Here is a 144,179-nt window from a genome sequence, read left to right on the forward strand (position 1 = left end):
CACCCTGTCAACACTGTTGACGAGTTCCATGTAACTCACCCTGTTAGCACTGCTAACGAGCTCACTGTAGCTCACCCTGTCAGCACTGCTGACGAGCTCACTGCAGCTCACCCTGTCAACACTGTTGACGAGTTCCCTGTAACTCACCCTGTCAGCACTGCTGACGAGCTCAATGTAGCTCACCCTGTCAACACTGTTGACGAGTTCACTGTAACTCACCTTGTTAGCACTAGCTAACGAGCTCACTGTAGCTCACCCTGTCAACACTGTTGACGAGTTCACTGTAACTCACCCTGTCAGCACTGCTGACGAGCTCAATACAGCTCACCATGTTCACGAGTTCAATATGACTCGACCTGTTAATGAGCTTAATACTGCTCACAATGTTAATTCGAGTACATTTTGCTCACAATTAGCTTAGTCCCTTACTTAGGTAGGTTAGAAATTCAAACCATTTATTTAGGTAGGCTTAGGGACTTTAGTTAGTGTCAACTGAGTACTAGCCTAATCTGTACTCACCATTAATTACAGTTGACTATACTTATAGAGACTGATTTAATAAACTCAAATTCATGTAAAGGTGATTTCGTACTAACCAGTTTACAGTGTCAAGCCTATGAGCTACCATTTAATTAGCTCATAAGTCAGAATGACTAGGCTACTAATCTCACTGTCGACTCAGAATTTTCCTTGATTTTAATGAATAAACTTTTCAGTTCTCTACTTTCTATTATTTAGCTAGTTAGCAAATTATTTGTACCATCAGTCAGCATGACTACTGCACGGCAGTGCACATTAAATTCAACTTCCTCATTTGAATTTGAGGTGATCGTGATGCTGCGTGATGTTATCGTCTAGTAACTCAATAGTTACAAGTCACAGCGACCCTGGACAGTGACCTCATTGTAGTGTCATAGTCTCCTTGATCTTAAATGACTAATAACACTTTACTGTATAATCATACAATAGTGTTATCAGTTCTTAGGAACTTATTCTGAGTTTACCTACGATTCAGCAGCTACGTAATACACCATTACATGTCACTGCGACCCTAGTTGTTGAGTTTATTGTGAGCTTTAGAGCGTTCCTGATTACCGATAACTTAATCATTTAATGTTTCAATATTTCATGCATGTTTCCACTAAGGGAAACTGCAAGCCTATTACAACTCTGAACAAGAGTAATTTCCTTCACTTCCCACTGAGACAACCGTGATGAAACTACGATGTGATATCACGTAACGAAACATTACACGTCACTATGACCCAAGATATCGCATCACCGTAGATTCTGTTAGTTTAAATTGTGAGAGTTGAATTCTATAAATATTGTGTAGGCTACAAACAACATGTTTCAGTTGACATGTAAATAGCAAGACTCAAATTCTTGTAAGTCCTTGATAAATCCGGGACGTTCGTTATGTGTGTACTAACATACTAACCTACTAACATACTAATGTGTTAATCTTAATTTTACTTCGGGATAGGTCAGTACAACACAGTACACTGCGACCCTGGGAATCCCCCCCCGGAGTTATGTTGGATATTTCCAACATCGAATACAGCATTGTTGTATTCTCATTACTTATTACTAATCATATTAATATTGTAGTAAGTAAAATTAACAACTCGTAGAATTCTCCTGTACTAATAATTCATCTGTGCATTAGGCTAGAATTCTCACGTCATCTGACGCCAGTATTGCGTCAGATTTCTTTACAGTAAAACACATTATATACAATTTGTGTGAGAATTAAATACGATTCTCCATAATTAAAGCATTCTGTATGACAACTGATTGCAGACGAATTGTTTTCTAATTAAAAGCCGAATAGAGCGTTAGAATTATACCGTCTACCTCGCAGTAGTGTTAACGTCATCAATGAATGCTATGGGGAGACATTAATTCCTCTCCCTTGTATCTTTACTATTCTTAAATAGTTAAATAATAATATTTCGTTCCTCTAAATAATAAACCCGTCCAGTCTTTAGAGTTTCAAGCGCGAATGCGAGAAATATTAATGTTCATGCCAATAATTTGTGTAATGAACGTCGACTCGGCGTGGGGGGAGGGACGCGACGCCATGCTCACTCGGTGAGGGAGTCGGGACGCGTACACGTGGGGAACCGAAGAGAGGCAGACCTGCGCTTAACGTACGCACAAAAGACGCCATTGTCCAGTAAATAGGACACGTGTGTCTATCTACAGATGAAAGCCGCCACTGTGAGGCGTGAACGACCTTGCAGATAATATCTTCAACTAGTGCTGGTGTTAAATAAGGGACCCCTAGACTTGGTTCCTGACGACACGTGATCAGCCAACTTGAAACGCATCAATCCAGGATAGGTTCACCGGAGCCTGGGATGCGAAATTACGGCAATCTTAATACTTACACAGTGCCCACAGCTAAGTACCTTTTATTTGATGCATCATTTACAGGTTTAATAATAGCGGGGTGATTGCGCGTCACGCGGCACGACAACACCTAATAACAGGTGATTAGAAATTTCTCTGTAGATATCAATAATCTTGAATATGTATTGAGTAGTTAAATCAATTGCTACTGGTAGTTATTTATTTTGCAGCTCGAGAGACGAATTCCTCATGCTGTCTTCTCCATGTTAACCGTGTCAGACGTCGGTGTACCAGACTTGGAGATTAAGAGGACTGCCAGGGTTATCTAAAGGAATCTATTACCAGCTAAGGCTTATTTCTTTTACTCATAACATTGCAATTTGATACATTCAGAATGTTTTCAACATAATGTGTGATTTACTGTAATTCATTATTATGCTCATATTCATGTTCTTCTTTGTATGAATAATATTATATTCTACATTAATTATAGGATTAGATTATTATTAATAGAATTAGTGAACGAACCACACTGATTCCTGGACGTACTGACCTCCAGTAATAACCCCCCAATGTAGGTGTTTGAGGTTTGGTTTTAATAATACAGCCCATTAATTATTCTTATGATCATACTTTCTAGTCATATCCATAGTCACTGGTTTTCTCTAGAATTTTATCTAATGATCTGAAATTCTCAGTTTCCCTCTTTACTTAAAAAGCGGGTGGTCCTTCGTAATTTAATTTACTACTTTAATTATTAATTAATCAGAATCAAACCCAAATATCCCACAGCATATGTTGGGTAAAAAAAGTCGTAATATCAAACGGCGAATGCATGCAGAGAGCCAGAATTTGGCTCAAAAATATGGCTCAGGCCTCGAAATTGGAATATTTGGGATATTTTGAAAACTGCAGGGAGGTTTGGGACAAATGTGACCAAACGCCGCTTTCAGTACTTTGAATATGTTGGGTATAAAAAAGTCGTAATTTCAAACTGCGAATACGTGCAGAGAGCCAGAATTTGGCTAAAAAATATGGCTCAGGCCTCGAAATTGGGATGTTTGGGATATTTTGAAAACTGCTGGGGAGTTTGTGCAAAATGTGACTCACTGCCGCTTTCAGTACTTGGCATATGTTGGGTAAAAAAAGTCGTAATATCTAACTGCGAATGCGTGCAGAGAGCCAGAATTTGGCTCAAAAATATGGCTCAGGCCTCGAAATTGGGATGTTTGGGATATTTTGAGAACTGCAGGGAGGTTTGGGACAAATTTGAGCAAACGCCGCTTTCAGTACTTGGCATATGTTGGGTATAAAAAGTCGTAATTTCAAACTGCGAATACGTGCAGAGAGGCAGAATTTGGCTCCAAAATATGGCTCAAGCCTCGAAATTGGGATATTTTGGATATTTCGAAAACTGCAGGGGAGTTTGTGCAAAATGTGACTCTCTGCCGCTTTCAGTACTTGGCATATGTTGGGTAAAAAAAGTTGTAATATCAAACTGCGAATACGTGCAGAGAGCCAGAATTTGCCTCCAAATTATGGCTCAGGCCTCGAAATTGGGATGTTTGGGATATTTTGAAAACTGTAGGGAGGTTTGCGACATATATGACCAAACGCTGCTTTCAGTACTTCGAATATGTTGGGTATAAAAAAGTCGTAATTTTAAACTGCGAATACGTGCAGAGAACCAGAATTTGGCTCCAAAATATGGCTCAGGCCTCGAAATTGGGATGTTTGGGATATTTTGAAAACTGCAGGGGAGTTTGTGCAAAATGTGACTCTCTGCCGCTTTCAGTACTTGGCATATGTTGGGTATAAAACGTTGTAATATCAAACTGCGAATACGTGCAGAGAGCTAGAATTTAGCTCCAAAATATGGCTCTTGCCTCGAAATTGGGATATTTGGGATATTTTGAAAACTGCAGGGAGGTTTGGGACAAATGTGACCAAACGCCGCTTTCAGTACTTGGCATATGTTGGGTATAAAAAGTCTTAATTTTAACTGTGAATACGTGCAGAGAGCCAGAATTTGGCTCCAAAATATGGCTCAGGCCTCGAAATCGGGTTATTTGGGATATTTCGAAAACTGCATGGGAGGTTGTGCAAAATGTGACTCGCTGCCGCTTTCAGTACTTGGCATATATTGGGTAAAAAAATTCGTAAAATCAAACTGCGAATACGTGCAGAGAGCCAGGATATGGCTCCAAAATATGGATCAGGCCTCAAAATTGGGATATTTGGGATATTTTGAAAACTGCAGGGAGGTTTGGGACAAATGTGACCAAACGCTGCTTTCAGTACTTGGCATATGTTGGGCATAAAAAGTCGTAATTTCAAACTGCGAATACGTGCAGAGAGCCAGAATTTGGCTCCAAAATATGGCTCATGCCTCAAAATGGGGATATGTGGGATATTTTGAAAACTGCAGGGGGGTTTGTGCAAAATGTGACTCACTGCCGCTTTCAGTACTTGGCATATGTTGGGTATAAAAAAGTTGTAATTTTAAACTGCGAATACGTACAGAGAACCAGAATTTGGCTCAAAAATATGGCTCAGGCCTCGAAATTGGGATATTTGGGATATTTCGAAAACTGCATGGGAGTTTGTGCAAAATGTGATTCACTGCCGCTTTCAGTACTTGGCATATATAGGGTAAAAAAAATCGTAATATCAAACAGCGAATACGTGCAGAGAGTAAGGATTTGGCTCCAAAATATGGATCAGGCCTCAAAATTGGGATATTTGGGATATTTTGAAAACTGCAGGGAGGTTTGGGACAAATGTGACCAAACGCCGCTTTCAGTACTTGGCATATGTTGGGCATAAAAAGTCGTAATTTCAAAATGCGAATTCGTGCAGAGAGCCAGAATTTGGCTCCAAAATATGGCTCTTGCCTCAAAATGGGGATATGTGGGATATTTTGAAAACTGCAGGGGGTTTGTGCAAAATGTGACTCACTGCCGCTTTCAGTACTTGGCATATGTTGGGTTAAAAAATTCGTAATATCAAACTGCAAATACGTGCAGAGAGTCAGAATTTGGCTCCAAAATATGGATCAGGCCTCGAAATTGGGATATTTGGGATATTTTGAAAACTGCAGGGGAGTTTGTGCAAAATGTGACTCTCTGCCGCTTTCAGTACTTGGCATATGTTGGGTATAAAACGTTGTAATATCAAACTGCGAATACGTGCAGAGAGCTAGAATTTAGCTCCAAAATATGGCTCTTGCCTCGAAATTGGGATATTTGGGATATTTTGAAAACTGCAGGGAGGTTTGGGACAAATGTGACCAAACGCCGCTTTCAGTACTTGGCATATGTTGGGTATAAAAAGTCTTAATTTTAACTGTGAATACGTGCAGAGAGCCAGAATTTGGCTCCAAAATATGGCTCAGGCCTCGAAATCGGGTTATTTGGGATATTTCGAAAACTGCATGGGAGGTTGTGCAAAATGTGACTCGCTGCCGCTTTCAGTACTTGGCATATATTGGGTAAAAAAATTCGTAAAATCAAACTGCGAATACGTGCAGAGAGCCAGGATATGGCTCCAAAATATGGATCAGGCCTCAAAATTGGGATATTTGGGATATTTTGAAAACTGCAGGGAGGTTTGGGACAAATGTGACCAAACGCTGCTTTCAGTACTTGGCATATGTTGGGCATAAAAAGTCGTAATTTCAAACTGCGAATACGTGCAGAGAGCCAGAATTTGGCTCCAAAATATGGCTCATGCCTCAAAATGGGGATATGTGGGATATTTTGAAAACTGCAGGGGGGTTTGTGCAAAATGTGACTCACTGCCGCTTTCAGTACTTGGCATACGTTGGGTATAAAAAAGTTGTAATTTTAAACTGCGAATACGTGCAGAGAACCAGAATTTGGCTCAAAAATATGGCTCAGGCCTCGAAAATGGGATATTTGGGATATTTCGAAAACTGCATGGGAGTTTGTGCAAAATGTGACTCACTGCCGCTTTCAGTACTTGGCATATATTGGGTAAAAAAAATCGTAATATCAAACAGCGAATACGTGCAGAGAGTAAGGATTTGGCTCCAAAATATGGATCAGGCCTCAAAATTGGGATATTTGGGATATTTTGAAAACTGCAGGGAGGTTTGGGACAAATGTGACCAAACGCCGCTTTCAGTACTTGGCATATGTTGGGCATAAAAAGTCGTAATTTCAAAATGCGAATTCGTGCAGAGAGCCAGAATTTGGCTCCAAAATATGGCTCATGCCTCAAAATGGGGATATGTGGGATATTTTGAAAACTGCAGGGGGTTTGTGCAAAATGTGACTCACTGCCGCTTTCAGTACTTGGCATATGTTGGGTTAAAAAATTCGTAATATCAAACTGCAAATACGTGCAGAGAGTCAGAATTTGGCTCCAAAATATGGATCAGGCCTCGAAATTGGGATATTTGGGATATTTTGAAAACTGCAGGGAGGTTTGGGACAAATGTGACCAAACGCCGCTTTCAGTACTTGGCATATGTGTGGTATAAAAAAGTCGTAATTTCAAACTGCGAATACGTGCAAAGAGCAAGAATTTGGCTCTAAAATATGGCTCAGGCCTCGAAATTGTGATATTTGGGATATTTTGAAAACTGCAGGGGAGTTTGTGCAAAATGTGACTCACTGCCGCTTTTAGTACTTGGCATATGTTGGGTATAAAAAATCGTAATATCAAACTGCGAATACGTGCAGAGAGCCAGACTTTGGCTCAAAAATATGGCTCAGGCCTCGAAATTGGGATATTTGGGATATTTTGAAAACTGCAGGGAGCTTTGGGACAAACGTGACCAAACACCGCTTTCAGTACTTGGCATATGTTGGGTATAAAAATTCGTAATTTCATACTGCGAATATGTGCAGAGAGGCAGAATTTGGCTCAAAAATATGGCTCAGGCCTCGAAATTGGGATGTTTGGGATATTTTGAAAACTGCAGGGAGGTTTGCGACATATGTGACCAAACGCTGCTTTCAGTACTTCGAATATGTTGGGTATAAAAAAGTCGTAATTTTAAACTGCGAATACGTGCAGAAAACTAGAATTTGGCTCAAAAATATGGCTCAGGCCTCGAAATTGGGATGTTTGGGATATTTTGAAAACTGCAGGGGAGTTTGTGCAAAATGTGACTCACTGCCGCTTTCAGTACTTGGCATATGCTGGGTATAAAAACATGTAATATCAAACTGCGAATACGTGGAGAGAGCAAGATTTTGGCTCAAAAATATGGCTCAGGCCTCGAAATTGGGATATTTTGGATATTTTGAAAACTGCAGGGAGGTTTGGGACAAATTTGAGCAAACGCTGCTTTCAGTACTTGGCATATGTTGGGTATAAAAAGTCGTAATATCAAACTGCGAATACGTGCAGAGTGGCAGAATTTGGCTCTAAAATATGGCTCAGGCCTCGAAATTGGGATACTTTGGATATTTCGAAAACTGCAGGGGAGTTTGTGCAAAATGTGACTCTGCCGCTTTCAGTACTTGGCATATGTTGGGTAAAAAAAGTCGTAATATCAAACTGCGAATATGTGCAGAGAGCCAGAATTTGCCTCAAAAATATGGCTCAAGCCTCGAAATTGGTATGTTTGGGATATTTTGAAAACTGCAGGGAGGTTTGCGACATATGTGACCAAACGCTGCTTTCAGTACTTGGCATATGTTGGGTATAAAACGTCGTAATATCAAACTGCGAATACGTGCAGAGAGCTAGAATTTGGCTCCAAAATATGGCTCCGGCCTCGAAATTGGGATATTTGGGATATTTTGAAAACTGCAGGGAGGTTTGGGACAAATGTGACCAAACGCCGCTTTCAGTACTTGGCATATGTTGGGTATAAAAAGTCGTAATTTTAAACTGTGAATACGTGCAGAGAGCCAGAATTTGGCTCCAAAATATGGCTCATGCCTCAAAATGGGGATATGTGGGATATTTTGAAAATTGCAGGGGGGTTTGTGCAAAATGTGACTCACTGCCGCTTTCAGTACTTGGCATATGTTGGGTATAAAACGTCGTAATATCAAACTGCGAATACGTGCAGAGAGCTAGAATTTAGCTCCAAAATATGGCTCCGGCCTCGAAATTGGGATATTTGGGATATTTTGAAAACTGCAGGGAGGTTTGGGACAAATGTGACCAAACGCCGCTTTCAGTACTTGGTATATGTTGGGTATAAAAATTCGTAATTTCAAACTGCGAATACGTGCAGAGAGGCAGAATTTGGCTCCAAAATATGGCTCACGCCTCGAAATTGGGATATTTGGGATATTTCGAAAACTGCAGGGGAGTTTGTTTCAAAATGTGACTCACTGCCGCTTTCAGTACTTGGCATATGTTGGGTAAAAAAAGTCGTAATATCAAACTGCGATTGCATGCAGAGAGCCAGAATTTGGCTCAAAAATATGGCTCAGGCCTCGAAATTGGGATATTTGGGATATTTTGAAAACTGCAGGGAGGTTTGGGACAAACGTGACCAAACGACGCTTTCAGTACTTGGCATATGTTGGGTATAAAAATTCGTAATTTCAAACTGCGAATACGTGCAGAGAGGCAGAATTTGGCTCCAAAATATGGCTCATGCCTCGAAATTGGGATATTTGGGCTATTTCGAAAACTGCAGGGGAGTTTGTGCAAAATGTGACTCACTGCCGCTTTCAGTACTTGGCATATGTTGGGTAAAAAAAGTCGTAATATCTAACTGCGAATGCGTGCACAGAGCCAGAATTTGGCTCAAAAATATGGCTCAGGCCTCGAAATTGGGATGTTTGGGGTATTTTGAGAATTGCAGGAAGGTTTGGGACAAATTTGACCAAACGCCACTTTCAGTACTTCGAATATGTTGGGTATAAAAAAGTCGTAATTTCAAACTGCGAATACGTGCAGAGAGCCAGAATTTGGCTCAAAAATATGGCTCAGGCCTCGAAATTGGGATGTTTGGGATATTTTGAAAACTGCAGGGAGGTTTGCGACATATGTGACCAAACGCTGCTTTCAGTACTTCGAATATGTTGGGTATAAAAAAGTCGTAATTTTAAACTGCGAATACGTGCAGAGAACTAGAATTTGGCTCAAAAATATGGCTCAGGCCTCGAAATTGGGATGTTTGGGATATTTTGAAAACTGCAGGGGAGTTTGTGCAAAATGTGACTCACTGCAGCTTTCAGTACTTGGCATATGCTGGGTATAAAAACATGTAATATCAAACTGCGAATACGTGGAGAGAGCCAGATTTTGGCTCAAAAATATGGCTCAGGCCTCGAAATTGGGATATTTTGGATATTTTGAAAACTGCAGGGAGGTTTGGGACAAATTTGAGCAAACGCTGCTTTCAGTACTTGGCATATGTTGGGTATAAAAAGTCGTAATATCAAACTGCGAATACGTGCAGAGTGGCAGAATTTGGCTCTAAAATATGGCTCAGTCCTCGAAATTGGGATACTTTGGATATTTCGAAAACTGCAGGGGAGTTTGTGCAAAATGTGACTCTGCCGCTTTCAGTACTTGGCATATGTTGGGTAAAAAAAGTCGTAATATCAAACTGCGAATATGTGCAGAGAGCCAGAATTTGCCTCAAAAATATGGCTCAAGCCTCGAAATTGGTATGTTTGGGATATTTTGAAAACTGCAGGGAGGTTTGCGACATATGTGACCAAACGCTGCTTTCAGTACTTGGCATATGTTGGGTATAAAACGTTGTAATATCAAACTGCGAATACGTGCAGAGAGCTAGAATTTGGCTCCAAAATATGGCTCCGGCCTCGAAATTGGGATTTTTGGGATATTTTGAAAACTGCAGGGAGGTTTGGGACAAATGTGACCAAACGCCGCTTTCAGTACTTGGCATATGTTGGGTATAAAAAGTCGTAATTTTAAACTGTGAATACGTGCAGAGAGCCAGAATTTGGCTCCAAAATATGGCTCATGCCTCAAAATGGGGATATGTGGGATATTTTGAAAATTGCAGGGGGGTTTGTGCAAAATGTGACTCACTGCCGCTTTCAGTACTTGGCATATGTTGGGTATAAAACGTCGTAATATCAAACTGCGAATACGTGCAGAGAGCTAGAATTTAGCTCCAAAATATGGCTCCGGCCTCGAAATTGGGATATTTGGGATATTTTGAAAACTGCAGGGAGGTTTGGGACAAATGTGACCAAACGCCGCTTTCAGTACTTGGCATATGTTGGGTATAAAAAGTCGTAATTTTAAATGTGAATACGTGCAGAGAGCCAGAATTTGGCTCCAAAATATGGCTCAGGCCTCGAAATCGGGTTATTTGGGATATTTCGAAAACTGCATGGGAGGTTGTGCAAAATGTGACTCGCTGCCGCTTTCAGTACTTGGCATATATTGGGTAAAAAAATTCGTAAAATCAAACTGCGAATACGTGCAGAGAGCCAGGATATGGCTCCAAAATATGGATCAGGCCTCAAAATTGGGATATTTTGAAAACTGCAGGGAGGTTTGGGACAAATGTGACCAAACGCTGCTTTCAGTACTTGGCATATGTTGGGCATAAAAAGTCGTAATTTCAAACTGCGAATACGTGCAGAGAGCCAGAATTTGGCTCCAAAATATGGCTCATGCCTCAAAATGGGGATATGTGGGATATTTTGAAAACTGCAGGGGGGTTTGTGCAAAATGTGACTCACTGCCGCTTTCAGTACTTGGCATATGTTGCGTATAAAAAAGTTGTAATTTTAAACTGCGAATACGTGCAGAGAACCTGAATTTGGCTCAAAAATATGGCTCAGGCCTCGAAATTGGGATATTTGGGATATTTCGAAAACTGCATGGGAGTTTGTGCAAAATGTGACTCACTGCCGCTTTCAGTACTTGGCATATATTGGGTAAAAAAAATCGTAATATCAAACAGCGAATACGTGCAGAGAGTAAGGATTTGGCTCCAAAATATGGATCAGGCCTCAAAATTGGGATATTTGGGATATTTTGAAAACTGCAGGGAGGTTTGGGACAAATTTGAGCAAACGCTGCTTTCAGTACTTGGCATATGTTGGGTATAAAAAGTCGTAATATCAAACTGCGAATACGTGCAGAACGGCAGAATTTGGCTCTAAAATATGGCTCAGGCCTCGAAATTGGGATACTTTGGATATTTCGAAAACTGCAGGGGAGTTTGTGCAAAATGTGACTCTGCCGCTTTCAGTACTTGGCATATGTTGGGTAAAAAAAGTCGTAATATCAAACTGCGAATATGTGCAGAGAGCCAGAATTTGCCTCAAAAATATGGCTCAGGCCTCGAAATTGGTATGTTTGGGATATTTTGAAAACTGCAGGGAGGTTTGCGACATATGTGACCAAACGCTGCTTTCAGTACTTGGCATATGTTGGGTATAAAACGTCGTAATATCAAACTGCGAATTCGTGCAGAGAGCTAGAATTTGGCTCCAAAATATGGCTCCGGCCTCGAAATTGGGATATTTTGGATATTTTGAAAACTGCAGGGAGGTTTGGGACAAATGTGACCAAACGCCGCTTTCAGTACTTGGCATATGTTGGGTATAAAAAGTCGCAATTTTAAACTGTGAATACGTGCAGAGAGCCAGAATTTGGCTCCAAAATATGGCTCATGCCTCAAAATGGGGATATGTGGGATATTTTGAAAATTGCAGGGGGGTTTGTGCAAAATGTGACTCACTGCCGCTTTCAGTACTTGGCATATGTTGGGTATAAAAAATCGTAATATCAAACTGCGAATACGTGCAGAGAGCCAGATTTTGGCTCCAAAATATGGCTCAGGCCTCGAAATTAGGATATTTGGGATATTTTGAAAACTGCAGGGAGGTTTGGGGCAAATGTGACCAAACGCCGCTTTCAGTACTTGGTATATGTTGGGTATAAAAATTCGTAATTTCAAACTGCGAATACGTGCAGAGAGGCAGAATTTGGCTCCAAAATATGGCTCACGCCTCGAAATTGGGATATTTGGGATATTTCGAAAACTGCAGGGGAGTTTGTTTCAAAATGTGACTCACTGCCGCTTTCAGTATTTGGCATATGTTGGGTAAAAAAAGTCGTAATATCAAACTGCGATTGCATGCAGAGAGCCAGAATTTGGCTCAAAAATATGGCTCAGGCCTCGAAATTGGGATATTTGGGATATTTTGAAAACTGCAGGGAGGTTTGGGACAAATGTGACCAAACGACGCTTTCAGTACTTGGCATATGTTGGGTATAAAAATTCGTAATTTCAAACTGCGAATACGTGCAGAGAGGCAGAATTTGGCTCCAAAATATGGCTCATGCCTCGAAATTGGGATTTTTGGGCTATTTCGAAAACTGCAGGGGAGTTTGTGCAAAATGTGACTCACTGCCGCTTTCAGTACTTGGCATATGTTGGGTAAAAAAAGTCGTAATATCTAACTGCGAATGCGTGCAGAGAGCCAGAATTTGGCTCAAAAATATGGCTCAGGCCTCGAAATTGGGATGTTTGGGATATTTTGAGAACTGCAGGGAGGTTTGGGACAAATTTGACCAAACGCCGCTTTCAGTACTTCGAATATGTTGGGTATAAAAAAGTCGTAATTTCAAACTGTGAATACGTGCAGAGAGCCAGAATTTGGCTAAAAAATATGGCTCAGGCCTCGAAATTGGGATGTTTGGGATATTTTGAAAACTGCAGGGGAGTTTGTGCAAAATGTGACTCACTGCCGCTTTCAGTACTTGGCATATGTTGGGTAAAAAAAGTCGTAATATCTAACTGCGAATGCGTGCAGAGAGCCAGAATTTGGCTCAAAAATATGGCTCAGGCCTCGAAATTGGGATGTTTGGGATATTTTGAAAACTGCAGGGAGGTTTGGGACAAATTTGAGCAAACGCTGCTTTCAGTACTTGGCATATGTTGGGTATAAAAAGTCGTAATATCAAACTGCGAATACGTGCAGAGTGGCAGAATTTGGCTCTAAAATATGGCTCAGGCCTCGAAATTGGGATATTTTGGGTATTTCGAAAACTGCAGGGGAGTTTGTGCAAAATGTGACTCTCTGCCGCTTTCAGTACTTGGCATATGTTGGGTAAAAAAAGTCGTAATATCTAACTGCGAATGCGTGCAGAGAGCCAGAATTTGCCTCCAAAATATGGCTCAGGCCTCGAAATTGGGATGTTTGGGATATTTTGAAAACTGCAGGGAGGTTTGCGACATATGTGACCAAACTCTGCTTTCAGTACTTCGAATATGTTGGGTATAAAAAAGTCGTAATTTTAAACTGTGAATACGTGCAGAGAACCAGAATTTGGCTCAAAAATATGGCTCAGGCCTCGAAATTGGGATGTTTAGGATATTTTGAAAACTGCAGGGGAGTTTGTGCAAAATGTGACTCACTGCCGCTTTCAGTACTTGGCATATGTTGGGTATAAAACGTCGTAATATCAAACTGCGAATACGTGCAGAGAGCTAGAATTTAGCTCCAAAATATGGCTCCGGCCTCGAAATTGGGATATTTGGGATATTTTGAAAACTGCAGGGAGGTTTGGGACAAATGTGACCAAACGCCGCTTTCAGTACTTGGCATATGTTGGGTATAAAAAGTCGTAATTTTAACTGCAAATACGTGCAGAGAGCCAGAATTTGGCTCCAAAATATGGCTCAGGCCTCAAAATTGGGATATTTGGGATATTTCGAAAACTGCATGGGAGTTTGTGCAAAATGTGACTCACTGCCGCTTTCAGTACTTAGCATATGTTGGGTATAAAACGTCGCAATATCAAACTGCGAATACGTGCAGAGAGCTAGAATTTGGCTCCAAAATATGGCTCCGGCCTCGAAATCGGGATATTTGGGATATTTTGAAAACTGCAGGGAGGTTTGGGACAAATTTGAGCAAACGCCGCTTTCAGTACTTGGCATATGTTGGGTATAAAAAGTCGTAATTTCAAACTGCGAATACGTGCAGAGAGGCAGAATTTGGCTCCAAAATATGGCTCAAGCCTCGAAATTGGGATATTTTGGGTATTTCGAAAACTGCAGGGGAGTTTGTGCAAAATGTGACTCTCTGCCGCTTTCAGTACTTGGCATATGTTGGGTAAAAAAAGTCGTAATATCAAACTGCGAATACGTGCAGAGAGCCAGAATTTGCCTCCAAAATATGGCTCAGGCCTCGAAATTGGGATGTTTGGGATATTTTGAGAACTGCAGGGAGGTTTGCGACATATGTGACCAAACTCTGCTTTCAGTACTTCGAATATGTTGGGTATAAAAAAGTCGTAATTTTAAACTGCGAATACGTGCAGAGAACCAGAATTTGGCTCAAAAATATGGCTCAGGCCTCGAAATTGGGATGTTTAGGATATTTTGAAAACTGCAGGGGAGGTTGTGCAAAATGGGACTCACTGCCGCTTTCAGTACTTGGCATATGTTGGGTATAAAACGTCGTAATATCAAACTGCGAATACGTGCAGAGAGCTAGAATTTAGCTCCAAAATATGGCTCCGGCCTCGAAATTGGGATATTTGGGATATTTTGAAAACTGCAGGGAGGTTTGGGACATATGTGACCAAACGCAGCTTTCAGTACTTGGCATATGTTGGGTATAAAAAGTCGTAATTTTTACTGCGAATACGTGCAGAGAGCCAGAATTTGGCTCCAAAATATGGCTCAGGCCTCGAAATTGGGATGTTTGGGATATTAAAAGTCGTAATTAAATTGTTTGGGTATAAAAAGTCGTAATATCAAACTGCGAATACGTGCAGAGTGGCAGAATTTGGCTCTAAAATATGGCTCAGGCCTCGAAATTGGGATACTTTGGATATTTCGAAAACTGCAGGGGAGTTTGTGCAAAATGTGACTCTGCCGCTTTCAGTACTTGGCATATGTTGAGTAAAAAAAGTCGTAATATCAAACTGCGAATATGTGCAGAGAGCCAGAATTTGCCTCAAAAATATGGCTCAGGCCTCGAAATTGGTATGTTTGGGATATTTTGAAAACTGCAGGGAGGTTTGCGACATATGTGACCAAACGCTGCTTTCAGTACTTGGCATATGTTGGGTATAAAACGTCGTAATATCAAACTGCGAATACGTGCAGAGAGCTAGAATTTGGCTCCAAAATATGGCTCCGGCCTCGAAATTGGGATATTTGGGATATTTTGAAAATTGCAGGGGGGTTTGTGCAAAATGTGACTCACTGCCGCTTTCAGTACTTGGCATATGTTGGGTATAAAAAATCGTAATATCAAACTGCGAATACGTGCAGAGAGCCAGATTTTGGCTCCATAATATGGCTCAGGCCTCGAAATTAGGATATTTGGGATATTTTGAAAACTGCAGGGAGGTTTGGGACAAATGTGACCAAACGCCGCTTTCAGTACTTGGTATATGTTGGGTATAAAAATTCGTAATTTCAAACTGCGAATACGTGCAGAGAGGCAGAATTTGGCTCCAAAATATGGCTCACGCCTCGAAATTGGGATATTTGGGATATTTCGAAAACTGCAGGGGAGTTTGTTTCAAAATGTGACTCACTGCCGCTTTCAGTACTTGGCATATGTTGGGTAAAAAAAGTCGTAATATCAAACTGCGATTGCATGCAGAGAGCCAGAATTTGGCTCAAAAATATGGCTCAGGCCTCGAAATTGGGATGTTTGGGATATATTGAAAACTGCAGGGGAGTTTGTGCAAAATGTGACTCACTGCCGCTTTCAGTACTTGGCATATGTTGGGTAAAAAAAGTCGTAATATCTAACTGCGAATGCGTGCAGAGAGCCAGAATTTGTCTCAAAAATATGGCTCAGGCCTCGAAATTGGGATATTTGGGATATTTTGAAAACTGCAGGGAGGTTTGGGACAAATTTGACCAAACGCCGCTTTCAGTACTTCGAATATGTTGGGTATAAAAAAGTCCTAATTTCAAACTGCGAATACGTGCAGAGAGCCAGAATTTGGCTAAAAAATATGGCTCAGGCCTCGAAATTGGGATGTTTGGGATATATTGAAAACTGCAGGGGAGTTTGTGCAAAATGTGACTCACTGCCGCTTTCAGTACTTGGCATATGTTGGGTAAAAAAAGTCGTAATATCTAACTGCGAATGCGTGCAGAGAGCCAGAATTTGTCTCAAAAATATGGCTCAGGCCTCGAAATTGGGATGTTTGGGATATTTTGAAAACTGCAGGGAGGTTTGGGACAAATTTGAGCAAACGCCGCTTTCAGTACTTGGCATATGTTGGGTATAAAAAGTCGTAATTTCAAACTGCGAATACGTGCAGAGAGGCAGAATTTGGCTCCAAAATATGGCTCAAGCCTCGAAATTGGGATATTTTGGATATTTCGAAAACTGCAGGGGAGTTTGTGCAAAATGTGACTCACTGCCGCTTTCAGTACTTGGCATATGTTGGGTATAAAACGTCGTAATATCAAACTGCGAATACGTGCAGAGAGCTAGAATTTAGCTCCAAAATATGGCTCCGGCCTAGAAATTGGGATATTTGGGATATTTTGAAAACTGCAGGGAGGTTTGGGACAAATGTGACCAAACGCCGCTTTCAGTACTTGGCATATGTTGGGTATAAAAAGTCGTAATTTTAACTGCGAATACGTGCAGAGAGCCAGAATTTGGCTCCAAAATATGGCTCAGGCCTCGAAATTTGGATATTTGGGATATTTCGAAAACTGCTTGGGAGTTTGTGCAAAATGTGACTCACTGCCGCTTTCAGTACTTAGCATATGTTGGGTATAAAACGTCGCAATATCAAACTGCAAATACGTGCAGAGAGCTAGAATTTGGCTCCAAAATATGGTTCCGGCCTCGAAATTGGGATATTTGGGATATTTTGAAAACTGCAGGGAGGTTTGGAACATATGTGACCAAACGCCGCTTTCAGTACTTGGCATATGTTGGGTATAAAAAGTCGTAATTTTAACTGCGAATACGTGCAAAGAGACAGAATTTGGCTCCAAAATATGGCTCAGGCCTCGAAATTGGGATGTTTGGGATATTTCGAAAACTGCAGGGGAGTTTGTGCAAAATGTGACTCTCTGCCGCTTTCAGTACTTGGCATATGTTGGGTAAAAAAAGTCGTAATATCAAACTGCGAATACGTGCAGAGAGCCAGAATTTGCCCCAAAATATGGTTCAGGCCTTGAAATTGGGATGTTTGGGATATTTTGAAAACTGCAGGGAGGTTTGCGACATATGCCCGAAACGCTTTGCGTAATAGTGGCTTTAGGCATTGTATGTACTAGCTATACCTATAAGTTAAACAATCCTTGAAAAATATTTATTGTATGTATGTACCTTACCTAAATAAAATAGTATTGTTGTATTGTATTGTATATGTGACCAAACGCTGCTTTCAGTACTTCGAATATGTTGGGTATAAAAAAGTTGTAATTTTAAACTGCGAATACGTACAGAGAACCAGAATTTGGCTCCAAAATATGGCTCAGGCCTGGAAATTGGGATGTTTGGGATATTTTGAAAACTGCAGGGGAGTTTGTGCAAAATGTGACTCACTGCCGCTTTCAGTACTTGGCATATGTTGGGTATAAAACGTCGTAATATCAAGCTGCGAATACGTGCAGAGAGCTAGAATTTGGCTCCAAAATATGGCTCCGGCCTCGAAATTGGGATATTTGGGATATTTTGAAAACTGCAGGGAGGTTTGCGACAAATGTGACCAAACGCCGCTTTCAGGACTTGGCATATGTTGGGTATAAAAAGTCGTAATTTTAACTGCGAATACGTGCAGAGAGCCAGAATTTGGCTCCAAAATATGGCTCAGGCCTCGAAATTGGGATATTTGGGATATTTCGAAAACTGCATGGGAGTTTGTGCAAAATGTGACTCACTGCCGCTTTCAGTACTTGGCATATATTGGGTAAAAAAAATCGTAATATCAAACAGCGAATACGTGCAGAGAGTCAGGATTTGGCTCCAAAATATGGATCAGGCCTCAAAATTGGGATATTTGGGATATTTTGAAAACTGCAGGGAGGTTTGGGACAAATGTGACCAAACGCCGCTTTCAGTACTTAGCATATGTTGGGCATAAAAAGTCGTAATTTCAAAATGCGAATTCGTGCAGAGAGCCAGAATTTGGCTCCAAAATATGGCTCATGCCTCAAAATGGAGATATGTGGGATATTTTGAAAACTGCAGGGGGTTTGTGCAAAATGTGACTCACTACCGCTTTCAGAACTTGGCATATGTTGGGTTAAAAAATTCGTAATATCAAACTGCAAATACGTGCAGAGAGTCAGAATTTGGCTCCAAAATATGGATCGCGCCTCGAAATTGGGATATTTGGGATATTTTGAAAACTGCAGGGAGGTTTGGGACAAATGTGACCAAACGCCGCTTTCAGTACTTGGCATATGTGTGGTATAAAAAAGTCGTAATTTCAAACTGCGAATACGTGCAGAGAGCCAGAATTTGGCTCAAAAATATGGCTCAGGCCTCGAAATTGGGATGTTTGGGATATTTTGAAAACTGCAGGGAGGTTTGCGACATATGTGACCAAACGCTGCTTTCAGTACTTCGAATATGTTGGGTATAAGAAAGTCGTAATTTTAAACTGCGAATACGTGCAGAGAACTAGAATTTGGCTCAAAAATATGGCTCAGGCCTCGAAATTGGGATGTTTGGGATATTTTGAAAACTGCAGGGGAGTTTGTACAAAATGTGACTCACTGCCTCTTTTAGTACTTGGCATATGTTGGGTATAAAAAATCGTAATATCAAACTGCGAATACGTGCAGAGAGCCAGATTTTGGCTCCAAAATATGGATCAGGCCTCGAAATTGGGATATTTAGGATATTTTGAAAACTGCAGGGAGGTTTGGGACAAATGTGACTAAACGCCGCTTTCAGTACTTGGCATATGTTGGGTATAAAAATTCGTAATTTCATACTGCGAATACGTGCAGAGAGGCAGAATTTGGCTCCAAAATATGGCTCACGCCTCGAAATTGGGATATTTGGGATATTTCGAAAACTGCAGGGGAGTTTGTGCAAAATGTGACTCACTGCAACTTTCAGTACTTGGCATATGTTGGGTAAAAAAAGTCGTAATATCAAACTGCGAATGCGTGCAGAGAGCCAGAATTTGGCTCAAAAATATGGCTCAGGCCTCGAAATTGGGATGTTTGGGGTATTTTGAGAATTGCAGGAAGGTTTGGGACAAATTTGACCAAACGCCACTTTCAGTACTTCGAATATGTTGGGTATAAAAAAGTCGTAATTTCAAACTGCGAATACGTGCAGAGAGCCAGAATTTGGCTCAAAAATATGGCTCAGGCCTCGAAATTGGGATGTTTGGGATATTTTGAAAACTGCAGGGAGGTTTGCGACATATGTGACCAAACGCTGCTTTCAGTACTTCGAATATGTTGGGTATAAAAAAGTCGCAATTTTAAACTGCGAATACGTGCAGAGAACTAGAATTTGGCTAAAAAATATGGCTCAGACCTCGAAATTGGGATGTTTGGGATATTTTGAAAACTGCAGGGGAGTTTGTGCAAAATGTGACTCACTGCCGCTTTCAGTACTTGGCATATGCTGGGGTATAAAAACATGTAATATCAAACTGCGAATACGTGGAGAGAGCCAGATTTTGGCTCAAAAATATGGCTCAGGCCTCGAAATTGGGATATTTTGGATATTTTGAAAACTGCAGGGAGGTTTGGGATAAATTTGAGCAAACGCCGCTTTCAGTACTTGGCATATGTTGGGTATAAAAAGTCGTAATATCAAACTGCGAATACGTGCAGAGTGGCAGAATTTGGCTCTAAAATATGGCTCAGGCCTCGAAATTGGTATGTTTGGGATATTTTGAAAACTGCAGGGAGGTTTGGGACAAATGTGACCAAACGCCGCTTTCAGTACTTGGCATATGTTGGGTATAAAAAGTCGTAATTTTAACTGCGAATACGTGCAGAGAGCCAGAATTTGGCTCCAAAATATGGCTCAGGCCTCGAAATTGGGATATTTGGGATATTTCGAAAACTGCATGGGAGTTTGTGCAAAATGTGACTCACTGCCGCTTTCAGCACTTGGCATATATTGGGTAAAAAAATTCGTAATATCAAACTGCGAATACGTGCAGAGAGTCAGGATTTGGCTCCAAAATATGGATCAGGCCTCAAAATTGGGATATTTGGGATATTTTGAAAACTGCAGGGAGGTTTGGGACAAATGTGACCAAACGCTGCTTTCAGTACTTGGCATATGTTGGGCATAAAAAGTCGTAATTTAAAACTGTGAATACGTGCAGAGAGCCAGAATTTGGCTCCAAAATATGGCTCATGCCTCAAAATGGGGATATGTGGGATATTTTGAAAACTGCAGGGGGGTTTGTGCAAAATGTGACTCACTGCCGCTTTCAGTACTTGGCATATGTTGGGTATAAAAAATCGTAATATCAAACTGCGAATACGTGCAGAGAGCCAGATTTTGGCTCCAAAATATGGCTCTGGCCTCGAAATTAGGATATTTGGGATATTTTGAAAACTGCAGGGAGGTTTGGGACAAATGTGACCAAACGCCGCTTTCAGTACTTGGTATATGTTGGGTATAAAAATTCGTAAATTCAAACTGCGAATACGTGCAGAGAGGCAGAATTTGGCTCCAAAATATGGCTCACGCCTCGAAATTGGGATATTTGGGATATTTCGAAAACTGCAGGGTAGTTTGTTTCAAAATGTGACTCACTGCTGCTTTCAGTACTTGGCATATGTTGGGTAAAAAAAGTAGTAAAATCAAACTGCGAATGCGTGCAGAGAGCCAGAATTTGGCTCAAAAATATGGCTCAGGCCTCGAAATTGGGATATTTGGGATATTTTGAAAACTGCAGGGAGGTTTGGGACAAATGTGACTAAATGCCGCTTTCAGTACTTGGCATATGTTGGGTATAAAAATTCGTAATTTCAAACTGCGAATACGTGCAGAGAGGCAGAATTTGGCTCCAAAATATGGCTCACGCCTAGAAATTGGGATGTTTGGGCTATTTCGAAAACTGCAGGGGAGTTTGTGCAAAATGTGACTCACTGCCGCTTTCAGTACTTGGCATATGCTGGTTATGAAAACATGTAATATCAAACTGCGAATACGTGCAGAGAGCCAGATTTTGGCTCCAAAATATGGCTCAGGCCTCGAAATTTGGATATTTTGGATATTTTGAAAACTGCAGGGAGGTTTGGGACAAATGTGACCAAACGCCGCTTTCAGTACTTGGCATATGTTGGGTATAAAAAGTCGTAATTTCAAACTGCGAATACGTGCAGAGAGCCAGAATTTGCCTCCAAAATATGGCTCAGGCCTTGAAATTGGGTTGTTTGGGATATTTTGAAAACTGCAGGGAGGTTTGCGACATATGTGACCAAACGCTGCTTTCAGTACTTCGAATATGTTGGGTATAAAAATCGTAATTTTAAACTGCGAATACGTGCAGAGAACCAGAATTTGGCTCAAAAATATGGCTCAGGCCTCAAAATTGGGATGTTTGGGATATTTTGAAAACTGCAGGGGAGTTTGTGCAAAATGTTACTCTCTGCCGCTTTCAGTACTTGGCATATGTTGGGTATAAAACGTCGTAATATCAAACAGCGAATACGTGCAGAGAGCTAGAATTTAGCTACAAAATATGGCTCCGGCCTCGAAATTGGGATATTTGGGATATTTTGAAAACTGCAGGGAGGTTTGGGACAAATGTGACCAAACGCCGCTTTCAGTACTTGGCATATGTTGGGTATAAAAAGTCGTAATTTTAACTGCGAATACGTGCAGAGAGCCAGAATTTGGCTCCAAAATATGGCTCAGGCCTCGAAATTGGGATATTTGGGATATTTCGAAAACTGCATGGGAGTTTGTGCAAAATGTGACTCACTGCCGCTTTCAGTACTTGGCATATATTGGGTAAAAAAAATCGTAATATCAAACAGCGAATACGTGCAGAGAGTCAGGATTTGGCTCCAAAATATGGATCAGGCCTCAAAATTGGGATATTTGGGATATTTTGAAAACTGCAGGGAGGTTTGGGACAAATGTGACCAAACGCCGCTTTCAGTACTTAGCATATGTTGGGCATAAAAAGTCGTAATTTCAAAATGCGAATTCGTGCAGAGAGCCAGAATTTGGCTCCAAAATATGGCTCATGCCTCAAAATGGAGATATGTGGGATATTTTGAAAACTGCAGGGGGTTTGTGCAAAATGTGACTCACTACCGCTTTCAGAACTTGGCATATGTTGGGTTAAAAAATTCGTAATATCAAACTGCAAATACGTGCAGAGAGTCAGAATTTGGCTCCAAAATATGGATCGCGCCTCGAAATTGGGATATTTGGGATATTTTGAAAACTGCAGGGAGGTTTGGGACAAATGTGACCAAACGCCGCTTTCAGTACTTGGCATATGTGTGGTATAAAAAAGTCGTAATTTCAAACTGCGAATACGTGCAGAGAGCCAGAATTTGGCTCAAAAATATGGCTCAGGCCTCGAAATTGGGATGTTTGGGATATTTTGAAAACTGCAGGGAGGTTTGCGACATATGTGACCAAACGCTGCTTTCAGTACTTCGAATATGTTGGGTATAAGAAAGTCGTAATTTTAAACTGCGAATAATGCAGAGAACTAGAATTTGGCTCAAAAATATGGCTCAGGCCTCGAAATTGGGATGTTTGGGATATTTTGAAAACTGCAGGGGAGTTTGTACAAAATGTGACTCACTGCCTCTTTTAGTACTTGGCATATGTTGGGTATAAAAAATCGTAATATCAAACTGCGAATACGTGCAGAGAGCCAGATTTTGGCTCCAAAATATGGATCAGGCCTCGAAATTGGGATATTTAGGATATTTTGAAAACTGCAGGGAGGTTTGGGACAAATGTGACTAAATGCCGCTTTCAGTACTTGGCATATGTTGGGTATAAAAATTCGTAATTTCATACTGCGAATACGTGCAGAGAGGCAGAATTTGGCTCCAAAATATGGCTCACGCCTCGAAATTGGGATATTTGGGATATTTCGAAAACTGCAGGGGAGTTTGTGCAAAATGTGACTCACTGCAACTTTCAGTACTTGGCATATGTTGGGTAAAAAAAGTCGTAATATCAAACTGCGAATGCGTGCAGAGAGCCAGAATTTGGCTCAAAAATATGGCTCAGGCCTCGAAATTGGGATGTTTGGGGTATTTTGAGAATTGCAGGAAGGTTTGGGACAAATTTGACCAAACGCCACTTTCAGTACTTCGAATATGTTGGGTATAAAAAAGTCGTAATTTCAAACTGCGAATACGTGCAGAGAGCCAGAATTTGGCTCAAAAATATGGCTCAGGCCTCGAAATTGGGATGTTTGGGATATTTTGAAAACTGCAGGGAGGTTTGCGACATATGTGACCAAACGCTGCTTTCAGTACTTCGAATATGTTGGGTATAAAAAAGTCGCAATTTTAAACTGCGAATACGTGCAGAGAACTAGAATTTGGCTAAAAAATATGGCTCAGACCTCGAAATTGGGATGTTTGGGATATTTTGAAAACTGCAGGGGAGTTTGTGCAAAATGTGACTCACTGCCGCTTTCAGTACTTGGCATATGCTGGGGTATAAAAACATGTAATATCAAACTGCGAATACGTGGAGAGAGCCAGATTTTGGCTCAAAAATATGGCTCAGGCCTCGAAATTGGGATATTTTGGATATTTTGAAAACTGCAGGGAGGTTTGGGATAAATTTGAGCAAACGCCGCTTTCAGTACTTGGCATATGTTGGGTATAAAAAGTCGTAATATCAAACTGCGAATACGTGCAGAGTGGCAGAATTTGGCTCTAAAATATGGCTCAGGCCTCGAAATTGGTATGTTTGGGATATTTTGAAAACTGCAGGGAGGTTTGGGACAAATGTGACCAAACGCCGCTTTCAGTACTTGGCATATGTTGGGTATAAAAAGTCGTAATTTTAACTGCGAATACGTGCAGAGAGCCAGAATTTGGCTCCAAAATATGGCTCAGGCCTCGAAATTGGGATATTTGGGATATTTCGAAAACTGCATGGGAGTTTGTGCAAAATGTGACTCACTGCCGCTTTCAGCACTTGGCATATATTGGGTAAAAAAATTCGTAATATCAAACTGCGAATACGTGCAGAGAGTCAGGATTTGGCTCCAAAATATGGATCAGGCCTCAAAATTGGGATATTTGGGATATTTTGAAAACTGCAGGGAGGTTTGGGACAAATGTGACCAAACGCTGCTTTCAGTACTTGGCATATGTTGGGCATAAAAAGTCGTAATTTAAAACTGTGAATACGTGCAGAGAGCCAGAATTTGGCTCCAAAATATGGCTCATGCCTCAAAATGGGGATATGTGGGATATTTTGAAAACTGCAGGGGGGTTTGAGCAAAATGTCACTCACTGCCGCTTTCAGTACTTGGCATATGTTGGGTATAAAAAATCGTAATATCAAACTGCGAATACGTGCAGAGAGCCAGATTTTGGCTCCAAAATATGGCTCTGGCCTCGAAATTAGGATATTTGGGATATTTTGAAAACTGCAGGGAGGTTTGGGACAAATGTGACCAAACGCCGCTTTCAGTACTTGGTATATGTTGGGTATAAAAATTCGTAAATTCAAACTGCGAATACGTGCAGAGAGGCAGAATTTGGCTCCAAAATATGGCTCACGCCTCGAAATTGGGATATTTGGGATATTTCGAAAACTGCAGGGTAGTTTGTTTCAAAATGTGACTCACTGCTGCTTTCAGTACTTGGCATATGTTGGGTAAAAAAAGTAGTAAAATCAAACTGCGAATGCGTGCAGAGAGCCAGAATTTGGCTCAAAAATATGGCTCAGGCCTCGAAATTGGGATATTTGGGATATTTTGAAAACTGCAGGGAGGTTTGGGACAAATGTGACTAAATGCCGCTTTCAGTACTTGGCATATGTTGGGTATAAAAATTCGTAATTTCAAACTGCGAATACGTGCAGAGAGGCAGAATTTGGCTCCAAAATATGGCTCACGCCTAGAAATTGGGATGTTTGGGCTATTTCGAAAACTGCAGGGGAGTTTGTGCAAAATGTGACTCACTGCCGCTTTCAGTACTTGGCATATGCTGGTTATGAAAACATGTAATATCAAACTGCGAATACGTGCAGAGAGCCAGATTTTGGCTCCAAAATATGGCTCAGGCCTCGAAATTTGGATATTTTGGATATTTTGAAAACTGCAGGGAGGTTTGGGACAAATGTGACCAAACGCCGCTTTCAGTACTTGGCATATGTTGGGTATAAAAAGTCGTAATTTCAAACTGCGAATACGTGCAGAGAGCCAGAATTTGCCTCCAAAATATGGCTCAGGCCTTGAAATTGGGTTGTTTGGGATATTTTGAAAACTGCAGGGAGGTTTGCGACATATGTGACCAAACGCTGCTTTCAGTACTTCGAATATGTTGGGTATAAAAATCGTAATTTTAAACTGCGAATACGTGCAGAGAACCAGAATTTGGCTCAAAAATATGGCTCAGGCCTCAAAATTGGGATGTTTGGGATATTTTGAAAACTGCAGGGGAGTTTGTGCAAAATGTTACTCTCTGCCGCTTTCAGTACTTGGCATATGTTGGGTATAAAACGTCGTAATATCAAACAGCGAATACGTGCAGAGAGCTAGAATTTAGCTACAAAATATGGCTCCGGCCTCGAAATTGGGATATTTGGGATATTTTGAAAACTGCAGGGAGGTTTGGGACAAATGTGACCAAACGCCGCTTTCAGTACTTGGCATATGTTGGGTATAAAAAGTCGTAATTTTAACTGCGAATACGTGCAGAGAGCCAGAATTTGGCTCCAAAATATGGCTCAGGCCTCGAAATTGGGATATTTGGGATATTTCGAAAACTGCATGGGAGTTTGTGCAAAATGTGACTCGCTGCCGCTTTCAGTACTTGGCATATATTGGGTAAAAAAATTCGTAATATCAAACTGCGAATACGTGCAGAGAGTCAGGATATGGCTCCAAAATATGGATCAGGCCTCAAAATTGGGATATTTGGGATATTTTGAAAACTGCAGGGAGGTTTGGGACAAATGTGACCAAACGCTGCTTTCAGTACTTGGCATATGTTGGGCATAAAAAGTCGTAATTTAAAACTGTGAATACGTGCAGAGAGCCAGAATTTGGCTCCAAAATATGGCTCATGCCTCAAAATGGGGATATGTGGGATATTTTGAAAACTGCAGGGGGGTTTGTGCAAAATGTGACTCACTGCCGCTTTCAGTACTTGGCATATGTTGGGTATAAAAAATCGTAATATCAAACTGCGAATACGTGCAGAGAGCCAGATTTTGGCTCCAAAATATGGCTCAGGCCTCGAAATTAGGATATTTGGGATATTTTGAAAACTGCAGGGAGGTTTGGGACAAATGTGACCAAACGCCGCTTTCAGTACTTGGTATATGTTGGGTATAAAAATTCGTAAATTCAAACTGCGAATACGTGCAGAGAGGCAGAATTTGGCTCCAAAATATGGCTCACGCCTCGAAATTGGGATATTTGGGATATTTCGAAAACTGCAGGGGAGTTTGTTTCAAAATGTGACTCACTGCCGCTTTCAGTACTTGGCATATGTTGGGTAAAAAAAGTTGTAATATCAAACTGCGAATGCGTGCAGAGAGCCAGAATTTGGCTCAAAAATATGGCTCAGGCCTCGAAATTGGGATATTTGGGATATTTTGAAAACTGCAGGGAGGTTTGTGCAAAATGTGACTCTCTGCCGCTTTCAGTACTTGGCATATGTTGGGTATAAAACGTCGTAATATCGAACTGCGAATACGTGCAGAGAGCTAGAATTTAGCTCCAAAATATGGCTCCGGCCTCAAAATTGGGATATTTGGGATATTTTGAAAACTGCAGGGAGGTTTGGGACAAATGTGACCAAACGCTGCTTTCAGTACTTGGCATATGTTGGGCATAAAAAGTCGTAATTTAAAACTGTGAATACGTGCAGAGAGCCAGAATTTGGCTCCAAAATATAGCTCATGCCTCAAAATGGGGATATGTGGGATATTTTGAAAACTGCAGGGGGGTTTGTGCAAAATGTGACTCACTGCCGCTTTCAGTACTTGGCATATGTTGGGTATAAAAAATCGTAATATCAAACTGCGAATACGTGCAGAGAGCCAGATTTTGGCTCCAAAATATGGCTCAGGCCTCGAAATTGGGATATTTGGGATATTTTGAAAACTGCAGGGAGGTTTGGGACAAATTTGAGAAAACGCCGCTTTCAGTACTTGGCATATGTTGGGTATAAAAAGTCGTAATTTCAAGCTGCGAATACGTGCAGAGAGGCAGAATTTGGCTCTAAAATATGGCTCAGGCCTCGAAATTGGGATATTTTGGATATTTCGAAAACTGCAGGGGAGTTTGTGCAAAATGTGACTCTGCCGCTTTCAGTACTTGGCATATGTTGGGTAAAAAAAGTCGTAATATCAAACTGCGAATACGTGCAGAGAGCCAGAATTTGCCTCCAAAATATGGCTCAGGCCTCGAAATTGGGATATTTGGGATATTTTGAAAACTGCAGGGAGGTTTGGGACAAATGTGACCAAATGCCGCTTTCAGTACTTGGCATATGCTGGGCATAAAAAGTCGTAATTTCAAAATGCAAATTCGTGTAGAGAGCCAGAATTTGGCTCCAAAATATGGCTCATGCCTCAAAATGGGGATATGTGGGATATTTTGAAAACTGCAGGGGGTTTGTGCAAAATGTGACTCACTGCCGCTTTCAGTACTTGGCATATGTTGGGTTAAAAAATTCGTAATATCAAACTCCAAATACGTGCAGAGAGTCAGAATTTGGCTCCAAAATATGGATCAGGCCTCGAAATTGGGATATTTGGGATATTTTGAAAACTGCAGGGAGGTTTGGGACAAATGTGACCAAACGCCGCTTTCAGTACTTGGCATATTTGTGGTATAAAAAAGTCGTAATTTCAAACTGCGAATACGTGCAAAGAGCAAGAATTTGGCTCCAAAATATGGCTCAGGCCTCGAAATTGTGATATTTGGGATATTTTGAAAACTGCAGGGGAGTTTGTGCAAAATGTGACTCACTGCCGCTTTTAGTACTTGGCATATGTTGGGTATAAAAAATCGTAATATCTAACTGCGAATACGTGCAGAGAGCCAGATTTTGGCTCCAAAATATGGCTCAGGCCTCGAAATTGGGATATTTGGGATATTTTGAAAACTGCAGGGAGGTTTGGGACAAATGTGACCAAACGCCGCTTTCAGTACTTGGCATATGTTGGGTATAAAAAAGTCGTAATTTCAAACTGCGAATACGTGCAGAGAGCCAGAATTTGGCTAAAAATATGGCTCAGGCCTCGAAATTGGGATGTTTGGGATATTTTGAAAACTGCAGGGGAGTTTGTGCAAAATGTGACTCACTGCCGCTTTCAGTACTTGGCATATGCTGGTTATGAAAACATGTAATATCAAACTGCGAATACGTGCAGAGAGCCAGATTTTGGCTCCAAAATATGGCTCAGGCCTCGAAATTGGGATATTTTGGATATTTTGAAAACTGCAGGGAGGTTTGGGACAAATGTTACCAAACGCCGCTTTCAGTACTTGGCATATGTTGGGTATAAAAAGTCGTAATTTCAAACTGCGAATACGTGCAGAGAGCCAGAATTTGCCTCCAAAATATGGCTCAGGCCTTGAAATTGGGATGTTTGGGATATTTTGAAAACTGCAGGGAGGTTTGCGACATATGTGACCAAACGCTGCTTTCAGTACTTCGAATATGTTGGGTATAAAAAAGTCGTAATTTTAAACTGCGAATACGTGCAGAGAGCCAGAATTTGGCTCAAAAATATGGCTCAGGCCTCGAAATTGGGATGTTTGGGATATTTTGAAAACTGCAGGGGAGTTTGTGCAAAATGTGACTCTCTGCCGCTTTCAGTACTTGGCATATGTTGGGTATAAAACGTCGTAATATCAAACTGCGAATACGTGCAGAGAGCTAGAATTTAGCTCCAAAATATGGCTCCGGCCTCAAAATTGGGATATTTAGGATATTTTGAAAACTGCAGGGAGGTTTGGGACAAATGTGACCAAACGCCGCTTTCAGTACTTGGCATATGTTGGGTATAAAAAGTCGTAATTTTAACTGCGAATACGTGCAGAGAGCCAGAATTTGGCTCCAAAATATGGCTCAGGCCTCGAAATTGGGATATTTGGGATATTTCGAAAACTGCATGGGAGTTTGTGCAAAATGTGACTCGCTGCCGCTTTCAGTACTTGGCATATATTGGGTAAAAAAATTCGTAATATCAAACTGCGAATACGTGCAGAGAGTCAGGATATGGATCAGGCCTCAAAATTGGGATATTTGGGATATTTTGAAAACTGCAGGGAGGTTTGGGACAAATGTGACCAAACGCTGCTTTCAGTACTTGGCATATGTTGGGCATAAAAAGTCGTAATTTCAAACTGCGAATACGTGCAGAGAGCCAGAATTTGGCTCCAAAATATGGCTCATGCCTCAAAATGGGGATATGTGGGATATTTTGAAAACTGCAGGGGGGTTTGTGCAAAATGTGACTCACTGCCGCTTTCAGTACTTGGCATATGTTGGGTATAAAAAATCGTAATATCAAACTGCGAATACGTGCAGAGAGCCAGATTTTGGCTCCAAAATATGGCTCAGGCCTCGAAATTAAGATATTTGGGATATTTTGAAAACTGCAGGGAGGTTTGGGACAAATTTGAGCAAACGCCGCTTTCAGTACTTGGCATATGTTGGGTATAAAAAGTCGTAATTTCAAGCTGCGAATACGTGCAGAGAGGCAGAATTTGGCTCTAAAATATGGCTCAGGCCTCGAAATTGGGATATTTTGGATATTTCGAAAAGTGCAGGGGAGTTTGTGCAAAATGTGACTCTCTGCCGATTTCAGTACTTGGCATATGTTGGGTAAAAAAAGTCGTAATATCAAACTGCGAATACGTGCAGAGAGCCAGAATTTGCCTCCAAAATATGGCTCAGGCCTCGAAATTGGGATGTTTGGGATATTTTGAAAACTGCAGGGAGGTTTGCGACATATGTGACCAAACGCTGTTTTCAGTACTTCGAATATGTTGGGTATAAAAAAGTCGTAATTTTAAACTGCGAATATGTGCAGAGAACCAGAATTTGGCTCAAAAATATGGCCCAGGCCTCGAAATTGGGATGTTTGGGATATTTTGAAAACTGCAGGGGAGTTTGTGCAAAATGTGACTCACTGCCGCTTTCAGTACTTGGCATATGTTGGGTATAAAAAATCGTAATATCAAACTGCGAATACGTGCAGAGAGCCAGATTTTGGCTCCAAAATATGGCTCAGGCCTCGAAATTGGGATATTTGGGATATTTTGAAAACTGCAGGGAGGTTTGGGACAAATGTGACCAAACGCCGCTTTCAGTACTTGGCATATGTTGGGTATAAAAATTCGTAATTTCATACTGCGAATACGTGCAGAGAGGCAGAATTTGGCTCCAAAATATGGCTCACGCCTCGAAATTGGGATATTTGGGATATTTCGAAAACTGCAGGGGAGTTTGTGCAAAATGTGACTCACTGCAACTTTAAGTTCTTGGCATATGTTGGGTAAAAAAAGTCGTAATATCAAACTGCGAATGCGTGCAGAGAGCCAGAATTTGGCTCAAAAATATGGCTCAGGCCTCGAAATTGAGATGTTTGGGGTATTTTGAGAATTGCAGGAAGGTTTGGGACAAATTTGACCAAACGCCACTTTCAGTACTTCGAATATGTTGGGTATAAAAAAGTCGTAATTTCAAACTGCGAATACGTGCAGAGAGCCAGAATTTGGCTCAAAAATATGGCTCAGGCCTCGAAATTGGGATGTTTGGGATATTTTGAAAACTGCAGGGGAGTTTGTGCAAAATGTGACTCACTGCCGCTTTCAGTACTTGGCATATGCTGGGTATAAAAACATGTAATATCAAACTGCGAATACGTGGAGAGAGCCAGATTTTGGCTCAAAAATATGGCTCAGGCCTCGAAATTGGGATATTTTGGATATTTTGAAAACTGCAGGGAGGTTTGGGACAAATTTGAGCAAACGCTGCTTTCAGTACTTGGCATATGTTGGGTATAAAAAGTCGTAATATCAAACTGCGAATACGTGCAGAGTGGCAGAATTTGGCTCTAAAATATGGCTCAGGCCTCGAAATTGGGATACTTTGGATATTTCGAAAACTGCAGGGGAGTTTGTGCAAAATGTGACTCTGCCGCTTTCAGTACTTGGCATATGTTGGGTAAAAAAAGTCGTAATATCAAACTGCGAATATGTGCAGAGAGCCAGAATTTGCCTCCAAAATATGGCTCAGGCCTCGAAATTGGTATGTTTGGGATATTTTGAAAACTGCAGGGAGGTTTGGGACAAATGTGACCAAATGCCGCTTTCAGTACTTGGTATATGTTGGGTATAAAAATTCGTAATATCAAACTGCGAATACGTGCAGAGAGCTAGAATTTGGCTCCAAAATATGGCTCCGACCTCGAAATTGGGATATTTGGGATATTTTGAAAACTGCAGGGAGGTTTGGGACAAATGTGACCAAACGCCGCTTTCAGTACTTGGCATATGTTGGGAAAAAAAAGTCGTAATATCAAACTGCGAATGCATGCAGAGAGCCAGAATTTGGCTCAAAAATATGGCTCAGGCCTCGAAATTGGGATGTTTGGGATATTTTGAGAACTGCAGGGAGGTTTGGGACAAATTTGACCAAACGCCGCTTTCAGTACTTCGAATATGTTGGGTATAAAAAAGTCGTAATTTCAAACTGCGAATACGTGCAGAGAGCCAGAATTTGGCTAAAAAATATGGCTCAGGCCTCGAAATTGGGATGTTTGGGATATTTTGAAAACTGCAGGGGAGTTTGTGCAAAATGTGACTCACTGCCGCTTTCAGTACTTGGCATATGTTGGGTAAAAAAAGTCGTAATATCTAACTGCGAATGCGTGCAGAGAGCCAGAATTTGGCTCAAAAATATTGCTCAGGCCTAGAAATTGGGATGTTTATGATATTTTGAGAACTGCAGGGAGGTTTGGGACAAATTTGAGCAAACGCCGCTTTCAGTACTTGGCATATGTTGGGTATAAAAAGTCGTAATTTCAAACTGCGAATACGTGCAGAGAGGCAGAATTTGGCTTCAAAATATGGCTCAAGCCTCGAAATTGGGATATTTTGGATATTTCGAAAACTGCAGGGGAGTTTGTGCAAAATGTGACTCTCTGCCGCTTTCAGTACTTGGCATATGTTGGGTAAAAAAAGTCGTAATATCAAACTGCGAATACGTGCAGAGAGCCAGAATTTGCCTCCAAAATATGGCTCAGGCCTCGAAATTGGGATGTTTGGGATATTTTGAAAACTGCAGGGAGGTTTGCGACATATGTGACCAAACGCTGTTTTCAGTACTTCGAATATGTTGGGTATAAAAAAGTCGTAATTTTAAACTGCGAATATGTGCAGAGAACCAGAATTTGGCTCAAAAATATGGCCCAGGCCTCGAAATTGGGATGTTTGGGATATTTTGAAAACTGCAGGGGAGTTTGTGCAAAATGTGACTCACTGCCGCTTTCAGTACTTGGCATATGTTGGGTATAAAACGTCGTAATATCAAACTGCGAATACGTGCAGAGAGCTAGAATTTAGCTCCAAAATATGGCTCCGGCCTCGAAATTGGGATATTTGGGATATTTTGAAAACTGCAGGGAGGTTTGGGACAAATGTGACCAAACGCCGCTTTCAGTACTTGGCATATGTTGGGTATAAAAAGTCGTAATTTTAACTGCGAATACGTGCAGAGAGCCAGAATTTGGCTCAAAAATATGGCTCAGGCCTCGAAATTGGGATGTTTGGGATATTTTGAAAACTGCAGGGGAGTTTGTGCAAAATGTGACTCACTGCCGCTTTCAGTACTTGGCATATGCTGGGTATAAAAACATGTAATATCAAACTGCGAATACGTGGAGAGAGCCAGATTTTGGCTCAAAAATATGGCTCAGGCCTCGAAATTGGGATATTTTGGATATTTTGAAAACTGCAGGGAGGTTTGGGACAAATTTGAGCAAACGCTGCTTTCAGTACTTGGCATATGTTGGGTATAAAAAGTCGTAATATCAAACTGCGTAACGTGCAGAGTGGCAGAATTTGGCTCTAAAATATGGCTCAGGCCTCGAAATTGGGATACTTTGGATATTTCGAAAACTGCAGGTGAGTTTGTGCAAAATGTGACTCTGCCGCTTTCAGTACTTGGCATATGTTGGGTAAAAAAAGTCGTAATATCAAACTGCGAATATGTGCAGAGAGCCAGAATTTGCCTCCAAAATATGGCTCAGGCCTCGAAATTGGTATGTTTGGGATATTTTGAAAACTGCAGGGAGGTTTGCGACATATGTGACCAAACGCTGCTTTCAGTACTTGGCATATGTTGGGTATAAAACGTCGTAATATCAAACTGCGAATACGTGCAGAGAGCTAGAATTTGGCTCCAAAATATGGCTCCGGCCTCGAAATTGGGATATTTGGGATATTTTGAAAACTGCAGGGAGGTTTGGGACAAATGTGACCAAACGCCGCTTTCAGTACTTGGCATATGTTGGGTATAAAAAGTCGTAATTTTAAACTGTGAATACGTGCAGAGAGCCAGAATTTGGCTCCAAAATATGGCTCATGCCTCAAAATGGGAATATGTGGGATATTTTGAAAATTGCAGGGGGGTTTGTGCAAAATGTGACTCACTGCCGCGTTCAGTACTTGGCATATGTTGGGTATAAAAAATAGTAATATCAAACTGCGAATACGTGCAGAGAGCCAGATTTTGGCTCCAAAATATGGCTCAGGCCTCGAAATTGGGATATTTGGGATATTTTGAAAACTGCAGGGAGGTTTGGGACAAATGTGACCAAATGCCGCTTTCAGTACTTGGTATATGTTGGGTATAAAAATTCGTAATTTCAAACTGCGAATACGTGCAATGAGGCAGAATTTGGCTCCAAAATATGGCTCACGCCTCGAAATTGGGATAATTGGGATATTTCGAAAACTGCAGGGGAGTTTGTTTCAAAATGTGACTCACTGCCGCTTTCAGTACTAGGCATATGTTGGGAAAAAAAAGTCGTAATATCAAACTGCGAATGCATGCAGAGAGCCAGAATTTGGCTCAAAAATATGGCTCAGGCCTCGAAATTGGGATGTTTGGGATATTTTGAGAACTGCAGGGAGGTTTGGGACAAATTTGACCAAACGCCGCTTTCAGTACTTCGAATATGTTGGGTATAAAAAAGTCGTAATTTCAAACTGCGAATACGTGCAGAGAGCCAGAATTTGGCTAAAAAATATGGCTCAGGCCTCGAAATTGGGATGTTTGGGATATTTTGAAAACTGCAGGGGAGTTTGTGCAAAATGTGACTCACTGCCGCTTTCAGTACTTGGCATATGTTGGGTAAAAAAAGTCGTAATATCTAACTGCGAATGCGTGCAGAGAGCCAGAATTTGGCTCAAAAATATGGCTCAGGCCTAGAAATTGGGATGTTTATGATATTTTGAGAACTGCAGGGAGGTTTGGGACAAATTTGAGCAAACGCCGCTTTCAGTACTTGGCATATGTTGGGTATAAAAAGTCGTAATTTCAAACTGCGAATACGTGCAGAGAGGCAGAATTTGGCTTCAAAATATGGCTCAAGCCTCGAAATTGGGATATTTTGGATATTTCGAAAACTGCAGGGGAGTTTGTGCAAAATGTGACTCTCTGCCGCTTTCAGTACTTGGCATATGTTGGGTAAAAAAAGTCGTAATATCAAACTGCGAATACGTGCAGAGAGCCAGAATTTGCCTCCAAAATATGGCTCAGGCCTCGAAATTGGGATGTTTGGGATATTTTGAAAACTGCAGGGAGGTTTGCGACATATGTGACCAAACGCTGTTTTCAGTACTTCGAATATGTTGGGTATAAAAAAGTCGTAATTTTAAACTGCGAATATGTGCAGAGAACCAGAATTTGGCTAAAAAATATGGCCCAGGCCTCGAAATTGGGATGTTTGGGATATTTTGAAAACTGCAGGGGAGTTTGTGCAAAATGTGACTCACTGCCGCTTTCAGTACTTGGCATATGTTGGGTATAAAACGTCGTAATATCAAACTGCGAATACGTGCAGAGAGCTAGAATTTAGCTCCAAAATATGGCTCCGGCCTAGAAATTGGGATATTTGGGATATTTTGAAAACTGCAGGGAGGTTTGGGACAAATGTGACCAAACGCCGCTTTCAGTACTTGGCATATGTTGGGTATAAAAAGTCGTAATTTTAACTGCGAATACGTGCAGAGAGCCAGAATTTGGCTCCAAAATATGGCTCAGGCCTCGAAATTGGGATATTTGGGATATTTCGAAAACTGCATGGGAGTTTATGCAAAATGTGACTCACTGCCGCTTTCAGTACTTAGCATATGTTGGGTATAAAACGTCGCAATATCAAACTGCGAATACGTGCAGAGAGCTAGAATTTGGCTCCAAAATATGGCTCTGACCTCGAAATTGGGATATTTGGGATATTTTGAAAACTGCAGGGAGGTTTGGGACATATGCGACCAAACGCCGCTTTCAGTACTTGGCATGTGTTGGGTATAAAAAGTCGTAATTTTAACTGCGAATACGTGCAGAGAGCCAGAATTTGGCTCCAAAATATGGCTCAGGCCTCGAAATTGGGATGTTTGGGATATTTCGAAAACTGCAGGGGAGTTTGTGCAAAATGTGACTCTCTGCTGCTTTCAGTACTTGGCATATGTTGGGTAAAAAAAGTCGTAATATCAAACTGCGAATACGTGCAGAGAGCCAGAATTTGCCTCCAAAATATGGCTCAGGCCTTGAAATTGGGATGTTTGGGATATTTTGAAAACTGCAGGGAGGTTTGGGACAAATGTGACCAAACGCCGCTCTCAGTACTTGGCATATGTTGGGCATAAAAAGTCGTAATTTCAAAATGCGAATTCGTGCAGAGAGCCAGAATTTGGCTCCAAAATATGGCTCATGCCTCAAAATGGGGATATGTGGGATATTTTGAAAACTGCAGGGGGTTTGTGCAAAATGTGACTCACTGCCGCTTTCAGTACTTGGCATATGTTGGGTTAAAAAATTCGTAATATCAAACTGCAAATACGTGCAGAGAGTCAGAATTTGGCTCCAAAATATGGATCACGCCTCGAAATTGGGATATTTGGGATATTTTGAAAAATGCAGGGAGGTTTGGGACAAATGTGACCAAACGCCGCTTTCAGTACTTGGCATATGTGTGGTATAAAAAAGTCGTAATTTCAAACTGCGAATACGTGCAAAGAGCAAGAATTTGGCTCCAAAATATGCCTCAGGCCTCGAAATTGTGATATTTGGGATATTTTGAAAACTGCAGGGGAGTTTGTACAAAATGTGACTCACTGCCGCTTTTAGTACTTGGCATATGTTGGGTATAAAAAATCGTAATATCAAACTGCGAATACGTGCAGAGAGCCAGATTTTGGCTCCAAAATATGGCTCAGGCCTCGAAATTGGGATATTTGGGATATTTTGAAAACTGCAGGGAGGTTTGGGACAAATGTGACCAAACGCCGCTTTCAGTACTTGGCATATGTTGGGTATAAAAATTCGTAATTTCATACTGCGAATACGTGCAGAGAGGCAGAATTTGGCTCCAAAATATGGCTCACGCCTCGAAATTGGGATATTTGGGATATTTCGAAAACTGCAGGGGAGTTTGTGCAAAATGTGACTCACTGCAACTTTCAGTACTTGGCATATGTTGGGTAAAAAAAGTCGTAATATCAAACTGCGAATGCGTGCAGAGAGCCAGAATTTGGCTCAAAAATATGGCTCAGGCCTCGAAATTGGGATGTTTGGGGTATTTTGAGAATTGCAGGAAGGTTTGGGACAAATTTGACCAAACGCCACTTTCAGTACTTCGAATATGTTGGGTATAAAAAAGTCGTAATTTCAAACTGCGAATACGTGCAGAGAGCCAGAATTTGGCTCAAAAATATGGCTCAGGCCTCGAAATTGGGATGTTTGGGATATTTTGAAAACTGCAGGGAGGTTTGCGACATACGTGACCAAACGCTGCTTTCAGTACTTCGAATATGTTGGGTATAAAAAAGTCGTAATTTTAAACTGCGAATACGTGCAGACAACTAGAATTTGGCTCAAAAATATGGCTCAGGCCTCAAAATTGGGATGTTTGGGATATTTTGAAAACTGCAGGGGAGTTTGTGCAAAATGTGACTCACTGCCGCTTTCAGTACTTGGCATATGTTGGGTATAAAACGTCGTAATATCAAACTGCGAATACGTGCAGAGAGCTAGAATTTAGCTCCAAAATATGGCTCCGGCCTCGAAATTGGGATATTTTGGATATTTTGAAAACTGCAGGGAGGTTTGGGACAAATGTGACCAAACGCCGCTTTCAGTACTTGGCATATGTTGGGTATAAAAAGTCGTAATTTTAAACTGTGAATACGTGCAGAGAGCCAGAATTTGGCTCCAAAATATGGCTCATGCCTCAAAATGGGGATATGTGGGATATTTTGAAAATTGCAGGGGGGTTTGTGCCAAATGTGACTCACTGCCGCTTTCAGTACTTGGCATATGTTGGGTATAAAAAATCGTAATATCAAACTGCGAATACGTGCAGAGAGCCAGATTTTGGCTCCAAAATATGGCTCAGGCCTCGAAATTAGGATATTTGGGATATTTTGAAAACTGCAGGGAGGTTTGGGACAAATGTGACCAAACGCCGCTTTCAGTACTTGGTATATGTTGGGTATAAAAATTCGTAATTTCAAACTGCGAATACGTGCAGAGAGGCAGAATTTGGCTCCAAAATATGGCTCACGCCTCGAAATTGGGATATTTGGGATATTTCGAAAACTGCAGGGGAGTTTGTTTCAAAATGTGACTCACTGCCGCTTTCAGTACTTGGCATATGTTGGGTAAAAAAAGTCGTAATATCAAACTGCGATTGCATGCAGAGAGCCAGAATTTGGCTCAAAAATATGGCTCAGGCCTCGAAATTGGGATATTTGGGATATTTTGAAAACTGCAGGGAGGTTTGGGACAAATGTGACCAAACGACGCTTTCAGTACTTGGCATATGTTGGGTATAAAAATTCGTAATTTCAAACTGCGAATACGTGCAGAGAGGCAGAATTTGGCTCCAAAATATGGCTCATGCCTCGAAATTGGGATTTTTGGGCTATTTCGAAAACTGCAGGGGAGTTTGTGCAAAATGTGACTCACTGCCGCTTTCAGTACTTGGCATATGTTGGGTAAAAAAAGTCGTAATATCTAACTGCGAATGCGTGCAGAGAGCCAGAATTTGGCTCAAAAATATGGCTCAGGCCTCGAAATTTGGATGTTTGGGATATTTTGAGAACTGCAGGGAGGTTTGGGACAAATTTGACCAAACGCCGCTTTCAGTACTTCGAATATGTTGGGTATAAAAAAGTCGTAATTTCAAACTGTGAATACGTGCAGAGAGCCAGAATTTGGCTAAAAAATATGGCTCAGGCCTCGAAATTGGGATGTTTGGGATATTTTGAAAACTGCAGGGGAGTTTGTGCAAAATGTGACTCACTGCCGCTTTCAGTACTTGGCATATGTTGGGTAAAAAAAGTCGTAATATCTAACTGCGAATGCGTGCAGAGAGCCAGAATTTGGCTCAAAAATATGGCTCAGGCCTCGAAATTGGGATGTTTGGGATATTTTGAAAACTGCAGGGAGGTTTGCGACATATGTGACCAAACTCTGCTTTCAGTACTTCGAATATGTTGGGTATAAAAAAGTCGTAATTTTAAACTGTGAATACGTGCAGAGAACCAGAATTTGGCTCAAAAATATGGCTCAGGCCTCGAAATTGGGATGTTTAGGATATTTTGAAAACTGCAGGGGAGTTTGTGCAAAATGTGACTCACTGCCGCTTTCAGTACTTGGCATATGTTGGGTATAAAACGTCGTAATATCAAACTGCGAATACGTGCAGAGAGCTAGAATTTAGCTCCAAAATATGGCTCCGGCCTCGAAATTGGGATATTTGGGATATTTTGAAAACTGCAGGGAGGTTTGGGACAAATGTGACCAAACGCCGCTTTCAGTACTTGGCATATGTTGGGTATAAAAAGTCGTAATTTTAACTGCGAATACGTGCAGAGAGCCAGAATTTGGCTCCAAAATATGGCTCAGGCCTCAAAATTGGGATATTTGGGATATTTCGAAAACTGCATGGGAGTTTGTGCAAAATGTGACTCACTGCCGCATTCAGTACTTAGCATATGTTGGGTATAAAACGTCGCAATATCAAACTGCGAATACGTGCAGAGAGCTAGAATTTGGCTCCAAAATATGGCTCCGGCCTCGAAATTGGGATATTTGGGATATTTTGAAAACTGCAGGGAGGTTTGGGACAAATTTGAGCAAACGCCGCTTTCAGTACTTGGCATATGTTGGGTATAAAAAGTCGTAATTTCAAACTGCGAATACGTGCAGAGAGGCAGAATTTGGCTCCAAAATATGGCTCAAGCCTCGAAATTGGGATATTTTGGGTATTTCGAAAACTGCAGGGGAGTTTGTGCAAAATGTGACTCTCTGCCGCTTTCAGTACTTGGCATATGTTGGGTAAAAAAAGTCGTAATATCAAACTGCGAATACGTGCAGAGAGCCAGAATTTGCCTCCAAAATATGGCTCAGGCCTCGAAATTGGGATGTTTGGGATATTTTGAAAACTGCAGGGAGGTTTGCGACATATGTGACCAAACTCTGCTTTCAGTACTTCGAATATGTTGGGTATAAAAAAGTCGTAATTTTAAACTGCGAATACGTGCAGAGAACCAGAATTTGGCTCAAAAATATGGCTCAGGCCTCGAAATTGGGATGTTTAGGATATTTTGAAAACTGCAGGGGAGGTTGTGCAAAATGGGACTCACTGCCGCTTTCAGTACTTGGCATATGTTGGGTATAAAACGTCGTAATATCAAACTGCGAATACGTGCAGAGAGCTAGAATTTAGCTCCAAAATATGGCTCCGGCCTCGAAATTGGGATATTTGGGATATTTTGAAAACTGCAGGGAGGTTTGGGACATATGTGACCAAACGCAGCTTTCAGTACTTGGCATATGTTGGGTATAAAAAGTCGTAATTTTTACTGCGAATACGTGCAGAGAGCCAGAATTTGGCTCCAAAATATGGCTCAGGCCTCGAAATTGGGATGTTTGGGAAATTAAAAGTCGTAATTAAATTGTTTGGGTATAAAAAGTCGTAATATCAAACTGCGAATACGTGCAGAGTGGCAGAATTTGGCTCTAAAATATGGCTCAGGCCTCGAAATTGGGATACTTTGGATATTTCGAAAACTGCAGGGGAGTTTGTGCAAAATGTGACTCTGCCGCTTTCAGTACTTGGCATATGTTGGGTAAAAAAAGTCGTAATATCAAACTGCGAATATGTGCAGAGAGCCAGAATTTGCCTCAAAAATATGGCTCAGGCCTCGAAATTGGTATGTTTGGGATATTTTGAAAACTGCAGGGAGGTTTGCGACATATGTGACCAAACGCTGCTTTCAGTACTTGGCATATGTTGGGTATAAAACGTCGTAATATCAAACTGCGAATACGTGCAGAGAGCTAGAATTTGGCTCCAAAATATGGCTCCGGCCTCGAAATTGGGATATTTGGGATATTTTGAAAACTGCAGGGAGGTTTGGGACAAATGTGACCAAACGCCGCTTTCAGTACTTGGCATATGTTGGGTATAAAAAGTCGTAATTTTAAACTGTAAATACGTGCAGAGAGCCAGAATTTGGCTCCAAAATATGGCTCATGCCTCAAAATGGGGATATGTGGGATATTTTGAAAATTGCAGGGGGGTTTGTGCAAAATGTGACTCACTGCCGCTTTCAGTACTTGGCATATGTTGGGTATAAAAAATCGTAATATCAAACTGCGAATACGTGCAGAGAGCCAGATTTTGGCTCCAAAATATGGCTCAGGCCTCGAAATTAGGATATTTGGGATATTTTGAAAACTGCAGGGAGGTTTGGGACAAATGTGACCAAACGCCGCTTTCAGTACTTGGTATATGTTGGGTATAAAAATTCGTAATTTCAAACTGCGAATACGTGCAGAGAGGCAGAATTTGGCTCCAAAATATGGCTCACGCCTCGAAATTGGGATATTTGGGATATTTCGAAAACTGCAGGGGAGTTTGTTTCAAAATGTGACTCACTGCCGCTTTCAGTACTTGGCATATGTTGGGTAAAAAAAGTCGTAATATCAAACTGCGATTGCATGCAGAGAGCCAGAATTTGGCTCAAAAATATGGCTCAGGCCTCGAAATTGGGATATTTGGGATATTTTGAAAACTGCAGGGAGGTTTGGGACAAATTTGACCAAACGCCGCTTTCAGTACTTCGAATATGTTGGGTATAAAAAAGTCCTAATTTCAAACTGCGAATACGTGCAGAGAGCCAGAATTTGGCTAAAAAATATGGCTCAGGCCTCGAAATTGGGATGTTTGGGATATATTGAAAACTGCAGGGGAGTTTGTGCAAAATGTGACTCACTGCCGCTTTCAGTACTTGGCATATGTTGGGTAAAAAAAGTCGTAATATCTAACTGCGAATGCGTGCAGAGAGCCAGAATTTGTCTCAAAAATATGGCTCAGGCCTCGAAATTGGGATGTTTGGGATATTTTGAAAACTGCAGGGAGGTTTGGGACAAATTTGAGCAAACGCCGCTTTCAGTACTTGGCATATGTTGGGTATAAAAAGTCGTAATTTCAAACTGCGAATACGTGCAGAGAGGCAGAATTTGGCTCCAAAATATGGCTCAAGCCTCGAAATTGGGATATTTTGGATATTTCGAAAACTGCAGGGGAGTTTGTGCAAAATGTGACTCACTGCCGCTTTCAGTACTTGGCATATGTTGGGTATAAAACGTCGTAATATCAAACTGCGAATACGTGCAGAGAGCTAGAATTTAGCTCCAAAATATGGCTCCGGCCTAGAAATTGGGATATTTGGGATATTTTGAAAACTGCAGGGAGGTTTGGGACAAATGTGACCAAACGCCGCTTTCAGTACTTGGCATACGTTGGGTATAAAAAGTCGTAATTTTAACTGCGAATACGTGCAGAGAGCCAGAATTTGGCTCCAAAATATGGCTCAGGCCTCGAAATTGGGATATTTGGGATATTTCGAAAACTGCTTGGGAGTTTGTGCAAAATGTGACTCACTGCCGCTTTCAGTACTTAGCATATGTTGGGTATAAAACGTCGCAATATCAAACTGCAAATACGTGCAGAGAGCTAGAATTTGGCTCCAAAATATGGTTCCGGCCTCGAAATTGGGATATTTGGGATATTTTGAAAACTGCAGGGAGGTTTGGGACATATGTGACCAAACGCCGCTTTCAGTACTTGGCATATGTTGGGTATAAAAAGTCGTAATTTTAACTGCGAATACGTGCAAAGAGACAGAATTTGGCTCCAAAATATGGCTCAGGCCTCGAAATTGGGATGTTTGGGATATTTCGAAAACTGCAGGGGAGTTTGTGCAAAATGTGACTCTCTGCCGCTTTCAGTACTTGGCATATGTTGGGTAAAAAAAGTCGTAATATCAAACTGCGAATACGTGCAGAGAGCCAGAATTTGCCCCAAAATATGGTTCAGGCCTTGAAATTGGGATGTTTGGGATATTTTGAAAACTGCAGGGAGGTTTGCGACATATGCCCGAAACGCTTTGCGTAATAGTGGCTTTAGGCATTGTATGTACTAGCTATACCTATAAGTTAAACAATCCTTGAAAAATATTTATTGTATGTATGTACCTTACCTAAATAAAATAGTATTGTTGTATTGTATTGTATATGTGACCAAACGCTGCTTTCAGTACTTCGAATATGTTGGGTATAAAAAAGTTGTAATTTTAAACTGCGAATACGTGCAGAGAACCAGAATTTGGCTCCAAAATATGGCTCAGGCCTGGAAATTGGGATGTTTGGGATATTCTGAAAACTGCAGGGGAGTTTGTGCAAAATGTGACTCACTGCCGCTTTCAGTACTTGGCATATGTTGGGTATAAAACGTCGTAATATCAAACTGCGAATACGTGCAGAGAGCTAGAATTTGGCTCCAAAATATGGCTCCGGCCTCGAAATTGGGATATTTGGGATATTTTGAAAACTGCAGGGAGGTTTGCGACAAATGTGACCAAACGCCGCTTTCAGGACTTGGCATATGTTGGGTATAAAAAGTCGTAATTTTAACTGCGAATACGTGCAGAGAGCCAGAATTTGGCTCCAAAATATGGCTTAGGCCTCGAAATTGGGATATTTGGGATATTTCGAAAACTGCATGGGAGTTTGTGCAAAATGTGACTCACTGCCGCTTTCAGTACTTGGCATATATTGGGTAAAAAAAATCGTAATATCAAACAGCGAATACGTGCAGAGAGTCAGGATTTGGCTCCAAAATATGGATCAGGCCTCAAAATTGGGATATTTGGGATATTTTGAAAACTGCAGGGAGGTTTGGGACAAATGTGACCAAACGCCGCTTTCAGTACTTAGCATATGTTGGGCATAAAAAGTCGTAATTTCAAAATGCGAATTCGTGCAGAGAGCCAGAATTTGGCTCCAAAATATGGCTCATGCCTCAAAATGGAGATATGTGGGATATTTTGAAAACTGCAGGGGGTTTGTGCAAAATGTGACTCACTACCGCTTTCAGAACTTGGCATATGTTGGGTTAAAAAATTCGTAATATCAAACTGCAAATACGTGCAGAGAGTCAGAATTTGGCTCCAAAATATGGATCACGAATCGAAATTGGGATATTTGGGATATTTTGAAAACTGCAGGGAGGTTTGGGACAAATGTGACCAAACGCCGCTTTCAGTACTTGGCATATGTGTGGTATAAAAAAGTCGTAATTTCAAACTGCGAATACGTGCAGAGAGCCAGAATTTGGCTCAAAAAGATGGCTCAGGCCTCGAAATTGGGATGTTTGGGATATTTTGAAAACTGCAGGGAGGTTTGCGACATATGTGACCAAACGCTGCTTTCAGTACTTCGAATATGTTGGGTATAAGAAAGTCGTAATTTTAAACTGCGAATACGTGCAGAGAACTAGAATTTGGCTCAAAAATATGGCTCAGGCCTCGAAATTGGGATGTTTGGGATATTTTGAAAACTGCAGGGGAGTTTGTACAAAATGTGACTCACTGCCTCTTTTAGTACTTGGCATATGTTGGGTATAAAAAATCGTAATATCAAACTGCGAATACGTGCAGAGAGCCAGATTTTTGCTCCAAAATATGGCTCAGGCCTCGAAATTGGGATATTTAGGATATTTTGAAAACTGCAGGGAGGTTTGGGACAAATGTGACCAAACGCCGCTTTCAGTACTTGGCATATGTTGGGTATAAAAATTCGTAATTTCATACTGCGAATACGTGCAGAGAGGCAGAATTTGGCTCCAAAATATGGCTCACGCCTCGAAATTGGGATATTTGGGATATTTCGAAAACTGCAGGGGAGTTTGTGCAAAATGTGACTCACTGCAACTTTCAGTACTTGGCATATGTTGGGTAAAAAAAGTCGTAATATCAAACTGCGAATGCGTGCAGAGAGCCAGAATTTGGCTCAAAAATATGGCTCAGGCCTCGAAATTTGGATGTTTGGGGTATTTTGAGAATTGCAGGAAGGTTTGGGACAAATTTGACCAAACGCCACTTTCAGTACTTCGAATATGTTGGGTATAAAAAAGTCGTAATTTCAAACTGCGAATACGTGCAGAGAGCCAGAATTTGGCTCAAAAATATGGCTCAGGACTCGAAATTGGGATGTTTGGGATATTTTGAAAACTGCAGGGAGGTTTGCGACATATGTGACCAAACGCTGCTTTCAGTACTTCGAATATGTTGGGTATAAAAAAGTCGCAATTTTAAACTGCGAATACGTGCAGAGAACTAGAATTTGGCTAAAAAATATGGCTCAGACCTCGAAATTGGGATGTTTGGGATATTTTGAAAACTGCAGGGGAGTTTGTGCAAAATGTGACTCACTGCCGCTTTCAGTACTTGGCATATGCTGGGTATAAAAACATGTAATATCAAACTGCGAATACGTGGAGAGAGCCAGATTTTGGCTCAAAAATATGGCTCAGGCCTCGAAATTGGGATATTTTGGATATTTTGAAAACTGCAGGGAGGTTTGGGATAAATTTGAGCAAACGCCGCTTTCAGTACTTGGCATATGTTGGGTATAAAAAGTCGTAATATCAAACTGCGAATACGTGCAGAGTGGCAGAATTTGGCTCTAAAATATGGCTCAGGCCTCGAAATTGGGATATTTAGGATATTTTGAAAACTGCAGGGAGGTTTGGGACAAATGTGACCAAACGCCGCTTTCAGTACTTGGCATATGTTGGGTATAAAAAGTCGTAATTTTAACTGCGAATACGTGCAGAGAGCCAGAATTTGGCTCCAAAATATGGCTCAGGCCTCGAAATTGGGATATTTGGGATATTTCGAAAACTGCATGGGAGTTTGTGCAAAATGTGACTCACTGCCGCTTTCAGCACTTGGCATATATTGGGTAAAAAAATTCGTAATATCAAACTGCGAATACGTGCAGAGAGTCAGGATTTGGCTCCAAAATATGGATCAGGCCTCAAAATTGGGATATTTGGGATATTTTGAAAACTGCAGGGAGGTTTGGGACAAATGTGACCAAACGCTGCTTTCAGTACTTGGCATATGTTGGGCATAAAAAGTCGTAATTTAAAACTGTGAATACGTGCAGAGAGCCAGAATTTGGCTCCAAAATATGGCTCATGCCTCAAAATGGGGATATGTGGGATATTTTGAAAACTGCAGGGGGGTTTGTGCAAAATGTGACTCACTGCCGCTTTCAGTACTTGGCATATGTTGGGTATAAAAAATCGTAATATCAAACTGCGAATACGTGCAGAGAGCCAGATTTTGGCTCCAAAATATGGCTCTGGCCTCGAAATTAGGATATTTGGGATATTTTGAAAACTGCAGGGAGGTTTGGGACAAATGTGACCAAACGCCGCTTTCAGTACTTGGTATATGTTGGGTATAAAAATTCGTAAATTCAAACTGCGAATACGTGCAGAGAGGCAGAATTTGGCTCCAAAATATGGCTCACGCCTCGAAATTGGGATATTTGGGATATTTCGAAAACTGCAGGGGAGTTTGTTTCAAAATGTGACTCACTGCTGCTTTCAGTACTTGGCATATGTTGGGTAAAAAAAGTAGTAAAATCAAACTGCGAATGCGTGCAGAGAGCCAGAATTTGACTCAAAAATATGGCTCAGGCCTCGAAATTGGGATATTTGGGATATTTTGAAAACTGCAGGGAGGTTTGGGACAAATGTGACTAAATGCCGCTTTCAGTACTTGGCATATGTTGGGTATAAAAATTCGTAATTTCAAACTGCGAATACGTGCAGAGAGGCAGAATTTGGCTCCAAAATATGGCTCACGCCTAGAAATTGGGATGTTTGGGCTATTTCGAAAACTGCAGGGGAGTTTGTGCAAAATGTGACTCACTGCCGCTTTCAGTACTTGGCATATGCTGGTTATGAAAACATGTAATATCAAACTGCGAATACGTGCAGAGAGCCAGATTTTGGCTCCAAAATATGGCTCAGGCCTCGAAATTTGGATATTTTGGATATTTTGAAAACTGCAGGGAGGTTTGGGACAAATGTGACCAAACGCCGCTTTCAGTACTTGGCATATGTTGGGTATAAAAAGTCGTAATTTCAAACTGCGAATACGTGCAGAGAGCCAGAATTTGCCTCCAAAATATGGCTCAGGCCTTGAAATTGGGTTGTTTGGGATATTTTGAAAACTGCAGGGAGGTTTGCGACATATGTGACCAAACGCTGCTTTCAGTACTTCGAATATGTTGGGTATAAAATTCGTAATTTTAAACTGCGAATACGTGCAGAGAACCAGAATTTGGCTCAAAAATATGGCTCAGGCCTCAAAATTGGGATGTTTGGGATATTTTGAAAACTGCAGGGGAGTTTGTGCAAAATGTTACTCTCTGCCGCTTTCAGTACTTGGCATATGTTGGGTATAAAACGTCGTAATATCAAACAGCGAATACGTGCAGAGAGCTAGAATTTAGCTACAAAATATGGCTCCGGCCTCGAAATTGGGATATTTGGGATATTTTGAAAACTGCAGGGAGGTTTGGGACAAATGTGACCAAACGCCGCTTTCAGTACTTGGCATATGTTGGGTATAAAAAGTCGTAATTTTAACTGCGAATACGTGCAGAGAGCCAGAATTTGGCTCCAAAATATGGCTCAGGCCTCGAAATTGGGATATTTGGGATATTTCGAAAACTGCATGGGAGTTTGTGCAAAATGTGACTCGCTGCCGCTTTCAGTACTTGGCATATATTGGGTAAAAAAATTCGTAATATCAAACTGCGAATACGGGCAGAGAGTCAGGATATGGCTCCAAAATATGGATCAGGCCTCAAAATTGGGATATTTGGGATATTTTGAAAACTGCAGGGAGGTTTGGGACAAATGTGACCAAACGCTGCTTTCAGTACTTGGCATATGTTGGGCATAAAAAGTCGTAATTTAAAACTGTGAATACGTGCAGAGAGCCAGAATTTGGCTCCAAAATATGGCTCATGCCTCAAAATGGGGATATGTGGGATATTTTGAAAACTGCAGGGGGGTTTGTGCAAAATGTGACTCACTGCCGCTTTCAGTACTTGGCATATGTTGGGTATAAAAAATCGTAATATCAAACTGCGAATACGTGCAGAGAGCCAGATTTTGGCTCCAAAATATGGCTCAGGCCTCGAAATTAGGATATTTGGGATATTTTGAAAACTGCAGGGAGGTTTGGGACAAATGTGACCAAACGCCGCTTTCAGTACTTGGTATATGTTGGGTATAATAATTCGTAAATTCAAACTGCGAATACGTGCAGAGAGGCAGAATTTGGCTCCAAAATATGGCTCACGCCTCGAAATTGGGATATTTGGGATATTTCGAAAACTGCAGGGGAGTTTGTTTCAAAATGTGACTCACTGCCGCTTTCAGTACTTGGCATATGTTGGGTAAAAAAAGTTGTAATATCAAACTGCGAATGCGTGCAGAGAGCCAGAATTTGGCTCAAAAATATGGCTCAGGCCTCGAAATTGGGATATTTGGGATATTTTGAAAACTGCAGGGAGGTTTGGGACAAATGTGACCAAATGCCGCTTTCAGTACTTGGCATATGTTGGGTATAAAAATTCGTAATTTCAAACTGCGAATACGTGCAGAGAACCAGAATTTGGCTCCAAAATATGGCTCAGGCCTCGAAATTGGGATGTTTGGGATATTTTGAAAACTGCAGGGGAGTTTGTGCAAAATGTGACTCTCTGCCGCTTTCAGTACTTGGCATATGTTGGGTATAAAACGTCGTAATATCGAACTGCGAATACGTGCAGAGAGCTAGAATTTAGCTCCAAAATATGGCTCCGGCCTCAAAATTGGGATATTTGGGATATTTTGAAAACTGCAGGGAGGTTTGGGACAAATGTGACCAAACGCTGCTTTCAGTACTTGGCATATGTTGGGCATAAAAAGTCGTAATTTAAAACTGTGAATACGTGCAGAGAGCCAGAATTTGGCTCCAAAATATAGCTCATGCCTCAAAATGGGGATATGTGGGATATTTTGAAAACTGCAGGGGGGTTTGTGCAAAATGTGACTCACTGCCGCTTTCAGTACTTGGCATATGTTGGGTATAAAAAATCGTAATATCAAACTGCGAATACGTGCAGAGAGCCAGATTTTGGCTCCAAAATATGGCTCAGGCCTCGAAATTGGGATATTTGGGATATTTTGAAAACTGCAGGGAGGTTTGGGACAAATTTGAGCAAACGCCGCTTTCAGTACTTGGCATATGTTGGGTATAAAAAGTCGTAATTTCAAGCTGCGAATACGTGCAGAGAGGCAGAATTTGGCTCTAAAATATGGCTCAGGCCTCGAAATTGGGATATTTTGGATATTTCGAAAACTGCAGGGGAGTTTGTGCAAAATGTGACTCTGCCGCTTTCAGTACTTGGCATATGTTGGGTAAAAAAAGTCGTAATATCAAACTGCGAATACGTGCAGAGAGCCAGAATTTGCCTCCAAAATATGGCTCAGGCCTCGAAATTGGGATATTTGGGATATTTTGAAAACTGCAGGGAGGTTTGGGACAAATGTGACCAAATGCCGCTTTCAGTACTTGGCATATGTTGGGCATAAAAAGTCGTAATTTCAAAATGCAAATTCGTGTAGAGAGCCAGAATTTGGCTCCAAAATATGGCTCATGCCTCAAAATGGGGATATGTGGGATATTTTGAAAACTGCAGGGGGTTTGTGCAAAATGTGACTCACTGCCGCTTTCAGTACTTGGCATATGTTGGGTTAAAAAATTCGTAATATCAAACTCCAAATACGTGCAGAGAGTCAGAATTTGGCTCCAAAATATGGATCAGGCCTCGGAATTGGGATATTTGGGATATTTTGAAAACTGCAGGGAGGTTTGGGACAAATGTGACCAAACGCCGCTTTCAGTACTTGGCATATTTGTGGTATAAAAAAGTCGTAATTTCAAACTGCGAATACGTGCAAAGAGCAAGAATTTGGCTCCAAAATATGGCTCAGGCCTCGAAATTGTGATATTTGGGATATTTTGAAAACTGCAGGGGAGTTTGTGCAAAATGTGACTCACTGCCGCTTATAGTACTTGGCATATGTTGGGTATAAAAAATCGTAATATCTAACTGCGAATACGTGCAGAGAGCCAGATTTTGGCTCCAAAATATGGCTCAGGCCTCGAAATTGGGATATTTGGGATATTTTGAAAACTGCAGGGAGGTTTGGGACAAATGTGACCAAACGCCGCTTTCAGTACTTGGCATATGTTGGGTATAAAAAAGTCGTAATTTCAAACTGCGAATACGTGCAGAGAGCCAGAATTTGGCTAAAAATATGGCTCAGGCCTCGAAATTGGGATGTTTGGGATATTTTGAAAACTGCAGGGGAGTTTGTGCAAAATGTGACTCACTGCCGCTTTCAGTACTTGGCATATGCTGGTTATGAAAACATGTAATATCAAACTGCGAATACGTGCAGAGAGCCAGATTTTGGCTCCAAAATATGGCTCAGGCCTCGAAATTGGGATATTTTGGATATTTTGAAAACTGCAGGGAGGTTTGGGACATATGTTACCAAACGCCGCTTTCAGTACTTGGCATATGTTGGGTATAAAAAGTCGTAATTTCAAACTGCGAATACGTGCAGAGAGCCAGAATTTGCCTCCAAAATATGGCTCAGGCCTTGAAATTGGGATGTTTGGGATATTTTGAAAACTGCAGGGAGGTTTGCGACATATGTGACCAAACGCTGCTTTCAGTACTTCGAATATGTTGGGTATAAAAAAGTCGTAATTTTAAACTGCGAATACGTGCAGAGAGCCAGAATTTGGCTCAAAAATATGGCTCAGGCCTCGAAATTGGGATGTTTGGGATATTTTGAAAACTGCAGGGGAGTTTGTGCAAAATGTGACTCTCTGCCGCTTTCAGTACTTGGCATATGTTGGGTATAAAACGTCGTAATATCAAACTGCGAATACGTGCAGAGAGCTAGAATTTAGCTCCAAAATATGGCTCCGGCCTCAAAATTGGGATATTTAGGATATTTTGAAAACTGCAGGGAGGTTTGGGACAAATGTGACCAAACGCCGCTTTCAGTACTTGGCATATGTTGGGTATAAAAAGTCGTAATTTTAACTGCGAATACGTGCAGAGAGCCAGAATTTGGCTCCAAAATATGGCTCAGGCCTCGAAATTGGGATATTTGGGATATTTCGAAAACTGCATGGGAGTTTGTGCAAAATGTGACTCGCTGCCGCTTTCAGTACTTGGCATATATTGGGTAAAAAAATTCGTAATATCAAACTGCGAATACGTGCAGAGAGTCAGGATATGGCTCCAAAATATGGATCAGGCCTCAAAATTGGGATATTTGGGATATTTTAAAAACTGCAGGGAGGTTTGGGACAAATGTGACCAAACGCTGCTTTCAGTACTTGGCATATGTTGGGCATAAAAAGTCGTAATTTCAAACTGCGAATACGTGCAGAGAGCCAGAATTTGGCTCCAAAATATGGCTCATGCCTCAAAATGGGGATATGTGGGATATTTTGAAAACTGCAGGGGGGTTTGTGCAAAATGTGACTCACTGCCGCTTTCAGTACTTGGCATATGTTGGGTATAAAAAATCGTAATATCAAACTGCGAATACGTGCAGAGAGCCAGATTTTGGCTCCAAAATATGGCTCAGGCCTCGAAATTGGGATATTTGGGATATTTTGAAAACTGCAGGGAGGTTTGGGACAAATTTGAGCAAACGCCGCTTTCAGTACTTGGCATATGTTGGGTATAAAAAGTCGTAATTTCAAGCTGCGAATACGTGCAGAGAGGCAGAATTTGGCTCTAAAATATGGCTCAGGCCTCGAAATTGGGATATTTTGGATATTTCGAAAAGTGCAGGGGAGTTTGTGCAAAATGTGACTCTCTGCAGATTTCAGTACTTGGCATATGTTGGGTAAAAAAAGTCGTAATATCAAACTGCGAATACGTGCAGAGAGCCAGAATTTGCCTCCAAAATATGGCTCAGGCCTCGAAATTGGGATATTTGGGATATTTTGAAAACTGCAGGGAGGTTTGGGACAAATGTGACCAAATGCCGCTTTCAGTACTTGGCATATGTTGGGCATAAAAAGTCGTAATTTCAAAATGCAAATTCGTGTAGAGAGCCAGAATTTGGCTCCAAAATATGGCTCATGCCTCAAAATGGGGATATGTGGGATATTTTGAAAACTGCAGGGGGTTTGTGCAAAATGTGACTCACTGCCGCTTTCAGTACTTGGCATATGTTGGGTTAAAAAATTCGTAATATCAAACTGCAAATACGTGCAGAGAGTCAGAATTTGGCTCCAAAATATGGATCAGGCCTCGAAATTGGGATATTTGGGATATTTTGAAAACTGCAGGGAGGTTTGGGACAAATGTGACCAAACGCCGCTTTCAGTACTTGGCATATTTGTGGTATAAAAAAGTCGTAATTTCAAACTGCGAATACGTGCAAAGAGCAAGAATTTGTCTCCAAAATATGGCTCAGGCCTCGAAATTGTGATATTTGTGATATTTTGAAAACTGCAGGGGAGTTTGTGCAAAATGTGACTCACTGCCGCTTTTAGTACTTGGCATATGTTGGGTATAAAAAATCGTAATATCAAACTGCGAATACGTGCAGAGAGCCAGATTTTGGCTCCAAAATATGGCTCAGGCCTCGAAATTGGGATATTTGGGATATTTTGAAAACTGCAGGGAGGTTTGGGACAAATGTGACCAAACGCCGCTTTCAGTACTTGGCATATGTTGGGTATAAAAATTCGTAATTTCATACTGCGAATACGTGCAGAGAGGCAGAATTTGGCTCCAAAATATGGCTCACGCCTCGAAATTGGGATATTTGGGATATTTCGAAAACTGCAGGGGAGTTTGTGCAAAATGTGACTCACTGCAACTTTAAGTTCTTGGCATATGTTGGGTAAAAAAAGTCGTAATATCAAACTGCGAATGCGTGCAGAGAGCCAGAATTTGGCTCAAAAATATGGCTCAGGCCTCGAAATTGAGATGTTTGGGGTATTTTGAGAATTGCAGGAAGGTTTGGGACAAATTTGACCAAACGCCACTTTCAGTACTTCGAATATGTTGGGTATAAAAAAGTCGTAATTTCAAACTGCGAATACGTGCAGAGAGCCAGAATTTGGCTCAAAAATATGGCTCAGGCCTCGAAATTGGGATGTTTGGGATATTTTGAAAACTGCAGGGGAGTTTGTGCAAAATGTGACTCACTGCCGCTTTCAGTACTTGGCATATGCTGGGTATAAAAACATGTAATATCAAACTGCGAATACGTGGAGAGAGCCAGATTTTGGCTCAAAAATATGGCTCAGGCCTCGAAATTGGGATATTTTGGATATTTTGAAAACTGCAGGGAGGTTTGGGACAAATTTGAGCAAACGCTGCTTTCAGTACTTGGCATATGTTGGGTATAAAAAGTCGTAATATCAAACTGCGAATACGTGCAGAGTGGCAGAATTTGGCTCTAAAATATGGCTCAGGCCTCGAAATTGGGATACTTTGGGTATTTCGAAAACTGCAGGGGAGTTTGTGCAAAATGTGACTCTGCCGCTTTCAGTACTTGGCATATGTTGGGTAAAAAAAGTCGTAATATCAAACTGCGAATATGTGCAGAGAGCCAGAATTTGCCTCCAAAATATGGCTCAGGCCTCGAAATTGGTATGTTTGGGATATTTTGAAAACTGCAGGGAGGTTTGCGACATATGTGACCAAACGCTGCTTTCAGTACTTGGCATATGTTGGGTATAAAACGTCGTAATATCAAACTGCGAATACGTGCAGAGAGCTAGAATTTGGCTCCAAAATATGGCTCCGACCTCGAAATTGGGATATTTGGGATATTTTGAAAACTGCAGGGAGGTTTGGGACAAATGTGACCAAACGCCGCTTTCAGTACTTGGCATATGTTGGGTATAAAAAGTCGTAATTTTAAACTGTGAATACGTGCAGAGAGCCAGAATTTGGCTCCAAAATATGGCTCATGCCTCAAAATGGGAATATGTGGGATATTTTGAAAATTGCAGGGGGGTTTGTGCAAAATGTGACTCACTGCCGCGTTCAGTACTTGGCATATGTTGGGAAAAAAAAGTCGTAATATCAAACTGCGAATGCATGCAGAGAGCCAGAATTTGGCTCAAAAATATGGCTCAGGCCTCGAAATTGGGATGTTTGGGATATTTTGAGAACTGCAGGGAGGTTTGGGACAAATTTGACCAAACGCCGCTTTCAGTACTTCGAATATGTTGGGTATAAAAAAGTCGTAATTTCAAACTGCGAATACGTGCAGAGAGCCAGAATTTGGCTAAAAAATATGGCTCAGGCCTCGAAATTGGGATGTTTGGGATATTTTGAAAACTGCAGGGGAGTTTGTGCAAAATGTGACTCACTGCCGCTTTCAGTACTTGGCATATGTTGGGTAAAAAAAGTCGTAATATCTAACTGCGAATGCGTGCAGAGAGCCAGAATTTGGCTCAAAAATATGGCTCAGGCCTAGAAATTGGGATGTTTATGATATTTTGAGAACTGCAGGGAGGTTTGGGACAAATTTGAGCAAACGCCGCTTTCAGTACTTGGCATATGTTGGGTATAAAAAGTCGTAATTTCAAACTGCGAATACGTGCAGAGAGGCAGAATTTGGCTTCAAAATATGGCTCAAGCCTCGAAATTGGGATATTTTGGATATTTCGAAAACTGCAGGGGAGTTTGTGCAAAATGTGACTCTCTGCCGCTTTCAGTACTTGGCATATGTTGGGTAAAAAAAGTCGTAATATCAAACTGCGAATACGTGCAGAGAGCCAGAATTTGCCTCCAAAATATGGCTCAGGCCTCGAAATTGGGATGTTTGGGATATTTTGAAAACTGCAGGGAGGTTTGTGACATATGTGACCAAACGCTGTTTTCAGTACTTCGAATATGTTGGGTATAAAAAAGTCGTAATTTTAAACTGCGAATATGTGCAGAGAACCAGAATTTGGCTCAAAAATATGGCCCAGGCCTCGAAATTGGGATGTTTGGGATATTTTGAAAACTGCAGGGGAGTTTGTGCAAAATGTGACTCACTGCCGCTTTCAGTACTTGGCATATGTTGGGTATAAAACGTCGTAATATCAAACTGCGAATACGTGCAGAGAGCTAGAATTTAGCTCCAAAATATGGCTCCGGCTTTGAAATTGGGATATTTGGGATATTTTGAAAACTGCAGGGAGGTTTGGGACAAATGTGACCAAACGCCGCTTTCAGTACTTAGCATATGTTGGGTATAAAAAGTCGTAATTTTAACTGCGAATACGTGCAGAGAGCCAGAATTTGGCTCAAAAATATGGCTCAGGCCTCGAAATTGGGATGTTTGGGATATTTTGAAAACTGCAGGGGAGTTTGTGCAAAATGTGACTCACTGCCGCTTTCAGTACTTGGCATATGCTGGGTATAAAAACATGTAATATCAAACTGCGAATACGTGGAGAGAGCCAGATTTTGGCTCAAAAATATGGCTCAGGCCTCGAAATTGGGATATTTTGGATATTTTGAAAACTGCAGGGAGGTTTGGGACAAATTTGAGCAAACGCTGCTTTCAGTACTTGGCATATGTTGGGTATAAAAAGTCGTAATATCAAACTGCGAATACGTGCAGAGTGGCAGAATTTGGCTCTAAAATATGGCTCAGGCCTCGAAATTGGGATACTTTGGATATTTCGAAAACTGCAGGGGAGTTTGTGCAAAATGTGACTCTGCCGCTTTCAGTACTTGGCATATGTTGGGTAAAAAAAGTCGTAATATCAAACTGCGAATATGTGCAGAGAGCCAGAATTTGCCTCCAAAATATGGCTCAGGCCTCGAAATTGGTATGTTTGGGATATTTTGAAAACTGCAGGGAGGTTTGCGACATATGTGACCAAACGCTGCTTTCAGTACTTGGCATATGTTGGGTATAAAACGTCGTAATATCAAACTGCGAATACGTGCAGAGAGCTAGAATTTGGCTCCAAAATATGGCTCCGGCCTCGAAATTGGGATATTTGGGATATTTTGAAAACTGCAGGGAGGTTTGGGACAAATGTGACCAAACGCCGCTTTCAGTACTTGGCATATGTTGGGTATAAAAAGTCGTAATTTTAAACTGTGAATACGTGCAGAGAGCCAGAATTTGGCTCCAAAATATGGCTCATGCCTCAAAATGGGAATATGTGGGATATTTTGAAAATTGCAGGGGGGTTTGTGCAAAATGTGACTCACTGCCCGTTCAGTACTTGGCATATGTTGGGTATAAAAAATCGTAATATCAAACTGCGAATACGTGCAGAGAGCCAGATTTTGGCTCCAAAATATGGCTCAGGCCTCGAAATTGGGATATTTGGGATATTTTGAAAACTGCAGGGAGGTTTGGGACAAATGTGACCAAATGCCGCTTTCAGTACTTGGTATATGTTTGGTATAAAAATTCGTAATTTCAAACTGCGAATACGTGCAATGAGGCAGAATTTGGCTCCAAAATATGGCTCACGCCTCGAAATTGGGATAATTGGGATATTTCGAAAACTGCAGGGGAGTTTGTTTCAAAATGTGACTCACTGCCGCTTTCAGTACTAGGCATATGTTGGGAAAAAAAAGTCGTAATATCAAACTGCGAATGCATGCAGAGAGCCAGAATTTGGCTCAAAAATATGGCTCAGGCCTCGAAATTGGGATGTTTGGGATATTTTGAGAACTGCAGGGAGGTTTGGGACAAATTTGACCAAACGCCGCTTTCAGTACTTCGAATATGTTGGGTATAAAAAAGTCGTAATTTCAAACTGCGAATACGTGCAGAGAGCCAGAATTTGGCTAAAAAATATGGCTCAGGCCTCGAAATTGGGATGTTTGGGATATTTTGAAAACTGCAGGGGAGTTTGTGCAAAATGTGACTCACTGCCGCTTTCAGTACTTGGCATATGTTGGGTAAAAAAAGTCGTAATATCTAACTGCGAATGCGTGCAGAGAGCCAGAATTTGGCTCAAAAATATGGCTCAGGCCTAGAAATTGGGATGTTTATGATATTTTGAGAACTGCAGGGAGGTTTGGGACAAATTTGAGCAAACGCCGCTTTCAGTACTTGGCATATGTTGGGTATAAAAAGTCGTAATTTCAAACTGCGAATACGTGCAGAGAGGCAGAATTTGGCTTCAAAATATGGCTCAAGCCTCGAAATTGGGATATTTTGGATATTTCGAAAACTGCAGGGGAGTTTGTGCAAAATGTGACTCTCTGCCGCTTTCAGTACTTGGCATATGTTGGGTAAAAAAAGTCGTAATATCAAACTGCGAATACGTGCAGATAGCCAGAATTTGCCTCCAAAATATGGCTCAGGCCTCGAAATTGGGATGTTTGGGATATTTTGAAAACTGCAGGGAGGTTTGCGACATATGTGACCAAACGCTGTTTTCAGTACTTCGAATATGTTGGGTATAAAAAAGTCGTAATTTTAAACTGCGAATATGTGCAGAGAACCAGAATTTGGCTCAAAAATATGGCCCAGGCCTCGAAATTGGGATGTTTGGGATATTTTGAAAACTGCAGGGGAGTTTGTGCAAAATGTGACTCACTGCCGCTTTCAGTACTTGGCATATGTTGGGTATAAAACGTCGTAATATCAAACTGCGAATACGTGCAGAGAGCTAGAATTTAGCTCCAAAATATGGCTCCGGCCTCGAAATTGGGATATTTGGGATATTTTGAAAACTGCAGGGAGGTTTGGGACAAATGTGACCAAACGCCGCTTTCAGTACTTGGCATATGTTGGGTATAAAAAGTCGTAATTTTAACTGCGAATACGTGCAGAGAGCCAGAATTTGGCTCCAAAATATGGCTCAGGCCTCGAAATTGGGATATTTGGGATATTTCGAAAACTGCATGGGAGTTTATGCAAAATGTGACTCACTGCCGCTTTCAGTACTTAGCATATGTTGGGTATAAAACGTCGCAATATCAAACTGCGAATACGTGCAGAGAGCTAGAATTTGGCTCCAAAATATGGCTCCGACCTCGAAATTGGGATATTTTGAAAACTGCAGGGAGGTTTGGGACATATGCGACCAAACGCCGCTTTCAGTACTTGGCATATGTTGGGTATAAAAAGTCGTAATTTTAACTCCGAATACGTGCAGAGAGCCAGAATTTGGCTCCAAAATATGGCTCAGGCCTCGAAATTGGGATGTTTGGGATATTTCGAAAACTGCAGGGGAGTTTGTGCAAAATGTGACTCTCTGCCGCTTTCAGTACTTGGCATATGTTGGGTAAAAAAAGTCGTAATATCAAACTGCGAATACGTGCAGAGAGCCAGAATTTGCCTCCAAAATATGGCTCAGGCCTTGAAATTGGGATGTTTGGGATATTTTGAAAACTGCAGGGAGGTTTGGGACAAATGTGACCAAACGCCGCTTTCAGTACTTGGCATATGTTGGGCATAAAAAGTCGTAATTTCAAAATGCGAATTTGTGCAGAGAGCCAGAATTTGGCTCCAAAATATGGCTCATGCCTCAAAATGGGGATATGTGGGATATTTTGAAAACTGCAGGGGGTTTGTGCAAAATGTGACTCACTGCCGCTTTCAGTACTTGGCATATGTTGGGTTAAAAAATTCGTAATATCAAACTGCAAATACGTGCAGAGAGTCAGAATTTGGCTCCAAAATATGGATCACGCCTCGAAATTGGGATATTTGGGATATTTTGAAAAATGCAGGGAGGTTTGGGACAAATGTGACCAAACGCCGCTTTCAGTACTTGGCATATGTGTGGTATAAAAAAGTCGTAATTTCAAACTGCGAATACGTGCAAAGAGCAAGAATTTGGCTCCAAAATATGCCTCATGCCTCGAAATTGTGATATTTGGGATATTTTGAAAACTGCAGGGGAGTTTGTACAAAATGTGACTCACTGCCGCTTTTAGTACTTGGCATATGTTGGGTATAAAAAATCGTAATATCAAACTGCGAATACGTGCAGAGAGCCAGATTTTGGCTCCAAAATATGGCTCAGGCCTCGAAAATGGGATATTTGGGATATTTTGAAAACTGCAGGGAGGTTTGGGACAAATGTGACCAAACGCCGCTTTCAGTACTTGGCATATGTTGGGTATAAAAATTCGTAATTTCATACTGCGAATACGTGCAGAGAGGCAGAATTTGGCTCCAAAATATGGCTCACGCCTCGAAATTGGGATATTTGGGATATTTCGAAAACTGCAGGGGAGTTTGTGCAAAATGTGACTCACTGCAACTTTCAGTACTTGGCATATGTTGGGTAAAAAAAGTCGTAATATCAAACTGCGAATGCGTGCAGAGAGCCAGAATTTGGCTCAAAAATATGGCTCAGGCCTCGAAATTGGGATGTTTGGGGTATTTTGAGAATTGCAGGAAGGTTTGGGACAAATTTGACCAAACGCCACTTTCAGTACTTCGAATATGTTGGGTATAAAAAAGTCGTAATTTCAAACTGCGAATACGTGCAGAGAGCCAGAATTTGGCTCAAAAATATGGCTCAGGCCTCGAAATTGGGATGTTTGGGATATTTTGAAAACTGCAGGGAGGTTTGCGACATACGTGACCAAACGCTGCTTTCAGTACTTCGAATATGTTGGGTATAAAAAAGTCGTAATTTTAAACTGCGAATACGTGCAGACAACTAGAATTTGGCTCAAAAATATGGCTCAGGCCTCAAAATTGGGATGTTTGGGATATTTTGAAAACTGCAGGGGAGTTTGTGCAAAATGTGACTCACTGCCGCTTTCAGTACTTGGCATATGCTGGGTATAAAAACATGTAATATCAAACTGCGAATACGTGGAGAGAGCCAGATTTTGGCTCAAAAATATGGCTCAGGCCTCGAAATTGGGATATTTTGGATATTTTGAAAACTGCAGGGATGTTTGGGACAAATTTGAGCAAACGCCGCTTTCAGTACTTGGCATATGTTGGGTATAAAAAGTCGTAATATGAAACTGCGAATACGTGCAGAGTGGCAGAATTTGGCTCTAAAAATGGCTCAGGCCTCGAAATTGGAATATTTTGGATATTTCGAAAACTGCAGTGGAGTTTGTGCAAAATGTGACTCTGCCGCTTTCAGTACTTGGCATATGTTGGGTAAAAAAAGTCGTAATATCAAACTGCGAATATGTGCAGAGAGCCAGAATTTGCCTCCAAAATATGGCTCAGGCCTCGAAATTGGTATGTTTGGGATATTTTGAAAACTGCAGGGAGGTTTGCGACATATGTGACCAAACGCTGCTTTCAGTACTTGGCATATGTTGGGTATAAAACGTCGTAATATCAAACTGCGAATACGTGCAGAGTGCTAGAATTTGGCTCCAAAATATGGCTCCGGCCTCGAAATTGGGATATTTGGGATATTTTGCAAACTGCAGGGAGGTTTGGGACAAATGGGACCAAACGCCGCTTTCAGTACTTGGCATATGTTGGGTATAAAAAGTCGTAATTTTAACTGCGAATACGTGCAGAGAGCCAGAATTTGGCTCCAAAATATGGCTCAGGCCTCGAAATTGGGATATTTGGGATATTTCGAAAACTGCATGGGAGTTTGTGCAAAATGTGACTCACTGCCGCTTTCAGCACTTGGCATATATTGGGTAAAAAAAATTGTAATATCAAACTGCGAATACGTGCAGAGAGTCAGGATTTGGCTCCAAAATATGGATCAGGCCTCAAAATTCGGATATTTGGGATATTTTGAAAACTGCAGGGAGGTTTGGGACAAATGTGACCAAACGCTGCTTTCAGTACTTGGCATATGTTGGGCATAAAAAGTCATAATTTAAAACTGTGAATACGTGCAGAGAGCCAGAATTTGGCTCCAAAATATGGCTCATGCCTCAAAATGGGGATATGTGGGATATTTCGAAAACTGCAGGGGGGGTTTGTGCAAAATGTGACTCACTGCCGCTTTCAGTACTTGGCATATGTTGGGTATAAAAAATCGTAATATCAAACTGCGAATACGTGCAGAAAGCCAGATTTTGGCTCCAAAATATGGCTCAGGCCTCGAAATTAGGATATTTGGGATATTTTGAAAACTGCAGGGAGGTTTGGGACAAATGTGACCAAACGCCACTTTCAGTACATGGTATATGTTGGGTATAAAAATACGTAATTTCAAACTGCGAATACGTGCAGAGAGGCAGAATTTGGCTCCAAAATATGGCTCACGCCTCGAAATTGGGATATTTGGGCTATTTCGAAAACTGCAGGGGAGTTTGTGCAAAATGTGACTCACTGCCGCTCTCATTACTTGGCATATGTTGGGTAAAAAAAGTCGTAATATCTAACTGCGAATGCGTGCAGAGAGCCAGAATTTGGCTCAAAAATATGGCTCAGGCCTCAAAATTGGGATGTTTGGGATATTTTGAGAACTGCAGGGAGGTTTGGGACAAATTTGACCAAACGCCGCTTTCAGTACTTCGAATATGTTGGGTATAAAAAAGTCGTAATTTCAAACTGCGAATACGTGCAGAGAGCCAGAATTTGGCTAAAAAATATGGCTCAGGCCTCGAAATTGGGATGTTTGGGATATTTTGAAAACTGCAGGGGAGTTTGTGCAAAATGTGACTCACTGCCGCTTTCAGTACTTGGCATATGTTGGGTAAAAAAAGTCGTAATATCTAACTGCGAATGTGTGCAGAGAGCCAGAATTTGGCTCAAAAATATGGCTCAGGCCTCGAAATTGGGATGTTTGGGATATTTTGAAAACTGCAGGGAGGTTTGGGACAAATGTGACCAAACGTCGCTTTCAGTACTTGGCATATGTTGGGTATAAAAAGTCGTAATTTTAACTGCGAATACGTGCAGAGAGCCAGAATTTGGCTCCAAAATATGGCTCAGGCCTCGAAATTGGGATATTTGGGATATTTCGAAAACTGCATGGGAGTTTGTGCAAAATGTGACTCGCTGCTGCTTTCAGTACTTGGTATATATTGGGTAAAAAAATTCGTAATTTCAAACTACGAATACGTGCAGAGAGTCAGGATATGGCTCCAAAATATGGATCAGGCCTCAAAATTGGGATATTTGGGATATTTTGAAAACTTCTGGGAGGTTTGGGACAAATGTGACCAAACGCTGCTTTCAGTACTTGGCATATGTTGGGCATAAAAAGTCGTAATTTCAAACTGCGAATACGTGCAGAGAGCCAGAATTTGGCTCCAAAATATGGCTCATGCCTCAAAATGGGGATATGTGGGATATTTTGAAAACTGCAGGGGGGTTTGTGCAAAATGTGACTCACTGCCGCTTTCAGTACTTGGCATATGTTGGGTAAAAAAAGTTGTAATATCAAACTGCGAATACGTGCAGAGAGCCAGAATTTGGCTCCAAAATATGGCTCACGCCTCGAAATTGGGATATTTGGGATATTTCGAAAACTGCAGGGGAGTTTGTGCAAAATGTGAATCACTGCCGCTTTCAGTACTTGGCATATGCTGGGAATAAAAACATGTAATATCAAACTGCGAATACGTGCAGAGAGCCAGATTTTGGCTCCAACATATGGCTCAGGCGTCGAAATTGGGATATTTTGGATATTTTGAAAACTGCAGGGAGGTTTGGGACAAATGTGACCAAACGCCGCTTTCAGTACTTGGCATATGTTGGGTATAAAAAGTCATAATTTCAAACTGCGAATACGTGCAGAGAGGCAGAATTTGGCTCCAAAATATGGCTCAAGCCTCGAAATTGGGATATTTTGGATATTTCGAAAACTGCAGGGAAGTTTGTGCAAAATGTGACTCTCTGCTTCTTTCAGTACTTGGCATAAGTTGGGTAAAAAAAATCGTAATATCAAACTGCGAATACGTGCAGAGAGCCAGAATTTGCCTCCAAAATATGGCTCAGGCCTCGAAATTGGGATGTTTGGGATATTTTGAAAACTGCAGGGAGGTTTGCGACATATGTGACCAAACGCTGCTTTAAGTACTTCGAATATGTTGGGTATAAAAAAGTCGTAATTTTAAACTGCGAATACGTGCAGAGAACCAGAATTTGGCTCAAAAATATGGCTCAGGCCTCGAAATTGGTATGTTTGGGATATTTTGAAAACTGCAGGGGAGTTTGTGCAAAATGTGACTCACTGCCGCTTTCAGTACTTGGCATATGTTGGGTATAAAACGTCGTAATATCAAACTGCGAATACGTGCAGAGAGCTAGAATTTAGCTCCAAAATATGGCTCCGGCCTCGAAATTGGGATATTTGGGATATTTTGAAAACTGCAGGGAGGTTTGGGACAAATGTGACCAAACGCCGCTTTCAGTACTTGGCATATGTTGGGTATAAAAAGTCGTAATTTTAACTGCGAATACGTGCAGAGAGCCAGAATTTGGCTCCAAAATATGGCTCAGGCCTCGAAATTGGGATATTTGGGATATTTCGAAAACTGCATGGGAGTTTATGCAAAATGTGACTCACTGCCGCTTTCAGTACTTAGCATATGTTGGGTATAAGACGTCGCAATATCAAACTGCGAATACGTGCAGAGAGCTAGAATTTGGCTCCAAAATATGGCTCCGACCTCGAAATTGGGATATTTGGGATATTTTGAAAACTGCAGGGAGGTTTGGGACATATGCGACCAAACGCCGCTTTCAGTACTTGGCATATGTTGGGTATAAAAAGTCGTAATTTTAACTGCGAATACGTGCAGAGAGCCAGAATTTGGCTCCAAAATATGGCTCAGGCCTCGAAATTGGGATGTTTGGGATATTTCGAAAACTGCAGGGGAGTTTGTGCAAAATGTGACTCTCTGCCGCTTTCAGTACTTGGCATATGTTGGGTAAAAAAAGTCGTAATATCAAACTGCGAATACGTGCAGAGAGCCAGAATTTGCCTCCAAAATATGGCTCAGGCCTTGAAATTGGGATGTTTGGGATATTTTGAAAACTGCAGGGAGGTTTGGGACAAATGTGACCAAACGCCGCTTTCAGTACTTGGCATATGTTGGGCATAAAAAGTCGTAATTTCAAAATGCGAATTTGTGCAGAGAGCCAGAATTTGGCTCCAAAATATGGCTCATGCCTCAAAATGGGGATATGTGGGATATTTTGAAAACTGCAGGGGGTTTGTGCAAAATGTGACTCACTGCCGCTTTCAGTACTTGGCATATGTTGGGTTAAAAAATTCGTAATATCAAACTGCAAATACGTGCAGAGAGTCAGAATTTGGCTCCAAAATATGGATCACGCCTCGAAATTGGGATATTTGGGATATTTTGAAAAATGCAGGGAGGTTTGGGACAAATGTGACCAAACGCCGCTTTCAGTACTTGGCATATGTGTGGTATAAAAAAGTCGTAATTTCAAACTGCGAATACGTGCAAAGAGCAAGAATTTGGCTCCAAAATATGCCTCATGCCTCGAAATTGTGATATTTGGGATATTTTGAAAACTGCAGGGGAGTTTGTACAAAATGTGACTCACTGCCGCTTTTAGTACTTGGCATATGTTGGGTATAAAAAATCGTAATATCAAACTGCGAATACGTGCAGAGAGCCAGATTTTGGCTCCAAAATATGGCTCAGGCCTCGAAATTGGGATATTTGGGATATTTTGAAAACTGCAGGGAGGTTTGGGACAAATGTGACCAAACGCCGCTTTCAGTACTTGGCATATGTTGGGTATAAAAATTCGTAATTTCATACTGCGAATACGTGCAGAGAGGCAGAATTTGGCTCCAAAATATGGCTCACGCCTCGAAATTGGGATATTTGGGATATTTCGAAAACTGCAGGGGAGTTTGTGCAAAATGTGACTCACTGCAACTTTCAGTACTTGGCATATGTTGGGTAAAAAAAGTCGTAATATCAAACTGCGAATGCGTGCAGAGAGCCAGAATTTGGCTCAAAAATATGGCTCAGGCCTCGAAATTGGGATGTTTGGGGTATTTTGAGAATTGCAGGAAGGTTTGGGACAAATTTGACCAAACGCCACTTTCAGTACTTCGAATATGTTGGGTATAAAAAAGTCGTAATTTCAAACTGCGAATACGTGCAGAGAGCCAGAATTTGGCTCAAAAATATGGCTCAGGCCTCGAAATTGGGATGTTTGGGATATTTTGAAAACTGCAGGGAGGTTTGCGACATACGTGACCAAACGCTGCTTTCAGTACTTCGAATATGTTGGGTATAAAAAAGTCGTAATTTTAAACTGCGAATACGTGCAGACAACTAGAATTTGGCTCAAAAATATGGCTCAGGCCTCAAAATTGGGATGTTTGGGATATTTTGAAAACTGCAGGGGAGTTTGTGCAAAATGTGACTCACTGCCGCTTTCAGTACTTGGCATATGCTGGGTATAAAAACATGTAATATCAAACTGCGAATACGTGGAGAGAGCCAGATTTTGGCTCAAATATATGGCTCAGGCCTCGAAATTGGGATATTTTGGATATTTTGAAAACTGCAGGGATGTTTGGGACAAATTTGAGCAAACGCCGCTTTCAGTACTTGGCATATGTTGGGTATAAAAAGTCGTAATATGAAACTGCGAATACGTGCAGAGTGGCAGAATTTGGCTCTAAAATATGGCTCAGGCCTCGAAATTGGAATATTTTGGATATTTCGAAAACTGCAGGGGAGTTTGTGCAAAATGTGACTCTGCCGCTTTCAGTACTTGGCATATGTTGGGTAAAAAAAGTCGTAATATCAAACTGCGAATATGTGCAGAGAGCCAGAATTTGCCTCCAAAATATGGCTCAGGCCTCGAAATTGGTATGTTTGGGATATTTTGAAAACTGCAGGGAGGTTTGCGACATATGTGACCAAACGCTGCTTTCAGTACTTGGCATATGTTGGGTATAAAACGTCGTAATATCAAACTGCGAATACGTGCAGAGAGCTAGAATTTGGCTCCAAAATATGGCTCCGGCCTCGAAATTGGGATATTTGGGATATTTTGAAAACTGCAGGGAGGTTTGGGACAAATGTGACCAAACGCCGCTTTCAGTACTTGGCATATGTTGGGTATAAAAAGTCGTAATTTTAACTGCGAATACGTGCAGAGAGCCAGAATTTGGCTCCAAAATATGGCTCAGGCCTCGAAATTGGGATATTTGGGATATTTCGAAAACTGCATGGGAGTTTGTGCAAAATGTGACTCACTGCCGCTTTCAGCACTTGGCATATATTGGGTAAAAAAAATTGTAATATCAAACTGCGAATACGTGCAGAGAGTCAGGATTTGGCTCCAAAATATGGATCAGGCCTCAAAATTCGGATATTTGGGATATTTTGAAAACTGCAGGGAGGTTTGGGACAAATGTGACCAAACGCTGCTTTCAGTACTTGGCATATGTTGGGCATAAAAAGTCATAATTTAAAACTGTGAATACGTGCAGAGAGCCAGAATTTGGCTCCAAAATATGGCTCATGCCTCAAAATGGGGATATGTGGGATATTTCGAAAACTGCAGGGGGGGTTTGTGCAAAATGTGACTCACTGCCGCTTTCAGTACTTGGCATATGTTGGGTATAAAAAATCGTAATATCAAACTGCGAATACGTGCAGAAAGCCAGATTTTGGCTCCAAAATATGGCTCAGGCCTCGAAATTAGGATATTTGGGATATTTTGAAAACTGCAGGGAGGTTTGGGACAAATGTGACCAAACGCCACTTTCAGTACATGGTATATGTTGGGTATAAAAATACGTAATTTCAAACTGCGAATACGTGCAGAGAGGCAGAATTTGGCTCCAAAATATGGCTCACGCCTCGAAATTGGGATATTTGGGCTATTTCGAAAACTGCAGGGGAGTTTGTGCAAAATGTGACTCACTGCCGCTCTCAGTACTTGGCATATGTTGGGTAAAAAAAGTCGTAATATCTAACTGCGAATGCGTGCAGAGAGCCAGAATTTGGCTCAAAAATATGGCTCAGGCCTCAAAATTGGGATGTTTGGGATATTTTGAGAACTGCAGGGAGGTTTGGGACAAATTTGACCAAACGCCGCTTTCAGTACTTCGAATATGTTGGGTATAAAAAAGTCATAATTTCAAACTGCGAATACGTGCAGAGAGCCAGAATTTGGCTAAAAAATATGGCTCAGGCCTCGAAATTGGGATGTTTGGGATATTTTGAAAACTGCAGGGGAGTTTGTGCAAAATGTGACTCACTGCCGCTTTCAGTACTTGGCATATGTTGGGTAAAAAAAGTCGTAATATCTAACTGCGAATGTGTGCAGAGAGCCAGAATTTGGCTCAAAAATATGGCTCAGGCCTCGAAATTGGGATGTTTGGGATATTTTGAAAACTGCAGGGAGGTTTGGGACAAATGTGACCAAACGTCGCTTTCAGTACTTGGCATATGTTGGGTATAAAAAGTCGTAATTTTAACTGCGAATACGTGCAGAGAGCCAGAATTTGGCTCCAAAATATGGCTCAGGCCTCGAAATTGGGATATTTGGGATATTTCGAAAACTGCATGGGAGTTTGTGCAAAATGTGACTCGCTGCTGCTTTCAGTACTTGGTATATATTGGGTAAAAAAATTCGTAATTTCAAACTACGAATACGTGCAGAGAGTCAGGATATGGCTCCAAAATATGGATCAGGCCTCAAAATTGGGATATTTGGGATATTTTGAAAACTTCTGGGAGGTTTGGGACAAATGTGACCAAACGCTGCTTTCAGTACTTGGCATATGTTGGGCATAAAAAGTCGTAATTTCAAACTGCGAATACGTGCAGAGAGCCAGAATTTGGCTCCAAAATATGGCTCATGCCTCAAAATGGGGATATGTGGGATATTTTGAAAACTGCAGGGGGGTTTGTGCAAAATGTGACTCACTGCCGCTTTCAGTACTTGGCATATGTTGGGTAAAAAAAGTCGTAATATCAAACTGCAAATACGTGCAGAGAGCCAGAATTTGGCTCCAAAATATGGCTCACGCCTCGAAATTGGGATATTTGGGATATTTCGAAAACTGCAGGGGAGTTTGTGCAAAATGTGACTCACTGCCGCTTTCAGTACTTGGCATATGCTGGGAATAAAAACATGTAATATCAAACTGCGAATACGTGCAGAGAGCCAGATTTTGGCTCCAACATATGGCTCAGGCGTCGAAATTGGGATATTTTGGATATTTTGAAAACTGCAGGGAGGTTTGGGACAAATGTGACCAAACGCCGCTTTCAGTACTTGGCATATGTTGGGTATAAAAAGTCATAATTTCAAACTGCGAATACGTGCAGAGAGGCAGAATTTGGCTCCAAAATATGGCTCACGCCTCGAAATTGGGATATTTGGGCTATTTCGAAAACTGCAGGGGAGTTTGTGCAAAATGTGACTCACTGCCGCTCTCAGTACTTGGCATATGTTGGGTAAAAAAAGTCGTAATATCTAACTGCGAATGCGTGCAGAGAGCCAGAATTTGGCTCAAAAATATGGCTCAGGCCTCAAAATTGGGATGTTTGGGATATTTTGAGAACTGCAGGGAGGTTTGGGACAAATTTGACCAAACGCCGCTTTCAGTACTTCGAATATGTTGGGTATAAAAAAGTCATAATTTCAAACTGCGAATACGTGCAGAGAGCCAGAATTTGGCTAAAAAATATGGCTCAGGCCTCGAAATTGGGATGTTTGGGATATTTTGAAAACTGCAGGGGAGTTTGTGCAAAATGTGACTCACTGCCGCTTTCAGTACTTGGCATATGTTGGGTAAAAAAAGTCGTAATATCTAACTGCGAATGTGTGCAGAGAGCCAGAATTTGGCTCAAAAATATGGCTCAGGCCTCGAAATTGGGATGTTTGGGATATTTTGAAAACTGCAGGGAGGTTTGGGACAAATGTGACCAAACGTCGCTTTCAGTACTTGGCATATGTTGGGTATAAAAAGTCGTAATTTTAACTGCGAATACGTGCAGAGAGCCAGAATTTGGCTCCAAAATATGGCTCAGGCCTCGAAATTGGGATATTTGGGATATTTCGAAAACTGCATGGGAGTTTGTGCAAAATGTGACTCGCTGCTGCTTTCAGTACTTGGTATATATTGGGTAAAAAAATTCGTAATTTCAAACTACGAATACGTGCAGAGAGTCAGGATATGGCTCCAAAATATGGATCAGGCCTCAAAATTGGGATATTTGGGATATTTTGAAAACTTCTGGGAGGTTTGGGACAAATGTGACCAAACGCTGCTTTCAGTACTTGGCATATGTTGGGCATAAAAAGTCGTAATTTCAAACTGCGAATACGTGCAGAGAGCCAGAATTTGGCTCCAAAATATGGCTCATGCCTCAAAATGGGGATATGTGGGATATTTTGAAAACTGCAGGGGGGTTTGTGCAAAATGTGACTCACTGCCGCTTTCAGTACTTGGCATATGTTGGGTAAAAAAAGTCGTAATATCAAACTGCGAATACGTGCAGAGAGCCAGAATTTGGCTCCAAAATATGGCTCACGCCTCGAAATTGGGATATTTGGGATATTTCGAAAACTGCAGGGGAGTTTGTGCAAAATGTGACTCACTGCCGCTTTCAGTACTTGGCATATGCTGGGAATAAAAACATGTAATATCAAACTGCGAATACGTGCAGAGAGCCAGATTTTGGCTCCAACATATGGCTCAGGCGTCGAAATTGGGATATTTTGGATATTTTGAAAACTGCAGGGAGGTTTGGGACAAATGTGACCAAACGCCGCTTTCAGTACTTGGCATATGTTGGGTATAAAAAGTCATAATTTCAAACTGCGAATACGTGCAGAGAGGCAGAATTTGGCTCCAAAATATGGCTCAAGCCTCGAAATTGGGATATTTTGGATATTTCGAAAACTGCAGGGAAGTTTGTGCAAAATGTGACTCTCTGCTTCTTTCAGTACTTGGCATAAGTTGGGTAAAAAAAACCGTAATATCAAACTGCGAATACGTGCAGAGAGCCAGAATTTGCCTCCAAAATATGGCTCAGGCCTCGAAATTGGGATGTTTGGGATATTTTGAAAACTGCAGGGAGGTTTGCGACATATGTGACCAAACGCTGCTTTAAGTACTTCGAATATGTTGGGTATAAAAAAGTCGTAATTTTAAACTGCGAATACGTGCAGAGAACCAGAATTTGGCTCAAAAATATGGCTCAGGCCTCGAAATTGGTATGTTTGGGATATTTTGAAAACTGCAGGGGAGTTTGTGCAAAATGTGACTCACTGCCGCTTTCAGTACTTGGCATATGTTGGGTATAAAACGTCGTAATATCAAACTGCGAATACGTGCAGAGAGCTAGAATTTAGCTCCAAAATATGGCTCCGGCCTCGAAATTGGGATATTTGGGATATTTTGAAAACTGCAGGGAGGTTTGGGACAAATGTGACCAAACGCCGCTTTCAGTACTTGGCATATGTTGGGTATAAAAAGTCGTAATTTTAACTGCGAATACGTGCAGAAAGCCAGAATTTGGCTCCAAAATATGGCTCAGGCCTCGAAATTGGGATATTTGGGATATTTCGAAAACTGCATGGGAGTTTGTGCAAAATGTGACTTGCTGCCGCTTTCAGTACTTGGTATATATTGGGTAAAAAAATTCGTAATATCAAACTGCGAATACGTGCAGAGAGTCAGGATATGGCTCCAAAATATGGATCAGGCCTCAAAATTGGGATATTTGGGATATTTTGAAAACTGCAGGGAGGTTTGGGACAAATGTGACCAAACGCCGCTTTCAGTACTTGGCATATGTGTGGTATAAAAAAGTCGTAATTTCAAACTGCGAATACGTGCAGAGAGGCAGAATTTGGCTCCAAAATATGGCTCAGGCCTCGAAATTGGGATATTTGGGATATTTTGAAAACTGCAGGGGAGTTTGTGCAAAATGTGACTCATTGCCGCTTTTAGTACATGGCATATGTTGGGTATAAAAAATCGTAATATCGAACTGCGAATACGTGCAGAGAGCCAGATTTTGGCTCCAAAATATGGCTCAGGCCTCGAAGTTGGGATATTTGGGATATTTTGAAAACTGCAGGGAGGTTTGGGACAAATTTGAGCAAACGTCGCTTTCAGTACTTCGAATATGTTGGGTATAAAAAAGTCGTAATTTTAAACTGCGAATACGTTCAGAGAACCAGAATTTGGCTCAAAGATATGGCTCAGGCCTCGAAATTGGGATGTTTGGGATTTTTTGAAAACTGCAGGGGAGTTTGTGCAAAATGTGACATACTACCGCTTTCAGTACTTGGCATATGTTGGGTATAAAACGTCGTAATATCAAACTGCGAATACGTGCAGAGAGCTAGAATTTGGCTCCAAAATATGGCTCCGGCCTCGAAATTGGGATATTTGGGATATTTTGAAAACTGCAGGGAGGTTTGGGACAAATGTGACCAAACGCCGCTTTCAGTACTTGGCATATGTTGGGCATAAAAAGTCGTAATTTAAAACTGTAAAAACGTACAGAGAGCCAGAATTTGGCTCCAAAATATGGCTCACGCCTCGAAATTGGGATATTTGGGCTATTTCGAAAACTGCAGGGGAGTTTGTGCAAAATGTGACTCACTGCCGCTTTCAGTACTTGGCATATGTTGGGTAAAAAAAGTCGTAATATCAAACTGCGAATGCGTGCAGAGAGCCAGAATTTGGCTCAAAAATATGGCTCAGGCCTCGAAATTGGGATATTTGGGATATTTTGAAAACTGCAGGGAGGTTTGGGACAAATGTGACCAAACGCCGCTTTCAGTACTTGGCATATGTTGGGTATAAAAATTCGTAATTTCAAACTGCGAATACGTGCAGAGAGGCAGAATTTGGCTCCAAAATATTGCTCACGCCTCGAAATTGGGATATTTGGGCTATTTCGAAAACTGCAGGGGAGTTTGTGCAAAATGTGACTCACTGCCGCTTTCAGTACTTGGCATATGTTGGGTAAAAAAAGTCGTAATATCTAACTGCGAATGCGTGCAGAGAGCCAGAATTTGGCTCAAAAATATGGCTCAGGCCTCGAAATTGGGATGTTTGGGATATTTTGAGAACTGCAGGGAGGTTTGGGACAAATTTGACCAAACGCCGCTTTCAGTACTTCGAATATGTTGGGTATAAAAAAGTCGTAATTTCAAACTGCGAATACGTGCAGAGAGCCAGAATTTGGCTAAAAAATATGGCTCAGGCCTCGAAATTGGGATGTTTGAGATATTTTGAAAACTGCAGGGGAGTTTGTGCAAAATGTGACTCACTGCCACTTTCAGTACTTGCCATATGTTGGGTAAAAAAAGTCGTAATATCTAACTGCGAATGCGTGCAGAGAGCCAGAATTTGGCTCAAAAATATGGCTCAGGCCTCGAAATTGGGATGTTTGGGATATTTTGAGAACTGCAGGGAGGTTTGGGACAAATTTGAGCAAACGCCGCTTTCAGTACTTGGCATATGTTGGGCATAAAAAGTCGTAATTTAAAACTGTGAATACGTGCAGAGAGCCAGAATTTGGTTCCAAAATATGGCTCATGCCTCAAAATGGGGATATGTGGGATATTTTGAAAACTGCAGGGGGGTTTGTGCAAAATGTGACTCACTGCCGCTTTCAGTACTTGGCATATGTTGGGTATAAAAAATCGTAATATCAAACTGCGAATAAGTGCAGAGAGCCAGATTTTGGCACCAAAATATGGCTCAGGCCTCGAAATTAGGATATTTGGGATATTTTGAAAACTGCAGGGAGGTTTCGGACAAATGTGACCAAACGCCGCTTTCAGTACTTGGCATATGTTGGGTATAAAAATTCGTAATTTCAAACTGCGAATACGTGCAGAGAGGCAAAATTTGGCTCCAAAATATGGCTCACGCCTCGAAATTGGGATATTTGGGATATTTCGAAAACTGCAGGGGAGTTTGTGCAAAATGTGACTCACTGCCGCTTTCAGTACTTGGCATATGCTGGGAATAAAAACATGTAATATCAAACTGCGAATACGTGCAGAGAGCCAGATTTTGGCTCCAACATATGGCTCAGGCGTCGAAATTGGGATATTTTGGATATTTTGAAAACTGCAGGGAGGTTTGGGACAAATGTGACCAAACGCCGCTTTCAGTACTTGGCATATGTTGGGTATAAAAAGTCGTAATTTCAAACTGCGAATACGTGCAGAGAGGCAGAATTTGGCTCCAAAATATGGCTCAAGCCTCGAAATTGGGATATTTTGGATATTTCGAAAACTGCAGGGAAGTTTGTGCAAAATGTGACTCTCTGCCTCTTTCAGTACTTGGCATAAGTTGGGTAAAAAAAGTCGTAATATCAAACTGCGAATACGTGCAGAGAGCCAGAATTTGCCTCCAAAATATGGCTCAGGCCTCGAAATTGGGATGTTTGGGATATTTTGAAAACTGCAGGGAGGTTTGCGACATATGTGACCAAACGCTGCTTTCAGTACTTCGAATATGTTGGGTATAAAAATGTCGTAATTTTAAACTGCGAATACGTGCAGAGAACCAGAATTTGGCTCAAAAATATGGCTCAGGCCTCGAAATTGGGATGTTTGGGATATTTTGAAAACTGCAGGGGAGTTTGTACAAAATGTGACTCACTGCCGCTTTCAGTACTTGGCATATGTTGGGTATAAAACGTCGTAATATCAAACTGCGAATACGTGCAGAGAGCTAGAATTTAGCTCCAAAATATGGCTCCGGCCTCGAAATTGGGATATTTGGGATATTTTGAAAACTGCAGGGAGGTTTGGGACAAATGTGACCAAACGCCGCTTTCAGTACTTGGCATATGTTGGGTATAAAAAGTCGTAATTTTAACTGCGAATACTTGCAGAGAGCCAGAATTTGGCTCCAAAATATGGCTCAGGCCTCGAAATTGGGATATTTGGGATATTTCGAAAACTGCATGGGAGTTTGTGCAAAATGTGACTCGCTGCCGCTTTCAGTACTTGGCATATATTGGGTAAAAAAATTCGTAATATCAAACTGCGAATACATGCAGAGAGTCAGAATATGGCTCCAAAATATGGATCAGGCCTCAAAATTGGGATATTTGGGATATTTTTAAAACTGCAGGGAGGTTTGGGACAAATGTGACCAAACGCTGCTTTCAGTACTAGGCATATGTTGGGCATAAAAAGTCGTAATTTCAAACTGCGAATACGTGCAGAGAGCCAGAATTTGGCTCCAAAATATGGCTCATGCCTCAAAATGGGGATCTGTGGGATATTTTGAAAACTGCAGGGGGTTTGTGCAAAATGTGACTCACTGCCGCTTTCAGTACTTGGCATATGTTGGGTTAAAAAAATCGTAATATCAAACTGCAAATACGTGCAGAGTCAGAATTTGGCTCCAAAATATGGATCAGGCCAAATTTGGGATATTTGGGATATTTTGAAAACTGCAGGGAGGTTTGGGACAAATGTGACCAAACGCCGCTTTCAGTACTTGGCATATGTGTGGTATAAAAAAGTCGTAATTTCAAACTGCGAATACGTGCAAAGAGCAAGAATTTGGCTCCAAAATATGGCTCAGGCCTCGAAATTGGGATATTTGGGATATTTTGAAAACTGCAGGGGAGTTTGTGCAAAATGTGACTCACTGCCGCTTTCAGTACTTGGCATATGTTGGGTATAAAAAATCTTAATATCAAACTGCGAATACGTGTAGAGAGCAAGATTTTGGCTCCAAAATATGGCTCAGGCCTCGAAATTGGGATATTTGGGATATTTTGAAAACTGCAGGGAGGTTTGGGACAAATTTGAGCAAACGCCGCTTTCAGTACTTGGCATATGTTGGGTATAAAAATTCGTAATTTCAAGCTGCGAATACGTGCAGAGAGGCAGAATTTGGCTCTAAAATATGGCTCAAGCCTCGAAATTGGGATATTTTGGATATTTCGAAAACTGCAGGGGAGTTTGTGCAAAATGTGACTCTCTGCCGCTTTCAGTACTTGGCATATGTTGGGTAAAAAAAAGTCGTAATATCAAACTGCGAATACGTGCAGAGAGCCAGAATTTGCCTTCAAAATATGGCTCAGGCCTCGAAATTAGTATGTTTGGGATATTTTGAAAACTGCAGGGAGGTTTGCGACATATGTGACCAAACGCTGCTTTCAGTACTTCGAATATGTTGGGTATAAAAAAGTCGTAATTTTAAACTGCGAATACGTGCAGAGAGCTAGAATTTGGCTCCAAAATATGGCTCCGGCCTCGAAATTGGGATATTTGGGATATTTTGAAAACTGCAGGGAGGTTTGGGACAAATGTGAAGAAACGCCGCTTTCAGTACTTGGCATATGTTGGGCATAAAAAGTCGTAATTTAAAACTGTGAATACGTGCAGAGAGCCAGAATTTGGCTCCAAAATATGGCTCATGCCTCAAAATGGGGATATGTGGGATATTTTGAAAACTGCAGGGGGGTTTGTGCAAAATGTGACTCACTGCTGCTTTCAGTACTTGGCATATGTTGGGTATAAAAAATCGTAATATCAAACTGCGAATACGTGCAGAGAGCCAGATTTTGGCTCCAAAATATGGCTCAGGCCTCAAAATTAGGATATTTGGGATATTTTGAAAACTGCAGGGAGGTTTGGGACAAATGTGAAGAAACGCCGCTTTCAGTACTTGGCATATGTTGGGCATAAAAAGTCGTAATTTAAAACTGTGAATACGTGCAGAGAGCCAGAATTTGGCTCCAAAATATGGCTCATGCCTCAAAATGGGGATATGTGGGATATTTTGAAAACTGCAGGGGGGTTTGTGCAAAATGTGACTCACTGCCGCTTTCAGTACCTGGCATATGTTGGGTAAAAAAAGTCGTAATATCAAACTGCGAATGCGTGCAGAGAGCCAGAATTTGGCTCAAAAATATGGCTCAGGCCTCGAAATTGGGATATTTGGGATATTTTGAAAACTACAGGGAGGTTTGGGACAAATGTGACCAAATGCCGCTTTCAGTACTTGGCATATTTTGGGTATAAAAATTCGTAATTTCAAACTGCGAATACGTGCAGAGAGGCAGAATTTGGCTCCAAAATATGGCTCATGCCTCGAAATTGGGATATTTTTGCTATTTCGAAAACTGCAGGGGAGTTTGTGCAAAATGTGACTCACTGCCGCTTTCAGTACTTGGCATATGTTGGGTAAAAAAAGTCGTAATATCTAACTGCGAATGCGTGCAGAGAGCCAGAATTTGGCTCAAAAATATGGCTCAGGCCTCGAAATTGGGATGTTTGGGATATTTTGAGAACTGCAGGGAGGTTTGGGACAAATTTGACCAAACGCCGCTTTCAGTACTTCGAATATGTTGGGTATAAAAAAGTCGTAATTTCAAACTGCGAATACGTGCAGAGAGCCAGAATTTGGCTAAAATATATGGCTCAGGCCTTGAAATTGGGATGTTTGGGATATTTTGAAAACTGCAGGGGAGTTTGTGCAAAATGTGACTCACTGCCGCTTTCAGTACTTGGCATATGCTGGGTATAAAAACATGTAATATCAAACTGCGAATACGTGCAGAGAGCCAGATTTTGGCTCCAAAATATGGCTCAGGCGTCGAAATTGGGATATTTTGGATATTTTGAAAACTGCAGGGAGGTTTGGGACAAATGTGACCAAACGCCGCTTTCAGTACTTGGCATATGTTGGGTATAAAAAGTCGTAATTTCAAACTGCGAATACGTGCAGAGAGGCAGAATTTGGCTCCAAAATATGGCTCAAGCCTCGAAATTGGGATATTTTGGATATTTCGAAAACTGCAGGGGAGTTTGTGCAAAATGTGACTGTTAAATCTGATATGAGTGGAAGTGGGGCTTCTATGGGGTACTGGTACTATAAAGGGGTAAAGGTAGTTAGAAGACAAGAGTATCAAATATGGGAGAGCTAAAAGGCCCGGCCCCCAAAATAAACTATCCACAGTAGTAATAACTTGCTACAAGACCATATATGTTAGTCTAAGGGTTGATCACTGCGCTCCCACCTTGGAAGAAGAGATACTCTGTAATTCATGAACTTATTTATTAACCCCTTAACAACCCCCCATATACACTCACACCAATACCAATAATAATAATAACTTTACCACACTATCTTACTTTAAAAGCCTTGGTCCACATAGACAGGATACAAGGTTTACACTAATAACAAGCTAGGGTAAAGTACTACTGGATAAGCACTGAAGCTGGATGCAGCTTAGGGTAGTGAGACCATGTGGTACCCTAATACAAAACACAACACTTAGGGTAAACAAAACACTGGCAAATACTAACCCCAGGTCTCACCAATAGTTACTACCAGAGTAGGTACACTCCCTATAATGCCCCGTACTTAGCTTAAGGATACAGGAACTTCAGGTAAGGGAAATAAGTAAGAGGAGAAGGGAGAAGAGTAGGGATACCGCCACAGAGTAGGTCTTATCCACACACACCAGCCAGAGAGAAGAGCGAGCTAGCCACCAGCTGCCTCCCTCATCGTGGTGCCGGGAGGAGCCTAATTGATCGTGCAGCTAAGCACATTACAGATCTTCCCCTATGCAACGTATTGTTACTTTATGAATGATTAGAAAGTATTAGTAAGCATAGTTGGTGTCTATGTTATTATTTAATAATCAACCCCCAGTTCAGTCTTTAAATGCTCTTTGAGAAACAATAATCGTCTTACGTCTGGCAGGGAAGATACAAACAATTTCCATTCGAAATGCGCCAACTGTACTACTTAGGAAGTTTAATAGCTCAATTTTGACCTCTGGTTTCCACTGGAGAACCCAGGGTCGTAACAGTGACTCTCTGCCGCTTTCAGTACTTGGCATAAGTTGGGTAAAAAAAGTCGTAATATCAAACTGCGAATACGTGCAGAGAGCCAGAATTTGCCTCCAAAATATGGCTCAGGCCTCAAAATTGGGATGTTTGGGATATTTTGAAAACTGCAGGGAGGTTTGCGACATATGTGACCAAACGCTGCTTTCAGTACTTCGAATATGTTGGGTATAAAAAAGTCGTAATTTTAAACTGCGAATACGTGCAGAGAACCAGAATTTGGCTCAAAAATATGGCTCAGGCCTCGAAATTGGGATGTTTGGGATATTTTGAAAACTGCAGGGGAGTTTGTGCAAAATGTGACTCACTGCCGCTTTCAGTACTTGGCATATGTTGGGTATAAAACGTCGTAATATAAAACTGCTAATACGTGCAGAGAGCTAGAATTTAGCTCCAAAATATGGCTCCGGCCTCGAAATTGGGATATTTGGGATATTTTGAAAACTGCAGGGAGGTTTGGGACAAATGTGACCAAACGCCGCTTTCAGTACTTGGCATATATTGGGTATAAAAAGTCGTAATTTTAACTGCGAATACTTGCAGAGAGCCAGAATTTGGCTCCAAAATATGGCTCAGGCCTCGAAATTGGGATATTTGGGATATTTCGAAAACTGCATGGGAGTTTGTGCAAAATGTGACTCGCTGCCGCTTTTAGTACTTGGCATATATTGGGTAAAAAAATTCGTAATATCAAACTGCGAATACGTGCAGAGAGTCAGGATATGGCTCCAAAATATGGATCAGGCCTTAAAATTGGGATATTTTGGATATTTTGAAAACTGCAGGGAGGTTTGGGACAAATGTGACCAAACGCTGCTTTCAGTACTTGGCATATGTTGGGCATAAAAAGTCGTAATTTCAAACTGCGAATACGTGCAGAGAGCCAGAATTAGGCTCCAAAATATGGCTCATGCCTCAAAATGGGGATATGTGGGATATTTTGAAAACTGCAGGGGGGTTTGTGCAAAATGTGACTCACTGCCACTTTCAGTACTTGGCATATGTTGGGTTAAAAAATTCGTAATATCAAACTGCAAATACGTGCAGAGAGTCAGGATTTGGCTCCAAAATATGGATCAGGCCTCAAAATTGGGATATTTGGGATATTTTGAAAACTGCAGGGAGGTTTGGGACAAATGTGACCAAACGCCGCTTTCAGTACTTGGCATATGTTGGGCATAAAAAGTCGTAATTTCAAAATGCGAATTCGTGCAGAGAGCCAGAATTTGGCTCCAAAATATGGCTCATGCCTCAAAATGGGGATATGTGGGATATTTTGAAAACTGCAGGGGGTTTGTGCAAAATGTGACTCACTGCCGCTTTCAGTACTTGGCATATGTTGGGTATAAAAAATCGTAATATCAAACTGCGAATACGTGCAAAGAGCAAGAATTTGGCTCCAAAATATGGCTCAGGCCTCGAAATTGGGATATTTGGGATATTTTGAAAACTGCAGGGGAGTTTGTGCAAAATGAGACTCACTGCCGCTTTCAGTACTTGGCATATGTTGGGTATAAAAAATCGTAATATCAAACTGCGAATACGTGCAGAGAGCCAGATTTTGGCTCCAAAATATGGCTCAGGCCTCGAAATTGGGATATTTGGGATATTTTGAAAACTGCAGGGAGGTTTGGGACAAATTTGAGCAAACGCCGCTTTCAGTACTTGGCATATGTTGGGTATAAAAAGTCGTAATTTCAAGCTGCGAATACGTGCAGAGAGGCAGAATTTGGCTATAAAATATGGTTCAAGCCTCGAAATTGGGATATTTGGGCTATTTCGAAAACTGCAGGGGAGTTTGTGCAAAATGTGACTCTCTGCCGCTTTCAGTACTTGGCATATGTTGGGCAAAAAAAAGTCGTAATATCAAACTGCGAATACGTGCAGAGAGCCAGAATTTGCCTCCAAAATATGGCTCAGGCCTCGAAATTGGTATGTTTGGGATATTTTGAAAACTGCAGGAAGGTTTGCGACATATGTGACCAAACGCTGCTTTCAGTACTTCGAATATGTTGGGTACAAAAAGTTTTAATTTTAAACTGCGAATACGTGCAGAGAACCAGAATTTGGCTCAAAAATATGGCTCAGGCCTCGAAATTGGGATATTTGGGATATTTTGAAAACTGCAGGGAGGTTTGGGACAAATGTGAAGAAACGCCGCTTTCAGTACTTGGCATATGTTGGGCATAAAAAGTCGTAATTTAAAACTGTGAATACGTGCAGAGAGCCAGAATTTGGCTCCAAAATATGGCTCATGCCTCAAAATGGGGATATGTGGGATATTTTGAAAACTGCAGGGGGGTTTGTGCAAAATGTGACTCACTGCTGCTTTCAGTACTTGGCATATGTTGGGTATAAAAAATCGTAATATCAAACTGCGAATACGTGCAGAGAGCCAGATTTTGGCTCCAAAATATGGCTCAGGCCTCAAAATTAGGATATTTGGGATATTTTGAAAACTGCAGGGAGGTTTGGGACAAATGTGAAGAAACGCCGCTTTCAGTACTTGGCATATGTTGGGCATAAAAAGTCGTAATTTAAAACTGTGAATACGTGCAGAGAGCCAGAATTTGGCTCCAAAATATGGCTCATGCCTCAAAATGGGGATATGTGGGATATTTTGAAAACTGCAGGGGGGTTTGTGCAAAATGTGACTCACTGCCGCTTTCAGTACCTGGCATATGTTGGGTAAAAAAAGTCGTAATATCAAACTGCGAATGCGTGCAGAGAGCCAGAATTTGGCTCAAAAATATGGCTCAGGCCTCGAAATTGGGATATTTGGGATATTTTGAAAACTACAGGGAGGTTTGGGACAAATGTGACCAAATGCCGCTTTCAGTACTTGGCATATTTTGGGTATAAAAATTCGTAATTTCAAACTGCGAATACGTGCAGAGAGGCAGAATTTGGCTCCAAAATATGGCTCATGCCTCGAAATTGGGATATTTTTGCTATTTCGAAAACTGCAGGGGAGTTTGTGCAAAATGTGACTCACTGCCGCTTTCAGTACTTGGCATATGTTGGGTAAAAAAAGTCGTAATATCTAACTGCGAATGCGTGCAGAGAGCCAGAATTTGGCTCAAAAATATGGCTCAGGCCTCGAAATTGGGATGTTTGGGATATTTTGAGAACTGCAGGGAGGTTTGGGACAAATTTGACCAAACGCCGCTTTCAGTACTTCGAATATGTTGGGTATAAAAAAGTCGTAATTTCAAACTGCGAATACGTGCAGAGAGCCAGAATTTGGCTAAAATATATGGCTCAGGCCTTGAAATTGGGATGTTTGGGATATTTTGAAAACTGCAGGGGAGTTTGTGCAAAATGTGACTCACTGCCGCTTTCAGTACTTGGCATATGCTGGGTATAAAAACATGTAATATCAAACTGCGAATACGTGCAGAGAGCCAGATTTTGGCTCCAAAATATGGCTCAGGCGTCGAAATTGGGATATTTTGGATATTTTGAAAACTGCAGGGAGGTTTGGGACAAATGTGACCAAACGCCGCTTTCAGTACTTGGCATATGTTGGGTATAAAAAGTCGTAATTTCAAACTGCGAATACGTGCAGAGAGGCAGAATTTGGCTCCAAAATATGGCTCAAGCCTCGAAATTGGGATATTTTGGATATTTCGAAAACTGCAGGGGAGTTTGTGCAAAATGTGACTGTTAAATCTGATATGAGTGGAAGTGGGGCTTCTATGGGGTACTGGTACTATAAAGGGGTAAAGGTAGTTAGAAGACAAGAGTATCAAATATGGGAGAGCTAAAAGGCCCGGCCCCCAAAATAAACTATCCACAGTAGTAATAACTTGCTACAAGACCATATATGTTAGTCTAAGGGTTGATCACTGCGCTCCCACCTTGGAAGAAGAGATACTCTGTAATTCATGAACTTATTTATTAACCCCTTAACAACCCCCCATATACACTCACACCAATACCAATAATAATAATAACTTTACCACACTATCTTACTTTAAAAGCCTTGGTCCACATAGACAGGATACAAGGTTTACACTAATAACAAGCTAGGGTAAAGTACTACTGGATAAGCACTGAAGCTGGATGCAGCTTAGGGTAGTGAGACCATGTGGTACCCTAATACAAAACACAACACTTAGGGTAAACAAAACACTGGCAAATACTAACCCCAGGTCTCACCAATAGTTACTACCAGAGTAGGTACACTCCCTATAATGCCCCGTACTTAGCTTAAGGATACAGGAACTTCAGGTAAGGGAAATAAGTAAGAGGAGAAGGGAGAAGAGTAGGGATACCGCCACAGAGTAGGTCTTATCCACACACACCAGCCAGAGAGAAGAGCGAGCTAGCCACCAGCTGCCTCCCTCATCGTGGTGCCGGGAGGAGCCTAATTGATCGTGCAGCTAAGCACATTACAGATCTTCCCCTATGCAACGTATTGTTACTTTATGAATGATTAGAAAGTATTAGTAAGCATAGTTGGTGTCTATGTTATTATTTAATAATCAACCCCCAGTTCAGTCTTTAAATGCTCTTTGAGAAACAATAATCGTCTTACGTCTGGCTGGGAAGATACAAACAATTTCCATTCGAAATGCGCCAACTGTACTACTTAGGAAGTTTAATAGCTCAATTTTGACCTCTGGTTTCCACTGGAGAACCCAGGGTCGTAACAGTGACTCTCTGCCGCTTTCAGTACTTGGCATAAGTTGGGTAAAAAAAGTCGTAATATCAAACTGCGAATACGTGCAGAGAGCCAGAATTTGCCTCCAAAATATGGCTCAGGCCTCAAAATTGGGATGTTTGGGATATTTTGAAAACTGCAGGGAGGTTTGCGACATATGTGACCAAACGCTGCTTTCAGTACTTCGAATATGTTGGGTATAAAAAAGTCGTAATTTTAAACTGCGAATACGTGCAGAGAACCAGAATTTGGCTCAAAAATATGGCTCAGGCCTCGAAATTGGGATGTTTGGGATATTTTGAAAACTGCAGGGGAGTTTGTGCAAAATGTGACTCACTGCCGCTTTCAGTACTTGGCATATGTTGGGTATAAAACGTCGTAATATAAAACTGCTAATACGTGCAGAGAGCTAGAATTTAGCTCCAAAATATGGCTCCGGCCTCGAAATTGGGATATTTGGGATATTTTGAAAACTGCAGGGAGGTTTGGGACAAATGTGACCAAACGCCGCTTTCAGTACTTGGCATATATTGGGTATAAAAAGTCGTAATTTTAACTGCGAATACTTGCAGAGAGCCAGAATTTGGCTCCAAAATATGGCTCAGGCCTCGAAATTGGGATATTTGGGATATTTCGAAAACTGCATGGGAGTTTGTGCAAAATGTGACTCGCTGCCGCTTTTAGTACTTGGCATATATTGGGTAAAAAAATTCGTAATATCAAACTGCGAATACGTGCAGAGAGTCAGGATATGGCTCCAAAATATGGATCAGGCCTTAAAATTGGGATATTTTGGATATTTTGAAAACTGCAGGGAGGTTTGGGACAAATGTGACCAAACGCTGCTTTCAGTACTTGGCATATGTTGGGCATAAAAAGTCGTAATTTCAAACTGCGAATACGTGCAGAGAGCCAGAATTAGGCTCCAAAATATGGCTCATGCCTCAAAATGGGGATATGTGGGATATTTTGAAAACTGCAGGGGGGTTTGTGCAAAATGTGACTCACTGCCACTTTCAGTACTTGGCATATGTTGGGTTAAAAAATTCGTAATATCAAACTGCAAATACGTGCAGAGAGTCAGGATTTGGCTCCAAAATATGGATCAGGCCTCAAAATTGGGATATTTGGGATATTTTGAAAACTGCAGGGAGGTTTGGGACAAATGTGACCAAACGCCGCTTTCAGTACTTGGCATATGTTGGGCATAAAAAGTCGTAATTTCAAAATGCGAATTCGTGCAGAGAGCCAGAATTTGGCTCCAAAATATGGCTCATGCCTCAAAATGGGGATATGTGGGATATTTTGAAAACTGCAGGGGGTTTGTGCAAAATGTGACTCACTGCCGCTTTCAGTACTTGGCATATGTTGGGTATAAAAAATCGTAATATCAAACTGCGAATACGTGCAAAGAGCAAGAATTTGGCTCCAAAATATGGCTCAGGCCTCGAAATTGGGATATTTGGGATATTTTGAAAACTGCAGGGGAGTTTGTGCAAAATGAGACTCACTGCCGCTTTCAGTACTTGGCATATGTTGGGTATAAAAAATCGTAATATCAAACTGCGAATACGTGCAGAGAGCCAGATTTTGGCTCCAAAATATGGCTCAGGCCTCGAAATTGGGATATTTGGGATATTTTGAAAACTGCAGGGAGGTTTGGGACAAATTTGAGCAAACGCCGCTTTCAGTACTTGGCATATGTTGGGTATAAAAAGTCGTAATTTCAAGCTGCGAATACGTGCAGAGAGGCAGAATTTGGCTATAAAATATGGTTCAAGCCTCGAAATTGGGATATTTGGGCTATTTCGAAAACTGCAGGGGAGTTTGTGCAAAATGTGACTCTCTGCCGCTTTCAGTACTTGGCATATGTTGGGCAAAAAAAAGTCGTAATATCAAACTGCGAATACGTGCAGAGAGCCAGAATTTGCCTCCAAAATATGGCTCAGGCCTCGAAATTGGTATGTTTGGGATATTTTGAAAACGGCAGGAAGGTTTGCGACATATGTGACCAAACGCTGCTTTCAGTACTTCGAATATGTTGGGTACAAAAAGTTTTAACTTTAAACTGCGAATACGTGCAGAGAACCAGAATTTGGCTCAAAAATATGGCTCAGGCCTCGAAATTGGGATGTTTGGGATATTTTGAAAACTGCAGGGGAGTTTGTGCAAAATGTGACTCACTGCAGCTTTCAGTACTTGACATATGTTGGGTATAAAACGTCGTAATATCAAACTGCGAATACGTGCAGAGAGCTAGAATTTGGCTCCAAAATATGGCTCCGGCCTCGAAATAGGGATATTTGGGATATTTTGAAAACTACAGGGAGGTTTAAGACAAATGTGACCAAACGCCGCTTTCAGGACTTGGCATATGTTGGGTATAAAAAGTCGTACTTTTAACTGCGAACACGTGCAGAGAGCCAGAATTTGGCTCCAAAATATGGCTCAGGCCTCGAAATTGGGATATTTGGGATATTTCGAAAACTGCATGGGAGTTTGTGCAAAATGTGACTCACTGCCGCTTTCAGTACTTGGCATATATTGGGTAAAAAAGTCGTAATATCAAACTGCGAATACGTGCAGAGAGTCAGGATTTGGCTCCAAAATATGGATCAGGCCTCAAAATTGGGATATTTGGGATATTTTGAAAACTGCAGGGAGGTTTGGGACAAATGTGACCAAACGCCGCTTTCAGTACTTGGCATATGTTGGGCATAAAAAGTCGTAATTTCAAAATGCGAATTCGTGCAGAGAGCCAGAATTTGGCTCCAAAATATGGCTCATGCCTCAAAATGGGGATATGTGGGATATTTTGAAAACTGCAGGGGGTTTGTGCAAAATGCGACTCACTGCCGCTTTCAGTACTTGGCATATGTTGGGTTAAAAAATTCGTAATATCAAACTGCAAATACGTGCAGAGAGTCAGAATTTGGCTCCAAAATATGGATCAGGCCTCGAAATTGGGATATTTGGGATATTTTGAAAACTGCAGGGAGGTTTGGGACAAATGTGACCAAACGCCGCTTTCAGTACTTGGCATATGTGTGGTATAAAAAAGTCGTAATTTCAAACTGCGAATACGTGCAAAGAGCAAGAATTTGGCTCCAAAATATGGCTCAGGCCTCGAAATTGGGATATTTGGAAAACTGCAGGGGAGTTTGTGCAAAATGTGACTTACTGCCGCTTTCAGTACTTGGCATATGTTGGGTATAAAAAATCGTAATATCAAACTGCGAATACGTGCAGAGAGCCAGATTTTGGCTCCAAAATATGGCTCAGGCCTCGAAATTGGGATATTTGGGATATTTTGAAAACTGCAGGGATGTTTGGGACAAATGTGACCAAACGCCGCTTTCAGTACTTGGCATATGTTGGGTATAAAAAGTCGTAATTTTAACTGCGAATACGTACAGAGAGCCAGAATTTGGCTCCAAAATATGGCTCAGGCCTCGAAATTGGGATATTTGGGATATTTTGAAAACTACAGGGAGGTTTGGGACAAATGTGACCAAACGCTGCTTTCAGTACTTGGCATATGTTGGGTATAAAAAGTCGTAATTTCAAGCTGCGAATACGTGCAGAGAGGCAGAATTTGGCTCTAAAATATGGCTCAGGCCTCGAAATTGGGATATTTAGGATATTTCGAAAACTGCAGGGGAGTTTGTGCAAAATGTGACTCTCTGCCGCTTTCAGTACTTGGCATATGTTGGGTAAAAAAAGTCGTAATATCAAACTGCGAATAAGTGCAGAGCCAGAATTTGCCTCTAAAATATGGCTCAGGCCTAGAAATTGGTATGTTTGGGATATTTTGAAAACTGCAGGGAGGTTTGCGACATATGTGACCAAAGGCTGCTTTCAGTACTTCGAATATGTTGGGTATAAAAAAGTCGTAATTTTAAATTGCGAATACGTGCAGAGAACCAGAATTTGGCTCAAAAATATGGCTCAGGCCTCGAAATTGGGATGTTAGGGATATTTCGAAAACTGCAGGGGAGTTTGTGCAAAATGTGACTCACTGCCGCTTTCAGTACTTGGCATATTTTGGGTATAAAACGTCGTAATATCAAACTGCGAATACGTGCAGAGAGCTAGAATTTGGCTCCAAAATACGGCTCCCGCCTCGAAATTGGGATATTTGGGATATTTTGAAAACTGCAGGGAGGTTTGGGACAAATGTGACAAAACGTCGCTTTCAGTACTTGGCATATGTTGGGTATAAAAAGTCGTAATTTTAACTGCGAATACGTGCAGAGAGCCAGAATTTGGCTCCAAAATATGGCTCAGGCTTCGAAATTGGGATATTTGGGATATTTCGAAAACTGCATGGGAGTTTTTGCAAAATGTGACTCACTGCCGCTTTGAGCACTTGGCATATATTGGGTAAAAAAATTCGTAATATCAAACTGCGAATACGTGCAGGAGAGTCAGGATTTGGCTCCAAAATATGGATCAGGCCTCAAAATTGGGATATTTTGGATATTTTGAAAACTGCAGGGAGGTTTGGGACAAATGTGACCAAACGCTGCTTTCAGTACTTGGCATATGTTGGGCATAAAAAGTCGTAATTTAAAACTGCGAATAGGTGCAGAGAACCAGAATTTGGCTCCAAAATATGGCTCATGCCTCAAAATGGGGATATGTGGGATATTTTGAAAACTGCAGGGGGGTTTGTGCAAAATGTGACTCACTGCCGCTTTCAGTACTTGGCATATGTTGGGTTAAAAAAGTCGTAATATCAAACTGTGAATACGTGCAGAGAGCCAGATTTTGGCTCCAAAATATGGCTCAGGCCTCGAAATTAGGATATTTGGGATATTTTGAAAACTGCAGGGAGGTTTGGGACAAATGTGACCAAACGCCGCTTTCAGTACTTGGCATATGTTGGGTATAAAAATTCGTAATTTCAAACTGCGAATACGTGCAGAGAGGCAGAATTTGGCTCCAAAATATGGCTCACGCCTCGAAATTGGGATATTTGGGATATTTCGAAAACTGCAGGGGAGTTTGTGCAAAATGTGACTCACTGCCGCTTTCAGTACTTGGCATATGTTGGGTAAAAAAAGTCGTAATATCTAACTGCGAATGCGTGCAGAGAGCCAGAATTTGGCTCAAAAATATGGCTCAGGCCTCGAAATTGGGATGTTTGGGATATTTTGAGAACTGCAGGGAGGTTTGGGACAAATTTGACCAAATGCCGCTTTCAGTACTTTGAATATGTTGGGTATAAAAAAGTCGTAATTTCAAACTGCGAATACGTGCTGAGAGCCAGAATTTGGCTAAAAAATATGGCTCAGGCCTCGAAATTGGGATGTTTGGGATATTTTGAAAACTGCAGGGGAGTTTGTGCAAAATGTGACTCACTGCCGCTTTCAGTACTTGGCATATGCTGGGTATAAAAACATGTAATATCAAACTGCGAATACGTGCAGAGAGCCAGATTTTGGCTCCAAAATATGGCTCAGGCCTCGAAATTGGGATATTTGGGATATTTTGAAAACTGCAGGGAGGTTTGGGACAAATGTGACCAAACGCCGCTCTCAGTACTTGGCATATGTTGGGTATAAAAATTCGTAATTTCATACTGCGAATACGTGCAGAGAGGCAGAATTTGGCTCCAAAATATGGCTCTCGCCTCGAAATTGGGATATTTGGGATATTTCGAAAACTGCAGGGGAGTTTGTGCAAAATGTGACTCACTGCCACTTTCAGTACTTGGCATATGTTGGAAAAAAAAAGTCGTAATGTCAAACTGCGAATGCGTGCAGAGAGCCAGAATTTGGCTCAAAAATATGGCTCAGGCCTCGAAATTGGGATGTTTGGGATATTTTGAGAATTGCAGGGAGGTTTGGGACAAATTTGACCAAACGCCGCTTTCAGTACTTTGAATATGTTGGGTATAAAAAAGTCGTAATTTCAAACTGCGAATACGTGCAGAGAGCCAGAATTTGGCTCAAAAATATGGCTCAGGCCTCGAAATTGGGATGTTTGGGATATTTTGAAAACTGCAGGGAGGTTTGCGACATATGTGACCAAACGTTGCTTTCAGTACTTCGAATATGTTGGGTATAAAAAAGTCGTAATTTTAAACTGCGAATACGTGCAGAGAACCAGAATTTGGCTCAAAAATATGGCTCAGGCCTCGAAATTGGGATGTTTGGGATATTTTGAAAACTGCAGGGGAGTTTGTGCAAAATGTGACTCACTGCCGCTTACAGTACTTGGCATATGTTGGGTATAAAACTTCGTAATATCAAACTGCGAATACGTGCAGAGAGCTAGAATTTAGCTCCAAAATATGGATCCGGCCTCGAAATTGGGATATTTGGGATATTTTGAAAACTGCACGAGGTTTGGAACAAATGTGACCAAATGCCGCTTTCAGTACTTGGCATATGTTGGGTATAAAAAGTCGTAATTTTAACTGCGAATACGTGCAGAGAGCCAGAATTTGGCTCAAAAATATGGCTCAGGCCTCAAAATGGGGATATGTGGGATATTTTGAAAACTGCAGGGGGGTTTGTGCAAAATGTGACTCACTGCCGCTTTCAGTACTTGGCATATATTGGGGAAAAAAATTCGTAATATCAAACTGCGAATACGTGCAGAGAGTCAGGATTTGGCTCCAAAATATGGATCAGGCCTCAAAATTGGGATATTTGGGATATTTTGAAAACTGCAGGGAGGTTTGGGACAAATGTGACCAAACGCTGCTTTCAGTACTTGGCATATGTTGGGCATAAAAAGTCGTAATTTCAAACTGCGAATACGTGCAGTGAGCCAGAATTTGGCTCCAAAATATGGCTCATGCCTCAAAATGGGGATATGTGGGATATTTTGAAAACTGCAGGGGGGGTTTGTGCAAAATGTGACTCACTGCCGCTTTCAGTACTTGGCATATGTTGGGTTAAAAAATTCGTAATATCAAACTGCAAATACGTGCAGAGAGTCAGAATTTGGCTCCAAAATATGGATCAGGCCTCGAAATTGGGATATTTGGGATATTTTGAAAACTGCAGGGAGGTTTGGGACAAATGTGACCAAACGCCGCTTTCAGTACTTGGCATATGTGTGGTATAAAAAAGTCGTAATTTTAAACTGCGAATACGTGCAAAGAGCAAGAATTTGGCTCCAAAATATAGCTCAGGCCTGGAAATTGGGATATTTTGAAAACTGCAGGGGAGTTTGTGCAAAATGTGACTTACTGCCGCTTTCATTACTTGGCATATGTTGGGTATAAAAAATCGTAATATCAAACTGCGAATACGTGCAGAGAGCCAGATTTTGGCTCCAAAATATGGCTCATGCCTCAAAATGGGGATATGTGGGATATTTTGAAAACTGCAGGGGGGTTTGTGCAAAATGTGACTCACTGCCGCTTTCAGTACTTAGCATATGTTAGGTTAAAAAAATCGTAATATCAAACTGCAAATACGTGCAGAGAGTCAGAATTTGGCTCCAAAATATGGATCAGGCCTGGAAATTGGGATATTAGGGATAATTTGAAAACTGCAGGGAGGTTTGGGACAAATGTGACCAAACGCCGCTTTCAGTACTTGGCATATGTGTGGTATAAAAAAGTCGTAATTTCAAACTGCGAATACGTGCAAAGAGCAAGAATTTGGCTCCAAAATATGGCTCAGGCCTCGAAATTGGGATATTTTGAAAACTGCAGGGGAGTTTGTGCAAAATGTGACTTACTGCCGCTTTCAGTACTTGGCATATGTTGGGTAAAAAAAGTCGTAATATCAAACTGCGAATAAGTGCAGAGCCAGAATTTGCCTCCAAAATATGGCTCAGGCCTAGAAATTGGTATGTTTGGGATATTTTGAAAACTGCAGGGAGGTTTGCGACATATGTGACCAAAGGCTGCTTTCAGTACTTCGAATATGTTGGGTATAAAAAAGTCGTAATTTTAAATTGCGAATACGTGCAGAGAACCAGAATTTGGCTCAAAAATATGGCTCAGGCCTCGAAATTGGGATGTTAGGGATATTTCGAAAACTGCAGGGGAGTTTGTGCAAAATGTGACTCACTGCCGCTTTCAGTACTTGGCATATGTTGGGTATAAAACGTCGTAATATCAAACTGCGAATACGTGCAGAGAGCTAGAATTTGGCTCCAAAACACGGCTCCGGCCTCGAAATTGGGATATTTGGGATATTTTGAAAACTGCAGGGAGGTTTGGGACAAATGTGACCAAACGTCGCTTTCAGTACTTGGCATATGTTGGGTATAAAAAGTCGTAATTTTAACTGCGAATACGTGCAGAGAGCCAGAATTTGGCTCCAAAATATGGCTCAGGCTTCGAAATTGGGATATTTGGGATATTTCGAAAACTGCATGGGAGTTTGTGCAAAATGTGACTCACTGCCGCTTTGAGCACTTGGCATATATTGGGTAAAAAAATTCGTAATATCAAACTGCGAATACGTGCAGGAGAGTCAGGATTTGGCTCCAAAATATGGATCAGGCCTCAAAATTGGGATATTTTGGATATTTTGAAAACTGCAGGGAGGTTTGGGACAAATGTGACCAAACACTGCTTTCAGTACTTGGCATATGTTGGGCATAAAAAGTCGTAATTTAAAACTGCGAATAGGTGCAGAGAACCAGAATTTGGCTCCAAAATATGGCACATGCCTCAAAATGGGGATATGTGGGATATTTTGAAAACTGCAGGGGGGTTTGTGCAAAATGTGACTCACTGCCGCTTTCAGTACTTGGCATATGTTGGGTTAAAAAAGTCGTAATATCAAACTGTGAATACGTGCAGAGAGCCAGATTTTGGCTCCAAAATATGGCTCAGGCCTCGAAATTAGGATATTTGGGATATTTTGAAAACTGCAGGGAGGTTTGGGACAAATGTGACCAAACGCCGCTTTCAGTACTTGGCATATGTTGGGTATAAAAATTCGTAATTTCAAACTGCGAATACGTGCAGAGAGGCAGAATTTGGCTCCAAAATATGGCTCACGCCTCGAAATTGGGATATTTCGAAAACTGCAGGGGAGTTTGTGCAAAATGTGACTCACTGCCGCTTTCAGTACTTGGCATATGTTGGGTAAAAAAAGTCGTAATATCTAACTGCGAATGCGTGCAGAGAGCCAGAATTTGACTAAAAAATATGGCTCAGGCCTCGAAATTGGGATGTTTGGGATATTTTGAGAACTGCAGGGATGTTTGGGACAAATTTGACCAAATGCCGCTTTCAGTACTTTGAATATGTTGGGTATAAAAAAGTCGTAATTTCAAACTGCGAATACGTGCTGAGAGCCAGAATTTGGCTAAAAAATATGGCTCAGGCCTCGAAATTGGGATGTTTGGGATATTTTGAAAACTGCAGGGGAGTTTGTGCAAAATGTGACTCACTGCCGCTTTCAGTACTTGGCATATGCTGGGTATAAAAACATGTAATATCAAACTGCGAATACGTGCAGAGAGCCAGATTTTGGCTCCAAAATATGGCTCAGGCCTCGAAATTGGGATATTTGGGATATTTTGAAAACTGCAGGGAGGTTTGGGACAAATGTGACCAAACGCCGCTCTCAGTACTTGGCATATGTTGGGTATAAAAATTCGTAATTTCATACTGCGAATACGTGCAGAGAGGCAGAATTTGGCTCCAAAATATGGCTCTCGCCTCGAAATTGGGATATTTGGGATATTTCGAAAACTGCAGGGGAGTTTGTGCAAAATGTGACTCACTGCCACTTTCAGTACTTGGCATATGTTGGAAAAAAAAAGTCGTAATGTCAAACTGCGAATGCGTGCAGAGAGCCAGAATTTGGCTCAAAAATATGGCTCAGGCCTCGAAATTGGGATGTTTGGGATATTTTGAGAATTGCAGGGAGGTTTGGGACAAATTTGACCAAACGCCGCTTTCAGTACTTTGAATATGTTGGGTATAAAAAAGTCGTAATTTCAAACTGCGAATACGTGCAGAGAGCCAGAATTTGGCTCAAAAATATGGCTCAGGCCTCGAAATTGGGATGTTTGGGATATTTTGAAAACTGCAGGGAGGTTTGCGACATATGTGACCAAACGTTGCTTTCAGTACTTCGAATATGTTGGGTATAAAAAAGTCGTAATTTTAAACTGCGAATACGTGCAGAGAACCAGAATTTGGCTCAAAAATATGGCTCAGGCCTCGAAATTGGGATGTTTGGGATATTTTGAAAACTGCAGGGGAGTTTGTGCAAAATGTGACTCACTGCCGCTTACAGTACTTGGCATATGTTGGGTATAAAACTTCGTAATATCAAACTGCGAATACGTGCAGAGAGCTAGAATTTAGCTCCAAAATATGGATCCGGCCTCGAAATTGGGATATTTGGGATATTTTGAAAACTGCACGAGGTTTGGAACAAATGTGACCAAACGCCGCTTTCAGTACTTGGCATATGTTGGGTATAAAAAGTCGTAATTTTAACTGCGAATACGTGCAGAGAGCCAGAATTTGGCTCAAAAATATGGCTCAGGCCTCAAAATGGGGATATGTGGGATATTTTGAAAACTGCAGGGGGGTTTGTGCAAAATGTGACTCACTGCCGCTTTCAGTACTTGGCATATATTGGGGAAAAAAAATCGTAATATCAAACTGCGAATACGTGCAGAGAGTCAGGATTTGGCTCCAAAATATGGATCAGGCCTCAAAATTGGGATATTTGGGATATTTTGAAAACTGCAGGGAGGTTTGGGACAAATGTGACCAAACGCTGCTTTCAGTACTTGGCATATGTTGGGCATAAAAAGTCGTAATTTCAAACTGCGAATACGTGCAGTGAGCCAGAATTTGGCTCCAAAATATGGCTCATGCCTCAAAATGGGGATATGTGGGATATTTTGAAAACTGCAGGGGGGGTTTGTGCAAAATGTGACTCACTGCCGCTTTCAGTACTTGGCATATGTTGGGTTAAAAAATTCGTAATATCAAACTGCAAATACGTGCAGAGAGTCAGAATTTGGCTCCAAAATATGGATCAGGCCTCGAAATTGGGATATTTGGGATATTTTGAAAACTGCAGGGAGGTTTGGGACAAATGTGACCAAACGCCGCTTTCAGTACTTGGCATATGTGTGGTATAAAAAAGTCGTAATTTTAAACTGCGAATACGTGCAAAGAGCAAGAATTTGGCTCCAAAATATAGCTCAGGCCTCGAAATTGGGATATTTTGAAAACTGCAGGGGAGTTTGTGCAAAATGTGACTTACTGCCGCTTTCATTACTTGGCATATGTTGGGTATAAAAAATCGTAATATCAAACTGCGAATACGTGCAGAGAGCCAGATTTTGGCTCCAAAATATGGCTCATGCCTCAAAATGGGGATATGTGGGATATTTTGAAAACTGCAGGGGGGTTTGTGCAAAATGTGACTCACTGCCGCTTTCAGTACTTGGCATATGTTAGGTTAAAAAAATCGTAATATCAAACTGCAAATACGTGCAGAGAGTCAGAATTTGGCTCCAAAATATGGATCAGGCCTGGAAATTGGGATATTAGGGATAATTTGAAAACTGCAGGGAGGTTTGGGACAAATGTGACCAAACGCCGCTTTCAGTACTTGGCATATGTGTGGTATAAAAAAGTCGTAATTTCAAACTGCGAATACGTGCAAAGAGCAAGAATTTGGCTCCAAAATATGGCTCAGGCCTCGAAATTGGGATATTTTGAAAACTGCAGGGGAGTTTGTGCAAAATGTGACTTACTGCCGCTTTCAGTACTTGGCATATGTTGGGTAAAAAAAGTCGTAATATCAAACTGCGAATAAGTGCAGAGCCAGAATTTGCCTCCAAAATATGGCTCAGGCCTAGAAATTGGTATGTTTGGGATATTTTGAAAACTGCAGGGAGGTTTGCGACATATGTGACCAAAGGCTGCTTTCAGTACTTCGAATATGTTGGGTATAAAAAAGTCGTAATTTTAAATTGCGAATACGTGCAGAGAACCAGAATTTGGCTCAAAAATATGGCTCAGGCCTCGAAATTGGGATGTTAGGGATATTTCGAAAACTGCAGGGGAGTTTGTGCAAAATGTGACTCACTGCCGCTTTCAGTACTTGGCATATGTTGGGTATAAAACGTCGTAATATCAAACTGCGAATACGTGCAGAGAGCTAGAATTTGGCTCCAAAACACGGCTCCGGCCTCGAAATTGGGATATTTGGGATATTTTGAAAACTGCAGGGAGGTTTGGGACAAATGTGACCAAACGTCGCTTTCAGTACTTGGCATATGTTGGGTATAAAAAGTCGTAATTTTAACTGCGAATACGTGCAGAGAGCCAGAATTTGGCTCCAAAATATGGCTCACGCCTCGAAATTGGGATATTTCGAAAACTGCAGGGGAGTTTGTGCAAAATGTGACTCACTGCCGCTTTCAGTACTTGGCATATGTTGGGTAAAAAAAGTCGTAATATCTAACTGCGAATGCGTGCAGAGAGCCAGAATTTGGCTCAAAAATATGGCTCAGGCCTCGAAATTGGGATGTTTGGGATATTTTGAGAACTGCAGGGAGGTTTGGGACAAATTTGACCAAATGCCGCTTTCAGTACTTTGAATATGTTGGGTATAAAAAAGTCGTAATTTCAAACTGCGAATACGTGCAGAGAGCCAGAATTTGGCTAAAAAATATGGCTCAGGCCTCGAAATTGGGATGTTTGGGATATTTTGAAAACTGCAGGGGAGTTTGTGCAAAATGTGACTCACTGCCGCTTTCAGTACTTGGCATATGCTGGGTATAAAAACATGTAATATCAAACTGCGAATACGTGCATAGAGCCAGATTTTGGCTCCAAAATATGGCTCAGGCCTCGAAATTGGGATATTTGGGATATTTTGAAAACTGCAGGGAGGTTTGGGACAAATGTGACCAAACGCCGCTCTCAGTACTTGGCATATGTTGGAAAAAAAAAGTCGTAATGTCAAACTGCGAATGCGTGCAGAGAGCCAGAATTTGGCTCAAAAATATGGCTCAGGCCTCGAAATTGGGATGTTTGGGATATTATGAGAATTGCAGGGAGGTTTGGGACAAATTTGACCAAACGCCGCTTTCAGTACTTTGAATATGTTGGGTATAAAAAAGTCGTAATTTCAAACTGCGAATACGTGCAGAGAGCCAGAATTTGGCTCAAAAATATGGCTCAGGCCTCGAAATTGGGATGTTTGGGATATTTTGAAAACTGCAGGGAGGTTTGCGACATATGTGACCAAACGTTGCTTTCAGTACTTCGAATATGTTGGGTATAAAAAAGTCGTAATTTTAAACTGCGAATACGTGCAGAGAACCAGAATTTGGCTCAAAAATATGGCTCAGGCCTCGAAATTGGGATGTTTGGGATATTTTGAAAACTGCAGGGGAGTTTGTGCAAAATGTGACTCACTGCCGCTTACAGTACTTGGCATATGTTGGGTATAAAACTTCGTAATATCAAACTGCGAATACGTGCAGAGAGCTAGAATTTAGCTCCAAAATATGGCTCCGGCCTCGAAATTGGGATATTTGGGATATTTTGAAAACTGCACGAGGTTTGGAACAAATGTGACCAAACGCCGCTTTCAGTACTTGGCATATGTTGGGTATAAAAAGTCGTAATTTTAACTGCGAATACGTGCAGAGAGCCAGAATTTGGCTCAAAAATATGGCTCAGGCCTCGAAATTGGGATATTTGGGATATTTCGAAAACTGCAGGGGAGTTTGTGCAAAATGTGACTCACTGCCGCTTTCAGTACTTGGCATATGTTGGGTAAAAAAAGTCGTAATATCTAACTGCGAATGCGTGCAGAGAGCCAGAATTTGGCTCAAAAATATGGCTCAGGCCTCGAAATTGGGATGTTTGGGATATTTTGAGAACTGCAGGGATGTTTGGGACAAATTTGACCAAATGCCGCTTTCAGTACTTTGAATATGTTGGGTATAAAAAAGTCGTAATTTCAAACTGCGAATACGTGCTGAGAGCCAGAATTTGGCTAAAAAATATGGCTCAGGCCTCGAAATTGGGATGTTTGGGATATTTTGAAAACTGCAGGGGAGTTTGTGCAAAATGTGACTCACTGCCGCTTTCAGTACTTGGCATATGCTGGGTATAAAAACATGTAATATCAAACTGCGAATACGTGCAGAGAGCCAGATTTTGGCTCCAAAATATGGCTCAGGCCTCGAAATTGGGATATTTGGGATATTTTGAAAACTGCAGGGAGGTTTGGGACAAATGTGACCAAACGCCGCTCTCAGTACTTGGCATATGTTGGGTATAAAAATTCGTAATTTCATACTGCGAATACGTGCAGAGAGGCAGAATTTGGCTCCAAAATATGGCTCTCGCCTCGAAATTGGGATATTTGGGATATTTCGAAAACTGCAGGGGAGTTTGTGCAAAATGTGACTCACTGCCACTTTCAGTACTTGGCATATGTTGGAAAAAAAAAGTCGTAATGTCAAACTGCGAATGCGTGCAGAGAGCCAGAATTTGGCTCAAAAATATGGCTCAGGCCTCGAAATTGGGATGTTTGGGATATTTTGAGAATTGCAGGGAGGTTTGGGACAAATTTGACCAAACGCCGCTTTCAGTACTTTGAATATGTTGGGTATAAAAAAGTCGTAATTTCAAACTGCGAATACGTGCAGAGAGCCAGAATTTGGCTCAAAAATATGGCTCAGGCCTCGAAATTGGGATGTTTGGGATATTTTGAAAACTGCAGGGAGGTTTGCGACATATGTGACCAAACGTTGCTTTCAGTACTTCGAATATGTTGGGTATAAAAAAGTCGTAATTTTAAACTGCGAATACGTGCAGAGAACCAGAATTTGGCTCAAAAATATGGCTCAGGCCTCGAAATTGGGATGTTTGGGATATTTTGAAAACTGCAGGGGAGTTTGTGCAAAATGTGACTCACTGCCGCTTACAGTACTTGGCATATGTTGGGTATAAAACTTCGTAATATCAAACTGCGAATACGTGCAGAGAGCTAGAATTTAGCTCCAAAATATGGATCCGGCCTCGAAATTGGGATATTTGGGATATTTTGAAAACTGCACGAGGTTTGGAACAAATGTGACCAAACGCCGCTTTCAGTACTTGGCATATGTTGGGTATAAAAAGTCGTAATTTTAACTGCGAATACGTGCAGAGAGCCAGAATTTGGCTCAAAAATATGGCTCAGGCCTCAAAATGGGGATATGTGGGATATTTTGAAAACTGCAGGGGGGTTTGTGCAAAATGTGACTCACTGCCGCTTTCAGTACTTGGCATATATTGGGGAAAAAAATTCGTAATATCAAACTGCGAATACGTGCAGAGAGTCAGGATTTGGCTCCAAAATATGGATCAGGCCTCAAAATTGGGATATTTGGGATATTTTGAAAACTGCAGGGAGGTTTGGGACAAATGTGACCAAACGCTGCTTTCAGTACTTGGCATATGTTGGGCATAAAAAGTCGTAATTTCAAACTGCGAATACGTGCAGTGAGCCAGAATTTGGCTCCAAAATATGGCTCATGCCTCAAAATGGGGATATGTGGGATATTTTGAAAACTGCAGGGGGGGTTTGTGCAAAATGTGACTCACTGCCGCTTTCAGTACTTGGCATATGTTGGGTTAAAAAATTCGTAATATCAAACTGCAAATACGTGCAGAGAGTCAGAATTTGGCTCCAAAATATGGATCAGGCCTCGAAATTGGGATATTTGGGATATTTTGAAAACTGCAGGGAGGTTTGGGACAAATGTGACCAAACGCCGCTTTCAGTACTTGGCATATGTGTGGTATAAAAAAGTCGTAATTTTAAACTGCGAATACGTGCAAAGAGCAAGAATTTGGCTCCAAAATATAGCTCAGGCCTCGAAATTGGGATATTTTGAAAACTGCAGGGGAGTTTGTGCAAAATGTGACTTACTGCCGCTTTCATTACTTGGCATATGTTGGGTATAAAAAATCGTAATATCAAACTGCGAATACGTGCAGAGAGCCAGATTTTGGCTCCAAAATATGGCTCATGCCTCAAAATGGGGATATGTGGGATATTTTGAAAACTGCAGGGGGGTTTGTGCAAAATGTGACTCACTGCCGCTTTCAGTACTTGGCATATGTTAGGTTAAAAAAATCGTAATATCAAACTGCAAATACGTGCAGAGAGTCAGAATTTGGCTCCAAAATATGGATCAGGCCTGGAAATTGGGATATTAGGGATAATTTGAAAACTGCAGGGAGGTTTGGGACAAATGTGACCAAACGCCGCTTTCAGTACTTGGCATATGTGTGGTATAAAAAAGTCGTAATTTCAAACTGCGAATACGTGCAAAGAGCAAGAATTTGGCTCCAAAATATGGCTCAGGCCTCGAAATTGGGATATTTTGAAAACTGCAGGGGAGTTTGTGCAAAATGTGACTTACTGCCGCTTTCAGTACTTGGCATATGTTGGGTAAAAAAAGTCGTAATATCAAACTGCGAATAAGTGCAGAGCCAGAATTTGCCTCCAAAATATGGCTCAGGCCTAGAAATTGGTATGTTTGGGATATTTTGAAAACTGCAGGGAGGTTTGCGACATATGTGACCAAAGGCTGCTTTCAGTACTTCGAATATGTTGGGTATAAAAAAGTCGTAATTTTAAATTGCGAATACGTGCAGAGAACCAGAATTTGGCTCAAAAATATGGCTCAGGCCTCGAAATTGGGATGTTAGGGATATTTCGAAAACTGCAGGGGAGTTTGTGCAAAATGTGACTCACTGCCGCTTTCAGTACTTGGCATATGTTGGGTATAAAACGTCGTAATATCAAAGTGCGAATACGTGCAGAGAGCTAGAATTTGGCTCCAAAACACGGCTCCGGCCTCGAAATTGGGATATTTGGGATATTTTGAAAACTGCAGGGAGGTTTGGGACAAATGTGACCAAACGTCGCTTTCAGTACTTGGCATATGTTGGGTATAAAAAGTCGTAATTTTAACTGCGAATACGTGCAGAGAGCCAGAATTTGGCTCCAAAATATGGCTCAGGCTTCGAAATTGGGATATTTGGGATATTTCGAAAACTGCATGGGAGTTTGTGCAAAATGTGACTCACTGCCGCTTTGAGCACTTGGCATATATTGGGTAAAAAAATTCGTAATATCAAACTGCGAATACGTGCAGGAGAGTCAGGATTTGGCTCCAAAATATGGATCAGGCCTCAAAATTGGGATATTTTGGATATTTTGAAAACTGCAGGGAGGTTTGGGACAAATGTGACCAAACACTGCTTTCAGTACTTGGCATATGTTGGGCATAAAAAGTCGTAATTTAAAACTGCGAATAGGTGCAGAGAACCAGAATTTGGCTCCAAAATATGGCACATGCCTCAAAATGGGGATATGTGGGATATTTTGAAAACTGCAGGGGGGTTTGTGCAAAATGTGACTCACTGCCGCTTTCAGTACTTGGCATATGTTGGGTTAAAAAAGTCGTAATATCAAACTGTGAATACGTGCAGAGAGCCAGATTTTGGCTCCAAAATATGGCTCAGGCCTCGAAATTAGGATATTTGGGATATTTTGAAAACTGCAGGGAGGTTTGGGACAAATGTGACCAAACGCCGCTTTCAGTACTTGGCATATGTTGGGTATAAAAATTCGTAATTTCAAACTGCGAATACGTGCAGAGAGGCAGAATTTGGCTCCAAAATATGGCTCACGCCTCGAAATTGGGATATTTGGGATATTTCGAAAACTGCAGGGGAGTTTGTGCAAAATGTGACTCACTGCCGCTTTCAGTACTTGGCATATGTTGGGTAAAAAAAGTCGTAATATCTAACTGCGAATGCGTGCAGAGAGCCAGAATTTGGCTCAAAAATATGGCTCAGGCCTCGAAATTGGGATGTTTGGGATATTTTGAGAACTGCAGGGAGGTTTGGGACAAATTTGACCAAATGCCGCTTTCAGTACTTTGAATATGTTGGGTATAAAAAAGTCGTAATTTCAAACTGCGAATACGTGCAGAGAGCCAGAATTTGGCTAAAAAATATGGCTCAGGCCTCGAAATTGGGATGTTTGGGATATTTTGAAAACTGCAGGGGAGTTTGTGCAAAATGTGACTCACTGCCGCTTTCAGTACTTGGCATATGCTGGGTATAAAAACATGTAATATCAAACTGCGAATACGTGCATAGAGCCAGATTTTGGCTCCAAAATATGGCTCAGGCCTCGAAATTGGGATATTTGGGATATTTTGAAAACTGCAGGGAGGTTTGGGACAAATGTGACCAAACGCCGCTCTCAGTACTTGGCATATGTTGGAAAAAAAAAGTCGTAATGTCAAACTGCGAATGCGTGCAGAGAGCCAGAATTTGGCTCAAAAATATGGCTCAGGCCTCGAAATTGGGATGTTTGGGATATTTTGAGAATTGCAGGGAGGTTTGGGACAAATTTGACCAAACGCCGCTTTCAGTACTTTGAATATGTTGGGTATAAAAAAGTCGTAATTTCAAACTGCGAATACGTGCAGAGAGCCAGAATTTGGCTCAAAAATATGGCTCAGGCCTCGAAATTGGGATGTTTGGGATATTTTGAAAACTGCAGGGAGGTTTGCGACATATGTGACCAAACGTTGCTTTCAGTACTTCGAATATGTTGGGTATAAAAATTCGTAATTTTAAACTGCGAATACGTGCAGAGAACCAGAATTTGGCTCAAAAATATGGCTCAGGCCTCGAAATTGGGATGTTTGGGATATTTTGAAAACTGCAGGGGAGTTTGTGCAAAATGTGACTCACTGCCGCTTACAGTACTTGGCATATGTTGGGTATAAAACTTCGTAATATCAAACTGCGAAAACGTGCAGAGAGCTAGAATTTAGCTCCAAAATATGGCTCCGGCCTCGAAATTGGGATATTTGGGATATTTTGAAAACTGCACGAGGTTTGGAACAAATGTGACCAAACGCCGCTTTCAGTACTTGGCATATGTTGGGTATAAAAAGTCGTAATTTTAACTGCGAATACGTGCAGAGAGCCAGAATTTGGCTCAAAAATATGGCTCAGGCCTCGAAATTGGGATATTTGGGATATTTCGAAAACTGCATGGGAGTTTGTGCAAAATGTGACTCACTGCCGCTTTCAGTACTTGGCATATATTGGGTAAAAAAATTCGTAATATCAAACTGCGAATACGTGCAGAGAGTCAGGATTTGGCTCCAAAATATGGATCAGGCCTCAAAATTGGGATATTTGGGATATTTTGAAAACTGCAGGGAGGTTTGGGACAAATGTGACCAAACGTTGCTTTCAGTACTTGGCATATGTTGGGCATAAAAAGTCGTAATTTCAAACTGCGAATACGTGCAGTGAGCCAGAATTTGGCTCCAAAATATGGCTCATGCCTCAAAATGGGGATATGTGGGATATTTTGAAAACTGCAGGGGGGTTTGTGCAAAATGTGACTCACTGCCGCTTTCAGTACTTGGCATATGTTGGGTTAAAAAATTCGTAATATCAAACTGCAAATACGTGCAGAGAGTCAGAATTTGGCTCCAAAATATGGATCAGGCCTCGAAATTGGGATATTTGGGACATTTTGAAAACTGCAGGGAGGTTTGGGACAAATGTGACCAAACGCCGCTTTCAGTACTTGGCATATGTGTGGTATAAAAAAGTCGTAATTTCAAACTGCGAATACGTGCAAAGAGCAAGAATTTGGCTCCAAAATATGGCTCAGGCCTCGAAATTGGGATATTTTGAAAACTGCAGGGGAGTTTGTGCAAAATGTGACTTACTGCCGCTTTTAGTACTTGGCATATGTTGGGTATAAAAAATCGTAATATCAAACTGCGAATACGTGCAGAGAGCCAGATTTTGGCTCCAAAATATGGCTCATGCCTCAAAATGGGGATATGTGGGATATTTTGAAAACTGCAGGGGGGTTTGTGCAAAATGTGACTCACTGCCGCTTTCAGTACTTGGCATATGTTGGGTTAAAAAAATCGTAATATCAAACTGCAAATACGTGCAGAGAGTCAGAATTTGGCTCCAAAATATGGATCAGGCCTGGAAATTGGGATATTTGGGATAATTTGAAAACTGCAGAGAGGTTTGGGACAAATGTGACCTAACGCCGCTTTCAGTACTTGGCATATGTGTGGTATAAAAAAGTCGTAATTTCAAACTGCGAATACGTGCAAAGAGCAAGAATTTGGCTCCAAAATATGGCTCAGGCCTCGAAATTGGGATATTTTGAAAACTGCAGGGGAGTTTGTGCAAAATGTGACTTACTGCCGCTTTCAGTACTTGGCATATGTTGGGTATAAAAAATCGTAATATCAAACTGCGAATACGTGCAGAGAGCCAGATTTTGGCTCCAAAATATGGCTCAGGCCTCGAAATTGGGATATTTGGGATATTTTGAAAACTGCAGGGATGTTTGGGACAAATGTGACCAAACGCCGCTTTCAGTACTTGGCATATGTTCGGTATAAAAAGTCGTAATTTTAACTGCGAATACGTACAGAGAGCCAGAATTTGGCTCCAAAATATGGCTCAGGCCTCGAAATTGGGATATTTGGGATATTTCGAAAACTGCATGGGAGTTTGTGCAAAATGTGACTCACTGCCGCTTTTAGTACTTGGCATATATTGGGTAAAAAAATTCGTAATATCAAACTGCGAATACGTGCAGAGAGTCAGATTTTGGCTCTAAAATATGGATCAGGCCTCAAAATTGGGATATTTGGGATATTTTGAAAACTGCAGGGAGGTTTGCGACATATGTGACCAAACGTTGCTTTCAGTACTTCGAATATGTTGGGTATAAAAAAGTCGTAATTTTAAACTGCGAATACGTGCAGAGAACCAGAATTTGGCTCAAAAATATGGCTCAGGCCTCGAAATTGGGATGTTTGGGATATTTTGAAAACTGCAGGGGAGTTTGTGCAAAATGTGACTCACTGCCGCTTACAGTACTTGGCATATGTTGGGTATAAAACTTCGTAATATCAAACTGCGAATACGTGCAGAGAGCTAGAATTTAGCTCCAAAATATGGCTCCGGCCTCGAAATTGGGATATTTGGGATATTTTGAAAACTGCACGAGGTTTGGAACAAATGTGACCAAACGCCGCTTTCAGTACTTGGCATATGTTGGGTATAAAAAGTCGTAATTTTAACTGCGAATACGTGCAGAGAGCCAGAATTTGGCTCAAAAATATGGCTCAGGCCTCGAAATTGGGATATTTGGGATATTTCGAAAACTGCATGGGAGTTTGTGCAAAATGTGACTCACTGCCGCTTTCAGTACTTGGCATATATTGGGTAAAAAAATTCGTAATATCAAACTGCGAATACGTGCAGAGAGTCAGGATTTGGCTCCAAAATATGGATCAGGCCTCAAAATTGGGATATTTGGGATATTTTGAAAACTGCAGGGAGGTTTGGGACAAATGTGACCAAACGCTGCTTTCAGTACTTGGCATATGTTGGGCATAAAAAGTCGTAATTTCAAACTGCGAATACGTGCAGTGAGCCAGAATTTGGCTCCAAAATATGGCTCATGCCTCAAAATGGGGATATGTGGGATATTTTGAAAACTGCAGGGGGGTTTGTGCAAAATGTGACTCACTGCCGCTTTCAGTACTTGGCATATGTTGGGTTAAAAAATTCGTAATATCAAACTGCAAATACGTGCAGAGAGTCAGAATTTGGCTCCAAAATATGGATCAGGCCTCGAAATTGGGATATTTGGGATATTTTGAAAACTGCAGGGAGGTTTGGGACAAATGTGACCAAACGCCGCTTTCAGTACTTGGCATATGTGTGGTATAAAAAAGTCGTAATTTCAAACTGCGAATACGTGCAAAGAGCAAGAATTTGGCTCCAAAATATGGCTCAGGCCTCGAAATTGGGATATTTTAAAAACTGCAGGGGAGTTTGTTCAAAATGTGACTTACTGCCGCTTTCAGTACTTGGCATATGTTGGGTATAAAAAATCGTAATATCAAACTGCGAATACGTGCAGAGAGCCAGATTTTGGCTCCAAAATATGGCTCATGCCTCAAAATGGGGATATGTGGGATATTTTGAAAACTGCAGGGGGGTTTGTGCAAAATGTGACTCACTGCCGCTTTCAGTACTTGGCATATGTTGGGTTAAAAAAATCGTAATATCAAACTGCAAATACGTGCAGAGAGTCAGAATTTGGCTCCAAAATATGGATCAGGCCTGGAAATTGGGATATTTGGGATAATTTGAAAACTGCAGAGAGGTTTGGGACAAATGTGACCTAACGCCGCTTTTAGTACTTGGCATATGTGTGGTATAAAAAAGTCGTAATTTCAAACTGCGAATACGTGCAAAGAGCAAGAATTTGGCTCCAAAATATGGCTCAGGCCTCGAAATTGGGATATTTTGAAAACTGCAGGGGAGTTTGTACAAAATGTGACTTACTGCCGCTTTCAGTACTTGGCATATGTTGGGTATAAAAAATCGTAATATCAAACTGCGAATACGTGCAGAGAGCCAGATTTTGGCTCCAAAATATGGCTCAGGCCTCGAAATTGGGATATTTGGGATATTTTGAAAACTGCAGGGATGTTTGGGACAAATGTGACCAAACGCCGCTTTCAGTACTTGGCATATGTTCGGTATAAAAAGTCGTAATTTTAACTGCGAATACGTACAGAGAGCCAGAATTTGGCTCCAAAATATGGCTCAGGCCTCGAAATTGGGATATTTGGGATATTTCGAAAACTGCATGGGAGTTTGTGCAAAATGTGACTCACTGCCGCTTTTAGTACTTGGCATATATTGGGTAAAAAAATTCGTAATATCAAACTGCGAATACGTGCAGAGAGTCAGATTTTGGCTCTAAAATATGGATCAGGCCTCGAAATTAGGATATTTGGGATATTTTGAAAACTGCAGGGAGGTTTGGGACAAATGTGACCAAACGCCGCTTTCAGTACTTGGCATATGTTGGGTATAAAAATTCGTAATTTCAAACTGCGAATACGTGCAGAGAGGCAGAATTTGGCTCCAAAATATGGCTCACGCCTCGAAATTGGGATATTTGGGATATTTCGAAAACTGCAGGGGAGTTTGTGCAAAATGTGACTCACTGCCGCTTTCAGTACTTGGCATATGTTGGGTAAAAAAAGTCGTAATATCTAACTGCGAATGCGTGCAGAGAGCCAGAATTTGGCTCAAAAATATGGCTCAGGCCTCGAAATTGGGATGTTTGGGATATTTTGAGAACTGCAGGGAGGTTTGGGACAAATTTGACCAAATGCCGCTTTCAGTACTTCGAATATGTTGGGTATAAAAAAGTCGTAATTTCAAACTGCGAATACGTGCAGAGAGCCAGAATTTGGCTAAAAAATATGGCTCAGGCCTCGAAATTGGGATGTTTGGGATATTTTGAAAACTGCAGGGGAGTTTGTGCAAAATGTGACTCACTGCCGCTTTCAGTACTTGGCATATGTTGGGTATAAAACTTCGTAATATCAAACTGCGAATACGTGCAGAGAGCTAGAATTTAGCTCCAAAATATGGCTCCGGCCTCGAAATTGGGATATTTGGGATATTTTGAAAACTGCAAGAGGTTTGGAACCAATGTGACCAAACGCCGCTTTCAGTACTTGGCATATGTTGGGTATAAAAAGTCGTAATTTTAACTGCGAATACGTGCAGAGAGCCAGAATTTGGCTCAAAAATATGGCTCAGGCCTCGAAATTGGGATATTTGGGATATTTCGAAAACTGCATGGGAGTTTGTGCAAAATGTGACTCACTGCCGCTTTCAGTACTTGGCATATATTGGGTAAAAAAATTCGTAATATCAAACTGCGAATACGTGCAGAGAGTCAGGATTTGGCTCCAAAATATGGATCAGGCCTCAAAATTGGGATATTTGGGATATTTTGAAAACTGCAGGGAGGTTTGCGACAAATGTGACCAAACGCTGCTTTCAGTACTTGGCATATGTTGGGCATAAAAAGTCGTAATTTCAAACTGCGAATACGTGCAGAGAGCCAGAATTTGGCTCCAAAATATGGCTCATGCCTCTAAATGGAGATATGTGGGATATTTTGAAAACTGCAGGGGGGTTTGTGCAAAATGTGACTCACAGCCGCTTTCAGTACTTGGCATATGTTGGGTTAAAAAATTCGTAATATCAAACTGCAAATACGTGCAGAGAGTCAGAATTTGGCTCCAAAATATGGATCAGGCTTCGAAATTGGGATATTTGGGATATTTTGAAAACTGCAGGGAGGTTTGGGACAAATGTGACCAAACGCCGCTTTCAGTACTTGGCATATGTGTGGTATAAAAAAGTCGTAAATTCAAACTGCGAATACGTGCAAAGAGCAAGAATTTGGCTCCAAAATATGGCTCAGGCCTCGAAATTGGGATATTTTGAAAACTGCAGGGGAGTTTGTGCAAAATGTGACTTACTGCCGCTTTCAGTACTTGGCATATGTGTGGTATAAAAAAGTCGTAATTTCAAACTGCGAATACGTGCAAAGAGCAAGAATTTGACTCCAAAATATGGCTCAGGCCTCGAAATTGGGATATTTGGGATATTTTGAAAACTGCAGGGGAGTTTGTGCAAAATGTGACTCACTGCCGCTTTCAGTACTTGGCATATATTGGGTATAAAAAATCGTAATATCAAACTGCGAATACGTGCAGAGAGCCAGATTTTGCCTCTAAAATATGGCTCAGGCCTCGAAATTGGGATATTTGGGATATTTTGAAAACTGCAGGGAGGTTTGGGACAAATGTGACCAAATGCCGCTTTCAGTACTTCGAATATGTTTGGTATAAAAAAGTCGTAATTTCAAACTGCGAATACGTGCAGAGAGCCAGAATTTAGCTCCAAAATATGGATCCGGCCTCGAAATTGGGATATTTGGGATATTTTGAAAACTGCAGGGAGGTTTGGGACAAATGTGACCAAACGCCGCTTTCAGTACTTGGCATATGTGTGGTATAAAAAAGTCGTAATTTCAAACTGCGAACACGTGCAAAGAGCAAGAATTTGGCTCCAAAATATGGCTCAGGCCTCGAAATTGGGATATTTGGGATATTTTGAAAACTGCAGGGGAGTTTGTGCAAAATGTGACTCACTGCCGCTTTCAGTACTTGGCATATGTTGGGTATAAAAAGTCGTAATTTTAACTGCGAATACGTACAGAGAGCCAGAATTTGGCTCCAAAATATGGCTCAGGCCTCGAAATTGGGATGTTTGGGATATTTTGAGAACTGCAGGGAGGTTTGGGACAAATATGACCAAACGCCGCTTTCAGTACTTCGAATATGTTTGGTATAAAAAAGTCGTAATTTCAAACTGCGAATACGTGCAGAGAGCCAGAATTTAGCTCCAAAATATGGATCCGGCCTCGAAATTGGGATATTTGGGATATTTTGAAAACTGCAGGGAGGTTTGGGACAAATGTGATCAAACGCCGCTTTCAGTACTTGGCATATGTTGGGTATAAAAAGTCGTAATTTTAACTGAGAATACGTGCAGTGAACCAGAATTTGGCTCCAAAATATGGCTCAGGCCTCAAAATTGGGATATTTGGGATATTTCGAAAACTGCATGGGAGTTTGTGCAAAATGTGACTCGCTGCCGCTTTCAGTACTTGGCATATATTGGGTAAAAAAATTCGTAATATCAAACTGCGAATACGTGCAGAGAGTCAGGATATGGCTCCAAAATATGGATCAGGCCTCAAAATTGAGATATTTGGGATATTTTGAAAACTGCAGGGAGATTTGGGACAAATGTGACCAAACGCTGCTTTCAATACTTGGCATATGTTGGGCATAAAAAGTCGTAATTTCAAACTGCGAATACGTGCAGAGAGCCAGAATTTGGCTCCAAAATATGGCTCGTGCCTCAAAATGGGGATATGTGGGATATTTTGAAAACTGCAGGGGGGTTTGTGCAAAATGTGACTCACTGCCGGTTTCAGTACTTGGCATATGTTGGGTATAAAAAAGTCGTAATTTCAAACTGCGAATACGTGCAGAGAGCCAGATTTTGGCTCAAAAATATGGCTCAGGCCTCAAAATTGGGATGTTTGGGATATTTTGAAAACTGCAGGGGAGTTTGTTCAAAATGTGACTCACTGCCGCTTTCAGTACTTGGCATATGCTGGGTATAAAAACATGTAATATCAAACTGCGAATACGTGCAGAGAGCCAGATTTTGGCTCCAAAATATGGCTCAGGCCTCGAAATTGGGATATTTTGGATATTTTGAAAACTGCAGTGAGGTTTGGGACATATGTGACCAAACGCCGCTTTCAGTGCTTGGCATATGTTGGGTATAAAAAGTCGTAATTTCAAACAGCGAATACGTGCAAAGAGGCAGAATTTGGCTCCAAAATATGGCTCAGGCCTCGAAATTGGGATATTTGGGATATTTCGAAACCTGCAGGGGAGTTTGTGCAAAATGTGACTCTCTGCCGTTCTCAGTACTTGGCATATGTTGGGTAAAAAAAGTCGTAATATCAAACTGTGAATACGTGCAGAGAGCTAGAATTTGCCTCCAAAATATGGCTCAGGCCTTGAAATTGGGATGTTTGGGATATTTTGAAAACTGCAGGGAGGTTTGCGACATATGTGACCAAACGCTGCTTTCAGTACTTCGAATATGTTGGGTATAAAAAAGTTGTAATTTTAAACTGCGAATACGTGCAGAGAACCAGAATTTGGCTCAAAAATATGGCTCAGGCCTCGAAATTGGGATGTTTGGAATATTTTGAAAACTGCAGGGGAGTTTGTGCAAAATGTGACTCACTGCCGCTTTCAGTACTTGGCATATGTTGGGTATAAAACGTCGTAATATCAAACTGCGAATACGTGCAGAGAGCAAGAATTTGGCTCCAAAATATGGCTCCGGCCTCGAAATAGGGATATTTGGGATATTTTGAAAACTACAGGGAGGTTTAAGACAAATGTGACCAAACGCAGCTTTCAGGACTTGGCATATGTTGGGTATAAAAAGTCGTACTTTTAACTGCGAATACGTGCAGAGAGCAAGAATTTGGCTCCAAAATATGGCTCAGGCCTCGAAATATGGATATTTGGGATATTTCGAAAACTGCATGGGAGTTTGTGCAAAATGTGACTCACTGCCGCTTTCAGTACTTGGCATATATTGGGTAAAAAAAATCGTAATATCAAACTGGGAATACGTGCAGAGAGTCAGGATTTGGCTCCAAAATATGGATCAGGCCTCAAAATTGGGATATTTCGGATATTTTGAAAACTGAAGGGAGGTTTGGGACAAATGTGACCAAACGCCGCTTTCAGTACTTGGCATATGTTGGGCATAAAAAGTCGTAATTTCAAAATGCGAATTCGTGCAGAGAGCCAGAATTTGGCTCCAAAATATGGCTCATGCCTCAAAATGGGGATATGTGGGATATTTTGAAAACTGCAGGGGGTTTGTGCAAAATGCGACTCACTGCCCCTTTCAGTACTTGGCATATGTTGGGTTAAAAAATTCGTAATATCAAACTGCAAATACGTGCAGAGAGTCAGAATTTGGCTCCAAAATATGGATCAGGCCTCGAAATTGGGATATTTTGAAAACTGCATGGAGGTTTGGGACAAATGTGACCAAACGCCGCTTTCAGTACTTGGCATATGTTGGGTATAAAAATTCGTAATTTCATACTGCGAATACGTGCAGAGAGGCAGAATTTGTCTCCAAAATATGGCTCACGCCTCGAAATTGGGATATTTGGGATATTTCGAAAACTGCAGGGGAGTTTGTGCAAAATGTGACTCACTGCCACTTTCAGTACTTGGCATATGTTGGGAAAAAAAAGTCGTAATATCAAACTGCGAATGCGTGCAGAGAGCCAGAATTTGGCTCAAAAATATGGCTCAGGCCTCGAAATTGGGATGTTTGGGATATTTTGAGAATTGCAGGGAGGTTTGGGACAAATTTGACCAAACGCCGCTTTCAGTACTTCGAATATGTTGGGTATAAAAAAGTCGTAATTTCAAACTGCGAATACGTGCAGAGAGCCAGAATTTGGCTCAAAAATATGGCTCAGGCCTCGAAATTGGGATGTTTGGGATATTTTGAAAACTGCAGGGAGGTTTGCGACATATGTGACCAAACGTTGCTTTCAGTACTTCGAATATGTTGGGTATAAAAAAGTCGTAATTTTAAACTGCGAATACGTGCAGAGAACCAGAATTTGGCTCAAAAATATGGCTCAGGCCTCGAAATTGGGATGTTTCGGATATTTTGAAAACTGCAGGGGAGTTTGTGCAAAATGTGACTCACTGCCGCTTTCAGTACTTGGCATATGTTGGGTATAAAACTTCGTAATATCAAACTGCGAATACGTGCAGAGAGCTAGAATTTAGCTCCAAAATATGGCTCCGGCCTCGAAATTGGGATATGTGGGATATTTTGAAAACTGCAAGAGGTTTGGAACAAATGTGACCAAACGCCGCTTTCAGTACTTGGCATATGTTGGGTATAAAAAGTCGTAATTTTAACTGCGAATACGTGCAGAGAGCCAGAATTTGGCTCCAAAATATGGCTCAGGCCTGGAAATTGGGATATTTGGGATATTTCGAAAACTGCATGGGAGTTTGTGCAAAATGTGACTCACTGCCGCTTTCAGTACTTGGCATATATTGGGTAAAAAAATTCGTAATATCAAATTGCGAATACGTGCAGAGAGTCAGGATTTGGCTCCAAAATATGGATCAGGCCTCAAAATTGGGATATTTGGGATATTTTGAAAACTGCAGGGAGGTTTGGGACAAATGTGACCAAACGCTGCTTTCAGTACTTGGCATATGTTGGGCATAAAAAGTCGTAATTTCAAACTGCGAATACGTGCAGAGAGCCAGAATTTGGCTCCAAAATATGGCTCATGCCTCAAAATGGGGATATGTGGGATATTTTGAAAACTGCAGTGGGGTTTGTGCAAAATGTGACTCACTCCCGCTTTCAGTACTTGGCATATGTTGGGTTAAAAAATTCGTAATATCAAACTGCAAATACGTGCAGAGAGTCAGAATTTGGCTCCAAAATATGGATCAGGCCTCGAAATTGGGATATTTTGAAAACTGCAGGGAGGTTTGGGACAAATGTGACCAAACGCCGCTTTCAGTACTTGGCATATGTGTGGTATAAAAAAGTCGTAATTTCAAACTGCGAATACGTGCAAAGAGCAAGAATTTGGCTCCAAAATATGGCTCAGTCCTCGAAATTGGGATATTTTGAAAACTGCAGGGGAGTTTGTGCAAAATGTGACTTACTGCCGCTTTCAGTACTTGGCATATGTTAGGTATAAAAAATCGTAATATCAAACTGCGAATACGTGCAGAGAGCCAGATTTTGGCTCCAAAATATGGCTCAGGCCTCGAAATTGGGATATTTGGGATATTTTGAAAACTGCAGGGATGTTTGGGACAAATGTGACCAAACGCCTCTTTCAGTACTTGGCATATGTTGGGTATAAAAAGTCATAATTTTAACTGCGAATACGTACAGAGAGCCAGAATTTGGCTCCAAAATATGGCTCAGGCCTCGAAATTGGGATATTTGGGATATTTCGAAAACTGCATGGGAGTTTGTGCAAAATGTGACTCACTGCCGCTTTTAGTACTTGGCATATATTGGGTAAAAAAAATCGTAATATCAAACTGCGAATACGTGCAGAGAGTGAGGATTTGGCTCTAAAATATGGATCAGGCCTCAAAATTGGGATATTTGGGATATTTTGAAAACTGCAGGGAGGTTTGGGACAAATGTGACCAAACGCTGCTTTCAGTACTTGGCATATGTTGGGCATAAAAAGTCGTAATTTCAAACTGCGAATGCGTGCAGAGAGCTAGAATTTGGCTCAAAATAATGGCTCAGGCCTCGAAATTGGGATGTTTGGGATATTTTGAAAACTGCAGGGGAGTTTGTGCAAAATGTGACTCATTGCCGCTTTCAGTACTTGGCATATGCTGTGTATAAAAACATGTAATATCAAACTGCGAATACGTGCAGAGAGCCAGATTTTGGCTCTAAAATATGGCTCAGTCCTCGAAATTGGGATATTTTGAAAACTGCAGGGGAGTTTGTGCAAAATGTGACTCACTGCCGCTTTCAGTACTTGGCATATGTTGGGTATAAAACGTCGTAATATCAAACTGCGAATGCGTGCAGAGAGCTAGAATTTGGCTCCAAAATACGGCTCCGGCCTCGAAATTGGGATATTTGGGATATTTTGAAAACTGCAGGGAGGTTTGGGACAAATGTGACCAAACGTCGCTTTCAGTACTTGGCATATGTTGGGTATAAAAAGTCGTAATTTTAACTGCGAATACGTGCAGAGAGCCAGAATTTGGCTCCAAAATATGGCTCAGGCTTCGAAATTGGGATATTTGGGATATTTCGAAAACTGCATGGGAGTTTGTGCAAAATGTGACTCACTGCCGCTTTGAGCACTTGACATATATTGGGTAAAAAAATTCGTAATATCAAACTGCGAATACGTGCAGAGAGTCAGGATTTGGCTCCAAAATATGGATCAGGCCTCAAAATTGGGATATTTTGGATATTTTGAAAACTGCAGGGAGGTTTGGGACAAATGTGACCAAACGCTGCTTTCAGTACTTGGCATATGTTGGGCATAAAAAGTCGTAATTTAAAACTGCGAATAGGTGCAGAGAGCAAGAATTTGACTCCAAAATGTGGCTCAGGCCTCGAAATTGGGATATTTGGGATATTTTGAAAACTGCAGGGGAGTTTGTGCAAAATGTGACTCACTGCCGCTTTCAGTACTTGGCATATATTGGGTATAAAAAATCGTAATATCAAACTGCGAATACGTGCAGGGAGCCAGATTTTGGCTCTAAAATATGGCTCAGGCCTCGAAATTGGGATATTTGGGATATTTTGAAAACTGCAGGGAGGTTTGGGACAAATGTGACCAAACGCCGCTTTCAGTACTTGGCATATGTTGGGTATAAAAAGTCGTAATTTTAACTGCGAATACGTACAGAGAGCCAGAATTTGGCTCCAAAATATGGCTCAGGTCTAGAAATTGGGATGTTTGGGATATTTTGAGAACTGCAGGGAGGTTTGGGACAAATTTGACCAAACGCCGCTTTCAGTACTTCGAATATGTTTGGTATAAAAAATCGTAATTTCAAACTGCGAATACGTTCAGAGAGCCAGAATTTGGCTCAAAAATATGGCTCAGGCCTCGAAATTGGGATGTTTGGGATATTTTGAAAACTGCAGGGGAGTTTGTGCAAAATGTGACTCACTGCCGCTTCCAGTACTTGGCATATGCTGGGTATAAAAACATGTAATATCAAACTGCGAATACGTGCAGAGAGTCAGGATTTGGCTCCAAATTATGGATCAGGCCTCAAAATTGGGATATTTGGGATATTTTGAAAACTGCAGGGAGGTTTGGGACAAATGTGATCAAACGCTGCTTTCAGTACTTGGCATATGTTGGGTATAAAAAGTCGTAATTTCAAACTGCGAATACGTGCAGAGAGCCAGAATTTGGCTCCAAAATATGGCTCATGCCTCAAAATGGGGATATGTGGGATATTTTGAAAACTGCAGGGGTGTTTTTGCAAAATGTGACTCACTGCCGCTTTCAGTACTTGGCATATGTTGGGTTAAAAAATTCGTAATATCAAACTGCAAATACGTGCAGAGAGTCAGAATTTAGCTCCAAAATATGGATCAGGCCTCGAAATTGGGATATTTGGGATATTTTGAAAACTGCAGGGAGGTTTGGGACAAATGTGACCAAACGCTGCTAGCAGTACTTGGCATATGTTGGGTATAAAAATTCGTAATTTCAAACTGCGAGTACGTGCAGAGAGGCAGAATTTGGCTCCAAAATATGGCTCACGCCTCGAAATTGGGATATTTGGGATATTTCGAAAACTGCAGGGGAGTTTGTGCAAAATGTGACTCACTGCCGCTTTCAGTACTTGGCATATGTTGGGTAAAAAAAGTCGTAATATCAAACTGCGAATGAGTGCAGAGAGCCAGAATTTGGCTCCAAAATATGGCTCAGGCCTCGAAATTGGGATGTTTGGGATATTTTGAGAACTGCAGGGAGGTTTGGGACAAATTTGACCAAACGCTGCTTTCAGTACTTCGAATATGTTGGGTATAAAAAAGTCGTAATTTCCAACTGCGAATACGTGCAGAGAGCCAGAATTTGGCTCAAAAATATGGCTCAGGCCTCGAAATTGGGATGTTTGGGATATTTTGAAAACTGCAGGGAGGTTTGCGACATATGTGACCAAACGCTGCTTTCAGTACTTCGAATATGTTGGGTATAAAAAAGTCGTAATTTTAAACTGCGAATACGTGCAGAGAACCAGAATTTGGCTCCAAAATATGGCTCAGGCCTCGAAATTGGGATGTTTGGGATATTTTGAAAAGTGCAGGGGAGTTTGTGCAAAATGTGACTCACTGCCGCTTTCAGTACTTGGCATATGTTGGGTATAAAACGTCGTAATTTCAAACTGCGAATATGTACAGAGAGCTAGAATTTGGCTTCAAAATATGGCTCCGGGCTCGAAATTGGGATATTTGGGATATTTTGAAAACTGCAGGGAGGTTTGGGAGAAATGCTACCAAACGCCGCTTTCAGTACTTGGCATATGTTGGGAATAAAAAGTCGTAATTTTAACTGCGAATACGTGCAGAGAGCCAGAATTTGGCTCCAAAATATGGCTCAGGCCTGGAAATTGGGATATTTGGGATATTTCGAAAACTGCATGGGAGTTTGTGCAAAATGTGACTCACTGCCGCTTTCAGTACTTGGCATATATTGGGTTAAATATTTCGTAATATCAAACTGCGAATACGTGCAGAGAGTCAGGATTTGGATCGAAAATATGGATCAGGCTTCAAAATTGGGATATTTGGGATATTTTGAAAACTGCAGGGAGGTTTGGGACAAATGTGACCAAACGCCGCTTTCAGTACTTGGCATATGTTGGGTATAAAAAGTCGTAATTTTAACTGCGAATACGTGCAGAGAGCCAGAATTTGGCTCCAAAATATGGCTCAGGCCTGGAAATTGGGATATTTGGGATATTTCGAAAACTGCATGGGAGTTTGTGCAAAATGTGACTCACTGCCGCTTTCAGTACTTGGCATATGTTGGGTAAAAAAAGTCGTAATATCAAACTGCGAATACATGCAGAGTGCCAGAATTTGGCTCCAAAATATGGCTCAGGCCTCGAAATTGGGATGTTTGGGATATTTTGAGAACTGCAGGGAGGTTTGGGACAAATTTGACCAAACGTTGCTGTCAGTACTTCGAATATGTTGGGTATAAAAAAGTCGTAATTTCAAAATTCGAATACGTGCAGAGAGCCAGAATTTGGTTCAAAAAGATTGCTCAGGCCTCGAAATAGGGATGTTTGGGATATTTTGAAAACTACAGGGGAGTTTGTGCAAAATGTGACTCACTGCCGCTTTCAGTACTTGGCATATGCTGGGTATAAAAACATGTAATATCAAACTGCGAATACGTGCAGAGAGCCAGATTTTGGCTCCAAAATATGGCTCAGGCCTCGAAATTGGGATATTTTGGATATTTTGAAAACTGCAGGGAGGTTTGGGACAAATGTGACCAAACGCCGCTTTCAGTACTTTGCATATGTTGGGTATAAAAAGTCGCATTTTCAAACTGCAAATACATGCAAAGAGGCAGAATTTGGCTCCAAAATATGGCTTAGGCCTCGAAATTTGGATATTTGGGATATTTCGAAAATTGCAGGGGAGTTTGTGCAAAATGTGACTCTCTGCCGCTTTCAGTACTTGGCATATGTTGGGTAAAAAAAGTCGTAATATCAAACTGCGAATTCGTGCAGAGAGCCAGAATTTGCCTCCAAAATATGGCTCAGGCCTCGAAATTGGGATATTTGGGATATTTCGAAAACTGCAGGGGAGTTTGTGCAAAATGTGACTCTCTGCCGCTTTCAATACTTGGCATATGTTGGGTAAAAAAAGTCGTAATATTAAACTGCAAATACGTGCAGAGAGTCAGAATTTGGCTCCAAAATATGGATCAGGCCTCGAAATTGGGATATTCAGGATATTTTGAAAACTGCAGGGAGGTTTGGGACAAATGTGATCAAACGCTTCTTTCAGTACTTCGAATATGTTGGGTATAAAAAAATCGTAATTTTAAACTGTGAATACGTGCAGAGAACCAGAATTTGGCTCAAAAATATGGCTCAGGCCTCGAAATTGGGATGTTTGGGATATTTTGAAAACTGCAGGGGAGTTTGTGCAAAATGTGACTCACTGCCGCTTTCAGTACTTGGCATATGTTGGGTATAAAACGTCCTAATATCAAACTGCGAATACGTGCAGAGAGCCAGAATTTGGCTCCAAAATATGGCTCAAGCCTCGAAATTGGGATATTTGGGATATTTCGAAAACTGCATGGGAGTTGGTGCAAAATGTGACTCACTGCCGCTTTCAGTACTTGACATATATTGGGTAAAAAAATTCGTAATATCAAACTGCGAATACGTGCAGAGAGTCAGAATTTGGCTCCAAAATATGGCTCATGCCTCAAAATGGGGATATGTGGGATATTTTGAAAACTGCAGGGGGATTTGTGCAAAATGTGACTCACTGCCCCTTTCAGTACTTGGCATATGTTGGGTTAAAAAATTCGTAATATCAAACTGCAAATACGTGCAGAGAGTCAGAATTTGGCTCCAAAATATGGATCAGGCCTCGAAATTGGGATATTTAGGATATTTTGAAAACTGCAGGGAGGTTTGGGACAAATGTGACCAAACGCCGCTTTCAGTACTTGGCATATGTGTGGTATAAAAAAGTCGTAATTTCTAACTGCGAATACGTGCAAAGAGCAAGAATTTGGCTCCAAAATATGGCTAAGTCCTCGAAATTGGGATATTTGGCATATTTTGAAAACTGCAGGGGAGTTTGTGCAAAATGTGACTCACTGCCGCTTTCAGTACTTGGCATATGCTGGGTATAAAAACATGTAATATCAAACTGCGAATACGTGCAGAGAGCCAGATTTTGGCTCCAAAATATGGCTCAGGCCTCGAAATTGGGATATTTTGGATATTTTGAAAACTGCAGGGAGGTTTGGGACAAATGTCAGAAAATGCCGCTTTCAGTACTTGGCATATGTTGGGTTTAAAAAGTCATAATTTCAAACTGCGAATACGTGCAGAGAGGCAGAATTTCGCTCCAAAATATGGCTCAGGCCTCGAAATTGGGATATTTTGGATATTTCGATAACTGCAGGGGAGTTTGTGCAAAATGTGACTCTCTGCCCCTTTCAGTACTTGGCATATGTTGGGTAAAAAAAGTCGTAATATCAAACTGCGAATACGTGCAGAGAGCCAGAATTTGGCTCCAAAATATGACTCAGGCCTCGAAATTGGGATGTTTGGGATATTTTGAAAACTGCAGGGAGGTTTGCGACATATGTGACCAAACGCTGCTTTCAGTACTTCGAATATGTTCGGTATAAAAAAGTCGTAATTTTAAACTGCGAATACGTGCAGAGAACCAGAATTTGGCTCAAAAATATGGCTCAGGCCTCGAAATTGGGATGTTTGGGATATTTTGAAAACTGCAGGGGAGTTTGTGCAAAATGTGACTCACTGCCGCTTTCAGTACTTGGCATATGTTGGGTATAAAACGTCGTAATATCAAACTGCGAATACGTGCAGAGAGCTAGAATTGGGCTCCAAAATATGGCTCCGGCCTCGAAATTGGGATATTTGGGATATTTTGAAAACTGCAGGGAGGTTTGGGACAAATGTGACCAAACGCCACTTTCAGTACTTGGCATATGTTGGGAATAAAAAGTCGTAATTTTAACTGCGAATACGTGCAGAGAGCCAGAATTTGGCTCCAAAATATGGCTCAGGCCTCGAAATTGGGATATTTGGGATATTTCGAAAACTGCATGGGAGTTTGTGCCAAATGTGACTCACTGCCGCTTTCAGTACTTGGCATATATTGGGTAAAAAAATTTGTAATATCAAACTGCGAATACGTGCAGAGAGTCAGGATTTGGCTCCAAAATATGGATCAGGCCTCGAAATTGGGATATTTGGGATGTTTTGAAAACTGCAGGGAGGTTTGGGACAAATGTGACCAAACGCCGCATTCAGTACTTGGCATATGTGTGGTATAAAAAAGTCGTCATTTCAAACTGCGAATACGTGCAAAGAGCGAGAATTTGGCTCCATATTATGGCTCAGGCCTCGAAATTGGGATATTTGGGACATTTTGAAAACTGCAGGGGAGTTTGTGCAAAATGTGACTCACTGCCGCTTTCAGTACTTGGCATATGTTGGGTATAAAATTTCGTAATTTCAAACTGCGAATACATGCAGAGAGGCCGAATTTGGCTCCAAAATATGGCTCAATCCTCGAAATTGGGATATTTGGGATATTTCGAAAACTGCAGGGGAGTTTGTGCAAAATGTGACTCACTGCCGCTTTCAGTACTTGGCATATATTGGGTAAAAAAAGTCGTAATATCAAACTGCGAATGCGTGCAGAGAGCCAGAATTTGGCTCCAAAATATGGCTCAGGCCTCGAAATTGGGACGTTTGGGATATTTTGAGAACTGCAGGGAGGTTTGGGACAAATTTGACCAAACGCCGCTTTCAGTACTTCGAATATGTTGGGTATAAAAAAGTCGTAATTTCAAACTGCGAATACATGCAGAGAGCCAGAATTTGGCTCAAAAATATGGCTCAGGCCTCGAAATTGGGATGTTTGGGATATTTTGAAAACTGCAGGGGAGTTTGTGCAAAATGTGACTCACTGCCGCTTTCAGTACTTGGCATATATTGGGTAAAAAAAATCGTAATATCAAACTGCGAATACGTGCAGAGAGTCAGGATTTGGTTCCAAAATATGGATCAGGCCTCGAAATTGGGATATTTGGGATATTTTGAAAACTGCAGGGAGGTTTGGGACAAATGTGACCAAACGCCGCATTCAGTACTTGGCATATGTGTGGTATAAAAAAGTCGTAATTTCAAACTGCGAATACGTGCAAAGAGCGAGAATTTGGCTCCAAATTATGGCTCAGGCCTCGAAATTGGGATATTTGGGATATTTTGAAAACTGCAGGGGAGTTTGTGCAAAATGTGACTCACTGCCCGCTTTCAGTACTTGGCATATGTTGGGTAAAAAAAGTCGTAATATCAAACTGCGAATGCGTGCAGAGAGCCAGAATTTGGCTCCAAAATATGGCTCAGGCCTCGAAATTGGGACGTTTGGGATATTTTGAGAACTGCAGGGAGGTTTGGGACAAATTTGACCAAACGCCGCTTTCAGTACTTCGAATATGTTGGGTATAAAAAAGTCGTAATTTCAAACTGCGAATACGTGCAGAGACCCAGAATTTGGCTCAAAAATATGGCTCAGGCCTCGAAATTGGGATGTTTGGGATATTTTGAAAACTGCAGGGGAGTTTGTGCAAAATGTGACTCACTGCCGCTTTCAGTACTTGGCATATGCTGGGTGTAAACACATGTAATATTAAACTGCGAATACGTGCAGAGAGCCAGATTTTGGCTCCAAAATATGGCTCAGGCCTCGAAATTGGGATATTTGGGATATTTTGAAAACTGCAGGGAGGTTCGGGAGAAATGTGACCAAACGCCACTTTCAGTACTTGGCGTATGTGTGGTATAAAAAAGTCGTAATTTCAAACTGCGAATACGTGCAAAGAGCTAGAATTTGGCTCCAAAATATGGCTCAGGCCTCGAGATTGGGATATTTGGGATATTTTGAAAACTTCAGGGAAGTTTGTGCAAAATGTGACTCACTGCCGCTTTCAGTACTTGGCATGTGTTGGGTATAAAAAATCGAAATATCAAACTGCGAATACGTGCAGAGAGCCAGATTTTGGCTCCAAAATATGGCTCAAGCCTCGAAATTGGGATATTTGGGATATTTTGAAAACTGCAGGGAGGTTTGGGACAAATGTGATCAAACGCCGCTTTCAGTACTTCGAATATGTTGGGTATAAAAAAGTCGTAATTTCAAACTGCGAATACGTGCAGAGAGCCAGAATTTGGCTCAAAAAGGTTGCTCAGGCCTCGAAATAGGGATGTTTGGGATATTTTGAAAACTGCAGGGGAGTTTGTGCAAAATGTGACTCACTGCCGCTTTCAGTACTTGGCATATGCTGGGTATAAAAACATGTAATATCAAACTGCGAATACGTGCAGAGAGCCAGATTTTGGCTCCAAAATATGGCTCAGGCCTCGAAATTGGGATATTTTGGATATTTTGAAAACTGCAGGGAGGTTTGGGACAAATGTGACCAAACGCCGCTTTCAGTACTTGGCATATGTTGGGTATAAAAAGTCGTAATTTCAAACTGCGAATACGTGCAAAGAGGCAGAATTTGGCTCCAAAATATGGCTCAGGCCTCGAAATTGGGATATTTGGGATATTTCGAAAACTGCAGGGGAGTTTGTGCAAAATGTGACTCTCTGCCGCTCTCAGTACTTGGCATATGTTGGGTAAAAAAGTCGTAATATCAAACTGCGAATACGTGCAGAGAGCCAGAATTTGGCTCCAAAATATGGCTCAGGCCTCGAAATTGGGATGTTTGAGATATTTTGAAAACTGCAGGGAGGTTTGCGACATATGTGACCAAACGCTGCTTTCAGTACTTCGAATATGTTGGGTATAAAAAAGTCGTAATTTTAAACTGCGAATACGTGCAGAGAACCAGAATTAGGCTCAAAAATATGGCTCAGGCCTCGAAATTGGGATGTTTGGGATATTTTGAAAACTGCAGGGGAGTTTGTGCAAAATGTGACTCACTGCCGCTTTCAGTACTTTGCATATGTTGAGTAAAAAAAGTCGTAATATCAAACTGCGAATACATGCAGAGTGCCAGAATTTGGCTCCAAAATATGGCTCAGGCCTCGAAATTGGGATGTTTGGGATATTTTGAGAACTGCAGGGAGGTTTGGGACAAATATGACCAAACGCCGCTTTCAGTACTTCGAATATGTTGGGTATAAAAAAGTCGTAATTTCAAACTGCGAATACGTGCAGAGAGCCAGAATTTTGCTCGAAAAGATTGCTCAGGCCTCGAAATAGGGATGTTTGGGATATTTTGAAAACTGCAGGGAGTTTGTGCAAAATGTGACTCACTGCCGCTTTCAGTACTTGGCATATGCTGGGTATAAAAACATGTAATATCAAACTGCGAATACGTGCAGAGAGCCAGATTTTGGCTCCAAAATATGGCTCAGGCCTCGAAATTTGGATATTTGGGATATTTCGAAAACTGCAGGGGAGTTTGTGCAAAATGTGACTCTCTGCCGCTTTCAGTACTTGGCATATGTTGGGTAAAAAAATTCGTAATATCAAACTGCGAATACGTGCAGAGAGCCAGAATTTGCCTCCAAAATATGTCTCAGGCCTCGAAATTGGGATGTTTGGGATATTTTGAAAACTGAAGGGGAGTTTGTGCAAAATGTGACTCACTGCCGCTTTCAGTACTTGGCATATGTTGGGTTAAAAAATTCGTAATATCAAACTGCAAATACGTGCAGAGAGTCAGAATTTGGCTCCAAAATATGGATCAGGCCTCGAAATTGGGATATTTAGGATATTTTGAAAACTGCAGGGAGGTTTGGGACAAATATGATCAAACGCTGCTTTCAGTACTTCGAATATGTTGGGTATAAAAAATTCGTAATTTGAAACTGCGAATACGTGTAGAGAACTAGAATTTGGCTCAAAAATATGGCTCAGGCCTCGAAATTGGGATGTTTGGGATATTTTGAAAACTGCAGGGGAGTTTGTGCAAAATGTGACTCACTGCCGCTTTCAGTACTTGGCATATGTTGGGTATAAAACGTCCTAATATCAAACTGCGAATACGTGCAGAGAGCCAGAATTTGGCTCCAAAATATGGCTCAGGCCTCGAAATTGGGATATTTGGGATATTTTGAAAACTGCAGGGGAGTTTGTGCAAAATGTGACTCACTGCCGCTTTCAGTACTTGGCATATATTGGGTAAAAAAAATCATAATATCAAACTGCGAATACGTGCAGAGAGTCAGGATTTGGCTCCAAAATATGGATCAGGCCTCGAAATTGGGATATTTGGGATATTTTGAAAACTGCAGGGAGGTTTGGGACAAATGTTACCAAACCCCGAATTCAGTACTTGGCATATGTGTGGTATAAAAAAGTCGTAATTTCAAACTGCGAATACGTGCAAAGAGCGAGAATTTGGCTTCTAATTATGGCTCAGGCCTCGAAATTGGGATATTTGGGATATTTTGAAAACTGCAGGGGAGTTTGTGCAAAATGTGACTCACTGCCGCTTTCAGTACTTGGCATATGTTGGGTATAAAAAATCGTAATATCAAACTGCGAATACGTGCAGAGAGCCAGAATTTGGCTCCAAAATATGGCTCAGGCCTCGAAATTTTGATATTTTGGATATATTGAAAACTGCAGGGAGGTTTGGGACAAATGTGACCAAACGCCGCTTTCAGTACTTGGCATATGTTGGGTATAAAATTTCGTAATTTCAAACTGCGAATACGTGCAGAGAGGCAGAATTTGGCTCCAAAATATGGCTCACGCCTCGAAATTGGGATATTTGGGATATTTCGAAAACTGCAGGGGAGTTTGTGCAAAATGTGACTCACTGCCGCTTTCATTACTTGGCATATGTTGGGTAAAAAAAGTCGTAATATCAAACTGCGAATGCTTGCAGAGAGCCAGAATTTGGCTCCAAAATATGGCTCAGGCCTCGAAATTGGGACGTTTGTGATATTTTGAGAACTGCAGGGAGGTTTGGGACAAATTTGACCAAACGCCGCTTTCAGTACTTCGAATATGTTGGGTATAAAAAAGTCGTAATTTCAAACTGCGAATACGTGCAGAGAGCCAGAATTTGGCTCAAAAATATGGCTCAGGCCTCGAAATTGGGATGTTTGGGATATTTTGAAAACTGCAGGGGAGTTTGTGCAAAATGTGACTCACTGCCGCTTTCAGTACTTGGCATTTGCTGGGTATAAACACATGTAATATCAAACAGCGAATACGTGCAGAGAGCCAGATTTTGGCTCCAAAATATGGCTCAGGCCTCGAAATTGGGATATTTTGGATATATTGAAAACTGCAGGGAGGTTTGGGACAAATGTGACCAAACGCCGCTTTCAGTACTTTTCATATGTTGGGTATAAAATTTCGTAATTTCAAACTGCGAATACGTGCAGAGAGGCAGAATTTGGCTCCAAAATATGGCTCAGGCCTCGAAACTGGGATGTTTGAGATATTTTGAAAACTGCAGGGAGGTTTGCGACATATGTGACCAAATGCTGCTTTCAGTACTTCGAATATGTTGGCTATAAAAAAGTCGTAATTTTAAACAGCGAATACGTGCAGAGAACCAGAATTTGGCTAAAAAACATGGCTCAGGCCTCGAAATTGGGATATTTGGGATATTTTGAAAACTGCAGGGAGGTTTGGGACAAATGTGACCAAACGCCGGTTTCAGAACTTTGCATATGTTGGGAATAAAAGGTCGTAATTTTAACTGCGAATACGTGCAGAGAGCCAGAATTTGGCTCCAAAATATGGGTCAGGCCTCGAAATTGGGATATTTGGGATATTTTGAAAACTGCAGGGGTGTTTGTGCAAAATGTGACTCACTGCCGCATTCAGTACTTGGCATATGTTGTGTAAAAAAAATCGTAATATCAAACTGCAAATACGTGCAGAGAGTCAGAATTTGGCTCCAAAATATGGATCAGGTTTCGAAATTGGGATATTTGGGATATTTTGAAAACTGCAAGGAGGTTCGGGACAAATGTGACCAAACGCCACTTTCAGTACTTGGCGTATGTGTGGTATAAAAAAGTTATAATTTCAAACTGCGAATACGTGCAGAGAGCTAGAATTTGGCTCCAAAATATGGCTCCGGTTTCGAAATTGGGATATTTGGGATATTTTAAAAACTGCAGGGAGATTTGGGACAAATGTGACCAAACGCCGCTTTCAGTACTTGGCATATGTTGGGTATAAAAAGTCGTAATTTTAACTGCGAATACGTGCAGAGAGCCAGAATTTGGCTCCAAAATATGGCTCAGGCCTTGAAATTGGGATATTTGGGATATTTCGAAAACTACATGGAAGTTTGTGCAAAATGTGACTCACTGCCGCTTTCAGTACTTGGCATATATTGGGTAAAAAAATTCGTAATATCTAACTGCAAATATGTGCAGAGAGTCAGGATTTGGCTCCAAAATATGGATCAGGCCTCGAAATTTGGATATTTGGGATATTTTGAAAACTGCAGGGAGGTTTGGGACAAATGTGACCAAACGCTGCTTTCAGTACTTGGCATATGTAGGGTATAAAAAGTCGTAATTTCAAACTGCGAATACGTGCAGAGAGCCAGAATTTGGCTCCAAAATATGGTTCAGGCCTCAAAATGGGGACATGTGGGATATTTTGAAAACTGCAGGGGGGGTTTTTGCAAAATGTGACTCACTGCCACTTTCAGTACTTGGCATATGTTGGGTTAAAAAATTCGTAATATCAAACAGCAAATATGTGCCGAGAGTCAGAATTTAGCTCCAAAATATGGATCAGGCCTTGAAATTGGGATATTTGGGATATTTTGAAAACTGCAGGGAGGTTTGGGACAAATGTGACCAAACGCCGCTTTCAGTACTTGGCATATGTGTGGTATAAAAAAGTCGTAATTTCAAACTGCGAATACGTGCAAAGAGCAAGAATTTGGCTCCAAAATATGGCTCAGGCCTCGAAATTGGGATATTTGGGATATTTTGAAAACTTCAGGGGAGTTTGTTCAAAATGTGACTCACTGCCGCTTTCAGTACTTGGCATATGTGTGGTATAAAAAAGTCGTAATTTCAAACTGCGAATACGTGCAAAGAGCAAGAATTTGGCTCCAAAATATGGCTCAGGCCTCGAAATTGGGATATTTAGGATATTTTGAAAACTGCAGGGAGGTTTGGGACAAATGTGATCAAACACCGCTTTCAGTACTTGGCATATGTTGGGTATAAGAAATCGTAATTTCAAACTGCGAATACGTGCAGAGAGGCAGAATTTGGCTCCAAAATATGGCTCACGCCTCGAAATTGGGATATTTGGGATATTTCGAAAACTGCAGGGGAGTTTGTGCAAAATGTGACTCATTGCTGCTTTCAGTATTTGGCATATGTTGGGGAAAAAAAGTCGTAATATCAAACTGCGAATACGTGCAGAGAGCCAGAATTTGGCTCCAAAATATGGCTCAGGCCTCGAAATTGGGATATTTTGAGAACTGCAGGGAGGTTTGGGACAAATTTGACCAAACGCCGCTTTCAGTACTTCGAATATGTTGGGTATAAAAAAGTCGTATTTTCAAACTGCGAATACGTGCAGAGAGCCAGAATTTGGCTCAAAAATTTGGCTCAGGCCTCGAAATTGGGATGTTTGGGATATTCTGAAAACTGCAGGGGAGTTTGTGCAAAATGTGACTCACTGCCGCTTTCAGTACTTGGCATATGCTGGGTATAAAAACATGTAATATCAAACTGCGAATACGTGCAGAGAGCCAGATTTTGGCTCCAAAATATGGCTCAGGCCTCGAAATTGGGATATTTAGGATATTTTGAAAACTGCAGGGAGGTTTGGGACAAATGTGATCAAACGCCGCTTTCAGTACTTGGCATATGTTGGGTATAAAAAATCGTAATTTCAAACTGCGAATACGTGCAAAGAGGCAGAATTTGGCTCCAAAATATGGCTCAGGCCTCGAAATTGGGATATTTGGGATATTTCGAAAACTGCAGGGGAGTTTGTGCAAAATGTGACTTTCTGCCGCTTTCAGTACTTGGCATATGTTGGGTAAAAAAAGTCGTAATATCAAACTGCGAATACTTGCAGAGAGCCAGAATTTGCCTCCAAAATATGGCTCAGGCCTCGAAATTGGGATGTTTGGGATATTTTGAAAACTGCAGGGAGGTTTGCGACATATGTGACCAAACGCTGCTTTCAGTACTTCGAATATGTTGGGTATAAAAAATCCGAAATTTTAAACTGCGAATACGTGCAGAGAACCAGAATTTGGCTCAAAAATATGGCTCAGGTCTCGAAATTGGGATGTTTGGGATATTTTGAAAACTGTAGGGGAGTTTGTGCAAAATGTGACTCACTGCCGCTTTCAGTACTTGGCATATGTTGGGTATAAAACGTCCTAATATCAAACTGCGAATACGTGCAGAGAGCCAGAATTTGGCTCCAAAATATGGCTCAGGCCTCGAAATTGGGATATTTGGGATATTTCGAAAACTGCATGGGAGTTTGTGCAAAATGTGACTCACTGCCGCTTTCAGTACTTGGCATATATTGGGTAAAAAAATTCGTAATATCAAACTGCAAATACGGGCAGAGAGTCAGGATTTGGCTCCAAAATATGGATCAAGCTTCAAATTTGGGATATTTGGGATATTTTGAAAACTGCAAGGAGGTTTGGGACAAATGTGACCAAACGCTGCTTTCAGTACTTGGCATATGTTGGGTATAAAAAGTCGTAATTTCAAACTGCGAATACGTGCAGAGAGCCAGAATTTGGCTCCAAAATATGGATCAGGCCTCGAAATAGGGATATTTAGGATATTTTGAAAACTGCAGGGAGGTTTGGGACAAATGTGACCAAACGCCGCTTTCAGTACTTGGCATATGTTGGGTTAAAAAATTCGTAATATCAAACTGCAAATACGTGCAGAGAGTCAGAATTTGGCTCCAAAATATGGATCAGGCCTCGAAATAGGGATATTTAGGATATTTTGAAAACTGCAGGGAGGTTTGGGACAAATGTGACCAAACGCCGCTTTCAGTACTTGGCATATGTGTGGTATAAAAAAGTCGTAATTTCTAACTGCGAATACGTGCAGAGAGCCAGATTTTGACTCCAAAATATGGTTCAGGCCTCGAAATTGGGATATTTCTGATATTTTGAAAACTGCAGGGAGGTTTGGGACAAATATGACCAAACGCTACTTTCAGTACTTGGCATATGTTGGGTATACAAATTCGTAATTTCAAACTGCGAATACGTGCAGAGAGGCAGAATTTGGCTCCAAAATTCGGCTCATGCCTCGAAATTGGGATATTTGGGATATATCGAAAACTGCAGGGAAGTTTTTGCAAAATGTGACTCACTGCCGCTTTCAGTACTTGGCATATGTTGGGTAAAAAAAGTCGTAATATCAAACTGCGAATGCGTGCAGAGAGCCAGAATTTGGCTCCAAAATATGGCTCACACCTCGAAATTGGGATGTTTGGGATATTTTGAGAACTGCAGGGAGGTTTAGGACAAAGTTGACCAAATGACGCTTTCAGTACTTCGAATATGTTGGGTATAAAAAAGTCGTAATTTCAAACTGTCAATACGTGCAGAGAGCCAGAATTTGGATCAAAAATATGGCTCAGGCCTCGAAATTGGGATGTTTGGGATATTTTGAAAACTGCAGGGGAGTTTGTGCAAAATGTGACTCACTGCCGCTTTCAGTACTTGGCATATGCTGGGTATAAAAACATGTAATATCAAACTGCGAATACGTGCAGAGAGCCAGATTTTGGCTCCAAAATATGGCTCAGGCCTAGAAATTGGGATATTTTGGATATTTTGAAAACTGCAGGGGAGTTTGTGCAAAATGTGACTCTCTTCCGCTTTCAGTACTTGGCATATGTTGGGTAAAAAAAGTCGTAATATCAAACTGCGAATACTTGCAGAGAGCCAGAATTTGCCTCCAAAATATGGCTCAGGCCTCGAAATTGGGATGTTTGGGATATTTTGAAAACTGCAGGGAGGTTTGCGACATATGTGACCAAACGCTGCTTTCAGTACTTCGAATATGTTGGGTATAAAAAATCCGAAATTTTAAACTGCGAATACGTGCAGAGAACCAGAATTTGGCTCAAAAATATGGCTCAGGCCTCGAAATTGGGATGTTTGGGATATTTTGAAAACTGCAGGGGAGTTTGTGCAAAATGTGACTCACTGCCGCTTTCAGTACTTGGCATATGTTGGGTATAAAACGTCCTAATATCAAACTGCGAATACGTGCAGAGAGCCAGAATTTGGCTCCAAAATATGGCTCAGGCCTCGAAATTGGGATATTTGGGATATTTCGAAAACTGCATGGGAGTTTGTGCAAAATGTGACTCACTGCCGCTTTCAGTACTTGGCATATATTGGGTAAAAAAATTCGTAATATCAAACTGCAAATACGGGCAGAGAGTCAGGATTTGGCTCCAAAATATGGATCAAGCTTCAAATTTGGGATATTTGGGATATTTTGAAAACTGCAGGGAGGTTTGGGACAAATGTGATCAAACGCCGCTCTCAGTACTTCGAATATGTTGGGTATAAAAAAGTCGTAATTTCAAACTGCGAATACGTGCAGAGAGCCAGAATTTGGCTCAAAAAGATTGCTCAGGCCTCGAAATAGGGATGTTTGGGATATTTTGAAAACTGCAGGGGAGTTTGTGCAAAATGTGACTCACTGCCGCTTTCAGTACTTGGCATATGTTGGGTTAAAAAATTCGTAATATCAAACTGCAAATACGTGCAGAGAGTCAGAATTTGGCTCCAAAATATGGATCAGGCCTAGAAATTGGGATATTTAGGATATTTTGAAAACTGCAGGGAGGTTTGGGACAAATGTGATCAAACGCTGCTTTCAGTACTTCGAATATGTTGGGTATAAAAAATTCGTAATTTTAAACTGCGAATACATGCAGAGAACCAGAATTTGGCTCAAAAATATGGCTCAGGCCTCGAAATTGGGATGTTTGGGATATTTTGAAAACTGCAGGGGAGTTTGTGCAAAATGTGACTCACTGCCGCTTTCAGTACTTGGCATATGTTGGGTATAAAACGTCCTAATATCAAACTGCGAATACGTGCAGAGAGCCAGAATTTGGCTCCAAAATATGGCTCAGGCCTCGAAATTGGGATATTTGGGATATTTTGAAAACTGCAGGGAGGTTTGGGACAAATGTGACCATACGCCGCTTTCAGTACTTGGCATATGTTGGCAATAAAAATTCGTAATTTTAACTGCGAATACGTGCAGAGAGCCAGAATTTGGCTGCAAAATATGGCTCAGGCCTCGAAATTGGGATATTTGGGATATTTTGAAAACTGCAGGGGAGTTTGTGCAAAATGTGACTCACTGCCGCTTTCAGTACTTGGCATATGCTGGGTATAAACACATGTAATATCAAACTGCGAATACGTGCAGAGAGCCAGATTTTGGCTCCAAAATATGGCTCAGGCCTCGAAATTGGGATATTTTGGATATATTGAATACTGCAGGGAGGTTTGGGACAAATGTGACCAAACGCCGCTTGCAGTACTTTTCATATGTTGGGTATAAAATTTCGTAATTTCAAACTGCGAATACGTGCAGAGAGGCAGAATTTGGCTCCAAAATATGGCTCAGGCCTCGAAACTGGGATGTTTGAGATATTTTGAAAACTGCAGGGAGGTTTGGGACAAATGTTACCAAACCCCACATTCAGTACTTGGCATATGTGTGGTATAAAAAAGTCGTAATTTCAAACTGCGAATACGTGCAAAGAGCGAGAATTTGGCTTCTAATTATGGCTCAGGCCTCGAAATTGGGATATTTGGGATATTTTGAAAACTGCAGGGGAGTTTGTGCAAAATGTGACTCACTGCCGCTTTCAGTACTTGGCATATGTTGGGTATAAAAAATCGTAATATCAAACTGCGAATACGTGCAGAGAGCCAGAATTTGGCTCCAAAATATGGCTCAATCCTCGAAATTTTGATATTTTGGATATAATGAAAACTGCAGGGAGGTTTGGGACAAATGTGACCAAACGCCGCTTTCAGTACTTGGCATATGTTGGGTATAAAATTTCGTAATTTCAAACTGCGAATACGTGCAGAGAGGCAGAATTTGGCTCCAAAATATGGCTCACGCCTCGAAATTGGGATATTTGGGATATTTCGAAAACTGCAGGGGAGTTTGTGCAAAATGTGACTCACTGCCGCTTTCATTACTTGGCATATGTTGGGTAAAAAAAGTCGTAATATCAAACTGCGAATGCGTGCAGAGAGCCAGAATTTGGCTCCAAAATATGGCTCAGGCCTCGAAATTGGGACGTTTGGGATATTTTGAGAACTGCAAGGAGGTTTGGGACAAATTTGACCAAACGCCGCTTTCAGTACTTCGAATATGTTGGGTATAAAAAATTCGTAATTTCAAACTGCGAATACGTGCAGAGAGCCAGAATTTGGCTCAAAAATATGGCTCAGGCCTCGAAATTGGGATGTTTGGGATATTTTGAAAACTGCAGGGGAGTTTGTGCAAAATGTGACTCACTGCCGCTTTCAGTACTTGGCATATGCTGGGTATAAACACATGTAATATCAAACTGCGAATACGTGCAGAGAGCCAGATTTTGGCTCCAAAATATGGCTCAGGCCTCGAAATTGGGATATTTTGGATATATTGAATACTGCAGGGAGGTTTGGGACAAATGTGACCAAACGCCGCTTGCAGTACTTTTCATATGTTGGGTATAAAATTTCGTAATTTCAAACTGCGAATACGTGCAGAGAGGCAGAATTTGGCTCCAAAATATGGCTCAGGCCTCGAAACTGGGATGTTTGAGATATTTTGAAAACTGCAGGGAGGTTTGCGACATATGTGACCAAACGCTGCTTTCAGTACTTCGAATATGTTGGCTATAAAAAAGTCGTAATTTTAAACAGCGAATACGTGCAGAGAACCAGAATTTGGCTAAAAAACATGGCTCAGGCCTCGAAATTGGGATATTTGGGATATTTTGAAAACTGCAGGGAGGTTTGGGACAAATGTGACCAAACGCCGGTTTCAGAACTTTGCATATGATGGGAATAAAAGGTCGTAATTTTAACTGCGAATACGTGCAGAGAGCCAGAATTTGGCTCCAAAATATGGGTCAGGCCTCGAAATTGGGATATTTGGGATATTTTGAAAACTGCAGGGGTGTTTGTGCAAAATGTGACTCACTGCCGCATTCAGTACTTGGCATATGTTGTGTAAAAAAAATCGTAATATCAAACTGCAAATACGTGCAGAGAGTCAGAATTTGGCTCCAAAATATGGATCAGGTTTCGAAATTGGGATATTTGGGATATTTTGAAAACTGCAAGGAGGTTCGGGACAAATGTGACCAAACGCCACTTTCAGTACTTGGCGTATGTGTGGTATAAAAAAGTCGTAATTTCAAACTGCGAATATGTGCAGAGAACTAGAATTTGGCTCCAAAATATGGCTCCGGTTTCGAAATTGGGATATTTGGGATATTTTAAAAACTGCAGGGAGGTTTGGGACAAATGTGACCAAACGCCGCTTTCAGTACTTGGCATATGTTGGGTATAAAAAGTCGTAATTTTAACTGCGAATACGTGCAGAGAGCCAGAATTTGGCTCCAAAATATGGCTCAGGCCTCGAAATTGGGATATTTGGGATATTTCGAAAACTACATGGAAGTTTGTGCAAAATGTGACTCACTGCCGCTTTCAGTACTTGGCATATATTGGGTAAAAAAATTCGTAATATCTAACTGCAAATATGTGCAGAGAGTCAGGATTTGGCTCCAAAATATGGATCAGGCCTCGAAATTTGGATATTTGGGATATTTTGAAAACTGCAGGGAGGTTTGGGACAAATGTGACCAAACGCTGCTTTCAGTACTTGGCATATGTAGGGTATAAAAATTCGTAATTTCAAACTGCGAATACGTGCAGAGAGCCAGAATTTGGCTCCAAAATATGGTTCAGGCCTCAAAATGGGGACATGTGGGATATTTTGAAAACTGCAGGGGGGTTTTTGCAAAATGTGACTCACTGCCACTTTCAGTACTTGGCATATGTTGGGTTAAAAAATTCGTAATATCAAACAGCAAATACGTGCCGAGAGTCGAAATTTAGCTCCAAAATATGGATCAGGCCTTGAAATTGGGATATTTGGGATATTTTGAAAACTGCAGGGAGGTTTGGGAGAAATGTGACCAAACGCCGCTTTCAGTACTTGGCATATGAGTGGTATAAAAAAGTCGTAATTTCAAACTGCGAATACGTGCAAAGAGCAAGAATTTGGCTCCAAAATATGGCTCAGGCCTCGAAATTGGGATATTTGGGATATTTTGAAAACTTCAGGGGAGTTTGTTCAAAATGTGACTCACTGCCGCTTTCAGTACTTGGCATATGTGTGGTATAAAAAAGTCGTAATTTCAAACTGCGAATACGTGCAAAGAGCAAGAATTTGGCTCCAAAATATGGCTCAGGCCTCGAAATTGGGATATTTAGGATATTTTGAAAACTGCAGGGAGGTTTGGGACAAATGTGATCAAACACCGCTTTCAGTACTTGGCATATGTTGGGTATAAAAAATCGTAATTTCAAACTGCGAATACGTGCAGAGAGGCAGAATTTGGCTCCAAAATATGGCTCACGCCTCGAAATTGGGATATTTGGGATATTTCGAAAACTGCAGGGGAGTTTGTGCAAAATGTGACTCATTGCTGCTTTCAGTATTTGGCATATGTTGGGGAAAAAAAGTCGTAATATCAAACTGCGAATACGTGCAGAGAGCCAGAATTTGGCTCCAAAATATGGCTCAGGCCTCGAAATTGGGATATTTTGAGAACTGCAGGGAGGTTTGGGACAAATTTGACCAAACGCCGCTTTCAGTACTTCGAATATGTTGGGTATAAAAAAGTCGTAATTTCAAACTGCGAATACGTGCAGAGAGCCAGAATTTAGCTCAAAAATTTGGCTCAGGCCTCGAAATTGGGATGTTTGGGATATTTTGAAAACTGCAGGGGAGTTTGTGCAAAATGTGACTCACTGCCGCTTTCAGTACTTGGCATATGCTGGGTATAAAAACATGTAATATCAAACTGCGAATACGTGCAGAGAGCCAGATTTTGGCTCCAAAATATGGCTCAGGCCTAGAAATTGGGATATTTAGGATATTTTGAAAACTGCAGGGAGGTTTGGGACAAATGTGACCAAACGCCGCTTTCAATACTTGGCATATGTGTGGTATAAAAATGTCGTAATTTCTAACTGCGAATACGTGCAGAGAGCCAGATTTTGACTCCAAAATATGGTTCAGGCCTCGAAATTGGGATATTTCTGATATTTTGAAAACTGCAGGGAGGTTTGGGACAAATATGACCAAACGCTGCTTTCAGTACTTGGCATATGTTGGGTATACAAATTCGTAATTTCAAACTACGAATACGTGCAGAGAGGCAGAATTTGGCTCCAAAATTCGGCTCATGCCTCGAAATTGGGAAATTTGGGATATATCGAAAACTGCAGGGAAGTTTGTGCAAAATGTGACTCAATGCCGCTTTCAGTACTTGGCATATGTTGGGTAAAAAAAGTCATAATATCAAACTGCGAATGCTTGCAGAGAGCCAGAATTTGGCTCCAAAATATGGCTCACACCTCGAAATTGGGATGTTTGGGATATTTTGAAAACTGCAGGGGAGTTTGTGCAAAATGTGACTCACTGCCGCTTTCAGTACTTGGCATATGCTGGGTATAAAAACATGTAATATCAAACTGCGAATACGTGCAGAGAGCCAGATTTTGGCTCCAAAATATGGCTCAGGCCTAGAAATTGGGATATTTTGGATATTTTGAAAACTGCAGGGAGGTTTGGGACAAATGTAACCAAATGGCGCTTTCAGTACTTGGCATATGTTGGGTTTAAAAAGTCGTAATTTCAAACTGCGAATACGTGCAGAGAGGCAGAATTTGGCTCCAAAATATGGCTCAGGCCTCGAAATTGGGATATTTTGGATATTTCGAAAACTGCAGGGGAGTTTGTGTAAAATGTGACTCTCTGCCGCTTTCAGTACTTGGCATATGTTGGGTAAAAAAAATCGTAATATCAAACTGCGAATACGTGCAGAGAGCCAGAATTTGGCTCCAAAATATGGCTCAGGCCACGAAATTGGGATGTTTGGGATATTTTGAAAACTGCAGGGAGGTTTGCGACATATGTGACCAAACGCTGCTTTCAGTACTTCGAATATGTTGTGAATAAAAAAGTCGTAATTTTAAACTGCGAATACGTGCAGAGAACCAGAATTTCGCTCAAAAATATGGCTCAGGCCTCGAAATTGGGATGTTTGGGATATTTTGAAAACTGCAGGGGAGTTTGTGCAAAATGTGACTCACTGCCGCTTTCAGTATTTGGCATATGTTGGGTATAAAACTTCGTAATATCAATCTGCGAATACGTGCAGAAAGCTAGAATTTGGCTCCAAAATATGGCTACGGCCTCGAAATTGGGATATTTGGGATATTTTGAAAACTGCAGGGGGGTTTGTGCAAAATGTGACTCACTGCCGCTTTCAGTACTTGGCATATGTTGGGTTAAAAAATTCGTAATATCAAACTGCGAATCCGTGCAGAGAGTCAGAATTTGGCTCCAAAATATGGCTCATGCCTCAAAATGGGGATATGTGGGATATTTTGAAAACTGCAGGGGGGTTTGTGCAAAATGTGACTCTCTGCCTCTTTCAGTACTTGGCATATGTTGGGTTAAAAAATTCGTAATATCAAACTGCAAATACGTGCAGAGAGTCAGAATTTGGCTCCAAAATATGGATCAGGCCTCGAAATTGGGATATTTAGGATATTTTGAAAACTGCAGGGAGGTTTGGGACAAATGTGACCAAACGCCGCTTTCAGTACTTGGCATATGTGTGGTATAAAAAAGTCGTAATTTCTAACTGCGAATACGTGCAAAGAGCAAGAATTTGGCTCCAAAATATGGCTAAGTCCTCGAAATTGGGATATTTGGCATATTTTGAAAACTGCAGGGGAGTTTGTGCAAAATGTGACTCACTGCCGCTTTCAGTACTTGGCATATGCTGGGTATAAAAACATGTAATATCAAACTGCGAATACGTGCAGAGAGCCAGATTTTGGCTCCAAAATATGGCTCAGGCCTCGAAATTGGGATATTTTGGATATTTTGAAAACTGCAGGGAGGTTTGGGACAAATGTCACCAAATGCCGCTTTCAGTACTTGGCATATGTTAGGTTTAAAAAGTCATAATTTCAAATTGCGAATACAAGCAGAGAGGCAGAATATGGCTCCAAAATATGGCTCAGGCCTCGAAATTGGGATATTTTGGATATTTCGATAACTGCAGGGGAGTTTGTGCAAAATGTGACTCTCTGCCCCTTTTAGTACTTGGCATATGTTGGGTAAAAAAAGTCGTAATATCAAACTGCGAATACGTGCAGAGAGCCAGAATTTGGCTCCAAAATATGGCTCAGGCCTCGAAATTGGGATGTTTGGGATATTTTGAAAACTGCAGGGAGGTTTGCGACATATGTGACCAAACGCTGCTTTCAGTACTTCGAATATGTTGGGTATGAAAAAGTCGTAATTTTAAACTGCGAATACGTGCAGAGAACCAGAATTTGGCTCAAAAATATGGCTCAGGCCTCGAAATTGGGATGTTTGGGATATTTTGAAAACTGCAGGGGAGTTTGTGCAAAATGTGACTCACTGCCGCTTTCAGTACTTGGCTTATGTTGGGTATAAAACATCGTAATATCAAACTGCGAATACGTGCAGAGAGCTAGAATTTGGCTCCAAAATATGGCTCCGGCCTCGAAATTGGGATATTTGGGATATTTTGAAAACTGCAGGGAGGTTTGGGACAAATGTGACCAAACGCCGCTTTCAGTACTTGGCATATGTTGGGAATAAAAAGTCGTAATTTTAACTGCGAATACGTGCAGAGAGCCAGAATTTGGCTCCAAAATATGGCTCAGGCCTCGAAATTGGGATATGTGGGATATTTTGAAAACTGCAGGGGGGTTTGTGCAAAATGTGACTCACTGCCGCTTTCAGTACTTGGCATATGTTGGGTTAAAAAATCCGTAATATCAAACTGCAAATACGTGCAGAGAGTCAGAATTTGGCTCCAAAATATGGATCAGGCCTCGAAATTGGGATATTTAGGATATTTTGAAAACTGCAGGGAGGTTTGGGACAAATGTGATCAAACTCTGCTTTCAGTACTTCGAATATGTTGGGTATAAACAATTCGTAATTTTAAACTGCGAATACGTGCAGAGAACCAGAATTTGGCTCAAAAATATGGCTCAGGCCTCGAAATTGGGATGTTTGGGATATTTTGAAAACTGCAGGGGAGTTTGTGCAAAATGTGACTCACTGCCGCTTTCAGTACTTGGCATATGTTGGGTATAAAACGTCCTAATATCAAACTGCGAATACGTGCAGAGAGCCAGAATTTGGCTCCAAAATATGGCTCAGGCCTCGAAATTGGGATATTTGGGATATTTCGAAAACTGCATGGGAGATTGTGCAAAATGTGACTCACTGCCGCTTTCAGTACTTGGCATATATTGGGTAAAAAAATTCGTAATATCAAACTGCGAATCCGTGCAGAGAGTCAGAATTTGGCTCCAAAATATGGCTCATGCCTCAAAATGGGGATATGTGGGATATTTTGAAAACTGCAGGGGGGGTTTGTGCAAAATGTGACTCTCTGCCTCTTTCAGTACTTGGCATATGTTGGGTTAAAAAATTCGTAATATCAAACTGCAAATACGTGCAGAGAGTCAGAATTTGGCTCCAAAATATAGATCAGGCCTCGAAATTGGGATATTTAGGATATTTTGAAAACTGCAGGGAGGTTTGGGACAAATGTGACCAAACGCCGCTTTCAGTACTTGGCATATGTGTGGTATAAAAAAGTCGTAATTTCTAACTGCGAATAAGTGCAAAGAGCAAGAATTTGGCTCCAAAATATGGCTAAGTCCTCGAAATTGGGATATTTGGGATATTTTGAAAACTGCAGGGGAGTTTGTGCAAAATGTGACTCACTGCCGCTTTCAGTACTTGGCATATGTTGGGTATAAAAAATCGTAATATCAAACTGCGAATACGTGCAGAGAGCCAGATTTTGACTCCAAAATATGGCTCAGGCCTCAAAATTGGGATATTTTGGATATTTTGAAAACTGCAGGGAGGTTTGGGACAAATATGACCAAACGCTGCTTTCAGTACTTGGCATATGTTGGGTATACAAATTCGTAATTTCAAACTGCGAATACGTGCAGAGAGGCAGAATTTGGCTCCAAAATATGGCTCAGGCCTCGAAATTGGGATATTTTGGATATTTCGAAAACTGCAGGGGAGTTTGTGCAAAATGTGACTCTCTGCCACCTTCAGTACTTGGCATATGTTGGGTAAAAAAAATCGTAATATCAAACTGCGAATACGTGCAGAGAGCCAGAATTTGGCTCCAAAATATGGCTCAGGCCACGAAATTGGGATGTTTGGGATATTTTGAAAACTGCAGGGAAGTTTGCGACATATGTGACCAAACGCTGCTTTCAGTACTTCGAATATGTTGGGTATAAAAAAGTCGTAATTTCTAACTGCGAATACGTGCAAAGAGCAAGAATTTGGCTCAAAAATATGGCTAAGTCCTCGAAATTGGGATATTTGGCATATTTTGAAAACTGCAGGGGAGTTTGTGCAAAATGTGACTCACTGCCGCTTTCAGTACTTGGCTTATGTTGGGTATAAAACATCGTAATATCAAACTGCGAATACGTGCAGAGAGCTAGAATTTGGCTCCAAAATATGGCTCCGGCCTCGAAATTGGGATATTTGGGATATTTTGAAAACTGCAGGGAGGTTTGGGACAAATGTGACCAAACGCCGCTTTCAGTACTTGGCATATGTTGGGAATAAAAAGTCGTAATTTTAACTGCGAATACGTGCAGAGAGCCAGAATTTGGCTCCAAAATATGGCTCAGGCCTCGAAATTGGGATATGTGGGATATTTTGAAAACTGCAGGGGGGTTTGTGCAAAATGTGACTCACTGCCGCTTTCAGTACTTGGCATATGTTGGGTTAAAAAATTCGTAATATCAAACTGCAAATACGTGCAGAGAGTCAAAATTTGGCTCCAAAATATGGATCAGGCCTCGAAATTGGGATATTTAGGATATTTTGAAAACTGCAGGGAGGTTTGGGACAAATGTGATCAAACGCTGCTTTCAGTACTTCGAATATGTTGGGTATAAAAAATTCGTAATTTTAAACTGCGAATACGTGCAGAGAACCAGAATTTGGCTCAAAAATATGGCTCAGGCCTCGAAATTGGGATGTTTGGGATATTTTGAAAACTGCAGGGGAGTTTGTGCAAAATGTGACTCACTGCCGCTTTCAGTACTTGGCATATGTTGGGTAAAAAAAGTCGTAATATCAAACTGCGAATGCGTGCAGAGAGCCAGAATTTGGCTCCAAAATATGGCTCACACCTCGAAATTGGGATGTTTGGGATATTTTGAGAACTGCAGGGAGGTTTGGGACAAATTTGACGAAATGCCGCTTTCAGTACTTCGAATATGTTGGGTATAAAAAAGTCGTAATTTCAAACTGCGAATACGTGCAGAGAGCCAGAATTTGGCTCAAAAATATGGCTCAGGCCTCGAAATTGGGATGTTTGGGATATTTTGAAAACTGCAGGGGGGTTTGTGCAAAATGTGACTCACTGCCGCTTTCAGTACTTGGCATATGTTGGGTTAAAAAATTCGTAATATCAAACTGCGAATCCGTGCAGAGAGTCAGAATTTGGCTCCAAAATATGGCTCATGCCTCAAAATGGGGATATGTGGGATATTTTGAAAACTGCAGGGAGGTTTGTGCAAAATGTGACTCTCTGCCTCTTTCCGTACTTGGCATATGTTGGGTTAAAAAATTCGTAATATCAAACTGCAAATACGTGCAGAGAGTCAGAATTTGGCTCCAAAATATGGATCAGGCCTCGAAATTGGGATATTTAGGATATTTTGAAAACTGCAGGGAGGTTTGGGACAAATGTGACCAAACGCCGCTTTCAGTACTTGGCATATGTGTGGTATAAAAAAGTCGTAATTTCTAACTGCGAATACGTGCAAAGAGCAAGAATTTGGCTCAAAAATATGGCTAAGACCTCGAAATTGGGATATTTGGCATATTTTGAAAACTGCAGGGGAGTTTGTGCAAAATGTGACTCACTGCCGCTTTCAGTACTTGGCATATGCTGGGTATAAAAACATGTAATATCAAACTGCGAATACGTGCAGAGAGCCAGATTTTGGCTCCAAAATATGGCTCAGGCCTCGAAATTGCGATATTTTGGATATTTTGAAAACTGCAGGGAGGTTTGGGACAAATGTCACCAAATGCCGCTTTCAGTACTTGGCATATGTTAGGTTTAAAAAGTCATAATTTCAAACTGCGAATACGTGCAGAGAGGCAGAATATGGCTCCAAAATATGGCTCAGGCCTCGAAATTGGGATATTTTGGATATTTCGATAACTGCAGGGGAGTTTGTGCAAAATGTGACTCTCTGCCCCTTTCAGTACTTGGCATATGTTGGGTAAAAAAAGTCGTAATATCAAACTGCGAATACGTGCAGAGAGCCAGAATTTGGCTCCAAAATATGGCTCAGGCCTCGAAATTGGGATGTTTGGGATATTTTGAAAACTGCAGGGAGGTTTGCGACATATGTGACCAAACGCTGCTTTCAGTACTTCGAATATGTTGGGTATAAAATTCGTAATTTTAAACTGCGAATACGTGCAGAGAACCAGAATTTGGCTCAAAAATATGGCTCAGGCCTCGAAATTGGGATGTTTGGGATATTTTGAAAACTGCAGGGGAGTTTGTGCAAAATGTGACTCACTGCCGCTTTCAGTACTTGGCTTATGTTGGGTATAAAACATCGTAATATCAAACTGCGAATACGTGCAGAGAGCTAGAATTTGGCTCCAAAATATGGCTCCGGCCTCGAAATTGGGATATTTGGGATATTTTGAAAACTGCAGGGAGGTTTGGGACAAATGTGACCAAACGCCGCTTTCAGTACTTGGCATATGTTGGGAATAAAAAGTCGTAATTTTAACTGCGAATACGTGCAGAGAGCCAGAATTTGGCTCCAAAATATGGCTCAGGCCTCGAAATTGGGATATGTGGGATAATTTGAAAACTGCAGGGGGGTTTGTGCAAAATGTGACTCACTGCCGCTTTCAGTACTTGGCATATGTTGGGTTAAAAAATTCGTAGAATCAAACTGCAAATACGTGCAGAGAGTCAAAATTTGGCTCCAAAATATGGATCAGGCCTCGAAATTGGGATATTTAGGATATTTTGAAAACTGCAGGGAGGTTTGGGACAAATGTGATCAAACGCTGCTTTCAGTACTTCGAATATGTTGGGTATAAAAAATTCGTAATTTTAAACTGCGAATACGTGCAGAGAACCAGAATTTGGCTCAAAAATATGGCTCAGGCCTCGAAATTGGGATGTTTGGGATATTTTGAGAACTGCAGGGAGGTTTGGGACAAATTTGACGAAATGCCGCTTTCAGTACTTCGAATATGTTGGGTATAAAAAAGTCGTAATTTCAAACTGCGAATACGTGCAGAGAGCCAGAATTTGGCTCAAAAATATGGCTCAGGCCTCGAAATTGGGATGTTTGGGATATTTTGAAAACTGCAGGGGAGTTTGTGCAAAATGTGACTCACTGCCGCTTTCAGTACTTGGCATATGCTGGGTATAAAAACATGTAATATCAAACTGCGAATACGTGCAGAGAGCCAGATTTTGGCTCCAAAATATGGCTCAGGCCTCGAAATTGGGATATTTTGGATATTTTGAAAACTGCAGGGAGGTTTGGGACAAATGTCACCAAATGCCGCTTTCAGTACTTGGCATATGTTGGGTTTAAAAAGTCGTAATTTCAAACTGCGAATACGTGCAGAGAGGCAGAATTTGGCTCCAAAATATGGCTTAGGCCTCGAAATTGGGATATTTTGGATATTTCGAAAACTGCAGGGGAGTTTGTGCAAAATGTGACTCTCTGCCGCTTTCAGTACTTGGCATATGTTGGGTAAAAAAAATCGTAATATCAAACTGCGAATACGTGCAGAGAGCCAGAATTTGGCTCCAAAATATGGCTCAGGCCACGAAATTGGGATGTTTGGGATATTTTGAAAACTGCAGGGAAGTTTGCGACATATGTGACCAAACGCTGCTTTCAGTACATCGAATATGTTGGGTATAAAAAATTCGTAATTTTAAACTGCGAATACGTGCAGAGAACCAGAATTTGGCTCAAAAATATGGCTCAGGCCTCGAAATTGGGATGTTTGGGATATTTTGAAAACTGCAGGGGAGTTTGTGCAAAATGTGACTCACTGCCGCTTTCAGTACTTGGCATATGTTGGGTAAAAAAAGTCGTAATAACAAACTGCGAATGCGTGCAGAGAGCCAGAAATTGGCTCCAAAATATGGCTCACACCTCGAAATTGGGATGTTTGGGATATTTTGAGAACTGCAGGGAGGTTTGGGACAAATTTGACGAAATGCCGCTTTCAGTACTTCGAATATGTTGGGTATAAAAAAGTCGTAATTTCAAACTGCGAATACGTGCAGAGAGCCAGAATTTGGCTCAAAAATAAGGCTCAGGCCTCGAAATTGGGATGTTTGGGATATTTTGAAAACTGCAGGGGAGTTTGTGCAAAATGTGACTCACTGCCGCTTTCAGTACTTGGCATATGCTGGGTATAAAAACATGTAATATCAAACTGCGAATACGTGCAGAGAGCCAGATTTTGGCTCCAAAATATGGCTCAGGCCTCGAAATTGGGATATTTTGGATATTTTGAAAACTGCAGGGAGGTTTGGGACAAATGTCACCAAATGCCGCTTTCAGTACTTGGCATATGTTGGGTTTAAAAAGTCGTAATTTCAAACTCCGAATACGTGCAGAGAGGCAGAATTTGGCTCCAAAATATGGCTCAGGCCTCGAAATTGGGATATTTTGGATATTTCGAAAACTGCAGGGGAGTTTGTGCAAAATGTGACTCTCTGCCGCTTTCAGTACTTGGCATATGTTGGGTAAAAAAAATCGAAATATCAAACTGCGAATACGTGCAGAGAACCAGAATTTCGCTCAAAAATATGGCTCAGGCCTCGAAATTGGGATGTTTGGGATATTTTGAAAACTGCAGGGGAGTTTGTGCAAAATGTGACTCACTGCCGCTTTCAGTACTTGGCATATGTTGGGTATAAAACTTCGTAATATCAATCTGCGAATACGTGCAGAAAGCTAGAATTTGGCTCCAAAATATGGCTCCGGCCTCGAAATTGGGATATTTGGGATATTTTGAAAACTGCAGGGGGGTTTGTGCAAAATGTGACTCACTGCCGCTTTCAGTACTTGGCATATGTTGGGTTAAAAAATTCGTAATATCAAACTGCGAATCCGTGCAGAGAGTCAGAATTTGGCTCCAAAATATGGCTCATGCCTCAAAATGGGGATATGTGGGATATTTTGAAAACTGCAGGGGGGTTTGTGCAAAATGTGACTCTCTGCCTCTTTCCGTACTTGGCATATGTTGGGTTAAAAAATTCGTAATATCAAACTGCAAATACGTGCAGAGAGTCAGAATTTGGCTCCAAAATATGGATCAGGCCTCGAAATTGGGATATTTAGGATATTTTGAAAACTGCAGGGAGGTTTGGGACAAATGTGACCAAACGCCGCTTTCAGTACTTGGCATATGTGTGGTATAAAAAAGTCGTAATTTCTAACTGCGAATACGTGCAAAGAGCAAGAATTTGGCTCCAAAATATGGCTAAGTCCTCGAAATTGGGATATTTGGCATATTTTGAAAACTGCAGGGGAGTTTGTGCAAAATGTGACTCACTGCCGCTTTCAGTACTTGGCATATGCTGGGTATAAAAACATGTAATATCAAACTGCGAATACGTGCAGAGAGCCAGATTTTGGCTCCAAAATATGGCTCAGGCCTCGAAATTGCGATATTTTGGATATTTTGAAAACTGCAGGGAGGTTTGGGACAAATGTCACCAAATGCCGCTTTCAGTACTTGGCATATGTTAGGTTTAAAAAGTCATAATTTCAAACTGCGAATACGTGCAGAGAGGCAGAATATGGCTCCAAAATATGGCTCAGGCCTCGAAATTGGGATATTTTGGATATTTCGATAACTGCAGGGGAGTTTGTGCAAAATGTAACTCTCTGCCCCTTTCAGTACTTAGCATATGTTGGGTAAAAAAAGTCGTAATATCAAACTGCGAATACGTGGAGAGAGCCAGAATTTGGCTCCAAAATATGGCTCAGGCCTCGAAATTGGGATGTTTGGGATATTTTGAAAACTGCAGGGAGGTTTGCGACATATGTGACCAAACGCTGCTTTCAGTACTTCGAATATGTTGGGTATAAAAAAGTCGTAATTTTAAACTGCGAATACGTGCAGAGAACCAGAATTTGGCTCAAAAATATGGCTCAGGCCTCGAAATTGGGATATTTGGGATATTTTGAAAACTGCAGGGGAGTTTGTGCAAAATGTGACTCACTGCCGCTTTCAGTACTTGGCTTATGTTGGGTATAAAACATCGTAATATCAAACTGCGAATACGTGCAGAGAGCTAGAATTTGGCTCCAAAA

This window comes from Procambarus clarkii, chromosome 72 (assembly GCF_040958095.1).
Source record: "Procambarus clarkii isolate CNS0578487 chromosome 72, FALCON_Pclarkii_2.0, whole genome shotgun sequence".
Taxonomy (NCBI): Eukaryota; Metazoa; Arthropoda; class Malacostraca; order Decapoda; family Cambaridae; genus Procambarus; species Procambarus clarkii.